The sequence below is a fragment of the Hibiscus syriacus genome, unplaced genomic scaffold (assembly GCF_006381635.1).
Source record: "Hibiscus syriacus cultivar Baekdansim isolate YM2019G1 unplaced genomic scaffold, ASM638163v2 tig00112079_pilon, whole genome shotgun sequence".
In the NCBI taxonomy this organism is placed as follows: domain Eukaryota; kingdom Viridiplantae; phylum Streptophyta; class Magnoliopsida; order Malvales; family Malvaceae; genus Hibiscus; species Hibiscus syriacus.
In genome coordinates, this window is record NW_024063250.1 from 65,921 (window position 1) to 210,099 (window position 144,179).

At 35.1% G+C, this 144,179-nt stretch overlaps 2 protein-coding genes and 5 pseudogenes across 3 annotated transcripts; 5 read left to right on the forward strand and 2 right to left on the reverse strand.

Moving 5' to 3' along the window:
- Positions 1–38,626: 38,626 nt before the first annotated feature.
- Positions 38,627–41,051, reverse strand: LOC120174398 (photosynthetic NDH subunit of lumenal location 4, chloroplastic-like). 2 transcript variants are annotated; one of them, XM_039181262.1, is made up of 6 exons: positions 40,558–41,051; positions 39,725–39,817; positions 39,242–39,302; positions 39,081–39,149; positions 38,798–38,934; positions 38,627–38,727 (listed from the first exon to the last, which is right to left on the reverse strand). In XM_039181262.1, the coding sequence occupies exons 1-5, from the start codon at positions 41,038–41,040 to the stop codon at positions 38,855–38,857; spliced, it is 786 nt and encodes a 261-aa protein (XP_039037193.1). In that variant the 5' UTR covers positions 41,041–41,051; the 3' UTR covers positions 38,627–38,727; positions 38,798–38,854. The 2 variants fall into 2 exon arrangements, with proteins under 2 accessions (XP_039037193.1, XP_039037192.1); XM_039181261.1 differs by having other exon boundaries at positions 38,678–38,727; positions 38,794–38,934.
- A 12,094-nt stretch (positions 41,052–53,145) lies between these two features.
- Positions 53,146–55,830, forward strand: LOC120174416 (annotated as a pseudogene).
- Positions 55,831–61,029: 5,199 nt separating this feature from the next.
- LOC120174417 lies at positions 61,030–62,338 on the forward strand (annotated as a pseudogene).
- A 6,735-nt stretch (positions 62,339–69,073) lies between these two features.
- Positions 69,074–98,617, forward strand: LOC120174426 (annotated as a pseudogene).
- Positions 98,618–109,758: 11,141 nt separating this feature from the next.
- Positions 109,759–114,369, reverse strand: LOC120174425 (annotated as a pseudogene).
- Positions 114,370–126,148: 11,779 nt separating this feature from the next.
- Positions 126,149–126,868, forward strand: LOC120174401 (annotated as a pseudogene).
- Positions 126,869–131,084: 4,216 nt separating this feature from the next.
- On the forward strand, positions 131,085–132,275 carry LOC120174418 (protein INCREASED RESISTANCE TO MYZUS PERSICAE 1-like). The gene is made up of 2 exons (XM_039181274.1): positions 131,085–131,420; positions 132,101–132,275. The coding sequence occupies exons 1-2, from the start codon at positions 131,176–131,178 to the stop codon at positions 132,273–132,275; spliced, it is 420 nt and encodes a 139-aa protein (XP_039037205.1). The 5' UTR covers positions 131,085–131,175.
- The last annotated feature ends 11,904 nt before the right edge of the window (positions 132,276–144,179 follow it).

Here is a 144,179-nt window from a genome sequence, read left to right on the forward strand (position 1 = left end):
GCCTATATTCGAGTCTACCGTCTAGGCCGGGTTTAGAGGTTACAATTATTCTCTCCTTTAAGTAATCTCCACTGATTACTTAACACTTGTTAAAATCACAACCTTTGAAATTCTCAATGACATAATTTAATATTTCTCAAATAAATTAATTTGTGCAAAACAAAAAAAATATCTCTTAATTAATACGATAAAAGCCTATCATAAAACCACATACAATTAAAATCCTACATTTACTATATACATACATTCATCGAATTGAGTAGTGATTTTTTTAGCTTTAAATATTATAGATTTTATCTTATAAAGTAGTTCGTCAAAAATTATTTTCAAACATTAGTCCTTACTTAACGAACATGTAGACTTCACAATGTATCCTAGTTTTGTTAGATAAGATTTCTTACACACAGTTATTCCAAGAAATCTTATCTAATTAATGTGTAAATTATAACTTTTAAATTATTTATAATTTTAATCTTTAAATTAAAGGCGATTACATATAAAGCATATAAATTTGTTATACTCGAATGCCATAACAACATCAATATTTTTTTTGAAAGAACGATACTTTGTATTATTAAGATCACAAAGTACACCACCCCAAGGACCTCATTAAAAAACCTCCCTAAACTTATATGGAGAAAAAATAATGTACCTTGAGGTGGAAAATATCAAACAACCATAGTTCCTATTACATCGAAACAGAGAATATCCCAACCAAAAACAACACCAGTAAACCCAACCGAAGCTAAATAACTTCATACTGCTATCGTCCCCCTAAGGATTAAACAGGTAAACATACGCACGACCAAGCAGAAACTAAATCAGTGTTGCAACCTCAGCTTTGGATCAATTGAAACCTGTGCATATCTATATGAAATGATATTGAACCACACAAAAGCAGAAAGCTTAGCAATGATCAATAAAAAATAAAAGAATCCGGACTTCGAACGAAATCTTCAACATGTGGAACTAACGATGGCCATAATATATTAGCCCATACCCCTATCTGCAATAAAACACTGTTATATATCTGCTCCACAGTGAAAGACAATCCAGTGAATCTTGACTTGTTTCTGCACAACCAAATCTGCCAAATTAATCTGAAAAACCCAAACTGCCATAGATCCCTTACTTTTCTTCTAATTCTTTGTGAGAACCATATCTATAATAGATCTCTAATATTCATGGGGAAAATAAACCGGACTTTCCATAAAAAAAACACCACCGTTGCCACACTTACCAAACGAATTCACAATGGCATAGCATGCAATTGACATCTTCCGGAATTCTTTTGCAAAACAAGCACAACAGATTGACATTGCAATTGATGCCCCACCATTCGCCCACTGCCCAAACTCACTTATGGAGTCGAATTTTTTAATTGCAATCCCATATATTCTAGGAAAAGCTACTTTTAAGACTGAAATTGTGTCCAATGATCATTCCAGAAATCGATTCTGTGACCATTCCCCATAACGCACCTCACATCAGCTAAAAAACCATCAGCATTCAACTCGGCCCGCTTCACTATATTATGCCACACCCCTGACGAAATACGTGAGCTTTCACCTTTAGGCAAAATCACTTCCGAATCATAATTATACTTAGCAACAATAATCTTTTTCCATAGGCTTTCATTATCCTCACTAAACCGCCAAATCCATTTATTCATCAAAGCTTGGTTCCTAACCTTAACATCAAAGATACCTAGACCACCATGAGATTTCAGACCACACACCGTATCCCACTTAATCCAGTGAATACCTCTACCATCCTTAACATTCCAAAGGAATAAAGCTATACATTTGTTAATTATCTCTGCTATGGATTTAGGGATAGAAAATAGAGATATGTAATAGACCGGAAGATTCACCAACACAGATTTAATCAAAGTTATACGTCCCCCGAGAGAGAGTAATTTACCTTTCCAGCTTTGGAGACCTGTTCTGACTTTGTCCACGATGGGTTGCCACATCATCTTGAATTTTTTTTGTAGCCTAAAGGAAGCCCCAAATACGTCGAAGGTAATCTTGCCCAACCACAGGAAAACAAATCTGCCCACCCCTGCACTTTGCTATCTACCACATTAATGCCAAATAATTTAGTCTTCTGCAGATTTAACTTCAGATCAGCAGCCAGCTTGAAACTATTTAGAACACGAAACAAATTTTGATCATTTCTTCCTTTGTTGTCAAAAATAAAATTAGATCGTCAGTGAATTGGATATGGAAAACACCCTTTCTTCTTGGCCCAATAACTACCCCTGCACACAGATCATAAGCAACTGCTTTCTTTAACAGTCCGCTGAGAGCCTCGTCCACCACATTAAACAAAAACGGCGACAACGGGCAGCCTTGTCTAAGACCCCTCTTTATAGAGAAACACTTAGAATGACACCCATTAACTAAAACAACGATTTTGGGAGTCGAAATACACATGTTGATCCAATTCCTCCATCTTTTACCAAATCCCATTTTCTTTAATATCAAATTCAAAAACCCCTAGTCGACTGTATCGTATGCTTTGCTAAAATCTGCCTTGACCAAAATAGATTCACTCTTATTTTTGTACAGATCATCAATAACTTCATTCGCAATCAAAGAACAGTCTAAAATCTGTTTACCAGCCAAAAACGCAAACTGATTCTCGCCAATCACTTCATTTATCCAGGAAGCCATTCTCCTCGCCAATACACGTGCTACAATTTTATACATACTGCCCACCAGAGAAATTGGTCTGAAGTCTTCAGGATAGACAACCTGAATTTTCTTCGGAATGAGAGCGATGAATGAGTTATTAAAGGAAAAATCAGTCACTTTACCCCAATAGAAGTCTTCCGTAAACTTCAACACATCAACTTTAATATCCTTCCAAAATTTCTTAAAAATGTCCAAACTAAAGCCATCCGGACCTGGCGCTCTTGAACCATCCGAAGACATAATTGTAAGCTATATCTCCTCTTATGAGAACGGACTTTCAATCATCCTTCTAGTGGCAGCACTGAGTCTTTTAACTAGAATATCGAACCTCTTTACAGAAATAGTCTTCACATCATTATAATTAGAATGAAAATGGTTGATGAATGCTTGCTGAATCCCTGACTGATTTTTGAAAACTGAATTGTGCACCTTCAGTTTCAAAATCTGGTTCGTACAACCTCTAAGCATAGTTGTCAGGTGAAAGAATTTGGTATTCTTATCGCCTTCTCTAACCACCTTAATCTCGATTTTTTGTAGCCAATCTCTTTCTTCCTTTCTATGTACTACCCACAACTTAGACTTACAGACACAAGTTCAGAATGTGTTGCCATATCACTTGGGTTCGAAAGACAGTTTCTCTAATGATTCAATTTTTTCCTCCAAATCATCAATTGAATCGATCTTCGTCTCCTCCCTCACTCTATCCCATTCCTTAGTCACTAACTTTGCTAACACCAACACATAGTTCAAGCCTTTACCCTTGTTAACTCGACAAATTTCCTTAATCTTATTGGCAAGAATTAGATCTCCGCCCAATGGTTAAACCATTTGAACGGTTTGCAGGCCTTTTTAATCTTTCTTTCGCGTAACAAAATAGGATTATGATCGGAGAGGCTTCTTGGAAGAGTAGTTTGCATCAGATTTGGGCATAAACACGCAATTTCAGAAGATATTAAAAATCTATCGAGTCTACTAACCGCCATACTCAACCCTCCCCTAAACCATGAAAACACACTGCCAGAAATAGGGACATCTACCAAGTCCCATTTAAAAATAAAGTCTTCGAACAACAACATTGAAGCCGATATGTCGTGGACCCCTGTTCTTTCAAAATCCTTCCTAACGATATTAAAGTCCCCACCCACTATAACCAACAACTTTAGATTTGCGATAACGTTGTTCAACTATTCAAAAAAACTTACTCTTTCTCCATAAGTATTCGGCCCATAGACATAAATAATACCGATTTCCAAATTATAAAGAACAAGCATGCCTTATAACACTATAAATCTCCTGGAAACAGTATGACTACAACCATTAAAAACATTCCGATCCCACAGTGTAATCAAACCACATGAGGTACCTTCAGCCGGAGCAAAAACAATTTCCCTATCTAGCCTACCCTTTATCCTTCTCTCAACAGAAACAGGAATAGCCACAGCTTTAGATTCCTGTAGCAACACCACACTGACTCTATTTGAATCTATTACCCGATTAACCGCTCTTACCTTTTCCTTCTTCCCCAGCCCTCTAATATTCCACGTTAAAACATGGAAGTCCGAATTCCATAACGAAATACTTAAAACCCACAAACAACACACTCCCATAAAACGAACACAATATCAAGGCTTACCCGATAACTCAAGAGCCTCCAATCTGTCAAGAACCCTCTTCCTTGGGGCTGCAAACTGCACATCCAAAGAATCCGCCACCGCTAATGTAGCGTCTGTTTCATTTCCTGCCCCCAACGACTGCTCGAAATTGACCCCACTGGATGTACCGCCCCCATTTAGAACTTTTCCAGCAAAAAGCTTCACTCTGCTTCCTTTGGCACTTTTCTTTCAACTAATTTATTTTATTAAATTAAAGTATATGGTACGGCTGGTGAAGTCTTAATTATACGTCCAACTAACATTAGTATGCAATTTAACGGAAGAAAACAATTACTAATTCATACTACTTATCAACAAGGTATTGCATATTTCTAGCTAGCTAGTGCATGCCGCCAAGCCAATCAACTTCTTAATCTTTTTTATGAATACATTAATTAATAACTAAAGTTTCCATGCATATATTAATTAGGCATAATAATTAAAGTTACCCTCCAACATTTGCATAAATTATTATTTTGACCTTTAGTTTTTTTGAAGCATTTTAACCTTCAACATTTTATTTTTATCAAAACATACCGTGTTGAAGGAAAATGTTAGTTGACTAATGATCATCACATGTTAATGACGTGTCATTTTCACATATAATTAATTGTTGACGTGACATGTACCATATCACTCAAAGTGATGGCGTGAAATATGTCACGTTATCCAAAATGATGTCGTTTCAGATGCCATGTCACCCATAGTGATATCGTGACATTTGTCATGTCAATTATAGTGATGACTTTGCATGTGCCATGTCATCCGTAGTAATATCGTAGCATGTGTCACGTCACCTATAGTGATGTGGCATGTGTCACGTTAGTTATCAAGCGTGTTTGAAAATGTCAAGTAAACAAAATATATTAACCGTTAGTAAACTAATAGTTTTTTTTCAACATGGGGTATATTGATAAAAAATAAAACATTGGGAACTAATTAAAATGTTAAAAAAAGACAAAAGGGTCCATTTGTACGAACTAATTGCACCATTATGCTTACTAATTAATAACCAAAGAAGAAAAACAGCAAACCTTGTACAAAAAGAAGTTTAAAACAAAGAAAAACGTAAGAGAAACTACAGCAGTAGCAGGAAACTTCAACGTTATTCACCCACGTCTACAATATAAACAATCAAACACAAGACACCAAATTAAAATACGTAAATGACATAACATCACACTGTACGGACAGATAGATAATAAACTATGGTGCATTGTTAGATCCCTGCTGGGTTTGGTCTGCAGTGGAAGTGAAATTCCCAGGATGAACCTTACTCCTCCCACCAACCACAGTTGTAGGTTTACTCTCTTCAATGGCACCACTACTGTTTTCCCCTCTGCTTGCCCTCTTCTCCTCTTCCATTCTCTTCATCTTTTCCTTCTGTCGCTTTCGCATCAGATAAACCTCGGCACAGCTAGCTCCAATGGAAGTCGACATATTATGGCACTAATGGAGAATATATAATTTGTCAATGTTACTTGTATTTTGGGATGAAGATGAGTCTTTAAGGCATGCATATTTATAGAGGAAGAGGGGAAGTGACCGGTGAGCTAGCCCTCACTAATCCAAAGTTCTATGCTAATTAATTTAAGGTATAGTATTAGTGACAAAATTAGCACTTAATGTTTGTTTAGATAGTCACTTTGGCTTTTATTCTTTCTTTCTTTTTGGTATTTTAACTCTATGTTTCAATTTCTGGTCAAATAACTCATGTTGGATGAAAATCTTTAGGTGACTAACGATCAACGCATATTGCTAAGATGACATTTTTATATGTGCTTAATTGATGACATGACATGTCTCACGCTACTAGAAGTGATGATGTGGCATGGGTCACGTTACCGAAAGTATGACATAGTATGAATCATGTCATGAAAGTGATGACATGATAAACACATGTGAAAATATCACATTAGCAGCATGATAACTGATCGTTAAGTCAACTAACAATTTTCATTCAATATGTATTATTTTGACCAAAAATTAAAACGTTTGAGTTAAAAAGCTCCAAATAAAAAAATAGAGATCAAAACGGTAATTTAGACAAACATTTGGAGGTTAATTTTACCATTATACATTAATTTAGTTATTGCATGTATTTTTATATATCATAATGTCTCACAACTTAAAGAAATTAAGAAGACTTAGCATTGGCAAAACTAGTGGCGCAGCTGACCCTGACCCTTTAGTTATTTTAAGACGGAAAAAAAGCTTTCATTTGAATAAGCGGATATAGATAGGTAAATGGTGGGGTTTAGCTTTCTTATTGTGGCGTGCCCAATTTCAGAACGTAGTGCCATAAAAATAAAGGTACATATTGATTCAAGTGATAAACAATTTTATATCGCTTAAATAAGATATCGAGTTTGAGTTTTTGTGTATGCAGAAAATTCGTACTAGGAGACTCATCCATTAAAGCCAAGAATGCGACGTGGATAGATCTGGATTAGTCAAGACAAATCATTGAAACCAAGAGAACAAAAATAAATAAATAAAGATACATGGCTATGGAGAAGAATATGAAAGGTGCACAGTTGGTCAGTAATAAGGTTATATATGGATCTACCATTGCTTATAAGATGGGTTAAACAAGCAACTGAAGCTTCTTTGAATTGTTATTTTAGGGCAATAGTAGATCGAAACAAACCGATAAAGACAGTCCTCCTTAAAAATATCAAATTAATATATATTCTAAATATTATTTTAGTATTTTTAATTAATAATCCATTTCTAATTTTTAAAGTTTTATAATTTTTTCATTTTTAAAGTTTTAAAAATTAATCCTATAACGTATAATTGTACTAGTCTTACGAGTAAGGGCATCCAGACTCATTGACATAACTAGCCGGTTTTTAATTTTAGTGGGGCATTGAATGCCACTAATTTATATATTATATTTATAATATTAGTTTAATATAATTATAATTTAGAGTGATAAGGACCTACTGTTTTGAGACCGCCTTATAATTAATTTTTTCTGTTTAAGCTTTAAATATTAGGCGTGTGGCACCACTAACGAGTTATAAATTAGTGGTCGTCCATAATTATTATAGGAATTAGGAGCAGCGGTTCGATTTTCATTTTAAATGGTGAATGAAAGGCATTCATGTAGTGACACCACTTATGATTTAAGACAGTTGATGAGTTAATGATGATAAAAGAAATTAAAAAATCCACAGAAACTACGGACGCAAAGGGGGCGGGCAGGGTAGGGATTAATTTATCTGTATATCTGTTCATATTCATATTAATTTTGAAAACTTCATATATCTATTATATTAAGCATACATTATGTCAATAATAGATCCAAAAATATATTTTGAGAGTAAACACATGTATATTAATTATATAAAATTTTTATATGCAAAATAAGCATAAATATTTTTAATGTAACACCTTCGATAAAATAAATAATTAATCAAAAAAATTTAAATTCTAGAAACGGTACTTATCCACCCTTAATATTATATACACCCATCATTATATTGTATTCAGTGGCAAAACACAAGAGAGGCTAGTGGGGTGATGCCCTTAAATTTAAAAAATTATAATTTAGACCCTTAAGTTTCAAAAAAATTAATTTGGTTCCTTCAATATTTTAAAAATTTTAGATTAAAATTTATTTTTTTAAAGTTCTTAACTAAGTCCTCTCCCATAATTAAAAAAAAAAACCCCATTAAGCCTCTTATTTTTTAATTAAAAATTAGTTAGACCCTATTTTTTTTAAAAAAATATATAAATTAAACCTTTCAAAATTTTAATTTAAACCCTTGAATTTTTAAAAGTTTTAAATTGACCTCACAAACTCTATCACTCAACTTATTATATTATTAGTAATTTAATTATTAACATATATTATTTTTTTAATAAATTAAAAGATGTTATAAAATAGTCACAAACGTTATCGATATATAACACTATAAGATAAACCAATCATCTTCTAAGTAATAGTTGACTTCTCGAATCACGGATTTTTCTCTCTCAATATAATTTAGGGATCAAAGTAGGGATGGCCACTCAACCCGAACCCGACCCGATCGGGTTAGATTTTTTTAAAAAATTTCAATTTCGGGTCAGGTCGGGTTTTTTCCCATAATTAAAAAAAAAACCCATTAAGCCTCTTATTTTTTAATTAAAAATTAGTTAGACCCTATTTTTAAAAAAAAATATAAATTAAACCTTTCAAAATTTTAATTTAAACCCTTGAATTTTTAAAAGTTTTAAATTGACCTCACAAACTCTATCACTCAACTTATTATATTATTAGTAATTTAATTATTAACATATATTTATTTTTGTTAATAAATTAAAAGATGTTATAAAATAGTCACAAACGTTATCGATATATAACATTATAAGATAAACCAATCATCTTCTAAGTAATAGTTGACTTCTCGAATCACGGATTTTTCTCTCTCAATATAATTTAGGGATCAAAGTGGGGATGACCACTCAACCCGAACCCGACCCGATCGGGTTAGATTTTTTTAAAAATTTCAATTTCGGGTCAGGTCGGGTTTTTTTAAGTGTGATATTTGGGTTGGGTTCGGGTTTAGGGTGAAAAATACCCGACCCGACCTGACCCGAAAATATATAATTTTACCTTATATATTTAGGAATAATTACAATAATACCCCTCTATATATAATTTTTTTCAATTAAGTCACTGTTTTTATTAAATAAAAATAATTTTTTTATTATTTCGGGTCGGGTTTCTAAGTCATATTTTGGGTCGGGTCGGGTGAGACCTTGTTTTAGCCGGGTCGGGTCAGGTGGAGGTTCCCTTTTTCTCAGGTCCGGTGGACCAAAAACCCGACCCATGGCCATCCCTAGACCAAAGCCAAAGTCAGAATCCTAATTTCCTTCTTCAATCTACAACTCTTCCTTCTAGCTCTCGAACTCTCTTTATCCCCTTCTCCTTAACAGAGTCAACCATCTCTGACCAGTCAAGGGCTTAACCTATTGTGTTAATCGATGCCTTGACCACTTCTTACCAATGTGTTGGACACCTCTGTCGATGCTTTATGCACCTCTATTTGTCCTTTGTTTGCACTTATGAGCTTCATTGTTTTTCCTTTGATTCGTGTACCTACCCTCATGTATACCTTATTTATGGAGGTCATCCGGTATCAATTATAAAAACTAAAAGGCTAAAAGGGATGAGTTTACTTAACTAATACAAGGAATGAAGTTGGTTAAGTAGATTTCTTTTGATGCTTGTTATGAATTCTGATAAATTATGCTGTTATATAATGATAAATCTGGAAATATTTTTGAGGACGGACATATATATATATATATTAATAACATATATTTTATATATGAGATGAACACAAATAAAATTTCAAAATGTGCAAAATCAATGAAATAAGTAATTATTCGAAGAAAATTCAAATTTCAAAATGAACACCTACTCACTCTCACACTTGATTGGATCTGTCATTAAGTTATATGATGTTTTGAGACAAAAAATTGTATAATATGATAAAAGGGTGAATGATTTTAAATTTAACTACCTTAGTTGAAATGAATTGAAGATTGAGATATTGTTGTTTATGTTTTAATATATTATGATAGTTGTTTCCCAATCCCATGCATATGCATTCTTTAGAGAAAACATCATGTAAAACTTAAATCTTTGAGAGAAAATAACGTTTTCTTTTATTATCGAAGCTATTCAATGAATACTTAGATTATTTTTAAGTTAGACCCAAAGAAATTATTATATATATATTGCCAATGAAAACTTGTTGAGAGACATATAAGTAACAACTGACTGAGATAAATGATAATTTGTAGCAAAACTATTATCCATGTCATTGTTTTATACAATTTATAATCAAATATACTTTCATGCAAATGTTTTTTAATGAGCTAGGTGGAGATGTATGATTTTCATGGAGTGATGGAAAAGTTTGGAGAAAGTTTTTTGTGCATAAACATCAAATCAAATGTATGACTTCTAAGTTCGCGAGACAATATTCAAATCTATTAGAATGTCATTTATTGGACCAAACTAACTAGAGCTTCATATCTAGTTAAGAATTATTTAATTATTATTTTAAATTTTAATATATATATATATTTTATTAAATAAAGAGGTATTATATTTCTAAGATAAATGTCAAGATTCAAAATCACACAATGTGAAACAACATGAGCATCATTGAATACTCGGTCAATTAGTGGATCTCTAAATTTTAATATATTTAATGTTATGAAATAATCTAAACCAAGCAATAGGTAGAACATGAAGAAGAAGAAATATAAGAATAAGGAGAGAGAATTTTATTGTTATTCCCATACAAGTTGTGTATAATGCTTTCCCTGAACTCCATATTTATAAGTATAAGGAGTATATATCATACATAACTCTAACTTTAATGGATATTAAAGTCCTAATAATAGAGTATATTAAAACTCTATTTTATAGATAGAGATAGGCATCCACATAAATAAATATTCATAACACTTCTTTGGATGTCTATGAAGATAATGTGTCTCATTAAAACCTTAGTACGATAAAAATCCCGCTAGAAAAAGAATCTTAATGAAGGAAAAAGAGTACACATATCTTTAATATGCATATCATGTTGCCTTATTAAAAAACCTTACTAGGACCCAGTAGGCCAAAACCTTGGTTAAGGAAAAAAGAGTGAAACGCGAATCTACTCTCCCATGATAATATCACATAAGATTTTTGAATATTACAACTCAATCTTGAATACAATCTTCAAATGTTCAAGTAAACAATACATCGATGAATAGACATTTTCAAATTATCAACTAAAACATATTCGTCAAATATTTACATCATTGTTCTTTTAAAGATCACGAGAGAGAAAACTTTAGAAAAATATGTTTCCTTTGATCTATCATCTTTTCAATTAATCTAAATTAAGTACTCGATCTACATGTTGAGACAAAACTTGATTTCAAGATTATTTATCTCAAATATTCTTTGAGCAATCAAGACACTTTTGACACTTTTGAAACTCTTCAAGAATTCTATTTTAAAGCTCTCAGGAGTTCCAATTCAAGGTATGCAATAATTATCATAATTTGATCTTAATGTCTTTATAAAGACACATGAGCAAGTAGACTCTCATTGATTAGAGTATAATGTATACATTAATAATGATTCATTCTATTTAAATATTTAAGCAAATATATTTGTACAAATTTCAAAGAGTTTTCAAATGTTCCTAACATTTTAATCCTCCATGGATAAATAATTCTATAAAGGGATCCACAAATCTTTAGATGCATTATAAAGTTTTTTTATGTAACTGCCATAATTGCATCCACCAAGAAGTAAAAATTCAAGCCATATTTTATATTATACGACTACTCATTTATACCCCACTTGTATTACACCTTTAGGTGTTTGAACTACTTGTCCATATTTTGGAACTTGGTTTAACTTCAATTGAACATTGTCTTTCCATTTTGGCCAATTATTTACACATCTATACTCCGTGATAAATTTCAATTTAGGATCCTCATTTTATTTCTTTACTTTTGTAGAAATATTACTAGTAAATCATTGTCGACAACTTATTTATTTTTTGTTCATTCTTTTCTCATAATGACATAACTTATCGAGATCTATTCATCATTTCTATTTTCATTTTTTAGGTACCTAAAACTTTTCTAGAGTTGTATTATTAGTTATGTCTTGGGTCTCTTCAAGAGCACCTGCCTCCGATATATGACTATCTTATACTATTTTTATTTACGAGAATTTTAATTGTCGGAACCAATTCAATTATCATACTTCGAGTATGGTTTATATTCATTTGCTCTAGTTTGTTATTCTTCTAGGATTTAAATTAAAATTTAGAGCATTTCTAAGTGGTATATGAGACTTGATTACTCTCATTAGGTTAGTAAATAATTCTAGCAATTAACTTATAATGAATTATCTTATGAACTTCTGGTTCACATCACTATGTACGAGGATGATAATTCATTTCTATTTTCACCCAGTTGATTATTCCCCCGATGGAAAAATAATTGAATCTCAAAACACTCAATAAAGTGAGACTCATACTCAATATATATATATATTCTGACCAAAAGTCAATCATAAGGAGGGTATAACTTGTTGAATTGATGCATATACGTTCTATATGTGAATTGTAATATAGATACTATAAGTTTTGTTCTCATAGTTTAGCTATTAAAAGGAGGCAATCAATTAAAATTTTGTTAAACTATTTGTTCATAATAGGCTTTGTGGCAGTTATTTCAACTGATATGCAATATAATCTTTACAAGCATGAATATAAACTCACTAAGTTTAGCAAGACGAATAGTCTTAATTATATAATCTGAAACTTTTCTTTTCTAATATCACAAACTATGAGTTCTAAATCTATAACATATATGTGCTTTATCTTGTAGATGCATCTAATAAAAATATATAAAAAAATTTCACTTTGTGCATAAATGAGCCCAAATTTCAATGAGATATGCAAGACATTCAGTCTCAACTTTAACTAGTGATGTTCTAATTTCTTTTGAGAACAAATAACACAAGAACTTTAGGTTCTTTAAATTTATGCAAATCACAATAATTTTCGTATCATTATGGATTGAGATGGTATAACCAATCATGCCCACTAATTAAAATTTTAAACTTCTAAACGTCTTATTTACCATAACATATGATTCAATCTCATTCATATAAACATGTAAACTTCTAGTTTACCATATAAGTTTAATCTTATTCAAAAATTGTAAACTTATGTAATTAATTGAATTCAATAATAACTAGGTGCATACCTTAATGAAATGAAAGTATGAACTCAAAATATACCATTTAACGACGTATTGGAATGTATTGATTATCAAATCTCATTCCCATAAACTTCCTCTTTATCTGAAAATTAAATAATCATTAAAAGAATTAGATATACAAATCAACAATATGTCTTCAAAATATATTTATGTGTTAAATCGATTTTTATATCCTTCTCATACTCTGCTACCTTTGCAATCTGCATATTTCTAGGAAGAAGTAAATAATTAACTACAATAAAATAATAAAAATAAATAAATTTTCAATTGTTCTCACTTCTAGTGGATGCAAGTATTCTTAAAATGAACACAATGTCTATGTCATTGATTGTGACCATGACTATGGACACATCCATTACCACAACCACAATCGATAAAGTGGTATTTATTTTATGTTATAAGATATCACATTCACTTCAAGAAATGGATTAAATCGGAACTATTGATTTTTCTTAACTACAAAAAAAATATTAACTTAAAATCTTTTTTCACGATATGTAAACACAAGACAATATTGTTTGAATAAAATACATTTAGCTCTTATTGAGCTTTCAATAACTTTTGTAATATCGATTTACTATGAGCAGTAAGATAAATAAATATAAACTATAATAAGTGTACATGAAGGTTGTTAACAATAGGGATGGCAAACGGGCGGGTCGGGTGCAGATACCCCCTCCCCATCCCCATACCCACTGAATATTTTTCAATCCATCATCCGTCCACCACCCATGATGGGTGCAAATTTTCAAATCCACACCCGCCCACACGGGTACATTCTCAAATTCATCCCCACATCCACTACCCACTAGTGACGTACCCGTCTAAATCCGCCTAAAAGCAAACTTAAGTTATATATAAGCAACAAACATAAAAAAACATGTCCATTAAGAAACATAATAAAATAATCTAAGGATTATCTGAGTTAAGTGTTAATATAGATATTAAAATACATAAAACACCATAATAAAAGACATAATTAAAGTTTAGAAACATAAATGACAAACACATAATGTTTTTGTTCTTTGGCACAACATTCTAAAATTTCAGGCAATACTTGTGACATATGATACTCCAGTATTACAATCATCATTCTACATATATAATAGAAAGTGGGCGGGCGAGCGAATGCGGAGCGGATGCGGGGCGGGTAATGTCTCAAACCCATTACCCGCCCACTACCCGCGACGGGTATCACTTTCTAAATCCACACCCGCCCACTACCCGCTAAAATTATACCCATCCCCGCCCTAATTGGAGCGAGTGCGGTGCGGAATCCACGAAACTATACCCGTTTGCCATCCCTAGTTAACATTATCATCGCCATCATAATTGTTCTCACATAAACTATCACAAATACTAAAATAACTTTCCTTTCATGGTAAAATCATAACCACAAAATATTTATAAAAACATCAAATCTCATAAATAACAATATAAACAAATGCCATTAAAAAAGAATCTTTGTGTTTAATCTTTCGTTATCTATATCAAAAACTATCCTAAAAGAATATTCAACCATCGTAATTTGAATTTGCATTTAAAAAAAATCTATAATTATGTCACTTTTATCTCAAGTACATTAGATTAAAGGAAAAAAACTGTAAAACCTAATGATACTTATGAGAATAACCGAAAAAAAAATACTTCTAGGGATGGGCATTGGACCCAAACCCGACGGGTTCTGACCCGAATGACCCAATCGGGTCAGTTTTTTAAAATTCGGGTTTGAGTCAGGTCGGGTCGGTTTTTTTAAGTATGATGTTCGGGTTGGGTCAGGTTCGGGTTTAGGGCGAGAATACCCGACCCGACCCGAAAAATTATATAATTTTATCTTATATATTTATGAATAATTACAATAATACCCCTTTATATATAATTTTTTTCAATTAAGTCATTTTTTATTGAATAAAAATAATATTTTTTATTATTTCGGGTTGGGTCGGGTGTAACACCCCCAACCCGTACCCGACCCAGATACGAGTATGAGGTGTCACATTGACTTTTCAAACTTTGACTCTTTACCAAATTCAAAGAAAATTTAAATTTTCATTAAAATAAAAGCGGTTTATTTACATAAATTGACCAAAATAATCAAAATCGATCAGAGCATATTCAACTCAATCAATTAGTACATGCCAACTATATTCAAATTAACCAAACACATTTAAATCATCTATTTTCTGATCTGAAATTTTGTAAGGGAGATGCTGACATGTCTTGCTCTTCTTCGCTTCTCTTCTCGCTTCTTTAACCTACATGTGAAACAATCACACGCTAAGTCTATTACTTAGTGAGGCATTAAATTTATAAAGGAAACTCTAAATGCTTAAACATGTATGAACATATTACTTCATGATGTCACACAATCATTATATATAATATAATATACACATCACACATTATTTCCATCATTAATCTTATTCTATTATCCACAATATTATCATTTATATCCTTTAATCATACTTTTCATCAATATATGACTCATTCAAACCATACGTACATCATCATAACAATCATATAATACAGTTCATATCACAAAAACATATACTTCACCAGTACCATCTTTATTGTTATCTCTTTGTTTAGCCCATGTACACTTTTGAGAACTATAGATTTGTGAGCCTATTGAGGTTGTGCACTAATGTTGTCACCACAGCTCATATAAATGCACTGAAGTGCCACGTAGAATTGCACCGAAGTCCCGCGTAGAATTGCACTGAAGTGCCATATAAAATGTCCCTAAGGACCACGTAGAAAATTCCTTAAGAATCATATACATATACCAAGGATCAAGTATGTGTCTCAAAAGACATCACATATGTTCCAAGGAATACATATATGTCCCGAAGGACCGCGTAGACCCTCAACTCTTGGCATGCCAACTATACCCCTAGCTCTCATGACACATAACATGGACATTATCATTTATTTCATTTCACATATTCATATATTCACATAGTTCACTTGCGCGTAGAAAATTTTCATATAATTCACATTTACATGTCACATAGCTTATATTCTTTCTCACTTAGTCACATAAATCCATGTCATATAACATATATCCAAAGTGCATAGAATCGCGTAGATCATATCATATAGCTTAGATCATTTCTTAGATGTTCATGTAAACCTACATATCATATCTTGTTCACATATAATCATATATACTTCATATAGCACATAGAAACACCTAGAACACTTCCACATAGCTTATATCAATTTTTCGAGTCCTTTTATATTACTTGATAACATATACCATATATGTATATAATAACTTATGTCATATCATCTACCTTATGCTTAATTTCTTTGTATTCCCTTAGATTACATAAACTATGTTGTATTTCTAAACATATATCGTTTAATAGTATTTTATTTATATATTAATTTAACCTATTTACTTAATTCAATTTCAGATATTCCTTATAATCTTTTCATATAGCTCCATAAATCTTTAACATATAACTTATCTTATATATTCGTATCGTCCTTTTTATATTCAAGTTTCCTAATTGATATATTATTCCCATTTCATTCTATAATTAAATCAAAAAGCTCTATTATACTAATTCTCATAATGGATCATACCACTATGTACTTGTCCAACTCATGTTTCTATTAAGCATATACTGTTACACATGTTACCTAGTTCCTATCCTTCTCATAAACTCAATTTCATCATATTTTCCTATTACAATATTTTATCTCATAACCATGTATTCACATAGTCTTATATTCATTATCACATGACTTATATTTGTTCTCCTATAACTCTTCATATACATCTATTTCCATTTCCATATATCACTTGACTGATCTTCTATATTCCTATAATTTCATAACTTATTTTATATTCTCTCATTAACACTTAATAGTGTTTTTACGTAAACCACATAGCACATACAAAATATATCAATTCATATAATCAAACATACATACACTTCATGTATAAACTGCACTCACCTTGGCCTCACTACGTTCCAATCCACTTATGATTTCCTCTCTTTCAATCGAATCTTAACTTGATAATCATTCCGAAACTTGTTCATGTTCGATATCTACATAATCACACATTGATACATATCAATATCCAATTGATATATTCTAATCTATCATTTCTTAGACCAAAAGAAAGGTCTATTTCTATTTCCCCTTTGAAGTGCATCGATATATTCTATAGTGCATCGATGCATTCTTTAACATGTGCATCGATGCACTACCCATGCATCGATACAACAATCACCTTCAATGTTTTCATTTTAAGGGGGTGCATCGATGCACTCCTTATGCATCGATGCACTAATTGCATTCGATGTTTCTTCTTTAAAGAGTGCATCGATACACATTGAATGTGCATCGATACACCTTGCCCAAAATTTGCATTTTAAGCCCGAAAACCATCTAACTTTTCACTCAATACTTCTATTTTAAGCTCCTATCATGTCATTAAACTCAACTACCATTACTTAAACCAACTTATATCCATATAAACCATTTTTATCTTCCATATCTCATCATGATTCTTAAAATTTAAGAATATTACTAAACTTTCAACTTTGTTATTAATCCTTTCTAACTTCATAAATCTCTTATTCTTATTGATGACAAGTCAAATTCAACTTTCAATTCTTATTATAAACTCTATTTCAATATTTCACTCAAGAACTCCAAATCTTTACTCTTCCTTAACTCCTTTATCTTTTGATTTTAAGATAACTTAAGCTTTCCTTAAGCTTAGTTATCATCTAATGATCATAACCCAACCTTAAATTTAACCAGAAATTATCTAAATAGAAGACTCACCTTTTGTTCAAGCCTTCACGTATGAAGAAGGAAGAAGAGAAGATAAGAGAACTCTGGAACCTTTTCTCTCTTCCCACGTGATTTCCTTATCTTATAATGGAAAATAAAAATCTTCATTGTAAAATGACAATTTACCCTTTACTTCATTTAATAATTACTAACAACTTTTATGATTTATTTCCAAATAAATCATTGAACTAATCCATTGTTCTACTCTAGTCATAAAATTCTGAAACTTTACAATTTGATCACTAACCCGGTATTGAGGATGTTACATCGGGTTTCTAAGTTATATGTCGGGTCGGGTGAATTTTTTTTTGGTCGGGTTGGGTCTCGGGTGGAGGATCCTTTGCTCTCAGGTCGGGTCGGGTGGATCCATAATATCACCAATCTCATAAGCAATTTATTATTATAAGTTAAACTTTTATGATATTTCAAGCTAAATAAAAATAAATAAATTTCAACTTTCAACATGTTATCTCATTTTAATAGTTATTTATTATTATAACATTATTAAAACTTAATATATAGTATTTCAATCAAACATTGAAGTGTAATCAATTAAAATAAATATATGATTAATATTTAAAAAAAGAATACACTAATATATCATAAGTAGTATGAAGTATACTTATTTGATCTTTATCATCTGAGACCTTGAATGAATGGTTGTGGATGATGAATATGATCTTCGATGTAAATTCATTATTGCTTCTGAGCAAGTCAAGCTGATAACGTGTTATGAAATAATTAAACGAAGTAATAGTAGAACATGAAGAAGAAATATAAGAATAAAGAGAGGGAACTATATTATTGTCTTAATACAAGTTGTGTACAATACTTTCTATGAACTCTATATTTATAAGCATAAGAAGTAGATATCATATAGAACTCTAACTCTAATGGATATTAAAGTCCTAATAATAAAGTATATTAAAATTCTATCTTATATATAGAGATAGACATCCAGATAAATAAATATTCATAACATTTTAAGTAATTATTTTTACTCAAATAAAAAATAAAACACATTAAAGATCACTAAATTATACTTAAAGGATCACAAAACCAAGCAACCTGCATGAACCAAATGATTATGTTGATAAAAGAATTGTTATTTCTTGAGGTCCTGATTTCAAGCACCATAAACGCCAGGGGCATGAGTGTTCAATGTAAAATGATTGAGAGCTATCTTTGAATAAATATTATCTTATATTCACCTTGAATTGATAAAAATTTATATTCAAAGGATTGTTTAATTTATCAAATTTTAAACAAAATTATAAAATAGTCATTAAATTTACCATTTTTTATAATTGTTTAATGTTTCTGATTTTTTTTATTTTCTTTTTTGTCTCACATTAATTCCTTGAATTTATATTTGGTTAGACATATTAAGTTTTCTATAATGATATTAATTTTTTGGGTAATCGTGGGACAAAAGAAATTGTTTTTATTAAGTTGAGGTGATTACAAAATAGTATATGCTCTAAATACTTTCAGCTATTTGATAATAAACGCTCAATTACCCTATCGTAATCGCTAGTGCTCGAATCCGTTATCTCTAAAAACAACAACGATTTCTCCTAACAACAAATAAAAATTCAATAAGTAAACATATAATTAAACTGAATTCAAAACATTATTTTAATCGAAGTCACACAACACTGATTAATAATTTTAAACTCCATAGATGGTTTATTATTAATACAATATGTAATGAAGATGAATTGTTTTGGCCAATTGGGGAATGTGTGGTTGAGACAGCCTCCGACCAGACACCCTTACCCCACGCCATAACAATTCACCTAACAAGTGATACCAGGCTGCACTCATTATTTCCCCAAACTTAATTAATTGCTTTAATGGGACGTGATGCTAATATATATAATAAGCATGCATGACCATTAAACTCGTCAATTCTAACTCCTAAGCTCATCATCTTTATCTAATGCCACTTGTCAGCCTCAGCCATCCACTGTTAGGGTTGGGTGGCCAATGGGAATCCCTTGAGTTATTTGGGAATAAAGTCAATTTATTTATCTTTATTTTGCTTTTGGATTTCTTATTGTTACTTTGTTTTTAGATAAGCAAACAGAACCGCGTTCTTCTTTAAACACAAAACCTAATCGACACACACATGTATACATAATGCATGGCAACTGGCAAAGGGATGGTATCATTAAAATAATGATCTCTAAAGCTTAGATTACCCAAAAATTATTATGGAATCTTGACATACAAACTATATATTTATGAATCTCGTGTTAATTTATATTGCACTAATCGTATCATTATATTAATAAAATTAAAGTCGTTTGTGATCAAGTAAACATCGTTTTATTTGCTGGAAGAACATCGGGTGGGATATATTGTTTCTGTGTATTCATTATTCTATTTAACTTCTATATGAAGTTTAAAGTAAAACATTGCAGCCTGCAGGAGGATATAGTTTGGAGTCATTACTGGGACTCTACAGACAAAGATCAGATGCATTTCCTCCTGAGCTAACTATTCAGTCTATGCAATTTCCTTTTCAAAATTTGGATATTGCCCAAGTGCAGTGAACATGAATTTCACTTTGGAAACTTTTTTTTTTCTTGTTCGTCTTTGATTCCAAAATGGGAATAAAAAGTAATATATATTTTCGATTCTTCTGGAGTGGATACAAGGTATATTTATTCGAAAAAATTTCAACCATTTCATAATGAACACTTATACACTCTTGTAGATGTGGTGCTTGAATCCAGAACCTCAAATGATATATTAAATATTTGGGAAGAACGATGATGTTAGAAAATAGGTGTTGGGAAAGACTGGAATTTGGGACATAAATTTTATTTTGGATTAAATTGATAAAATTTTAAATATCAGAGATTTATTAAATTATTTCAAATTATGATTAATTTGGTAAAAATGTATAAATTTTGAAAATTAAAATTGTCATTATATCATGTTAATGCCATATTAATATTTTCGTTAAATCAACAGTTGAATTTAATGACGTATGATAAAAAAACAAAATATTAAGTATGAAAAAAGATAAATGCAGAAAAAAAAAACTCAAAAAAAAAGTGGCAAAATAAATATATTTTTTAATATTTTGATTTTTTTGAACACGCACGCAGCTGACTCACATACCAAAAATTCACCCTATGGAGTTACACATGATGTTACATCCTAAACCAGCACGACACACAGTCGACTGGCTAGAGTATCACACGGAACCACCAAAATGGCTTACCAAAATTCTTTTTCTTTACTTGCTCAATTTAAACAATCATTTAGGAACATTCATCGTGAAATAAAACGACAACATTTAAATAAATTGATTTACAATCGGAGCTCCTAAAATAGTAAATCAAAATATATAGATAGCCATTTTAAATAAGTTACGACTTGAACATACAAAACAGGGTTTACAAATATACATACCTTCTAAGAACAAACCGAGATATACTTTGCTTTGAAATATGTGTCTAGGTCTAGGTTTGGGTCTACTCTGCACAAATGCTCTTCAACTGCTCCACCTATGAACCCGTGTAAAGAAACAAATTCCAAAAGATGAGCTAAATAGCCCAGTGCCACACTAACAACTAAATAATACTAAAAGTGATTCAAAAATAGGTTTAAGTTATCAAATCTCATGCAACAGTGAGTAACTCTCTACTCTAGGGTAGACATCATGGTACGGCTGAGGGTTCTGCATCTCGGAGCTCACACACCCCTCTAGTCTACCAAGGATGTAGCCCGAAATTTCTACATCGGACGCAATACCCTTGACTAACCTACCCCTCGTAGGTGTCAGACCTCACACGCTAGTAGTTAGTTTAAAGTGCCTCGCGCACTACCTAGTGATATCTGGACTAAATCTATTCATCGACACTGCCATCTTTACTAAGAGCACTCAGGTGTCCTAATTGTTTCAAGAGCATCAATCAAGGCTAGTCTTATGCCACCATAATTGATCTCGTTTCTAAGTTTAATTTAACATTATTATTGTTTTCACTTGTTTTCTTAATAAGAGAAATGAAAGAATTCTTGGGAACCTCATTTTCCCTTTACAATCTCTTAAAAAATTATGAGCCAAAATATACGATGGTACCGATATTGGTCTTTCAGTATCGGTACTATTTCATCGGTATCGATAGCTATCTTTAGGTCTTAAAAAATTATGAGCCAAAATATACGATGGTACCGATATTGGTCTTTCAGTATGGTACTATTTCATCGGTATCGATAGCTATCTTTAGGTATCAATACTTCTAAGATAGGGTAATGATGCTAACCATGGCATCGATACCAAATTTTGATTCGATATTTTGAAAATTTCATGGGTATCTGTACTCCTATGAGGAGTATAGATACTCTACCCTGGGTATCGATACTCTCATGAGTATCGATACCAAATTTGGCTTCGATGTTTTCATAAATTCCCTATCCGATACTCTCCTTCTGAGTATCTATACTCCTCCAATAAATTAAGAAAATTAATCACAGGGGGAAGAACAATATCGATACTGTTCTCGCAATACTGATACCCCTGCTCGAAATGACCTTACTTATGTTCAAATTCTATACTCAAACTCACTCATATTGCTATTTTGTGGTTCCTAAATATTATTAATGTCTTATGTAATCAATAAGGGTCATAAATAATGCTTTAAAATGTATTAGAAACATAAATCATAAAATCTATCATGGCAATGTTCATTAAGCTTTAAACTCTACTCATATGCTATCTTGCATTTTTAATGACTCACTAAAGAGTATAAAAGAGTTGTAAGTGTGGTTACCCTGAATGCTTGATTACTAGAAGCCCTCAAATCAACCAAGGGATATTTTTTTCTTCCCTCTTCCTCTAGAGCTCTCTCCTACTTTTTTCTCTAATCAAGATGAGAAAAATGGGTTACTAAATTGTCAAAGGGATTGGATTCAAATGGAAACACTTTCTATAACTTTAATCTATCCAAAAACCACCAAGAATCCATATATTTTCTTAAACCTCTCAAAACTCATTTTGGAAACCATGGCTAAAACTTACAAAATGTAGCTTAAATTGAAGCTTGAAGGATGATGATTCACATTTTTACCTTGGCTTAACTTAACTAGAATTAAAATGCTTGGAAACCTTGATTTTTGGAAGGAAAGAGGAAGAGAAAACGATTTAAGAAAGAAGAAGAAAGTTTGGTGAATGGTGATTGGAGTAGTTCAAGTGAACACCATAAAAATAAAGAGGTCTTCAGCTTTTAAAACAAAAATTGGAGAATTTTTTATAAATTTCCCAAATGCTACCAAACTATTTTAATAGGTCATTTGGCTTAACTTATGGGTCTCGAGTTGACCCAAACTACTAATGTAACATCCCAAAATCAGAGCTAGTGACTAAAATACAAATTTTGGAAACCTTGTGTTCAATTTTGAAATAAGTTAAAGTTCAGGGACTTAAGTAAAGAATTTTAATGTTGGATTAAATAGTAAGTATGGATGAATTAAAGGGGCAATTTGGTCTTTTCAGTCTAAAACATATTTTTTGTTTCCTTTATTAAAAGTGAAACACGTTTGATTGGGGGATATTTCTGAAAACCTTTCTCCTCTTGTTTTCTTCTTCTTCCCGTAAGCTTCATGGCAAAAGGTGAGTTAATTTCAGCTAGTTAATTCTTAGATTTTTAAGTTGGGTTTTATTCCTTGGTTGTTATAAAAGCTTAGGGAAAGCTTATACAAGCTTAAAACATCAAGAATGATGATATATAAAGGAAATTTTATTAAGGGTGTAGAAATGAATTATATATATGTGACTATGAGCTTATATGAATATGTGATATGAATGTGTATATGTGAAATGACATAAGTGATAATGCCCATGTTATGTGTAATGAGAGCTAGAGGTATAGTTAACATGCCAATAGTCGAGGGTTCTATGTAGTCCTTTGGGACATAGTGATCCTTCAGGACATAGTGTTCATTCGGGACATTTCTACACGATCCTTCGGGACAAATTCATATGCCCGCTTATACAAGCTTAAAACATCAAGAATGATGATATATAAAGGAAATTTTATTAAGGGTGTAGAAATGAATTATATATATGTGACTATGAGCTTATATGAATATGTGATATGAATGTGTATATGTGAAATGACATAAGTGATAATGCCCATGTTATGTGTAATGAGAGCTAGAGGTATAGTTAACATGCCAATAGTCGAGGGTTCTATGTAGTCCTTTGGGACATAGTGATCCTTCAGGACATAGTGTTCATTCGGGACATTTCTACACGATCCTTCGGGACAAATTCATATGCCCCTAGTGGGACCTTATACGAGCTATGGTGACAGCATATATGCACAACCTCTATGTACTCATATATCTATAGTTCTCACATGTGTACATGGGCTAATAAAGAGAAAATAACAAATATATGTTTGTGATATGAAAATGTTATAGAAATGATATGATGTTGTGTGTATAGTGTTTGATTAATAAGGTTAAGTATAAAAGTATGTGATTAAAAGGTAAAATTGTTAATGATGATTTATGTGTATGTATGTATTTCTTGTTATGTGATCTGATATGACTTTATATGATATGATGAAATGAAGTAATTTTGTATAACATGCATGCATTGTTAAATGTTATAAAGTGCATTATAAGTTTTATATGCCTCATTAAGTCATCGACTTAGCGTGTGAATGTTTCACACGTAGGTTTGGAAAGCGATAAGATAAGCTAAAAGGAGCAATACAAGTCAGTATCTTCCTTATGAAGTTCAGATCAGAAAAGTAATGATTAATATGTATTTTGTTCTTTTGAATATAGTTGGCATGTACTATTAGATTTGAGTTGAATATGCTATGATATGTTTTGTAAAACTAATTGATCTTAATTAAAGTAAAGTATTCATTTTCTTAAATGATGAATTTAAAATTTTGCTGAATTTTAAAGAAAAACGTTTTGAAAAGTCAATGTGATACCTTGGACTCGGATCCGGGTCGGATACGGGTTGGGGTGTTACATTTAATGGTATCATAGCTAAGGTTTAGCCGATTCCAGGCTTAAACCGAAGGTAAAAGAGTTTTAAAATGTGTACATGTCAACTTAAAGTGGAAATTTCTGATCTGATAGTGTAAGGAGTGTACTGTCTTACTAATAGAATTATATTGATATGTTATAATAGAAGTATGATAATGAGAGTTTCGAAAGAAGTGAGAGGTGATACACCTTATGGTGAAAGCATTTCACCTGCCCTGGCGATGCAGGATGAAGAGCGGACACCTTAGGAAGTGCCTCGTAAGATAATCATGTTAGAAAACGTTAGGGGGTTTCTACTATTTTGAATCGAAAAATTAATAGGGAGTAGTTTCGTTATTTCGTGGATAAGATAGAATATGGTGAACAAGTGTCACCATAAGAACGTTAAAAGGTCAAATAATGTGGTTAGAATTTATAGTAGAGTTCAAGAATAAGTGCATCAGTGACAAGTTTATAAGATAAATGAAACCAGAGTTATGAATTTGAAATAAAGGGATAGAACTGTGTATAAGCAAGAGTGTGGATATGATAAAGGGCTTGCATTCTAGATGGAAAGAGTTAGCGTTGGCTAACAAGAGTATGTGATGAAAAATGTATTGGAATTATAAGATTTTAAGATATTGTCAGGTTAAGATAACCAAATATGAAGGGGATCTGAATACAATTGTATGTTTTGATAATATAAATGTGATATAGTGAAGGAGACGATGATTCGTATGTTTGAGTAAAGCTAAGGATTGATAAGAAGAATTTAAGAATGGGTAAATTGGTGATCAGTTTATAAGACAAAGGAAGTTAGAATGTTGAGTTTGAACAACGAAATTACATGGTGTATGAGAATAAATGTGGATTTGATAAGCTTAGTAAACTATTGTTGAGATAAGTCTGATTGGAAATGATGTATATGATTAGTTGATTAGGGCTTGTGCCCTAGATTGAACAGTTGTTATAGACTAGCTGTAATAGTAAAGGTGATAGAGTTGTAAGATTTGGAAAAAAAATATAAGGCTAAGTTATTCAAGTATGATATGGATTTGGATATGGTGGTGTATTCTGATTATGTAAAGGTTGGTATAGCTAAGAAGATAAAGATTTGTGTATCCAAATGATGCTAAAGGTAGTAGTAGAATATGTATATTGTAAATAGAATAAGGATTTTTGTATAAGAACAAGATTTTGGGCAATTCATATGAATTATAAGAGTTGTAAAGATATAATAAAGATGAGTAATTAGAGATAAGTATAAGTGGTATGCCAAGAATATGAGAAACGGGGGAAATATATGGTTTAGCTATGTTCTAAGGAGATCCTGATTATAAAAGGATAAATGGAGAAAGAAATGAAAATGATAGAGTTTAAAGGATCAAGAAAGATAAGAGTGTTATCTTTTAGATGATATAAGAACAAAAGGTTTGGTTATTATAGTAAGGTAATCATAAATTAATAATAAGGCAGTTTGACTCATGATTTTGAATGGAAAGGATTGAGATTACTGGTTACTGTTTATATGATAAGTGATAATAGATAAATGTATAAAGGAAAAAGGTAGTTGAAGAACTAAAGAAAGGAAATATTAAGTAAAGGAAGCAACATGAGAACATTATAAGATATGTTCTTATTAATGTATGCAATGAAAATTCGAGGATGAATTTTCTTAAAATGAGGGGAGATTTGTAACATCCCAAAATCAGAGCTAGTGACTAAAATGTAAATTTTGGAAACCTTGTGCTCAATTTTGAAATAAGTTAAAAGTTAAGGGACTTAAGTAAAGAATTTTAATGTTGGATTAAATATCAAAGATTGATGAATTAAAGGGGTAATTTGGTTTTTTCAGTCTAAAGGATATTTTTTTGTTTCCTTTATTATGAGTGAAACACGTAGGATTGGGGGAGATTTCTGGAAACCTTTCTCCTCTTGCTTTCTTCTTCTTCCTGTAAGCTTCATGGCAAAAGGTGAGTTAATTTCATATGGTTAATTCTTAGATTTTTAAGTTGGGTTTTATTTCTTGGTTGTTATATAAGCTTAGGGAAAGCCTATATAAGCTTAAAACATCAAGAATGAAGATATATAAAGGAAATTTTATTAAGGGTGTAGAAATGAATTATTGATATAAAGAGGTTTTTGAAGTTTATTTGATGAATTTGACTTGTCATTAGAATGATTAAGAAGCTTAAAGCATTAGAAATGAATTTAGAGAACATGGAAAATTTAGTAAAATTCTTTGATTCTAGAGTTATAGTGAGATATTGAAGATAATGAAGTGTTATAGTGTTTAAAAAGGGTTTACATATGTATGGATAAGTTTAAGGGCACGAGGAGAGGTAAATAATTACAGTTTGGGGTAAAGTGTTGGAAATTTTTGGGCTAAGAAGCATTTTCTGGGTAAGTGGTATCCGTACCTGTTGAGTAGGTACCGATACTGCAAGACAATTTATGAGGAAATGATGCATGGGGTATCGATAACTGTATGAACATTATCGATACTCTATGGAGGAGGTATCGATACCTATGTGGAGGGTATCGATACTAGGGAACATCGAAGCTAATTTTGGTATCGATACCGGGGTAGGGTATCAGTACCCTATCATAGAGGTATCGATGTTGTGAGAGTAGTACTGATACTACTTAAGTTGGAAAGTTGAATTGGAGTTTATTTAGCATTGATATGAATCATATCAAGTAATTTGAATATCAACATTCATTAAATTGAGATTTGTGTAGATATCGATCGAAAGCAAAGTTCAGACCAGTCGACAAGTATTAGGCATCGAGAAAAAGATAAGAGAACGATATTCAATAGTGAGGCCAGGTGAATGCTAACTACTAGGTATAATAAGTTTTATGGAAATAAGGATTGCGATGAGTCTATTTCCATATTAAAGCGTATAAATTCATGAATACAAGAATGTGTTTGTTATAATTTATATATGTGCATAAGTATGACATAGGTTACGTGATTTATGTAAATATAAGAGAGTGAAACATAAATTATAAGGTATGATCTAAGTTATTATATACATATATGATATATATTATTAAACCAGATAAATGTGATTAATAAAAGAAGAATACAAACTATGTGAATATAAGTATATGTAATAGGATATATAACTATGAGATAGAAGAATGTTATATGATATATATATGATTAAATAAGTAGAATAATGATTAAGATTTATATTGTGTGAATATGACTTGTATGCATTATATGTCATATGAACATAAGAGGACAAAACCTAAATTATATGATATGAGATAAGTGAAGGTATGTATATATAATAGATGTTATGAAATAAGATATATATGGTTACATGAGATATATGAGAAGAGGTATATATGATTATGTGAAAAAGAATACAAGCATATGTTAAGCCATGCTATATGTAACTATGAGCTTATATAAATATGTGATATGAATGTGTATATGTGATATGAATGTTTATATGTGAAATGCCATAAGTGACAATGCCCATGTTATGTGTAATGAGAGCTAGATGTATAGTTGGCATGCCAAGAGTCGAGGGTTCTATGTGGTCCTTCGGGACATAGTGGTCATTCGGGACATTTCTACGCCGTCTTTCGGGACAAATTCATATGCCCCTAGTGGGATCTTATACGAGCTGTGGTGATAGCATATGTGCACAACTCTATGTACTCACATATCTATAGTTCTCACATGTGTACATGGGCTAATAAAGAGATAATAACAAATATATGTTTGTGATATGAAAATGTTATAGAAATGATATGATGTTGTGTGTATAGTGTTTGATTAAGAAGGTTAAGTATAAAAGTAAGTGATTAAAATATAAGACTGTTAATGATGATTTATGTGTATGTATGTATTTCTTGTTATATGATCTGATATGACTTTATATGATATGATGAAATGAAGTGATTTTGTATAACATGATAGAATAAAACATGCATGCATTGTTAAATGTTATAAAGTGCATTATAAGTTTTATATGCCTCACTAAGTCATCGACTTAGCGTGTGAATGCTTCACATGTAGGTTTGGAAAGTGAGAAGAGAAGCTAAGAGGAGCAACATAGGTCAGTATATTTCTTACGAAGTTCAGATCAGAAAAGTAATTATTAATATGTATTTTGTTCTTTTGAATATAGTTGACATGCACTATTAGATTTGAGTTGAATATGGTCTGATATGTTTTGTAAAACTAATTGATCTTAATTAAAGTAAAGTATTCATTTTCTTAAATGATGAATTTAAAATTTTGTTGAATTGTAAAGAAAAGCGTTTTGAAAAGTCAATGTGACACCTTGGACTCAGATCCAGGTCGGGTACGGGTTGGGGGTGTTACAACTAACCTGAGATTCAGGGCGTTATAACTCTTCCCTCTTAATAAGAAATTTTATCCTTGAAAATTTTACCTGGGTAGAAAATATGTGGATACTGGAGTTGCATAACCTCCTTAGTTTCCTAAGTGGCTTCCTCAACTTCATGATTCCTCCAAAGCACTTTTACTAAGGGAATTTTCTTATTTCTTAATTCTTTCACCTCTTTGGCTAGAATCCGAATCAGTTCATCTTCATAGGTCATGTAAGAGCTTAACTCCACTTGTTCTAAGTGTAAGACATGCAATGGATCATATCAATACCTTTAAAGCATAGACACATAGAACACATTATGAATAAGTTCCAGCTCTGGGGTAAGGGTAAACGATAGGCTACTGGCCTGATCCGCTCATGCACTTCATAAGGACCAATGAAACATGGGGTCAACTTTCCTTTGTGCCCAAACCAGAGTATTTTCTTCCACAGAGACACCTTGAGGAAAACTTTGTAGTCCACCGCAAACTCGATTTCCTTTCTTTTCAAATCTACATAAGACCTCTACCTATCTGATGCTTGTTTTAGTCTACTTTGAATTATTCTGACCTTTTCCTCAGTTTCTCTAATCAGATATGGTTTTACTATGTTTCCTTCATTATGCTTGGTCTAACAGAGAAGAGTTCTAGACTTATGTCTATACAGAGCTTTAAACGAGGCCATCTAGATGCTCTACTGATAATTGTTATTATAGGCGAACTCTACTAAAGGCAGGTGATCCTCCCAACTACCCTTAAAATCAATAATAACGTATCTTAGCATGTCCTCAAGAACTTGAATAACGTACTCTGACTGACCATCGATCTGAGGATGAAAAGCGATGCTAAAATGAAGTTTGGTACCTAGAGAAACATGAAGAGCTTCCCAAAACCAAGAAATAAACCTAAGATCTCAGTCTGAAATGATAGAGGTCTGAACTCCATACAACATCACCATCTCTTGGACATAGAGTTGTGCTAACCTTTCCAAAGTAAAGTCCATCATATCCGGAAAGAAGTGAGCAGACTTAGTCAACTAATCTACTATCACCCAAATTGCATCATGCTTACGTCTGGTCATTGGTAACCTCGTCACAAAATCCATAGTTACTCTATCCCACTTCCATTGTGGAATCTGAATCGACTGAAGTAACCCCAAGGGAACCCGATGTTCTGTTTTAACTTGCTGACACACTGAACATTTTACAACGAACTCAAACATCTCTCTCTTCATAACCCGCCAAAAATACAACGGTTGAAGCTCTTGATACATCTTATTGCTTCCCTGGTGAACTGAAAGTGGACTGCAATGGGCTTCGAGAAGGATCTTATTACGCAATTGCTCAACCTTAGGGACATATAATCTCCCCCTAAAGAATAACATTTCACTATCTTGCAACTCAAATCCTAGGGCTTCACCTCGGTGGACTAGCTCTACACGAGCTCTTAAGCGACTATTTGAGCTTTGCAGTCTCTTAACTTCACTCACTAACTCGGGTTTTACTCTGAGCTCAGCTAATAAACCCCCATTATTGGATATGCTCAGGTGTGCTAATAAGTCCCTCAACTCTGATATCGACTTCCGACTTAGCATATCAGCTACGATGTTTGCTTTCTATGGTGATAATCAATAACACAATCATAGTCCTTTAACAGTTCAAACCATCTACATTGCCTTAAGTTTAACTTCTTATAGGTAATTAGATACTTCAAGCTCTTGTGGTTAGTGAAAATATGGCATTTCTCTTCATACATATAATATCTTCAAATCTTGAACATGAATACTATAACTACAAGCTCTAGGTCATGAGTGGGATAATTCCAGTCGTGAGGCTTAAACTGACGGGATGCATAAGCCACCACATTTTCCTCTTGCATCAACACGTACCCAAGACCATTTATCGAAGCATCACTATACACAACGAACTCTTTTCCCGACTCTGGCTGAGTTAAGACTGGGGCTTGGGTTAGAAGGGTTTTCAACTACTCAAAGTTACTTTATTGCTTCTCACCCCACATATATGAAACTCCTTTCTAAGTAATTTAGTCATTAGGGCTACCATCATCGAGAAACCCTTAACAAATCGACGATAATAGCCTACAAGACCCAAGAAACTTCGTACCTCTGTTACGCTCTTTGGTGGCTCCCACTCAAGTACCACACGAATCTTCTGAGGACCAGCTTGAATATCATCTGCTGTGTAACATCCTTAGTCCGTATATGACTCGTAATACGAGCTACAGATGTCACATCAACTCAACTGACATTTATTGAACTTAAATGCTTAAAAATTTTGTTTCATTTAATAATTTCCTTTTTAACTTTAAAAACTTTTTTCTTAATCATATAAATTTATAAAATATTGTTTGATCATTGAAAACAAATCCGATTTTAGTTAGTAATTAGGCAGTTCAGTGTTGTTTCATATCCATATACAACTGCCTAATATCGCTTGATTTTAAACCATTTAAAATATAACATTTATATTATTCACTCATAAATATGATTAATACTAAAATTAGACAAAACTAAAGAAAATAAGCATAATTACTATTACAAACCCTTTTAAAATAAATCTGATAAAGCAACCCAATAGATATAATGTACATGCCACTAATAAGTCAAAGTCAGGATGCCTTGCTAATACTATCGGTAGGTTTAATTTCTCATAAGATGCTGGCAAGCTCCTCACTTCACGTCCACTACTTTATTTGAACCTACACAATAAAATCATCACGCGCTAAGTAAAACTAAGTGAGACAAAATTATAGCTAAAATATAAAATCCATAAAATATAAAACAATAAACTAAAAATTTTAAATAAAAACTTCAAACCAGGTTAGTCAGGTCGTTTTCCTTCTGAAAACCTGAAAATCATCATCACATGATTTTATCATAAATCATATAAGTCTTTATCAAATATCATAAATAACTTTTGTTCTTTTTCATTCAAACATATTTCATAACTTTCTTTTCAATTCTATGTCCTTTTTTTATATACTATCATAACTTCTACACTTACTGTTATAGTCCAATGTATATATAAGAGAATACAAGGTGTGTGAGTATAAGGTGCGCACTAAGCACAACACGATGCCAAATCATAATTGAAACTGCAATTTGATGCACATCAGTGCAATCATAACCTGAGCACCAACGGTGCTGAACATTGGTACACGAGTGTACCAAACCTGAACTGATAACTGATAATTGATAACTGATAAGCACTCACTTAATGGAACGCCAAATGTACCTACGACTCTCAATGCAACATACAATGGACTTATATTTATCATTATAGAATCATTTATTAATCTACGTCTGATAACTGTAAAACATCTGATAACTGAAAATCATCTGATAATTGTAAATATCATATAACTGAAAATCATTTGATAACTGTAAATATCGGAAAACTAAAAATCATCTGATAACTGTAAATATTTAATAACCATGAAATGTCTGATAACTGTAAACAATTAGAATCCATTATCATAAATAGCATACTTGGGTAATTTATACCCAAAAATATTATAGAAATATTTCATACTGAAAATTTATAAATCATATTGGAAAATAAAATGACATTGACTTATCGCAAATCATCCTCGATCAGAGTAATTAAATAAATAACATAGAATCATTTGAACAATTTACTTATAAATCAAATATAAGCCTCACTAAGCTTTAAAAATTGCTTCCACTACACAATTTATTAAAATTTCATATTCTGACAGTTTGCACTACCATCAAATAAATGTTATTATGTATTAATCTATTGTTGACGAAAACGGGTAAAGAAAACAAAAAAACACGATAATTTTACGAGGTTCGACAATGTGCTTACGTCCTCGGTGCCTAGGCGGCGCTAGAAGTTTTATTCAATGATATTTTAGGTCTAGGTTACATCTCTATTTATAATAGAAAACCCTGGTACATAATTACAAAATCAACCTTGTACCGTACCACTGAGGCACAGCCCCCGCACACCCAACCCACATAATTCGTAACCCTACAACGAGACTTTCTTTGTAAGGACAGTTGATGTTCGCTTCGCTCACTCCGCTCCATCTCATGTCCTCTTTACTGGTATATTTATGAGCCATACCTAACAAATCTCCACCTTGGCGAATATCCTGCCCCTTGGAAACTTCAATGTGGGTTGGGTTACCTTGCTTCTTTAACAACTCGAAAACATTCAACAAGTCCAAGCAATGCTTGAACTTGTCTGTCGTAACTGGCTTGGTGAACATATCAGCAGCATTCTCATCAGTATGTACCTTCTGAAACAAAACCTCTCCAGATGCAACCAACTCTCTGATCTTGTGGAACCTTACATCAATATGTTTAGTTCTAGCACGATACACCTGATTCTTAGCCAAGTGCATAGCACTTTGATTATCACAAAGCAACTGACCTCCACCTTGTTGAACACCCAACTCCTTCACTAAACCAGTAAGCCATAAAGCTTCTTTTGCAGCTTCAGCCGCTGCCATGTACTCAATTTCAGTTGTAGATAGAGCCACAACAGATTGAACAGTAGACTTCCAACAAATAGGCCCTCCACCAAGAGTAAAGACATACCCTATCGTAGATCTTCTATTATCCAAGTCACCTGCATAGTCTGAATCCACATATCCTACAACCAAAGGATTATCCCGCTGACTCCCAAAAACCAATTCCATGTCCCACAGTACCCTTTAAGTACCGAAAGATCCACTTGACTGCTTCCCAATGTTGCTTACCAGGTTTAGACATGTACTTACAAACTTGACTAACAACATCAGCTAAATCAGGACGAGTACATACCATCGCATACATCAAGTAGCCAACAGCATTAGAATACGGAACCTTTGCCATATCTTCAGCTTCCTTATCTGTCTTAGGGTACTGTTCTGATGAGAGCTTAAAGTGATTTGCCAATGGAGTGCTAACTGGTTTCGCGCTGCTCATCGCAAACCTTTCTAGCATTTTCTCAACATAACCCCATTGAGATAGCTGCGGTTTCCTTGAGTCTCTGTCCCTGCAAATTTCCATTCCAAGAATTTTCTTTGCAGCACCTAAATCTTTCATATCAAATTCCTGACTCAATAAAGTTTTCAAACTGATAACATCATCCATGTTCTTCGCAGCAATCAACATATCATCAACATACAGTAATAGAAAAATAAAAGAACCATCATCAAGGCTCTTAACATAGACACAACAATCATACTCACATCGGTTGTAGCCAATCTTGATCATATATGAGTCAAACCGTTTATACCACTGTCTCGGAGACTGTTTCAACCCGTACAAAGATTTCTTCAATCTGCAAACTAAATGCTCGTTTCCAGGTTGAGTGAAACCTTCAGGTTGCCGCATGTAGATCTGCTCCTCTAAATCACCATGCAAAAAAGCAGTTTTAACATCTATCTGCTCTAAATGCAAATCCCAACTAGCCACCAATGCAAGTACTGCTCGGATTGAAGTGTGCCTGACCACAGGAGAAAAGATTTCATCATAATCAACTCCTTTCTGCTGTGAAAAACCCTTTGCTACCAAACGAGCCTTGAACTTCTCCCCCTCTTTTTCTGTTACTGCTGGTTTCTTCTTATACACCCATTTGCAACCAATCGGCTTCTTACCCTCAAGAAAGGGAACTAACTCCCATGTGCGATTGTGATTCAAAGACTCCATCTCCTCAACCATGGCTGCCATCCACTTGTCGTTTTCCTGACTAGCAACGGCATCATGAAAAGTAACAGGATCATCACTGCTAACAATAAGTGCAAAAGATACCAAGTCTTCAAAACCCAATCTGTTCGGAGGCTTTATATTCGTCTGTCTCACCCTGTCTCTGGCGAGACTATAGTCCTGCAAATCATCCGTAGTGGAACCACCAGAAGTCGGTTGAGAAGTTTCTGGTTTCTCAACTGGAAACTGCTCGAAATCCACCACTGTCGTGTCTTGCTTCTGCTGCAACATGGACTGTTCATCAAAAACGACATCTCTACTAATCACAACTTTCTTTGCAACTGGATCCCAGAACTTGAATCCTTTGACACCTTTCTTGTAACCCAGAAAAATGCACTCCTTCGATTTTGCATCAAGTTTGGATCTCTCATCAGCAGGTACATGCACATAAGCAGGACAACCAAAAATCCGTAAGTTATCAAAACTAACATCATGACCAGTCCATACCTCTTCTGCAACTTTCCTAGCCAACGATGCCCTTGGCGATCTGTTGATAAGGTAACACGCCATGTTAACAGCCTAAGCCTATAAGTGTTTGGGAAGCCCTGCATTCAACCGCAAACATCTGGCTCTTTCATTCAACGACCTGTTCATTCGTTCCGCAACACCATTCTGTTGTGGTGTCTTGCGCACTGTAAAATGCCTCTGAATCCCATGCTTCTTACAGAATTGTAGGAACTGTGAATCTGTGTACTCCGTACCATTGTCAGACCGCAAACACTTGATTTTTCGTCCTGTTTGGTTTTCTACCTCAGCTTTCCACAGCTTGAACTTCTCAAAAACTTCAAATTTCTGTTTCAAAAAATACACCCAAACTTTCCGTGAAAAAATCATCAATAAAAGTAACATAGTACCTAGATCCACCCAAAGACGATGTCGTGGAAGGCCCCCATACATCAGAATGCACATAATCAAGAATCCCTTGAGTTGTGTGCTTCGCAGTCTTAAAACGAACTTTAGTCTGTTTACCAAGAACACAATACTTGCAAAAATCGAGCTTACAGCTTTTGACACCATGCAACAAGTTTCTCTTGTGTAATTCTGCCATACCACGTTCACTAAGATGAGCAAGGTGCATATGCCATAATTTTGTCGTATCATCACAGGACTCAACAGAGTGAACTCCACCTGCAACGGTACTCCCTAACAATCTGTAGATATTCCCTGCAGTCATCTTGCCTTTCATCACAGTCAATGCTCCTTTAACAATCTGAATGGTTTCCCTATCCTCGTCAGCCTTAGGGATAAAACCATTCTTGTGCAAAGTGCCCAATGAAATCAAATTCTTCTTCAAGTCTGGGATATGTCGAACACCACTCAATGTCCGAACGGAGCCATCGTGCATCTTAATTCTGACATCACCAATACCAACAATATTGCAACATCGATCATCACCCAAATAAACCGAACCAGAATTAACCGGCCTGTATGTCGAAAACCATTCCTTATTTGGCGTGATGTGATAAGAACATTCAGAATCAAGAATCCAAGCATCCGTCAATTGTGTCGTTGAAATAGAAAGCATATCATCCTCACTGCAATCAGAATTATCATCCTCGACCACGTTCACAGACTTGGATGAGCCATCACGCTTCTCATCAGTTTGCTTTTTCAACTTCGGACAGTCTCGCTTCATATGTCCCGCCTCCTTGCACTTGTAACAGTGAATCGTCTTCTTATCCCTGGATTTGGATCTGGAATTCCGCTTCCCGGACCTTGCCTTCTCTGGCTTCCATCCACGATCTCTATTACCCTTAACATATAAGCTATCGGCTTGAGAGCTTTCCCCTGCATTCTGCTTCCGTTGGTTGTGAGCCAACAAGGCTGCAGTAATCTCATCAACGTTGATAGTCTCTTTCCCATATGTAAGAGTAGTCACCATGTGTTCGTAAGAGGGAGGCAACGAACACAAAAGAATCATCGCTATGTCTTCATCCTCAATTTTCACATCAAGCCGAACCAGATCAGAAACGATTTGATTGAAGACGTTCACGTATTATGCCAAATCGTGATCGTCCTGCATCTTCAGCCCATACAGCCGCTGCTTCAGATACAGTTTTTTCGTTAAGGATTTGGACATAAACTGACTTTCCAACTTCCTCCAAATTTCGTCTGGAGATAATAGATGCATGACGTGATACATGACCTCGTCCGCCAAGCATAATCGTATGGTTCCTGCCGCTCGCTGCTGCAATTCTTCCCAATCTTTCTCATCCATCGTCGCCGGCTTTGTAGGTCGCAAAGCCTTCAAGATCCCTTGCTGCGCCAATAGATCCTTCACCCTCGTTTGCCATAATCCGAAGTTACCCTGACCATCGAATTTCGCGACTTCGAATTTTGCTCCTGACATATGATACCAATTGTTGACGAAAACGGGTAAAGAAAACAAAAGAACACGAGAATTTTACGAGGTTCGGCAATGTGCTTACGTCCTCGGTGCCTAGGCGGCGCTAGAAGTTTTATTCAATGATATTTTAGGTCTATGTTACATCTCTATTTATAATAGAAAACCCTGGTACATAATTATAAAATCAACCATGTACCGTACAGCGGGGGCGCAGCCCCCCCACCCCCAACCCACATAATTCGTAACCCTACAACGAGACTTTCTTTGTAAGGACAGTTGATGTTTACTTCGCTCACTCCGCTTACTGGTATATTTATGAGCCATACCTAACATCTATATATTTAAAAATCATTCCTTTCCACCACTAAAAACTAGACTCGAGTATGAATCTAATAATATAAGGCACTCTGTCTAGTTCCACTTGTACAATTTATAGCGAATTTTTAAAGTTGACTGAAGAATTTGCTGTCATGATTTCTTACCTATCACTGATTAAAATTTCATATCATTTTGTATACTTCTAGAAATCAATTTCTATTTGTTCTAAACGAAACTAAACTGATATACAAATCCAATGGTATAAAATTTATTCTCTAACATTTTTGTAGAATTTCGGATGATTTTTTAAATTTACTGTTCAAAACATAATTTCTAGGCAGATTTTATCAACTAGTGCCTTGACTTATTCACTAGTTCTATTAACTTACTAAATAAACATATAAACTTGAATCACACTTCACATAACACTAGAGTTACTTCTTAACATAACTCCGACACTGGCTAATCGCAAGCCAATGTTTGATCAAAACATATAAATAAATGAAATGCACTCACCTTTGCCTCACTATCAAATCTTCTCCACGATAATCATCTTGATCCTGCACTTTTTCCTTCCCTTTGAAGCTACTTGAATCACTAAATTTACCGTGGACTGACGACGTCATATAATAAATCAGATTAATAAAATATCATAGTTTTAAGTACACTTAATTTTTTATTAAAATTGAAGTGCTTATAAATCCAAATTTTATGATAAATCAGATTTTCATTTACTATTACATTATGTTGTACATAAATGATAGAACATGTAAATACTCGGTTAACAAAAATGTTTGTGTTTCATAGATTATATTACATCATCTTCACATGCACACGTTTCAAAAACTGGTAATAATATATAAATAAATAAAAACAAAGACCAAGATGTAAAGAGAATAACAAGGTAGCATGGAGCTCAAGACTTTTAGGTGCTTGCTTGCACACCAAACTACTTGGATGATCATTCAGATTGGAGGGAGCTTGCTGGTTCAATCCATCACCTGAAACAGCCTTGGGTTTATCTTGTATATAGGAAACTTATTTTATGTTTCAAAATAAAAGGAAACTCACTTGGATCTCTTTGGATTTCTTTGTTTGTTTTTTTTTTTCTTCTGTTTCTTCGAATCATCATTTTGCATTTCCAGAGTAGATTCCAACGAAGTTAATATCATATAGCAAAGTTGCATTGGCAGGTATGTTGCAGTCACCTGTGTGAAGAGCATCATAGAGTCAGGGAAATAAGGTAATTGTAACCACAATGACTGTCTCACTTAACGTTCATTTATATTTACAATTTGAGGGAGAGGAATGAAAGGTCTAGAATGGTAACTTCCAGTTACACCAAGGAACTCACCGGAAAAGCATCCGGCCGGTTCCGGTCCGTATGCCAAGTTGGGTGGAATCTGAAGCTTGCGTTTTCCACCTGTATCAAAATCAACACCATAACAATTCCCCTAAAATAAAGAAATGCTACAAGTAACTTGCAGACTCTAGTCACTGTCTTCAGATTCTTACCAACTAGCATAGGAGGGACTCCTTCACCCCCTAAAATTCCCTGGTCCAATCCTTTAATGACCTGAAATGATGGCATGATATGAACTTACATTAACAGGGATAAACGAAATCCCAAAAAAAGGACACACGGGTAAATCTTCATTGTTCTCTTTCATTATTATTCCTCTCTCGAAAACCGATACCATTTTCAAGAGGGAGAAAGCAAGGTAGTCACTATGCGTTCGTCCCCAACATAAAATCATCCGTTCATCCCTGGTTGTAATGATAAACTTACGTATTTTTCCATGTTCTTTGAATTGATACAAGTACAATGACAAATAAGCAAGCGAATTTATGATTTATAAGCTCAGTTTTCCATTACAGAAAAAGATTTATCAGCTCAAGGACAAGCAGAAGAAGTGCAACTAGCCAAGACCAATTTTAATTCAGAGGAAAAGATTGACAATGAAACAGCTGTAGATGCATCTATAGGGAAAATTGTACCTTGCGAAGACCGATTCGCATGGTAAGAGGTCTAGCTCGTTTATAGCTACTGTCAAAGACCGTTCCATCAGCAAATCTTGCAGTGTAGTGAATCTTCGCAAAGAAGAAATAAAAAAAGATCTTAGTTCAATCAATCTGATGTAACTTTACATATTCTGCAATCTACAGTGACTATATGAATCATGGAATTCATTCACACTACATATATATGTATATCATTATATCGATATTTACACATTTGGGTGTTCAAAAACTTGCCATGGAAAGTTTCTACTCTTTTTCATTGTGAAGCTTATAAATAGTTCATGGTAGGTTATGTAAAGAAATGAAATAAAAGCAAAATCAAAACATTTCAAGCCAAAAGAAAATATATTTATGTAAAATTAAGTAATGATGACTCTAAAATACAATCGGTTAATGTAAGATTAACAAACTAGAATTCGGTTGTAACCAAAAACCTTACAAGTGAGTAATTTTTAGAGTAATTTGGATAATATTTAAGGTTGAAACCGAAAATATTATATTTTTCATTAAAATTCATATAAATTACATAAATATAAGTAATATTTTAGGTTAAAATCTACCGAAAATCAACATTCTCGGTTGTAAGAGAAATTATTAACGGTTGTATAATATTTTAGATTAGATAAATTAATATTTTAGGTTAAAACCACCACAAATTAGTCGTATGCTAGGCTGCACAGCATAAATACCCACTTAGTACCCTTCTCAACCAAACAAAATCCAAGTTTTGAGGATTGCCAAAAGGAAATATTCAAACAATTTAAAGCAAAATTAAAAGGAACCCAACCAAAAACAAGAAATGAGCTTACATTGACAAGCTCTCCACGCGGAGCTTCCACGCCGGAACCCACAATAACATCACAGTAACCAAGACCAGATCTGGCATAGTTGAGCTCGCATTGAGGTTCCCCTACAGTTGCGTAATACTCGACTCTGGTGGCGTCAGCATTCAATGGCGAGAAAGCAAGAACTGAAGCTGCTAATAGCCCAGCACCCACGTTGAAAACACATTGCTTGGCGGTAGGTTTTGAGTGCAAAGATAGTTTGGCTTCATTCGGAGGTGGCACTGGCAACGAAGATGAACAAGAACAGTAAAAGAATGGCGCTGAAGTGTATTTTGAGTTGGAGATTAGGGGATTTGCAGTTGCAATGGCTAAAGCAGAGGTTGTCCATTTTTCCTTTTTATGGTTCTTTAGATTGGAAACCAGTTTCTTTATATTGGAGAGTTTGGATAGGAAAACGGAAGGAGCCAACTTTGGAGGGAAATTCTGTTCGCTGGATATGGATAACATTGAAGCTTTCTTCCTTTTTCCAATTTGATGGGTAATATAAGACTATCATCAAGTATTTACACTCATAACACTCGTTTCAATTTGTTTTTTCCTTAAAAAAAATTAAAGGGTTTTTACCCCAAAAGTGAATTTTAAAACAATAATTACAGTTTTGTTGAGTATCAAAATTCATTTATTAAAATGTCAAGTTTATCTTCACAATAACACTTTAGTGAATATGATTTTTAAAAAAAAATTCTCGTAAAAAAATATAAAGAAAAAAATTAAGTAAATAAATATTACATTTGTTATATCGTTCGACTATTTATGGAATGTTTAAAGTCACATAGCTAATAAATAAGAGGCTCCGTTACTTTTTTTTTTAGACAAATATTAAATCTAATTTTAATCTTATTTAATGAGAATGAGAAGAAAAAATAGTGCTCTTAGTAAATTTAAAACTCATAATCTAAAAAAATATAAAGAAAAAAAATATGAAAATACAAGTTAACACGCATATAATTATTATATTTTGAATGGTTTGAATGATTAAAAGGTCGTATTTATTCGGGACTTCCTTAATCAATTGATAGCGCACGTACACCATAAACATAACTACTCGAACATAGGACTTCTAGGGAAAACAATGTTCCCTTTTATAGTTCAGGTAAGATAACACGCAATGAACGTCACAAGTATATTGATATGTAAATAAATTTAAGGGTATGTTTGTTTCACTGAAAATAAATTCTAGAAAATAAATTATATTTTTTAGAAAATAGTTTACGGAAATCATTTTCTGATGTTTGGATGATGTTGTGTAAAGTATTTTCTACTGTTTGACAAATTTTCTTGAAAACATTTTCCGAAATCTATTTTTAGTGGAACAAATACATTATAATTTATTTTTTATCTTTTATTTTTATTGAATTAATTTATTACTATAAAATTATATGATGTAAAATGTACATTACAATATTCTTATAATTACATAATTTTTAAAAAAACATTACAAATAAAATACTCAACAAGTTAATGAAGATAACTATGAATTTATTTTTCTCCATTATATGTAATCATGGTTTGAATTTATATTTATAAAAAATATATAATTGAATGAGAAATACAATGAATTTAAAATAAAAATTTTATATTATTTTATTGATGTAAGTTATAATAATCTTTAAAAATAAAAACCCAACACAATTTTTATACAAGAATTATTAAAAACTATCGGATTGAATTAATACTAACAAGAATTTAACTAATATTTTTCAACATGCTCTAATGAATCAAAAGCGAGTCTTTACTTCAAATTTGAAAGAGGGAGTATGAGAATGAAAGAAAAATGACAAAATTCAAAACTGTGAAAAGCAATTATAATATTGTTTTTTTCAATAAATTGTGAATTTCATTATCCAAAAAGCAATGTTCTCCTATAAATAATACAATGTAACTATACAAAGTAACCAGCAGTAACAAGACACCTATACAAAGCACCCCAACCCAACTATGTTATACAATCAATCGATACTCAAATCTATACAAAGAATGATATTTATATGAGTAAAAGCAGTGTAGACAAGCAAAGGTAAAATGGAAATGAAAGGAGATAAACGAAACAGAAAATTGAGAGCAATGTTTACTGGAAACTGAGCAAATTTCTGAAACAAAAAACAATATGGTATTAAAAGCAAGATACGTTTTACATAAGAATGAATAGTGGACAGGCCCACTATTTATACAACAAAGACTAACAAATTAGCCCAACTGAACGGCCCAACTAATTCTGTTACAACAGAATAACAGTTTCAGTTTTACAGCTATACAATACTCTAATATTCTCATAGCACCATGCAATTGGATTACCTCCAAGATACACACAATAACCTGTTGTGGATCTTCTGTCTTCCACCGAAGCTGCCCAGTCTGCATCAGTGTAGCAGACTAAACTGAAGCTGTCAGTTTGTGAGAAAAATAACCCATACTCAAGTGTTCCACTGAGGTATCTTAATATGCGTTTCACTGCCCTCCAATGTGTATCACATGGACTGTTTATGTACTGACTATCCTTATTAACAGCATAGGCTATGTCAGGCCTTGTTAAATACACATATTGTAAACCTCCTATAATGCTTCGATAAAGATGAACATCACCAAACAACTATCCATCATTAGCCTTGAGCTTAGGAGCAAGAACCATAGGCGTGGGAGTTGGAGTTGACTCATCCAAATTTGACCTTTTTAACAACTCAGAAATATATTTTTTCTGATTTAAAAATAAGCCTCTTGGAGAGTGTTCAACTTGCATTCCAAGAAACAATTCTAACTGTCCCAAATCCTTAAGAGAGAATTCCTCATTAATTGCTCACACTATGGCATCCACTTCTATCACCTGACTTCCTGTGATGACTATATCATCTACATACACCATTAACAATATTTGAGAACATGTTGTATTTCTGATAAACAGAGAAGAATCAGCCCTTGAAACAACAAACCCCAAGGTTTCAACTAGAAACTTCCTCAGAGTTTCAAACCATGCTCTAGGTGCTTGTCTAAGTCCATAAAGGCCTTCTTTAAGCAACACACCAACTCCTTCCCATCTTCACTTCTTTACTCAAAACCTGAAGGTTGACACATATATATTTCCTCTGTTAGCCTTCCATTGAGGAATGCATTGTTGATGTCAATTTGTCTAAGTGGCCAGTCCTTCATGACAGCAACTGCTAGAACAGTTCTTATTGTATTTGCTCGAACCACTGGACTAAACGTCTCGGAAAAATTTCTTCCCACCATTTGAGAGTACCCCTTGGCCACTAGACGAGCCTTAAGTCTGTCAACTGACCCATCAGACTTCTTCTTGACTTTAAAAAGCCATTTACAGCCTACTGCTTTGCGTGCTGGTGGCAGAGGCTTTAACTCCCATGTACCATTCTTCATAAGAGCATTATATTCACTATGAACGGCTTCACACCAAGCAGGATGCTGCAATGCTTCATAGACATTTGCTGGCTCTGAATAACTCGTCTCAGCAAGCAATACTTTAGGTTTAAAAACACCAGCTTTGCCACGAGTGACCATAGGATGAGCATTCTGAACTAGCCGTGATAAAGATGGTGGTGGTGGTGATGAAGTAGTGACTTCAACTGATTCTGAGGTGAATGGATGAGATGGGGATGAAATGAATTGTTGTGATGGAGATGATTCATGAGATGAAGATGATGATGTTGATGGTGTAGAAGATGGTAAATTTGAATGGGTAGAATTTGGGGAATAAGGTGAAGATGTGATGAATTGTTGTGATGAATGAGATGGAGATGATTCACGTGATGGAGATGTTGATGATAAAGAAGACGGTAAAGCTGACTTGTGATTGTGTGTGCTAGTAGGGATGAAAAAGAAAAGAATGGAACAACAAGCTATTTTGGGAACAAATATTATTGACACTTAACTGCTTTTGACTGTTTAACATTGGCAGACTAGAAGTGTTAGGATAACTTTGGTGTTGTTGGTAAGGAAACTCACTTTCTTCAAACCTAACATGCCTTGAGACATAGACACGGCCACTGGGTTCTAAACATTTATATCCCTTATGAGCAGGTGAATAACCCAAGAACACACAAGCAGAGGAACGAAACTGAAACTTGTGTTGATTATAAGGCCTTAAAAACGGGTAACATGTGCATCCAAAGACTTAAAAAACTATAATCCGGTGCTTTATGAAAAAATCTTTTCATATGGTGATACACCAGACAACACTCGTGTAGGCAACCGGTTAATAAGAAAAACAGCACTGGAAAATGCATCATTCCAAAAACTTATAGGCATACAAGCCTGAGCTAGCATAGAAAGGCCTACCTCAACTATCTGTCGATGCCTCCTTTCCACCAAACCATTCTGTTCTGAAGTATGGGGGCATGACAGTCTATGTATTATACCTTGCTCCTTCATGTAAGTTTGAAGAGCTCCAAACTCACCTCCTCCATCAGACTGAAACACCTTTAGCTTAACACCAAATTGCCTCTCCACCTGTTTATGAAACTGAAGAAATGCATATTTAACCTCAGATTTTTGTTTCAGAAAATAAATCTAAGTGTACCTACTGTGTGCATCAGTAAAAGCAACATAAAATATTAACCCATTAGAGTAAACAGGAGCAGGGCCCCAAACATCAGAAACTATAAGTTCTAGTGGTTGCTCATAAACAGTGTGTGAGTCATAGAAGGGTAATTTGTGTGATTTAGCTAATTGACATGCTTTGCATAACACTTGTTCTTTATTTACATCAGAAGGAGTTACATTGTAATGTTTCAATGCAGAAAGTAGCACTTCTTTAGATGGATGCCCAAGTCTCTTGTGCCATATATCTACAGATACCCTAGCATTAACAATGTAACAATTTATTGAAGACAAAGAGCTATTATTGGAATTTTTAACTTGCATTTCATCATCAGTAAACATGCAATTGTCATTATTAACAGTGTTATTCATGGAAATATTGAGTTTGTACAGCCCTCCATCTTGGCTTCCTTTTAACAGCACTTTCCGAGTATGTAAGTCACGAACTTGACAGAAATTAGGGTAGAATTCAAGTGCAATCTGATTGTCCTGAGTGAATTTAGAAACAGACAGCAAATTTTTAGTAATGTTAGGAACATACAGCAACTTGTTTAAATGAAATTTACTGGAATTAGCACAGAAAAAGGACTGACTAGTGCACTGTATTGGAAGAGTATTACCATTCCCTACTACCACACTACCTGTTCCAGGATGAGTTTCTTTAATCTGCAAGTTACTAAAATCTTTGGTTATGTGATGTGTTGCTCCAGAATCTGGATACCAAGCATTATCATCCACTGTTTCAGGTGTAGCTATATAAGCTTGAGATGTGGCATGTGGTAAAGAAGCAGTAGAGGGCTGATTTGTAGCTCCAGAAAGAAAAGAAGGCATATTGTGAGCATTTGAATAGATTTGATGTGGAAAATTAACAGGATAAGTTTGAGGTCGAAAAACAGAAATTTGAGGCATATAAGAAGCTGCACAAACTTGAGGAACAGAAACTTGTTGAACAGTAGGAACAGAAGCTTGTGGAACAGCAGATACTAAGGGTGAATGTGTGTAATACACTGAATTATAAGGGCTGAAATTACCACTGTTGGGATTATACGAGTTGACATTAGCTTGGGCAGTGGAATAACTTTTATTATTACTGTTTTGCGCAGGTCGAGAGGATTCATTCTTATAGTTCATATCAAATCTGTAATAACATCTTTCAACAAGATGTCCCATTCGGCCACACAATTGACACTGTGGTCTAGAGGAAGAAAACCGTCCTCGACCTCTACCTCTATTACTGCTGTTACTGTTACTGAAGTTTTGATCAGTGTTATCAACAAGTTCACCCTTATATTGATATTCAGAATGTGGAGCACTGTTAGAGGTCACTTGATCACTTTTAGCTTGAGTCGCAATATGAGCACAAGCTGTGACATGATTAAAAGATTGAGACTGTCTAGTGTCAGCATCCAATAATATGGTGCTGACAGACCTTAGGTCAGGAGGAGTAGGAGTGGTTGTTATAACAGTGATAACTGACTCAAACTCTGGTGGCAAACCATTCAATATAGCAGTAATGTGTTCATGTTCTGAAATTATCTCTCCACAGCTAGCTAGACTATCACAAACAGACTTGATTTTCATAAAGTAATCTCTCATACTCAACTCTCCTTTCCTCTGAGAATGCAGCATTCTCCTATAGGACATCAACCTAGAAGTAGTCTTACCACTGTACAGCCTATGCAAAGTGTTCCATATTTCAGCAGCAGTGTTAAGACCTATCAAATGAGGTAACACTTACTCACTAACAGTAGAGAGCAGCCATGAGGCAAGAGCTCCATCTTGTTCCTCATATAGTTCATATTCAGGGTTCAAACTAACTACACCGTCTGAAGTAATATACTGTGTAGGCCAAGAAACATGAGAATCTATATACTTCTGCAGTCTATGTGTTTTAATAGTGAGAAAAACCTGTTGATGCCATATTAAGTAGTTGTGATCATCTAAGGTAACATTAATCTTCTTAGTAGAGAACAACCTATTAGAAGTAGAGGAGGCAGAGCCGCTAATAGCATTTAGAGCATTTTCATCGACGAAATTAGCCATTCAAAGCACAACGCAGAAAGCAAACAAAACTCCAAAACACAGAGCAGATAACAGATAAGACACAAGTCTTCAACTAGAAAGCAGAAAGCAGGGAGCTAACCAAAAAACCGATGTAGGAAAGATCTCACCAATATCAAAGATCAACTGACGAGCGAAGACCAAGAAACGATCAAAACAACAATGGAAGAGCAAAACACCAACGAAGAAGCAACCAGAACACAATTAGGGCAAGAGAACAAGGCACCAATGATGTAACAACTTAATTTGAGAAAAAGCACAAACTGAAACGAAATTGATCAAGAAACCAAATTAACCAATTTTGCATCAACTCGATCTATTAGGGCAAGCGACGGCAGAGCAATAGAATCGAAGCAAAAACAAAATTGAGGAACTCCGAAAGAAATTAGGCGAAAGAAGAAGCAGTACACCAGATCAATCGAGAGCAGAAAAAGAACAATCTCACCAGAATCGAACAGAGGAACACCAGAGAGGAGAACGCAACGAAGCAAAAATCCCAAATCGCGAGCAACCGAAGTGAATTTGACAATAAAGCCAGAGAATCACGCAGAACGAAAGCTAAAAACCGTAGGATTTTTAGGCGAATGATACCATATGAGTAAAAGCAGTGTAGACAAGCAAAGGTAAAATGGAAATGAAAGGAGATAAACGAAACAGAGAATAGGGAGCAATGTTTACTGGAAACTGAGCAAATTTCTGAAACAAAAAACAATATGGTATTAAAAGCAAGATACGTTTTACATAAGAATGAATAGTGGACAGGCCCACTATTTATACAACAAAGACTAACAAATTAGCCCAACTGAACGGCCCAACTAATTCTGTTACAACAGAATAACAGTTTCAGTTTTACAGCTATACAATACTCTAATAATTTATACCTTCCCTCCTTATCATACCAAAGAGACGCAAGCGAACATCTTCTTTAATCTATAGCACTGGATCTTCGACACTTTTCGCAGCTCTATCAAATATTCTGCTATTCATTTTCCTTCAAACTCGATATATAAGCAGTTAAGCTCTCCAGGCAAACTTTAACAAATTGGAGAGGAAAGACTTACCCTTGAATCTTGCAACAGCCCACAACGCCTCCATCCTCCAGTCTCTGATTTGCCTTGCCAATTGACAAAGCTGCAGAATCTCCTTCCACAGGGGTTTCGTGAAATCACAATTAAAAATTAGGTGATCACGATACTCTCCGTACTCGAACAGAAGTTGTATCCAGGGATTCAAAAAACGGCCGTTATACCGCGGTATCGGCGGCCACCGTTACTGATATCAGTCGAAATCACGGTGTGAAACGAAATCACACCCATAACGGTCGAAATTTAACGGTAACTGTCGATCGCGACTATAACGGACCGTTTTTCCCGTTAATCCCCATTACAACATCAGAAATCACCAACAACACAATTACTTCAAAAAAATAGCAATTTTGTTTCTTTACAACAAAAGTAAAAAAAGTAAAAATAAAAGAATATATTCTTTGTAAAACTTGTAAAAATCAATTTACTTTATATCAAAATTGGAAAAAAATCACAAATTCACAATTATTGAATCGGTACAAAATATAAAAATAAAAAGCAACAGAAAGAGCAACCCCAAATTAAAATCTAAAATTTTTGCTTGCAACTTCAAAATTCCTCTCAAATTTCACTACCCCAAACTCAAAATCAAAGAAAAATCAAAAGGGAAAAAAAAGCTTTCACTTTGAAGAGAATCTCACAATTTCAAGTAAGTAAAATACCTGATTGTTAAGTTCTTCATTCTTGCTTCTTATAACATGCCGCAACCAACATAGGTATGAAAAAAAATTTGACAGAAAATCTTCACAAATCATCAATTTTTGTAGTTTTGTGGATATTTTTTTTTGTAGAAATAACAAGAAAAATTTAAGAAATGTAACAAAGAAAAGAAAAGGGATGCATTTGAAAGAAAAAAAAGACATCTTTGCTGCTTCTGGCTTATGCGTTCTACCAGCCCTATGCCCCTCCATTTTCACGTTAGAACTTAGAAGAAGATGATAGGTCTTTTATGTTTTATCTTTACCCGTTAGGGATTTAAAGATTTTTTTTATGTTTTATTTTTTTATTATTTTTTTTACTTTTAATATTTAGGCTTTTTGAGTTTGAAGCTTGGATCCAAAAGAACCATATAAATTTAAATGAAGTATTTGGGTTATTGTTATGTTATGGCCTTATGAATTTACCCCATATAATTAAATAGATTAGACTATTTAATTAGTTATTATTATGACTTTATGAATTTTTTAAAACAAATGTTGAATTTAAATTTTATATAATTCGATTATTTTTATTATTTATTAGTTTATGTAATAAACTTATTTTTTCACTGTTAATAATGTTCATTATTTTTTGTATTATATTATTGATAATAGAAGTGATGAATTGCTTATATTTATAAATTCTAATTTTTTTGGCTTTATGTTTCTTGTATATAAATAAAAATAAAACATGTCACCACGTGAAGAATTTCCGACGAAAGTATTAGAAGGTGCACCGAGTAATTATATAGGTTGACACTTTGGTACTCCAGTGCCAAATGCAGTGCCAAATACGAGAGGAAGCACTGCATGTAAACTATGTGGTAAAGTTATGAAAGGAGGAATAACACGATTTAAAAAACACATTGCTCATAAAATTGGAAATGTTGCACCATGCCCTAATGTTACTGGTATGTGATATTTTTATTATTTTTTTATATTTCACTATAAATTTATTGATATAGATTATATATAATTGATAACAATACAAAATTGACATTATTTATTTTATTTTATTAACAGGTGTCATTAGAGAAAGTACGATGAATTTATTAAAAGAATGCAACAAAAAAAAAAGAGGAGAACAAAAGAATTCTTGTCCGGTTAAGAGAAGAGGGGGTGAAAATGAAGGATTCATTGATGAGATTGATGCAATTAGGCAAGCAGCTCGAGAAAGTATCAAATCACAACATGAGTGGCATAGAAGAGAAGAATTCAGACGAAGTACTGGTGGTTGGAGTAATATTTATGAAGAAGGGCCACTTTCCCATGGATCAGTTGGAGGATATCATCGAGAAAGAACAAGTAAATCCATCTCGAGTGAGTCTGACTTTACCTTACGAGGAGCTACACCTGAATTGGTTAGAAGTACAAGCTCAAAACAACCAAAGGTCAGTGGTTCTTTTTTAAAGACTTTACGTAAGAAGATGGGTGAAGTGGTATCTAAATTTTTAATATATGAACGACTTCCTTTTCAATTAGCAAGTTCTCCATGGTTATATAATTTAATTCAAGTGTCAATAGAAGTTGGACAAGGTGTAAAGCTTCTAACACCTTATAAGGTTTCAGATGTGTATTTGGAGTCAGAATTTGAACGAGTTCGTGATTGGGTAAATGGAATGAAGGCTCATTGGAAAGATTTTGGTGCAACTCTAATGTGTGATGGTTGGACCAACAGTTTAAACCAAATGCACATCATTAATTTCCTTGTTTATTACAGTAAAGGAATTGTTTTATGGAAATCCATGGATGTCTCAAGTGTTCGTAGAAGAGATGTTGAGTTCTACTACAACTTGTTAGATTCAGTTGTAGAAGAAATTGGAGAAAGCTACATTGTCCAAATAGTGACTGATAATGAGGCAGCAATGAAAGTCGCTGGAAAAAAATAATGTTAAAAAGAAAGCATCTAAATTGGATCTCATGTGCAGCTCATTGTTTGGATTTATGCCTTAAAGATATTGGAAAAAGGCTTAGTGTAGTAAAAGTGTTAGAAGAGGCTAAGAAAGTGACTTGTTTCATATGCAATCACATTTGGACTGTTGATCTAATGAAGAAGTATACACAAGGGAAACAAATACTTCGACCTGCTTTTACTCGATTTGCAACTCATTTAATCCAACTTGAAGAGATAACAAGACAAAAGCAAGGTCTGAGAGAAATGTTTAATTCAAAGGTCAGTATTTTATAATTAGTTATATAATTACTTAAATATAACAATCTTTAATGATTTATTATTTGTAAATACTTTAAATTATATAATTTTAATTTTTTATGAATATACAGGAATTTAAAGAATCAAAATGGGGACAACAAAAGACAAGGTCAGCTTATGAAGCCAAGAAGATTATTTTGGGAAAAGATTTTTAGAAAAAAGCAAATGACCTCATAAAAGTTTACGTGCCCTTAGTGAAAGTATTGAGACTTGTGGATAGTGATGAAAAACCAATAATGGGTTATATTTATGAAGCTGTTGAAAGAGCAAAACGAGCGATTCAACAAGATTGTCGATATTTCACCGAGTATGAAAAGATTATTGACAATAGGTGAAATTTTATGCATTCTGACTTGCATTCAGCTAGTAAGATAAAATGATTCATATAATTAAGAATTATTTTTATATTTTATTATAGATGAAATTTTATTACTTTAAGCTCTAAAATATTATTTAATGATATTCTCATAAATTATGCTTAGGTTATTTTCTCAATCCTCGATTTCAATTTGGGTGGAGCATTCTGATAATGTATTGTTAAAAACATTAGAAGGTACAAGATCAGTAATTGAAAGATTAGAACCTTCTCTTGACATTCAAATCAAAATGGTTAATCAGATTAGATTCAAATATTATTATTTGTAACTTAATTACATAATTTGAAAATATTTTTTCTTCATTTTTACTTTATCTTTTATTTATGCAGTTGTTACTATTTCGAGATAAACATGAGACATTCGGTACTCCACAAGCACAAAGAGCTTGGAGGCAAATGAATCCAGGTAAATAGTTAACTAAATTATTTAATTTATATTATTTAGTTATATTGTACATTTTTAATTTATTTTAAAATTTAAACATTATTTTGCAGCTGAGTGGTGGATAATATATGGCGCATGTGTTCCTGAGTTACAAACCATCTAGAGGCGATCTTTCATTGACAGTCCGACCTGAATCCCCCATTTCAAGAGGCGATCTTTCATTGACAGTCCGACCTGAATCGCAGGCCAAACAATCAACGCAAACCGAAAATCCAAAATTTTCTAGATGTCTAACCTAAAATTAGTTAGAAAGCTCTTAATTCCTTAATTTTCTAGATGTCACTAAGGATTATTCCTTAAAGGATGTATTTTACATTTTTAACAAAGATGACTCAAAATTCATATATAAATTTTATGTCTATGTTGTATTTCAAATTGTCCATCCATAACAATGTAACTATACACTAATTTTTGAAATTTTTAGTTATTTCTAGACATTATAAACTAATTTTTAAATTTTTTTTAAGGATTTTCGAGATGAACCACTACATGGTAGCCCTACGAACATTTTATTGTAAAGGCTGAAAAAGCCAAAACAATCTTTGAAGGCTGTAAACTCTACTTATTATAAAAGTATTTCTTACAGAGTTAAATAAAAGAGAAAAGAGTTGGAAGATCTTCAAGTTATTAATGGTTTGAGAGTGTGCATTTTATTAGAGAAGAGTTGAAAGAGCATTTTATTTACAATCCAAGCACTGGAAATATAAGATCAATCTAGAGTAACACATCCGTATCTTTATTTGGAAATAAATCTTGTTTCGATTGCTAAGACAAACCATCTCCACTTATAAGACTCTATGTATTTAGATTGCTAACTCTAACAATCCCCTACGTGAACAAACGAAGTCTAAGAGAAATGAGTTTGGTTGGATATGGAAAGTGGGAGTTAGTTTCGTTCGCTAAATATCTCGAAAACAAACTCTTCCACTCTTCAAGGTAAAAGACTACGACTATAACCTTTTGAAATTAACCCAACAACCCTTTCTTTGCGCCAACTCCGTTTTGACCTCTTCAAAAAGAAAAACCACTCTTTAAAACTCAGCCAAAGGCTACAATTTAATATACGAAAACATTAACGTTATAGTGGTGGAATCTCGTCATCCTCTTTTGTTTTTGGGGAAAAAAATATAGAAATCATGGGTCGTGTTAAACTCCAGATCAAAAGGATAGAGAACGATACGAATCGACAAGTCACCTTCTCCAAGCGTAGGAATGGACTGATCAAGAAAGCTTATGAGCTTTCGATCCTTTGCGACATCGAAATTGCTCTCATCATGTTCTCACCATCTGGTCGTGTCAGCCATTTTTCAGGCAAGAAAAGGTGCCCTCTCCTTCTAAATAGCAGCCTTTGAATCACAGATGCCGTGTTCGTGTTTGTAATTGATCTGTTTTACCATAATCGAAGATGTGCTTAGTCGATACGTAAATATGCCGGATAGAGATTGAGGAAGGTATGCGATTCAATTCTAATGATTAACATTTTCTCGAGATGCAAACTGGAAGGTATTGCAGATGTTGAACATATTTACTGGTGTTTTCTGTTTTGATTGCAGCTTGGTGCTGAACAAAGAGGTAACTTGACCATTAGTGAATGATTAAATATGTTCACCGGTGCATATTATAAGCTACTTGTACCTTTTTTGTTTCAGTTTTTGCTCAGCACCCTGAATAAATTCCAAGCTGAAAATGATTATGCTTTTCAACTTGCAAGGTATTTAGGGTTGAGCAACTGTATTTAAAAATTCGACAAATTGATCTGAATCGAACTACATGGTTTAATTTGGTTTGAGTTTTTTTTTTACGGCTTGGTTTAGGTTCGGTTTAGATATACTATTTCATGATTCGGTTTTGATTTTTTCTATAAAGCTTGTTTGTTCCAATTCAAATAAAATTAAAATAAAAAATAGCAACAACCCGTTGGTATAGTGGGATGATACACTAAATCCCTTAAGCAACGTTAGGAGTTTAAATCATGATGTTTGCGATTGAACAAATTGGGTTGAGAGGGTTATCCTCATAATATGCATTTACAAAATCTGATCGAGAATAGTTGATCATTAGATCGAATATCGATGATTAAACAAAAAAAAATTATCTAAACCAAATTCATTTTGAATTCGAGTCGCATTTAATATTATTATTTTTTATTAATTAAAACTTTTGTATTTTCACTCAGTTTAAACTTAAAATTTGTTTTTTTAGAAGTTGAGTGAAACAGAATTAACCCAAACAGAACAACAAATTTTGATTTCTGCCATTCGGTTTCATAATTCTAGAAATCTGCATGATATAGTTGGGTTCATCTTTTATTAAAATCCGAACTGAATACACATAGGTATTTTGCATGAACCAGATCTTTGGCGTGTGACATTTGACATCTCTAATTGAAATCACTGTTTTCATGCAGTTCCACCACTTGTACCACCAGCATTAACTCAAATGTTGAGGTACAAAATTTCAATACAAAGCCAAGCTTAATAGTATTTTGTTTTGGAAATTTTAGATCTGAGTTTTTAAGTTGCATTGTACTCGGAAGCTCCAACACGAAATCAGTGAGTTACAACAACAGATTCAAGTGGCAGAAGAACAGTTAAGTGTGTATGAACCGGAACCTTTAACACTCACATCCATGGCCGAGTTTGAATCATGCGAGAAGAACCTTGAACAGACTTTAACACGTTTTACTCAGAGAAAGGTCCATATCTATACCTTATTAATTCATTAAGTTCATTATAGTTTTTTTTCAGATTAATTTATTAAGTAGGGCTTTGAATTATTGGTATTGCAGAATTATCTCTTAGCTAATCATATATTCTCTTTCACTGACCCATCTAATGTACAGGTAATTGACTAATATGCTTTTAGATTTATTTCTAGAAGATTTATTATCCTTTAAAAAATATTCTGCAAGTAAAATTTTAATATTATTATGTGTATTATTTAAGATTTAGTGTTTGTGTTTGGTGTTTTTTTTATAGAATTTTAGAGTTCGGGGTCTTTATATAAGGTTTGTGATCCTTGTATTGTTTAGGGTTTAGGGTTGGGATCCTCTTTATATAAGTTTTAACTTGGGATTTAGGTCCTTTATAAGGTTTGAGATTTAGTGTTTTATATAGGGTTTGAGGTTAGTGATAGTTTTAAAAATATTTTTAGGGTGAGAACATATATGTTAACAACACAAAATTTTTGAATAAGGTAGACACAAATAAAATTTTAGGAGAATAAAATAGATAACTAATCGAAGAAAATTTGAATTTCAAGATGGGCATATGCCCGCTCTCCAAAAACTATGGATTTCAAGTTTTAGATTTGTCTTTTACACTATTTGAGATTTGAGACTTGTAGTTTGGGTTAAATTTCCTTTTATAGGATTTAGGGTTTGATGTCCTTGTATAAGATACATTATAATATTAAGATTTTATTTATGTTATATCTTTTCACTGCCGATACACGGAATAATACCAATTTATATAAAATCAAAATTACTTTAATATATTATTATGGGACATAAAATGTAGATGTACTTGGATGCACAAGAAGGGATGCCAAGGTCTTTTGAAAATGAGGTGATGGGTTGGTTGCCAAACAATGGACAACCACAAAACCCAACAACCACCCCGTATTGTCCGATGCCACAAGGAACAAACATGAGTGACATCCAAGTCACCACCTCAGGCAACGATGGTCTTCCACCATGGCACCGCAACTTCACGTCCGCCGAGCTCATCTCCGCCTTCATGTCCTCCCCTACTTCGTTCCTTCTGATCAAGGTCGTTAAATTCAAAACCCTAAATCCTTCAAATAAATCATAATTTATCATCAATCGATTTATACGATGGATCCAAATGTAGTTTAAGATAGACAAGTTCATCAACCGTTTAAAAGATAAGCTTACTAATTCTATGAGCAATTTATCTTTTAAAGCTAACTTGGTTGAGTCTAAATTTAAGAAGATCATGAAACGTGGGAATCAAGACAAGAAGACGAAACCACAGAAGGTTACCAACTTCAAGAAGTCAGGAAAGGCCAAACCGGAAGGAAAGACATTCAAGTGTTATGTATGCGGTTTACCCGACCATAAAGCTTACCAATGCCAACACCGCTCAGACCGCCAGAATGAAAACAAGCCACAGATGCACGTTGTTGAAGAAGATGATGAGTTCATTGTTGCGGTGGTCTCAGAAGTTAATCTGGTGGAGAACAGTTCAGAATGGGTAGTTGACACTGGCGCTTCGAAGCATTTCTGCGCAAGGAAGGAGTTTTTCACCGAGTTCGAGGATGGGAACAGTGGTGAACGTGTGTACATGGGGAACTCTAGCAGTTCTGAAGTGCTAGGCAAAGGCAAGGTTTTACTCAAGCTGACTTCTGGTAAAACTCTGGCTTTAAATAATGCTCTGTATGTACCTGCCTTGCGTAGAAATTTGATAAGTGGTGGGCTTCTGAATAAGGCAGGCATTAAGTTAGTTTTTGAGGCAGATAAACTTGTACTTTCCCGAAATGGTGATTATGTGGGGAAAGGGTTTTTAAGCAATGGTTTATTTGTCATAGAAACTCAATTTAATGAAAATAAAGCTATCACTTCTGCTTATATTGTTGAATCCATTAATATGTGGCATGCTAGATTAGGACACGTGAATATTCATGCTTTAAAGAAATTGATAAATATGAATGTTCTGCCTAAACTAGACACAACTAGCTTTAACAAATGTGAAATTTGTGTAGAAGCTAAGCATACTAGACCTCACTTTAAGATTGTTTCTAATAGAAAGACTGAGTTGTTAGAACTTATTCATACTGATCTAGCAGATTTTAGAAACACTGAAAGTAAAGGAGGAAAACACTACTACATAACTTTTGTAGATGATTATTCAAGATATACAAAAGTTTATCGCCTAAGAACTAAAGATGAAGCTGAAAACTTCTTTCTTATTTATAAGGCAGAAGTAGAAAATCAGTTAGATAGGAGAATCAAACGGGTTAGATCTGATAGAGGTGGTGAATATGGATCTAATTTCTTAAAAGATATTTGTGAAAAGAATGGCATAATTCATGAAACTTCAGCCCCCTATTTTCCTCAACAGAATGGTATAGCCGAAAGGAAAAATAGAACATTTAAAAGAGATGATGAATTCTTTACTAATAAGTTCAGGGTTATCTGATAACATGTGGGGGGAAGCCATTCTATCGGCAACTCATATCTTGAACCGAGTTCTTCATAAGAAATTAGATTCTACCCCATATGAATTGTGGAAAGGATACACTCCTAATTTACAATACCTGAAAGTGTGGGGGTGTCTGGCCAAAGTGGGTTTGCCAGATTTTAAGAAGTCCACCATCGGACTTAAAACTGTTGATGCAGTGTTTATAGGGTATCCTACGAATAGTGTTGCATACAGATTCATGCTTTTACAAGATTATTCTATTTGTGAGTCAAGGGATGTTGTTTTCTTTGAAAATAATTTTCCTTTAAAGGAACCGAGAATGAATATTGAAACACAAATAGAATATATTCCATCCACTTCTTCTAGTAATCCTGCTAGGTCTTCTGAACAAATTGATTTCGAGCCTAGAAGAAGTAAAAGGCAAAGAGTTGAAACCTCTTTTGGACCAGACTTTATTATTTCCTTTATTTCTGTGATAAATGATTTAGACTCCATTTCAAATCCTATAGCTCAAATTTTTCTGTTAGATGAGGATCCTAAAAATTTTGAAGAAGCTATAAGATCTATCAATGCTAGTTTTTGGAAAAGCGCTGTTAGTGATGAACTAGAATCGATAATGTCTAATCATACTTGGGAATTAGTTGACTTGCCTAAGGGATTCAAACCAATCTCCAACAAATGGGTCTTCCGGAAGAAACTAAGGCCAGATGGTTCGATTCAGCGGTACAAGGCAAGGTTAGTCGTCAAAGGGTTCACTCAAAGGTTTGGTTTAGACTACTTTGATACATATTCTCCCGTTACAAAAATCTCAACGATTCGTGCATTATTTGCACTAGCCTCTATTCATAAGTTGCAGGTACATCAAATGGATGTTAAGACTGCTTTCTTGAATGGAGATCTAGATGAGGAGATTTACATGGAGCAGCCACTAGGTTTTGAAGCACCTGGTATGGAAGGCAAAGTCTATAGACTCAAAAAGTCACTCTATGGACTTAAGCAGGCTCCTAAACAGTGGTATGAGAAATTTCATAAAACTATTCTTAGTTTTGGTTTTGTTGTGAATGGTTCGGATGCTTGTGTGTATTCGAAGATGTTTGACACTGAATGTGTTATCATAAGTCTTTATGTTGATGACATGTTGATTTTCAGTTCTAACATTGAGTCCATTAACAAAGTTAAAAATTTCTTGTCCACTAAGTTTGAGATGACATATTTGGGAGAAGTAGATGTAATCTTAGGAGTCGAAGTTACCAAAACTGAGAAGGGATTTTCTTTATGTCAAGCACATTATATAGATAAAGTGCTAAAGAAATTTGACAGTTTTGATGTCGTCCCTGTTCGAACTCCTTATGACCCTAGCATACATCTAGTTAAGAATAAAGGAAGTAGTGTTTCCCAAACTGAATATGCTAAGTTAATCGGAAGCTTAATGTTCTTAATGAACTATACTCGGCCTGATATTGCTTATGCTGTGAGTAGACTGAGTAGATATACTCATAATCCGAGTGGTGAGCACTGGATTGCTCTTAAACGCTTACTGAAGTATCTTAAGGGTACTTTAGATTGGAAACTTGAGTTTGCTGGATTTCCTGCGGTACTGGAAGGATATTGTGATGCCAATTGGGTTTCTGATAATGATGAGGTAAGCTCTACGAGCGGGTATGTTTTTACTTTGGGTGGAGCAGCAATCTCATGGAAATCATCAAAGCAGACTTGTATTGCTCGTTCTACTATGGAGTTGTGGGGAAGACCGACTCTTTCAATTTCATTATTGTGTGATTCACAAGCTGCGATATGTGTGGCTAAGAACCAAGCTTACAATGGTAAGAAAAGACATATTCGTATAAGACATGAGTCAGTGAGACACTTAATAAAGAATGGAGTGCTCTCTTTAGAGTATGTGAAGTAGGAAATGAACCTAGCAGATCCACTTACCAAATGATTAAGTCGGAAGCTAGTCCTAGATTCGTCGAGGGGGATGGGTCTAAAGCCCATTGATTGAGGAATTCATGGTGGATACCCAACTTAGTTATCTAAGTTCCATGTGGTCAAACGAAACCATGGAAAGACTCATAGTGCACATTCCTATTGCCTATCCCTATGATCAATAATGTGCATGCCCAGGATGAGCTTAATTGTTCTTAATAAATTCATAGCCCAGGCTTTGGGTGGTCTTAGTGAGAAAGACTTGATGAATTTACCGATTTTGGCTGAATATCTATTCTTAATAAGTTCATAACCCAGAGTGAGTGGGTAGGAAATGATGAACTTACCAACAGAAAGGTTGAGTTTGTTAAACTCTTAATAAATTCAAATCCAAGTATTTGGATGGTTCTAGTGAGAAAGACTTATTGAATTTACCAATAAATGAGGTTGAATATTTATTCTTAATGACTTCTTAGCCCAGAGTTTGGGTGGTTCATTTATAATGAACTTGAAGAAAGTCACCATACCCTTTGTGAGGTTGAGCTATTACAAAAGCTCTTAATTATTTCATATCCCTTTTTAAAGGGTGGTTTATGTTGAGATAAACTTGATAAAATAACCTATGTAAGTGAGAAGGGTTAGCCGCCTTCTATGAAAAATGTTGGGCCATTTTTCTAGCACACTTACTAGAATCCTGAGGTAAGATGGCCAAATATATACTTTGTATATATATATATCTTACACATCGAGGACTCAGGTGGATGAAGGGGTTAGTTGTATGTTATGAGTTTACCCTGATCTTAGAAAGTTCCAGACTAGTTTCACTTATCTAAGAGAATGATTGCTCATCATCATATGTACTAGTTCCAGATACGTTCACTAGTGCTTAAGCAACTAATCTCACTATTTCTTTCTGGAAAGTTTGTTTTCGAGTTTCAGAAGACTTCTTTCGCATTAGTGGGGGAATATTGGTAATGCTCAATCCCACATAGTATTGGAAACACTATTGGGAATGGTATTTAAGGCTTGGCTTTCCCACTTCCTTGTTGAGTGATAGAGAACAAGGGGGACTCTCGCGTACCGCCACCGCCGTCCGTCCGTCTCTCGTCTCGATTCGGCACGGCATGGCTCGGATCGGATCGGCTCGTGGTCGTGGTCGTGGTCGTGGTAATATGTGTCTTCGACACGTCCACGCGAATACTATCTTTTTAGAGAAAATTCTTGAGGAATTTCTCTTTGAAAGAAACAAATGGAAAAATGTGAAAGATTTCAACTGATATTTATAGGCTGCTGAGGACTGTTTAATTTCAAATGATAACAGCTGATTTATGAGAGTTATCATAAATTAAACAGCTTTTTCCTAAATTAAATCAAAAACGTTAAGATGTATATGGACTGATTTCCAGCTTTGTACAGAGGACAAGCTGTTAATATCAGGAGTTACAAGAGTTATTTGATTTAATTCCAGGGGTTACATGATATAATTTCAGGAGTTATAACAGCTGAATAATGATGCAATGAACCTGGACTATTTTTTAGTCAGGTTCATCTAGACGTTTCAGCTGTTACAAAAGAAGAGATTTAATCCTGAAATTTTATGGACGATATTAACCCTATTTCTAGCCTATAAATAGAGAGCTATATTCAGCTTCTCAACTCACTCTCAAACATTCACAATTCACTTACAAAAGTGTTTTCTACAGTTCTCTCTGTGAGTTCTCTCTGAGTGCTTTCCAATCAGAAGAGCAATACCACCAGCAATCCACTCCGGTTTCGGGTGTACGGAATTCGAAGCGATCGTGTTAACCTCGGTGCGAGGATCTTCAATTCCAGTAAGGGCGATCCCACGCGCCTCCTTTCACCCCACTTCATAAATTAACTCTTCCTCTAAGTCATCAATTAATCTATCATTTGTACTATGAAATGGCTATTCTTTCTCTGAAACTCGTCATCTTCCTCACTATCTCCCACTCCACTTTCGCCACATTTGATCTCACCTCCTCCGCCGCTACCATCAGCGCTCCACAACAGTCCCTATTCTTCACAATCTCACCATTACCTCAGCCACCTCATGATCACACGGAGCACGTCATCCTCTCTCATCATGCTTCACTCCTCGCACCCATCCTCTCTCATCTCGGCTTCAACGAGCTTGCCACCGCTGCTCCTTCTCTCTTCAGCGACTCCTCCACTGTCGCTACATGGTCTGGTCCCTACACCATCTTTGCTCCCTCTGATTCCTCTGTACGTTCTTGTATTTCTTGCTCCACTCCTTCCCTCCTCCGCGAACACATGGTCCCTGGCCTTTTCACCAACGATTACCTCCGCAAACTCACCTTCGGTACCAAAATCGAAACTCTCAGCCCCGGCCGTTGCTTAATCGTCACATCCACTGCCAACAACCAGAAAAACTTAACCGTTCATAAGATCTTCATCGGCGGAGTCGAAATCACTTAACCGGATATGTTCAACAACGGCCTTCTCATAATCCACGGCCTCCAAGGCTACATCTCACATCTCTCGTCTTTCTCTTGTGATGTAGAACAGATGACGTCAATCACTTTCCCCTTCGGCCACCACGATCGTAGTATCCACAACAACCAGTTTAAGCCGCAACAGACCGTCGCTCTGATGCGATTCATGCTCCGAGACGCAATGCTACGGCTGAGGAACAACGGTTTCTCCGTTCTCTCACTCGCTATGAAAATCAAGTATCCCGATCTCATTCCTCTCGTCAATGTCACGATCTTCTCTCTTGATGACGTTTCAATATTCTCCGGATCCTACTCTTACATCCACAGTGTAAGGTTTCCATGTCGTGCCAAACCAGTTTTTGACTGTTGCGGATCTGGAGAGACTTCCAGTGGGGACCACGCTACCGACGTTGGACAGAGGGCAGAGTTTGGTGGTGACGATGGTCGAAGGGGCCGATCCAAATCAGCTGAGGATTAACTATGTGGGGATTAAAGTGGATGATATGATAAGGAACTTGAATGTTATAGTGCATAGCATTTACTTGTCGTTTCCTCATCTTCATTCAGTAACGGCGGTGACAGACGGCACTTTAGGTGGAGATCAGAGGTCGACTGTGGTAGGAACACAAGGGGGTTGTGAAGCTACGAATGAGCAAGGTGGTTGTGGATTGAGCAAGGTGAACCACGTGGCGACTCAGCTCAATCCCCACCCCAACTTGCTGGAATTTGAAGACCGCCACCATGACCATGGGCTTTGAAGGGTTTTGCTGATGTATGGTACCTAGCTTTGGTCACTGTTATTCTGTGTGTTTAGCCTGATGACCTTTAATTTCCTTCTTAGCTAACAAATACTGAGAAATACTTAGATAAGTGTGGTTGTTTTAGCCTTTTAGGTTAATGTTGTAGAAGAGACGATCATCGCTTTGTGATTGGTTGCATGCAAATAAAAGAGTATGATTCGTTTGTTTCAATGTACTATTTTCTTTTTGTTCAAGCACAGATAAGGTGAGTTGAATCTTTTGAAATCAAATTATTCACATAGGGGGAGTGCCGAGTAGAGTAGTTTTATGTTCATTGTTAAAATTTCTGTCATGCTAAAAGAAGCTTAACAGAATCTGACACGGGATTTCTCCCATCATTTAGGTCCCCTCTTCATCTTACTTTACTATACCAATCCTTTTGGATGACTCTTTTTCTTATTAAAACATGTACTAATAATTAAATTTGGTTATTATGTAATAAATATATAAATCTTATTTATTTTTTATGATATTATTACATTTCTAATAAATAAATAATATCTATTGAGCTCATATGGATTGTTTTGTGTCATCTTATAAATTGAGGGGTCAAATGGTTACTTCCCTCTCCTTCCCCGACAAAATTGATTTTCTTCCCTTTCCAAGGCTGGGTGAACCATTTTCTTCTTTGCACCCATACACCCACACACGCTTTTAAAATAATCTCCAAGGGATAGGGATATTATATATATATATATGGGTGTTTATTTTTTTTTTGAATTAATCGAATTAACCGACCGAATCGAATTAGTTCGATTAATTCGTTCGGCCACCAAATTAGTTCGGTTGATTAACGGTTAAGAAAATTTTTAGAATTCGCTTAACGGTTAATTCGATTTGAAATCGATTAATTAACCGAAATTAAATTTTAAATATTAAATATATTATATATAACATATGAGCTCAACTCAAACCATTTAAAACTCAATTAATAATTTAAGATCCAACAACTTTTAAACCTAAATCAATATTAATTAATTTAAAAAAATTATATAAAATTTTTATTTTATAATTATATATTATTTAAATTAATTGTAAATTTTTTTTGAATTAAAAAATATTTAATTTTTATATAAATTAGAAAATAATTAATTGTACATCTATGATGTAAAGAGAGATGAATTTATAACATGACTTAAGAACATGGAAATACATTAAAATGTAAAACTTAAAGGAATTAAAGTATAAAAGTACCGAGGCTGGAAGATTATGCAATATCAATGACTATTAGCTTTCAATTTTGCATTTGACCCTATATGTGATAATCATTTTACCTTAGGAACCAACCAAATACAGGTTTGATAACAAAGATCAGCACTTCTTGTTTAGTTGATCATGAACAATTTCAAAATATGTTTTTGCACATGTTCACGTTTTAGGCATTTCCAGGCATAACAACTCCTAATCAATTCAAGGAAGCGTATTGCTATGTTGATGATACTCCCAATCTCATCATCAAAGCATTGTCGTTCAAAAACACTAATTGACATAAAATGGAAACTATTGGAGCTGAAGAATGAATACGTAAAAGTTAATTCTAAGCATATCTTTATGAAATAGTTCCAAGTAAAAGACTATATCATATATTTGGATTAAAAAATTGACCTAAATCAATATTAATTAATTAAAAAATTTATATAAAATTTTTATTTTATAATTATATATTATTTAAATTAATTGTAAACTGTTTTTCTGAATTAAAATTATTTAATTTTTATATAAATTAAAAAAAATTTAAAAATTTTGATTAATTTGAAAATTAACCGAAATTTATTTGGTTCAATTAATATTTTTGAAAAAAAGTTCGGTTCAGTTAACGGTTAAAGAAAAAAAATCAAATTATTCGATTAATAGTAATTTCATTCGATCGACCATTGAATTAATCGAATGAACAACCTAATTATATCGTCAAACTAACTGCCCTCCACCTATAACTATATTAAAATAGGCAAATTATTAATTACCGTCATGTACCATCATTCCTTTCACTGCACACCAACTAACATTAATACGATAAACATAGATCAAAAGTGCAACCTTCGTATTATTATTGATGATGATTAATCCACAAAGAAGCTTTCAATATTTGGGGGGGGGGGGTAATTTAAAGCAAATGATCATTGTGAAATTTTCATCATAATTATTATTGTTGTTCCATAATTTACTCGCACTATTACATACCGCCACCTATTTAATATTCTCTATTTATTTTCTTACATATTTTGTTTTATGAAAAATGGCAGTATACATTGCACAGTATACAATCTGGGATTTGTTTATCCGGAACAGCGCACCTTCCAAGGGCCCATGACACAGACTTTTTTTTATAATCACATGTATGTGATTTATCTATGGACTAATTTGGATCGAATATTACAGAGGTAAAGACGACTTTCTTAATTTAATTTGCTCAATTTACAATCGTAAGGATTTGAACCACTAACTTTTCTTAAGAGATCTAGTATTTCATCCCACTAGACCAACTGATTGTTAGTCTCATAACACATATTTTATTTGAATTAAAAATATTCCAAAAAAGAAAACCTCTTGACATACATATTTTGAAAACTAGTTTAAAGGAATACAATATATCTAGAAGATATGTGATTTATTTTTGCATGATAAGGTATCAATTATCTTGTATGAATATAATGTATAATGTATAAATTAAATGAAAAGATGATACATCGACAGAAACTTATTATCCTAAAATTTCATCTTTCATTATTTTTTAAAAAGGCTTAAGGGTTGCTTTTGCCTCTGTAGTAGACTAGTAGTCTCAATTTATCATTTTCGCTCTTATGGTATTTTGCATCAATTTAACTCTTAAAATTGTTTAATTGCATCAATATTTAAAATATTTACTTTTGTTTAGAGTTTTAGGTTAGAGTTTAGAGGTTAAGGTTTAATGTGACAACCCTTTCCTTTACCAGTCACCGAATAGAGTCAAAGATGTCATATAAATTTTATAAAACATTTCTTATCAAAGATTAGTAAAATTTTACTCCTTTAAAATCATTCATTAAAAACTACCTAGTAAACTATTACAAAATCCATTAAAAACATAGTCATACCAAATATCATTAACACATATATACATACCAACTAGAAAATTAAAAACATCATAAAGATGTCATTACTGATACTGGAGATGTAGTCATCGCTAGTAAATGCCAAAATACTATCTACTCCACTTGATATTCTTTACCTGCACGTGAAAATCATCACACGCTAAATATACATTTAGTGAGATATTTTATATAATTTAAAGTAAAACATATCAATATATAAAGAATATTGCATATATTATAGTATAAAAAATATCATATAATAACATATGATAATATTACAAGTATAACCTGGAAATCATTAGTGTAGATATAAAACATTTAATACCAATTCAAAGTATTTGATAAGAGATTTACTTTCAAACAAATCATTCAAACTTACACTTTTCAATCTTATTTCATATCATAGCCCAACGTAAATAAATGAGAATGCAAGGTATGCGAGTGAGACGAGAATGCAAGGTATGCGAGTGAGACGAGAATGCAAGGAATGCGAGTGAGACGAGAATGCAAGGTATGCGAGTGAGACGAGAATGCAAGGTATGCGAGTGAGACGAGAATGCAAGGTATGCGAGTGAGACGAGAATGCAAGGTATGCAAGTGAGACGAGTATGCACAATTTAGACTTTTAGTTCCAAAAAGATGTACAAATACCATAAAACACAATATCAACAAATCAATAATCAGAAATAGCATAGTACTAATATCACATTACTATGTATTGTATTCCTAAGAGCACAATAATACCAAACTCACATTATTATGTACATGATGCAGCTGCTAATACTTCACCTCTATGGCATGCCAACTATACCAAAGACTCTCAATGTACATACAAGGTACATTTTCATCAAAATCACATATCATCCATTTATCAAAGATATCCATAAATATAGATATATCAAAATACCTTATAATATTGCATTTGGCAGTTTATACCCGAAATCATTCAAATTCCATTTAACAAAATATTATGAAAATATCATAATATAATTCAAATCATTTTCCTTTCCAAAACGTTCAAGGTTGACTCATCGCAAACCTTCCTTATATCATATATAATAAAATAAGATAAGAATGCGCTCACTTGGTATACTACACTAGCAAGCCATACTTAGCGATAAGCTTTACTCCTGAACTTTCTCGTTAGCTTTAAGCTTACTCTGATCTTGGTTTTGATCAGGATTTACACATACATCATATACAAAACACATATAATTCAAAGTACATGTTAGTACCTTACCATACATAGGCGCATAACAAGAAACAATTATCTAAAAAATTTCTTAAGTGAGATTTTGTTCTACTAAATTTTTTTGGTAAAATTTTTAGGGTAAATTATACTTATGAATATTTAACTATTGCCTCTTTTAGTTTGATCATCAATCTTTTAGTATTAGCAATCAGATGACTTAACTATTTAAATGATATAAATCAAGCCACTTGTCGTTAACATTTAACATAAATACTTATGTGAAAGTTAATAAAATTGATATAATTATATATACAATTCCTATTATTTTTAAATTCTATCAATTTAATCATAAATTTTAATTTAATTCAATAAACTTAATCATCGAATCAGATAATGACACATGCTATTGACAACACGTCGTTTTACTTGTCAAATAAAATAGCCTTAATCTCAAAATAAATTTAAATAAAGAATAGTATAGAGAGAGTAAGGGTCGATCCACAGGAAATATGAGATTGCTGATGAATTAATTTTTTTTCAAGGCTTAGCATGAAATGCAAAATAAAATAAAGAGGAGGTTTTATTCGATTGAAACTAAAGAAAATAAAATTGAAAGGAAGTAGAGTTGAATTAAAATTCTAATTATAAGAATCAACCTCCGACTTTCGCTTTGCCTCAAATTCCATCGATCATCGAAATAGATCTTAGCTTCAGATTCATGGCAGTTACAGTCTATAAGGCCCAACCTCTATAACTTGTTTTTCTCTCAATTGAACCGACAATCCAAAACAATCTTTGATTGCAAGTTCTTATGTGGACTAATCGCGACAATTGTTATTAGTGCCAACTCGATTTTAAAGCTTTGGAAAAACCCGACTCGGATAGTGTCCCGTTGGGAATCGAATCCGATCTCAGTTCCTAATAGCGTACAATCGCTAAGTGTGTTCCCAGGAAGTCGAATGTGCTACAAGCCGATTATTCCTTCCAATTGTCAATCGAAAACACTATCAATCCAACATGCACTTTTTGAAAAGAAAATGTTTTTGATTTTAAAAGGATGATCAATTACCAATCATTGATTCCAGAAAACTGAGAATGTAACCCGAAGGGTATACGTGCTTTTCAATTTTCACAATCAAAATTGAGTCATCGCTTCAGCCTTTGGCTATGAAAAACTTAGTTAAGTATGATAAAAATCATACTTAACATTTTAAAAGAAAATAAGTAAAAGCGAAAAAGTAAAAACGAAAGAGAAAAGTAAAAAACTTTTATAAAACAAGAGTAAAGAAAAACAGGAGAATCCGAGAAGTGAATGATGATTTGAGCTTACCCCAAGGGGTATTTATAGTCCTCAAAAACCCTAAAAATCCTAAGAGATAATTCTTAAAAAATTGCAAAGATAATTCCTAAAAATCACAAAAGATAATTACTAATAAATTACAAAATATAATTCCCATAATTGTTTGAAATAAAGCTAAAAAATAAAGATAAATCTTCAATTCACGTTTGGATTTGTGGCTGAGTCTTTTGCTTGTACGAAAAATGCTGATTGGATCTTCTAGAAGATGATGACTTGTCGCTATGTCAGTGAAACTATGCCCAATTCATCCCTATTGGTTCAGTCTTGATTCCAGAAAAATAAAATTTTACAGAATTCGTCATTTTTAAGATAGTTTTTAGAATCTAATGTCTTGCATAGAAAACAAGATAAAATGCACGACTTAACAACATAAACCGACAAATAAATAAAGGAGTAAGTAACAGTAAAATAATAATTAAATCAAACCCTCATCAGTCATAATTAAGAAGTTTTTTTTATAATTTAAATTTATTTAATTTGATTATTTTTCTTTCACAGATAATAATATATTTCTAATTAGCGTAAAAATCTCATAAATCTCTTAACAATTTCTTAGCAGTAGTATATCTCAAACTAAATTTGAAGAGAAGATTATTTACCAAATTTGCCCAAACACCGGGCTTCAACTCAATAATATCTAGGGTAAACTGTGAGTTTAGTACCTAAACTCAAATTTTTCAAAATCATACTTAACGTTTAGTTTTATTTTCATTTTAATATCTCGTTGTTAAAAACTTAACACATTTGTACTTAAACTATCAATTTTAATCCGTTTTAGTATCTAAACTTTTATTTTTATTTTAACTTAACGTTAAATTTTTAAGCGTGCGAGACGTCCGAGAATCCTATCGGAGATTCTCAAACAGAGTAGAGGGGCCACACAGACAGTAGCGGCGGCGGCGGAACAAAACGTAAACCATCACTTCCACACTGCCTTGATATTTGCTGGGATATTAATAAAAGCTTGAGTGCACACAGTGGAGGGACTCGGTTATATAATATGTTTTTTTCTCCTACCAACCCCATTCCCCTCTCCGTCTTTCTAAAGATCAATTTTAAGTTGACTTTTGTTTACTTGGCTGAGAAGCAACGGCTACCACCTCTTGGCCAGAATTTTCTTTTGAATCTTCATCCAAATGGCATTTTCTCTTCATAATTCATCAAGCATTTCCCGTGTTGGCTTCGCCTCCCAACTTTTGGGATCAAATTCCGCCTCCAAGGCCTCTCTTCCCGTTTCCTTCCCTTCTTCTCTTGCAAATCTCTCCTTCAAGTAAGTTCCTCTCTCAGGCTTCTTTAATTCTTGGGTAAGAAATTTTGGTTTGTGATTGCATTTAACAGATTCTGTATTCCGTCTCCTCTATTCATTTGAAGAAAGACCGTAAATATATTCATTGTTCATCCTTTTCAGTCCTTTTGAGTTGCAGCTGGCAATGAATATAAGATTCATTCTCTGCGAGAGGCGAGTGCAGATCGAGTTAAAAGAGTAGGTTGACAATATGTACGGACAAATTGGAAGTGATTTCATTTAGTATTGTCTCTTAGCTACTGCATTCCTTAAGCTGATACATTGAAATTGAGAGCTATTTTAGTTTAAGAAACTTACTTTTGTGACACTATCGCAAGCAATGATATCTATCAACTTAAAGAAAAAAATATATATACAGTGCAAGCATTTTCTCAGTTGTGTGAAAATTGCAGACAAGTTGTCTCAAAAGTCTTATTATCCCCCAAGGGGTGGAAGGGCTAGTAATATTGGAGAATTTCATTGTTAGTTATATGTACTTCTTGGCAGATCGATCGAGGCTTCTAGGCAACAGTCATATAAAACAAATGCAATGTCCAAGGTAGAGAGTAGCAGCTCTGATCAAGTGAAAGTTGTTATCACTTTGAGCCCCAGAGTTAACTCTGTGAAGCCTTCAAAGACGGTGGCTATAAGCCTATAACCGATCATGCAACTGCTCTTGCACAAGCTGGTGTCCCTGTTATTCGATTGGCTGGACCCATTATAGTGGTGGTGCTTTTCTTTTTCTTGTCCATTTTGGGTCCTTCTTCTTGTTTTCTCTGTTTAAGTTGTGTGGCATTTTTTAATTTAGACTCTGTTCTTCCCGTAACTAGTAATTTAATTTATTGTAATTTTTTTGTTTCTGGAAAAATAAGGCTGGGATATATGCTATTCGTGAAGGTTACACAAGGTACACACCCAATGCTGGTACTTTGGAACTTTACGGCAATTTGTCATAAGCTAAAAGGTAAGTGTATATTTAATGCCAGTGCTTTTCTGATATAGAAAAGTGTAAATTTGATGCATGTTTACTTTTGGAGTAGGATGAAGCATGATTTATCATGTTTTTCTGTTTCTTTTTACGTATTTCCTTTAAATTATTTCAGAGGAGAATGGAGTCTCTTATACGCCTGATCAAATTGTGGTCAGTAATGGTGCCAAACAGAGTAACTTTCAAGCCGTTCTTGCTGTTTGTTCTCGGGGGGATGAGGTATAGTTTTTCTGTTTGACAATCTTTACAATAGATCATGCTAAGAATATGCTTTAAGAAATCCTTCCCACCCCTTTTTGACCTAGTCGTGAACATGTTGTTGCAGATGTATTTCCTTTCTGCACCTAATGCTACACGTTATCTTCTTTCCTTCCTATATCTTTGACCAAATCACTTAAGTTCCTAGAACTGAGGACTTTCTAGTGACGCCATATTTACTTTTGAATTTAGTGAATATTCTTTGGAATATGGAATCCTTTCCATTGATTGATTATTCTATCAAAACATGAATAAAATGTGGATACAAATTTCACGAATGAGTTTTTAATATGTAAGAAGAGTGTACTTTCAAATACCATTGTTTCTGATTGCATATTGAGGTGAGTCTGAAAATTATACCCGTCTAAGAATATCAAAGGTGCCTTCTTCTACTTTAGAACTTATTTACTTTTTCGTATAGCTATTTGCAGAATTAATCAAATTCAAATACCCATGAGCTCATGTTCCCAAACTCAACCTTCGTTAAAACTACAGTTTTCTTTTACAATAAAGTGCAGTTGTGTGTGATTATCTGTTGACTTGATAACAGTATCTGGTCTTAAATAAGAGATTTTTGATATGCTACCTTGTAGTGATAGTTATAGACCGAGTTTCAGTTACACCATGCATATTTAACTTCCAGTTGCCAGGGTACAAATTTAGGCAATAAGAATACCATATGGATTTGAAACGCTCGGCCTAAAATAGATCAAGTATCAGCCTAGCTTTGTCAAGAAAGTGGGGATAGAAAACCAAATGAATTAAAATAACCTATAAATTAGAACATAATATAAGTCTGTAAATATTATACAATATTTGCAGCGTTTTATGTTAACAAACACCGCAAAAACGCCACTACAGACCTATTTTGTAGTAGTGTTCCTGTTCATGTTGTTAGATCTTCCTTCCAAATGTATTATCTGTTAGTAGCCTTAATTAGGTACTGAAAGTCATGCTTCCAGTAAGTAGAATTGTGAGAGGTGGCTTGATTATGTGTGCATAATTTATTTCAGGTAATAATTCCTGCTCCATATTGGATGAGTTACCCGGAATTGGCAAGGCTGGTTGATGCAAGACTTATTATTCTTCCAACACTCATCTCTGATGATTTTCTATTGGAACCAGAGCTCCTTGAGTCTAAAATCACTGAAAAGTCAAGACTGCTGATTCTATGCTTTCCATGTAATCCAACTAGATCTGTTTATCCTAAGAAACTGCTTGAAAAAATTGCAGAAATTGTAGAAAAACATCTCAGGCTTCTGGTATTATTATTGATCGTATGTAAATGTGTGTGATATGGAACGCAAATCTGTGCAAGTATACACAATCGGTGTAAGTAATACAATAGTGAGTGAGTATCGTCTCCACAGTGATTGGGAGAATTCTTTAAAAATTACTACAGCTAGGAAAAGGTGTCACTAACTAATCGCTAATGCCCAAATCTAATGATATAAATAAATGAAGAAATGTGCTATGACAGATGGTATGAACAGATGGAAAAAGTTTGTTGAGGCAAGAATTGTGTGAAGTGAAATGAGCAGATAATTTTTGTTGTGGCAAGAAAAATATACAAGAGTAAACAAATAAAAATTGCTAAGGCGAAAATTAATTGCAAGAATAAGTAAATCAAAGTTGCTAAGGCTAAAAATGTTCGAGTTATGAATATATACTAACAACCTCACACAATAAGACTTCTAACGGAGCACTTGGGTTGGATTTGATATAGCGAGAAATTATTCTATGCCTAGGATGAACTAAGTATGTTGTGTTTATGTTACCCAATAGGATTTACTAAAGTGTTCCTAAGTTATCTCTAGTAAGGAACCTTATACAACTATTGTCACGACAATACCTCTCAGCGTAAACAATGACTCTAGCCTATCGATTAAGTACTATCCATTTTAGTCGCTTGAAACTCTCTCATTATCTCTAAGGCTGGTTAGAACCTCACCATCTCATATTAGTTCCCTTGTTCACGTAGATCTAACCCAACTCTCTCGATATTAGGTATCAACTCCTAGAAAAATGTCTATCTCTCGACAGATCTTACAAAGACTAGGAATATTATGCCAAGGCACCAACAATCTCTCAAAAGCTCTTAAAGTGCTAAGGCATAAGATTAAAACAATGAACAAAACAACAATAAACATAAATATACTTATCATCCATTAAACATAAAATAAGTATCATCCAAACAACTCCAACACCAAATAAAACAGTTCACGATGTGGCTAAAATTATCCCAAAATATCCATTAAGTACAAGCCCTTAAAAGATAAGAAATAAAGAACAAGGAGAAAAAAACTCCAAAAAACAGAGTTGTTACCGTGACATTAGACTATCACCATGACTGCTCCAGCGTGCTAGCCTCTCTCGATGGCCTAGTCGCTACTCCGACGAAGCCCGACTATGGAGGACACCAAGGAAGGACAAGAGGAGAATGGTGGAGAAGTTATTGCATCCGCTTTTTCCAAAGCTTTTTAGGGTAAATGAGAGTGAGATCCTCTAAATGGTATACATATGTGCTATTTATAGTAGGGAATTTCTAGGGTTTAGTGCCCTTGAAATTTCCCCAACTACCCTTAATTTCATGTCTATTTTGTGAAAACTATGGCAGAGGTCCCAAATCCTTGGTAGGGGCAGAGGTTCAAGTGAGGTGCATTGGACAACTAGTCACGCGACGTCAACAATTTTGTCTCGTATTGCGTCAAACTTGCAAGATAAAACTTGTCGCGGTGAAAAATTTCTCACGGTCATCATCTTCAGTTCCTTTTTCCCTCACACAAAATTTGTCTTGGTAAATATTTTCCTCCTCAGTCATTTCCTATCACCTGCATCGTCACAACCAGCACCCAACCCTTCTCATCAGTAGCATCAGTTTTAAAGAAAAAAACTAGCCGAGGCAAAACTTATTCACCACATGCATGAAATGTCCTAAATGCAACTAAAATGTTATGACAACGGCTTTTGACAAACAATAACTTAGGTAAAAAAAACCTAAAATATAGTCTTTTTACTGAGTTATCTATTACATAACTTGAAATCTCAGATATATACTATGTTGATGCTCCAACACTGGGATTTTTATTATTGGCTTATTCAGGTGCTATCTGATGAAACATACGAACATATAATTTATGCACCAACAACTCACACAAGCTTTACATCATTGGAGCGTACTCTAACAATCAATGGCTATTCTAAGGTAACTTAATTGCATTTAAACCTTGTTTTCAGTATTCCCCTCTACTCGATTGATAAATTTTCCATGCTCAATATTGGTGTAGTTCTTTTAGTGGTGGTCATTTTGAGGATTAACATTTTGAAGATGATATTTATAGGCTTTTGCAATGACTGGTTGGTGACTTCGATACATTGTTGGACCAACGCACTTTATTGTGGCATGAAATAAAATTCAGAGCAAGGTATGTTGCATTTAATTCCCATTTTAATTTTTGTCCAATAAAATTGTGTCCTGTATGCATTGGTGCAACAATGCTATTGACTTTGCCTATGATACTTCATTGGCGTAGAATAAGGGTATGTGCAGAGAATATCATATTTCTCTATATTTGTTGATATTTTAATGATAAAAAGGGCACCTATTTATAGGCTACAATGAGGTTCAAATCTAGGGAAAATCACATAAAATAAGTAGATACAATATTTGTTAAATCACGAAATGTTAGCAGCTAGATATTTGGGAATACAATTCCCTAACTTTTCACAATTTGCACCAATCTACACTCCTCATCAAGATGGTGAGTATACATTGTAGATTCCCAACAACCTCTTCAACCATATATGATAACTCCTTGAAAAGGTCATATTTTGAGACCTTTTCACTTAAGTTATTGAATGTCTAAGAGCCCATTTAGGACCATTTAGATGCATTTAGGAGCATATAGTTGCATGTGGTGGATTTCAGTTTGTCGTGGCATTTTATTTTTACAGCGGTGCTGCTTTATGGGAAAGGTACTTGTCTGATGATGTGCAGGTGTTGAAAGCAAGGAAAAGAGGATTTAAAATGCTGTGACATAAGGATATTGCTGAGCTAAATAAAAATGCCAAGTTCAAATGGCATTTCAGGAGCGTACAAGGAGAGAGAATATATTTTCTAGCCAGCTGTCCTAGATTTTACGCATGCTCTGCCCGAGATACCCACCGCAACATTTTGGCGCTTCAACCACCGGTTCTGTTGATGACGTTGCCTAGTCTGACCCTGCAGATCCTGTTGGTCCTAGGGCACCTGTAGCGGGATTATGCCGGTCTCTAGCCAGCTACCTAGGCTGTATCATTGCCTAGTCTGCTCGACTCCCAAGCAACTCAACCATGGTTTTGGGGTTTCCTAGGATGGTTAACACCAAACCTTAGGATTTCTTTTCCCCTATAAATATAGGAGGAATCCATATTGAAGAGGACTTTAGTTCCAGCCACATTTGATCTTAAAAAGTTAGAGAGAGAAAGTCTCATCTTTCTCCGTCAATCCCACTTGCCGTGGCATTTCTCCTTGACTAGCAGAAGGGAGTGGCGTTCTGAGCATCCGAGAGGAGCTAGTCCGCTGGGAGCAGTCCTTGGTGGCCGAGGAAGGCATTTGGCAGTGCACGTCGAAGGATTTCTCCCCTCCCCTTAGTCCTTGCTTTTATATTTTGTTGTTGGGTTGTAAGGAACAAATGAATCTTGCTTTGTGCTTGTTGATTTCGAGCCCCATCATGAACTTATCCTATTTGGTGGGAGTTCACATGGTTATTTAAGTTGTTATTTTAATGAATGGTTATTGTTTCATGCTCAATTCTGTTTTGTTTATGATGCTTAAAGTCTTGAGGTTGTAGGAGCTACGAGAGTAGCCTTTCCTTAGGAGGGTTCATGAGGTTCGAGAGAATGCCTTGGCAATTTATCTTTAGTCTTCGAGAGAAGCTAGGGAGGAACTACATAAACAACGGGTTCTAGATAGTAACTAGGCCTAATCCACCTTAGAGATAAGAATAGGATTTCATTCGACTAAAAGGAGTTGTGTATAAACGATAGGTTAGATGTTAATGCTGCCACAAAAAGGTATTGCCGAGGCATATTCTATTAGCTGAGTCAATAGGATCACTGCTTGGGCTTACGTCAATCGGTTTTGCCAGGGCATCTTTAGTCTGTCGAGTCCCTTACTAGAGATAGCATAGGGCACATCAGTAGACTCTGTCGGGCAGGGTAAGCATAGAAGAAGCACCATTCAGAGAAATAAACTTAAGTTTTCCTTGTGCTCCCATCACTCATTTCCATTGATGCTTGTCTTGTGAGAAAGCTAAAGTCTCACATATATTAAATCTAGTATTTGAATTTTTATTTTGCCTTGACATTTCCATTTGTTTTCACGTATCACAATTTAATTTGCCACGACATATCCATCTGCTACCACACTATCACCACTCCATTTCCATTACGTCCATTCCATTTTGCCACTGCATTCTCATCTATATATACCATAACTAACTTTACTTAGGTGACAAAGTAAAGTGCCTTGACAAACCTATTTGATTTCCCCAATTCCCTGTGGAGACGATACTCTACTTATCACTTTATTACTTGTTCGATTGTGTATACTTGCCCACATATCCGCATCATATTTTAGTACTCACAAACAGCGGATAAGTTTTTGGCGCCGTTACCGGGGAATTGCAACTGGAAGTTAAATTGATTTGTCATAGCATTTTTATATTACTTGTGTAAATTTGTTTTTTCTTTTAGTTATCTTTACTTTATATTTTCTTTAATTTTTCAGATTTTTTCGAGTTTATGACAAGAAGCAACCCTGAAGAGCCATTGGAACCTATTGGTCCTGAAATTGAAAGGCTCTTTAGACAAAGAAGACGAGAACAACGTGTCAATATGTACCAACTCGAAAATCAAGGCATTGGCCATGAGGGTGATCAACATGCTGAGGCAAATCCAAATACTGGGAATGAGCTAGGCCTCGGGCTATTCGTGATCATTTAAATCCAATCTTAGAGGATCTCAACCCTGGAATTGTGGCACCCGATATTCAGGCAGCCCATTTCGAGCTGAAACCTGTCATGTTCAACATGTTAAACTCTATAGGGTAGTTTGGGGGCATGCCAAATGAAGATGCCAGGCAGCATATTCGTAACTTCTTGGAAGTGTGCGATTCTTTTCGCCAACAAGGGGTGCACGAAGATGTTCTGAAATTAAAGCTATTCCCATATTCCCTACGAGACAGAGCAAGGGCATGGTTGAGTGGAGTTCCAGCGGGTTCTATGGAGTCGTGGACATATCTGTGTAAATATTTTTTGCTGCGGTATAATCCTCCGAACATGAACACCCAACTTAGGAACGACATTGCTTCATTCCGTCAAGCTGATGACGAGTCGATGCATGAGTGCTGGGATAGATACAAAGCATTGCTTCGCAAGTGTTCAAACCATGGTTTTAATATTGGACACAAGTAGTGATGTTCTATAATGGAGTAAACGCACCCACGAGGATGATGCTAGATGCCTCGGCAAATGGGACGTTACTGGATAAATCATCAGCAGAGGCATTTGACATCTTGGATAGGATTGCTACCAGTGATTATCAGTTTCCCTAACTAAGCATGGGTTTGGGCGTAAGACACATGGAGCTCTCGAGCTAGATGATGCCGTGTCAGCCCAACTTGCTGCCATTACCAACATGCTAAAAAATTTACAAAGGCCAAGTGAGGTAAGGGAAGCGAAGGCAGCCTGTTCAATTTGTTTATTATGCCAAGGCAATCACAATGAGAGTAATTGCCCAACCAATCAAGAATCCATCAACTTTGTTGACAATTTTAATCGAGGCAATAACAACCCCTATTCAAACACCTATAATCCTGGATGGCGTCAACATCCAAATTTTTCTTGGGGAAATCAAGGAAACAACACTGCTCAACAGCCAGCTCGTCAGCAGAATTTTAATGATACCCAGGGCTATCAATCGAATATGCCATGGCATAATCAAAATAAGGGAGGGCCATCTTCATCAAATACTAGTTCTTTGGAGACCACAATGGAAGAATTCATTGCAACAACAAAAACAATGCTGCAAGACCACTCGACCTCTATAAAAAATCAAGGAGCTCTACTCCAGAGCCATAGTTCATCGTTAAGGGCACTAGAGAGTCAAGTAGGTCAGATTGCCGCGGCATTACAAGAACGCAAACCCGGACATTTGCCAAGTGACACTAAAGTCACCAAACCTCATAGCAAAGAACAATGCAATGTGCTAACTCTCCGAAGCGGTACACAAATTAATATAGAGGATAAGTCTGGGGGAAAACCGAAGGAAGATTCACCCCCCACAACTAGTCAAGCTGATAAAGAACTACAGGAGGAAGCACCGAAGGAAGAAGATAAATCTGAGGGTTCATCAAGTAACAAAGCTGAGGGGGCAAATAAAAATGCCACGGTAACTTCTGTTCGTACCCCATCATTACAAGAAGCCAGACCCCCGCCTCCTTTTCTGCAAAGACTGAAGAAACATAACGAGGATACTCAGTTTAAAAATTTTGTTGACATTCTGGGTCAACTGTAGATCAATATTCCTTTTCTTGAAGCAATGGAACAAATGCCCACATATGCTAAATTTCTAAAAGAAATCGTCACCAAGAAGAGAAATGTTGAGCAGTACGAAACAATTGCCACGGCAAAATAATTTTGCTTTTCCTTAAGCAAGCTACCACCAAAAAGACGTGATCCGGGTAGCTTTATCATTCCATGTTCGATTGGAAACAAATTTGTTGGAAAAGCACTGTGTGACCTTGGCTCAAGTGTAAACTTGATGCCTAAGTCGATTTTCGTAAAACTGGGGATAGGAAATGCGAGACCTACTTCAGTCATCTTGCAACTTGCCGATCGTTCACATGTGCATCCAGAAGGGCGAATTGAAGATGTCATCGTGAGGGTTGACAAGTTCGTTTTCCCTGTCGATTTTCTGATTCTGGACTGTGAGGTCGACGCCACAGCGCCCATTATATTGGGGAGGCCTTTCCTAGCCACCGGTCGTATTCTCATCGATTGCGAGAAGGGCGAGCTAACCATGCGAGTGGCCGATCAACATATCACTGTTAATGTTTTCCGATCTCTCAAACACATGGATGATTATGAAGAATGTCAGAGAATTTTTGAGGTAGACACTGAAATTATAAAAGAGGCAGATCAATTTTGCCACGACAATTTCATTCAGCTAGATATTGATGAGAGGCTCCTTTAAGAGCCGAATGACTTTTCATCCGAGTAACAACATGCTAGCTTCCTTAAAGCTAGCCCAGGTACGCGCTTTGAACCTTTGAATTTCGAAGAGTTTGTTCCTCCTAAGCCCTCATTACAACATGCACCTACCCTTGAACTTAAAAATTTGCCACAACATCTTAAATATGCTTATCTGGGTAGTAATGACACTTTGCCTGTGATTATTTCCTCTGCCCTTACTCCTAACCAAGAATCTAGTTTGCTAAGTGTTTTGTCACAGCATAAGAAAGCGTTAGGGTGGACGATGGCAGATCTCAAGGGAATAAGTCCAACAATCTGCATGCACAAAATTTTGCTGGAAGAATGCCACGACAAATCCATAGAGCCACAGCGAAGATTAAATCCAATCATGAAGAACGTTGTGATGAAAGAGGTTCTCAAATGGCTCGATGATGGAGTGATATACCCTATTTCGGATAGTTCGTGGGTCAGTCCCATCCAATGCGTGCCTAAAAAGGGAGCATGACCGTGGTAACGAGCGAAGGAAATAACTTAATACCTACTCGCACTGTCACTGGATGGCGCATCTGCATGGACTACCGCAGGCTTAACAAGGCCACCAAGAAGGATCATTTTCCTTTGCCATTCATCGATCAAATACTGGATCGACTTGCGGGCAAGGCATACTATTGTTTCTTGGATGGTTATTCAGGGTATAATCAGATTGCCATAGCACCAGAGGACCAAGAGAAGACGACATTCACGTGCCCGTATGGCACATACGCTTTTCGAAGAATGCCTTTTGGACTCTGTAATGCCCCGGCAACTTTTCAGCGTTGCATGCAAGCCATCTTTTCTGACATGGTGGAGGATTTTTTGGAAATTTTTATGGACGATTTTTCTGTTTCAGGAGACGATTTTCAAAAATACCTCGGCAATTTGGCAAAGGTACTGAAGCGATGCGAGGAGGCTGATCTCGTACTAAACTGGGAAAAATGCCACTTCATGGTGACTGAAGGCATTGTTCTAGGACATAAAATTTCTGCAAAGGGCATTGAGGTCGACAAGGCTAAGATCGAGGTGATCGAGAAGCTTCCCCTACCAAATTCTGTCAAGGGCATTCGGAGTTTCCTTGGCCACGCTGGTTTTTACAGACGATTCATCAAGGATTTTCCACACTATCCAAGCCTTTGTGCACCTTGCTGCAACAGAACCAACCCTTTGTGTTCGATCAGAAATGCCATGGCGCATTCAAAGAGCTGAAGCAGAAACTTATCTCTGCACCAATTGTAGTTCCCCCAGATTGGACGGCCCCATTTGAATTAATGTGTGATGCAAGTGATTTTGCCGTGGGAGCTGTGCTTGGGCAGCGTAAAGGTAAAATCTTTCATGTCATATATTATACTAGTCGTACCTTAAATGATGCACAATTAAATTACACAACCACTGAGAAAGAATTACTTGCCATGGTATTTGCATTTGACAAATTTAGGTCATACTTTATAGGCACCAAGGTTATAGTTCACACTGATCATTCAGCCATAAAATATTTAGTGAACAAGAAAGATGCCAAGCCTAGACTGATCAGGTGGATATTACTTCTGCAAGAATTCGACTTAGAGGTAATTGATAGGAAAGGTACTGAAAATCAGGTTGCAGACCACTTATCTAGGCTAGAAAATATTTCAGAATGCCATGACATTTTTTATATTAAAGAAGAATTCCCTGACGAGAAAATTTTATATGCCACGGCAATTCCGTGGTACGCTGACCTAGTTAACTTTCTTGTTAGTGGTGTTTTTCCTTATGAACTGAACAGCCAGGGCAAAAATAGGTTTCTTCATGATGCCAAGTTCTACTTTTGGGACGAGTCGTACTTATTCAAGCAATGTGCTGATCATATGATTCGACGGTGTATCCCCGAAGAAGAACAAAGCAATATCTTACACCATTGCCACATATCAACTTGTGGAGGGCATTTTGGAGGTTCGAAGACTGCTGCAAAGGTCCTCCAGTTAGGTTTTTATTGGCCATCATTATTTAAAGATACCCACGCATTTTGCAAGGCGTGCGACAGATGCCAACGCACTGGAAATATTTCCAGACGACACGAAATGCCGCTGCAAAATATTCTGGAGATTGAGCTCTTTGATGTTTGGGGCATCGATTTCATGGAACCATTCCCATCTTCCTTTGGAGATTTATACATCTTGCTAGCGGTGGATTACGTTTCAAAGTGGGTTGAAGAAATTGCTACACCGAGAAACGACTCAAAGACTGTGCTCAAGTTCCTTCATAAGAACATTTTCACTCGTTTTGGAGTCCCAAGAGCTATTATCAGCGATGAGGGCACTCACTTTGACAACAAGTTGATTGCCAAGACATTACAGAAATATGGAGTGCGACATAAGATTGCCACGGCATATCATCCGCAGATGAATGGACAGGCTGAAATCTCCAATCGAGAAGTTAAGCAAATCCTGGAGAAGGTGGTTAACCCCCGAAGGAAAGACTGGTCCCCAAAGCTTGACGAAGCATTATGGGCATATAGGACAGCATTCAAAACACCTTTAGGAATGTCGCCCTTTAAGATGGTATATGGAAAAGTCTGCCACCTCCCTGTTGAACTAGAGCACAAGGCGTATTGGGCAATCAAAAAGTTAAACTTTGACGAGCAAATTGCTGGGGAGAAACGATTACTTGATCTAAATGAAATAAAGAGTTTCGAGTGCAAGCATATGAAAATACCAAGCTCTACAAGGAAAAAACCAAAAAGTGGCACGACAGAATGCTTTTGCCACGGCAATTTCATATGGGTCAGAAAGTACTGTTGTTCAATTCTAGGCTCAAGCTCTTCCCAGGTAAATTAAAGTCACGCTGGTCTGGACCATTTGAAGTTCACTATGTTTACCCTTATGGTGCTGTTGATATCAAGAACCTGGACGATGGATCCATCTTTAAAGTCAATGGTCAGCGCCTAAAGGCTTATCAAGGAGTCCCACCTGTACGTGACAAGTCGGCGTTGCTCTTGCAAGACGTTGACACTGGTCCGACATCTTAAGGATGCCGTGGCATTTTTAACTTACATCTGTACATAAATTATTTTTGTTTTGCCTTTATTTTAATATTTCTCATTATTCAGTAATTATTTTCATTTCATATTTTTGCCAGGGAATCCCACGCACTAAGCACGTAAGGCGTGTTGACGAAGTTGAGAACACTTTGGGCGGCAAAATGAAAAGGAAAAAGGAGGGAAATTTTATTTTGACTTTTGACTTAGGAATGAATTTTTTTTTCATTTTGTTTTCTTTCCCGCCCTACCCCACCGCTTATCTATTTCCCCCCCCCCAAAATATTTCCATTTAACTAGCCTACCCCACTTACTTTTCACTTTTCACTTTCTCTTTTTACTTTCACTTTCTAGTTTCCTCTTCTCCTTTCCAACTGCCGTCGACCACCATAACAACCGCCTCAAAAATCTCTCTTCCTTCATTTATTTTTGCAGTCTCACGATGGTGCGCTCACGACCAGCCCCACCACCCTCACCACCACGCTTTGTCGACGAGGCTGCCAAGGAATGCTATCAAACCATAAAGAACCGGAGAATCTTTTTCGAGTTGGGCTTTGTCTTCTCTGAGGCGGAGAACACCGATTTGGGTAGCGAAGTGTTGGACGTGGTCACTAAGCATAAGTGGCAGAAGTTTGCCAAACATGCTGCCCCTGTCAACGCCACAATAGTGAAGAAGTTTTATTCTAACATTACCGAGCCAAATCAGCATGCCGTGATGGTTCGCGGCATTTCTATTCGTTTTACTCCTACCGCTATTAACCGTTATTTTAAACTGCAGGTTGCTGATGACCACCATGCGAGCTTTGCCCAAGAGGCTGACCATTAAACTTACCAAGGCATCCTGGAAGAATTATGTCTTCCCGGTACTCAGTGGAATGGTCAGCAACTGAAACGAAAGACCGTGGATAGGGATCGACTGCTCCCCCATGTCAAACTGTGGAACCATTTCATGAAGCACAAGCTTATGCCAACCTCCCACAATACAACTGTATCATGCCAGCGGATGCTTTTACTGCACTCTATCATCACCGGACGAACCATCGATATAGGGAAGATTATCGTGGAACATGCTTATCTATGCCTAAAGCGACAGGCAAGTGCCTTGGTATTCTCAAATCTCATCACTGCTTTATGTCGAAAAAAGAAAGTTCGAGAAGAAATGTTTGATGAGATTTTGTCGGGCATTGCTGGACTCAACAAAGCGAAAATACCTATGTTGTTGGGCTACAAGGAAGCCAAAGGAAAGGAACACGAGGCAACCACATCTCGCGTTGCATCATCACCACATGTCAGGGCATCTTCAACTGACCTAGAGCAGGCTGTCCAGCGCACTCACCAACATGTTGGGCAGCTATCCGACAAACTGATGGTCTATTTTTCTTATGCCAAACGACGTGATGCCTTTCTCACCAGTGCCCTGATGGAGTTCCTCCCGCACACTAACTTTACCATTCCCCCTTTTCCTGATGAGCTCGTCCCATCGCATGGAGATATCGAGGCATCTGCAGAAGTACCTCCACCCGCCTCAGCTGCTGCTCAACATTCATCGAGTAAAGACAGTCCCCAGCGAGCTGAAGCAGAGGAGCCAGTGGACCCTGATCCGATCCACGCTATTTCGCCTAATGTAGACAGAGAAGCCAACCTCCAACTTGCTAATTTTCCAGAGCCTGCCCCATTTGTTGAACCATTCGCAGAAGAACATCAGCAATTCCACCACCTGTGTACCGATGGAAGCAGCCAACCCCGAAGTATCACAGACTACTGAGTCGGCCGAGGAGTCACAATCGGAGATGCCACGGCAAGCTCCTTTGCGTAGGAGCAGACGTCGCCTACGAAAGGCATCTCAACATCAGGAGCCCCCACTCCCAACTGTTCAAGAAGGCCCTCGCACTCCTCCAGCTACACCAGTTTCTGACTCGAGCATTCCAGCCCCACTAAGCTCCGCAAGCGCACTCGCCGTGCAACTGCTGCACCACCACCATGAAGCCAAGGTACCTTGCATTGCATTGCATTCATAGCATGTAGTTTTCATTTTTCTTAGATTTAGTAAGCATTGGGGACAATGTTTCTCTCAAGTTTGGGGGAAGTAGGGTTCTCGCATCATTGTATGATAGTATTAGTAAAATGAATATGCCATGACATTAGTAAATATAGAATTAGTTTTCTGGAATTAATTGAGGATGCCCGATGATGAAGAATTCTTGATGGCTAGGATAGAATGTATATGACTGGTTGAGGATGATAGAACAACTCTAGGACTTGCTTCTTTGAAACCCTTGAACACGAGTGTATGTTTTCCATACTTGAGAAACTTAGAAATTTTTTATAAGAGAATTGTTAAATGTCGTGGCATAAAACTGTGAATGATGAAAACCTCGCATAAAAAAAAGAAATATAAATTATAAATAAATGCCTTGGCATATCTGTAGAGGAACACTCCGCTATGTCTTGGCATATGAGTGAATGAAAGTAGTCACAGGATGACTCTACCTGACTAGCTCGGGGGTGAAAGGTATGCTCCCTTTCATCTAGAGTGTGGGATGATAGAGTGATGGGCTGACTCTCCTCGTAGCAGAAGTAATCAAAGAAAACAAAGGGGAGTAGTAATTTGAAAATGTCATGGTAAATTAAGAAAGCTTGAGTAGAAAATTTTTAGGTTTGTTAAGCATGGACTGGATACAAACACGCACACACCCACATAAAGAATCTTGCCCTAGGGGACGGTACTTGATTTCTCAAACTAGTCTAGTATGTTGAAGCCATATGAGCTGAGGGCTGAAATTTTATCCCATATAACTATTCTGCTTCTGAACTTGTCATGGTATTTTTGTTTTGCTTATCACTATCCATTGCTTGAGGACAAGCAATAGCTTAAGTTTGGGGGTGTGATAACACCTTGAAAAGGTCATATTTTGGGACCTTTTCACTTAAGTTATTGAATGTCTAAGAGCCCATTTAGGACCATTTAGATGCATTTAGGAGCATATAGTTGCATGTGGTGGATTTCAGTTTGCCGTGGCATTTTATTTTTACAACGGTGCTGCTTTATGGGAAAGGTACTTGTCTGATGATGTGCAGGTGTTGAAAGCAAGGAAAAGAGGATTTAAAATGCCGTGACATAAGGATATTACTGAGCTAAATAAAAATGCCAAGTTCAAATGGCATTTCAGGAGCGTACAAGAAGAGTGAAGATATTTTCTACCCAGCTGTCCCGGATTTTACGCATGCTCTGCCCGAGATACCCACCGCAGCATTTTGGCGCTTCAACCACTGGTTCTGTTGATGACGTTGCCTAGTCTGACCCTGTAGATCCTGTCGGTCCTAGGGCGCCTGTAGCGGGATTATGCTGGTCTCCAGCCAGCTACCTAGGCTGTATCATTGCCTAGTCTGCTCGACTCCCAAGCAACTCAACCATGGTTTTTGGGTTTCCTAGGATGGTTAACACCAAACCTTAGGATTTCTTTTCCCCTATAAATAGAGGAGGAAGCCATATTGAAGAGGACTTTAGTTCCAACCACATTTGATCTTAAAAAGTTAGAGAGAGAAAGTCTCATCTTTCTCCGTCAATCCCACTTGCCGTGGTATTTCTCCTTGACTAGCAGAAGGGAGTGGCGTTCTGAGCATCCGAGAGGAGCTAGTCCGCTGGGAGCAGTCCTTGGTGGCCGAGGAAGGCATTTGGCAGTGCACGTCGAAGGTTTTCTCTCCTCCCCTTAGTCCTTGCTTTCATATTTTGTTGTTGGGTTGTAAGGAACGAATGAATCTTGCTTTGTGCTTGTTGATTTCGAGCCCCACCATGAACTAATCCTATTTGGTGGGAGTTCGCATGGTTATTTAAGTTGTTATTTTAATGAATGGTTGTTGTTTCATGCTCTATTCTGCTTTGTTTATGATGCTTAAAGTCTTGAGGTTGTAGGAGCTACGAGAGTAGCCTTTCCTTAGGAGGGTTCATGAGGTTCGAGAGAATGCCTTGGCAATTTATCTTTAGTCTTCGAGAGAAGCTAGGGAGGAACTACATAAACAACGGGTTCTAGATAGTAACTAGGCCTAATCCACCTTAGAGATAAGAATAGGATTTCATTCGACTAAAAGGAGTTGTGTATAAACGATAGGTTAGATGTTAATGCTGCCGCAAAAAGGTATTGCCGAGACATATTCTATTAGCTGAGTCAATAGGATCACTGCTTGGGCTTACGCCAATCGGTTTTGCCAGGGCATCTTTAGTCTGTTGAGTCCCTTACTAGAGATAGCATAGGGCACATCAGTAGACTCTGTCGGGCAGGGTAAGCATAGAAGAAGCACCATTCAGTGAAATAAACTTAAGTTTTCCTTGTGTCTCCCATCACTCATTTCCATTGCTGCTTGTCTTGTGAAAAAGCTAAAGTCCCACATATTTTATCTAGTATTTGCATTTTTATTTTTCCTTGACATTTCCATTTGTTTTCACGTATCACAATTTAATTTATCACGACATATCCATCTGCTACCACACTATCACCACTCCATTTCCACTACGTCCATTCCATTTTGCCACTGTATTCTCATCTGTATACACCATAACTAACTTTACTTAGGTGACAAAGTAAAGTGCCTTGACAAACCTATTTGATTTCCCCAATTCCCTGTGGAGATGATACTTTACTTATCACTTTATTACTTTTTCGATTGTGTATACTTGCACACATATCCGCATCATATTTTAGTACTCACAAACAGCGGACAATATACATTCACAAATTCCAAGTGCAAGGCCCTATACTCACTTCTACACTACTTCTATAAACAATCGATTGTTTCTCGCTTCCTTAGGTGACTAAATTTCCCAAACCAGAGAACAATAACTACTGCTAGACCTTCTATTAGTTACCTCCCCAACCCAACTCGAGTCGGTGAAAATTTACACTGATATGTCTTTTGTTTTTCAAAAAATTAAACCATGACCAGGAGTTAGATACCATAGAATACTATTTAAGTCCTCCAAATATTCTTCTCTTGGATCTGTATATGATTTCTTAATATGCTTACTAAGAAGGCAATATCAGGTCTGATGAGAGAAAGGTAAATCAATTTACAATCTTACCCACTCCTTTGATTGGCTTCCTCTCAGTTGGCTTATATCCTAACATTCTCGTTTCAGACAATAAGTCCAAAATGTATTTTTCTCTGGTTGATGACAATAACAACCTTTGATCTCGCAACTTCCATCCCTAAGAAGTACCTTAGACTTCATAGATCTTTAGTTTCAAATTCATTGGTCAACATTTTCTTCAGGTTATTAATTTCGGCATAATAATATCCAATGATAATAGCGTCTACATAAACAATGAGAATGGATTTCTTCTTCCTTGAAGTCACCTTTAAAAATAATGTATGATCTGTCTGACACTGTTTATAGTCATTTTTAACAATGACTTTTGTGAACCTCTCAAACCATGCCCTAAAAGATTATTTTAGGCCATAAAGAGACTTCTCTAGCTTGCACACTATCTGAGTTCTCATGTTTTATTCCATTCATGGAGGTAGTTTCATATATACTTTTTCTTCAATATTTACATTCAAGAATGCATTCTTGATATCTAGCTGATGTAATTACCAATCTTCATTTATAGCTAAGCTGATTAGAACCCTAATTGTATTAAGCTTGGCTATCAAAGAAAATATCTCATGGTAGTCAATGCCATAGAACTAAGTAAAGCCCTTAGCCACCAACATTGCCTTGAACCTTTCAACACTGCCATTTGAATTATACTTCACATTAAATATCCACTTACATCAAACATGTTTTTTGCTTGTGGCAATTTGGTTAGGGTCCAAGTCTTGTTGCTTTCTAGTTCTCTAATTTCTTTCTTAACAACCTCCCTCTATCTAGGATCCTTCAAGGCCTCATCCACTATTTCAGGTATCTGAATTTTGTCCAATCTGGTTGTAAATACTTTAAAAGAAAGCATTAAATTCTCATATGCAATAAACCTTTGTTTGGGATGGTTTGTGCATTTCCTTACCCCCTTTCCTCTTAGCAATGGTAAGTTAATATCATCCTCAAAAGGAACAGAAAATTCACTAGGAGATGGTGAATTACCTCCACTTTCTTCCTTAGAGGCAATTTGACTCAAGTCCAGTTCTTGGCATATTCCATGTTGTGTGGCAGCCTCTGAGATGGACTTTTGCTTTTTCCTTCTGTAAACATTGAGTTCCTTTCTTTCAAGTGGGACTTGGTTACTTTGAGGTGTTCTTAGAGAATTTTGGCTAGGTGGAGTGTAAATTGTTTAGAAGGGTGATTCATGGAGAGATGACTGTAGTTCGGGTAAAGGCATTTTTGGTATTGTTGGAAGTTGAGAATAAGCTGAGAAATAGACTGCAAATTTGGTGAGAATGAAGGTTGAAACATTGGCTACAATTTAGAAGAGTTTTGGGAAGGTTGGATATTAGTGGTGGTATGAAATTGACTCAAATTCTCCCCTGAATTTCAGTCATAGCAAAAAAAATGAGTATATTAAAAAAATGTAACATCCATGGATATATAAAATTTTTGTGTGATAGGAGAGTACCTTTTGTAATTCTTCTTAATTGAAGAATATCCTAAAAATATGCATTTGACATACTTGGGATTTAACTTAGACCTAGATTGGTGATGGTTGTGAACAAAAACAATACATCCAAACACTCTGAAAGGGAATATAAAAGACATTGGCTAAAAATAAGGAAAGTTCTAGAGCAATATTTGTAACGCCCTTAACCCGTACCCGACCCGGATACGAATCCGATGTGTCACATTGACTTTTCAAAACATTGATTCATAACAATTAAAAAATTTAACTTTTATTCATATTAACAATGTGAAACTCTTTAAGTTAAAATAAAATAAAATATAAAACTCACATTAATACTTAATAAAAGTCTTTAACAATTTACATAAATACAAAATGAGGAGTTTACAAAATAGATCAGAGCATTTCAAATTAAACGTGTAAAATGCCAACAGTTTACAAATTTACAGGAAATCTACATTCAATTTATCTTGATCTGATCTTCAAAGGAATACGCTATCCTCAACAGAGTTCAACCTTCCGATTTCTTCAAACCTACGTGTGAGAAAATCACATGATAAGTCGATGACTTCGTGAGGCAATTATGAGAGAAACCTTAACTTTTCAAACGAAATCTGTATTTATTAGATAGAAACATTTCTTAAAAGAATTGCTAATTTGTTTTCCATAACCATAAAGTATACTTTTATAAGTTATTAATTTTATCTAACTTTGTTTCAACTGCCCAACGTATACTACTGAGAACTCTAGGTATTTGAGTACATTGAGGTTATGCACTAATGCTATCACCACAGCTCGTATAATTTGCATTGAAGTGCCATATATTGTCTCGAATGACCACATAGGTTTGCACCGAAGTGTCACATAAGTTTGGCACCGAAGTGCCACATAATTGTCCCGAAGGAACACATAGAACCCTCGAATTTTGGCATGCCAACTACCTCTAATCCTCATATATATACCTTGGGCTTTTAACCATATAATTATTGTATTCATTATTCGAGGTATCTATTATTCACTTAGGCACTTTCACATTGAGTGTTTTTGGATACCCATGTTCATAGGTCACATTTTCATAATCATATACCAATATCAAATAGATTACATAATATAAATTGAATAAAACATTGTAAAAATATAACATAAAAGAAATTGGAAAGTTTCGATGAAAACACTGAGGTTGGCTTATCGCAAGCCTTCCTCAATTCTAATGCAAAACCAAGAAGTTGTAATCACCTTTGCTCCCTGAAGCCCTTAACATTTTTGATCAAAAATCTATAACGTCGAAGTATCCGAATTTGACTTTGCTCAACGTCTACACAAAACAATCGAGAATGGATATTAGAATTTGAATCACTTATATACATCATAACAACTTAAGCTGAAAGAAACATTAATTATCATTTAATGCTCAATAATATCGGTACTCCCACTACAGTACCGATACTTCCCTTCTATGGTATCGATACCCCCTTGGGTATCGATACCATTTTGACATACTGGAATTTCAACTTGAAAATGGTATTGATACCTACTATTGGTATCGATACTCCCCTTTCAGTATCAGCCTCACTCAATCAGTATCGATACTGATCCTCGAATTCCAATTGGTTTAGCCTTGAAGTATCAGTTGTTTTCTAGTATTGATACCCTTGCCCAGAATTTACCATTTCCACTTCGAAATTTAATCAAAAACTTAACTATTCTTCTACTTTAACCTCTTTTACCTTTAAACTCACTTCATTCATCCAAATTAACTTGTCTTCGTTACTACTCTTGAACCTACAAAATCTCACTAAAACTCTTACATCTCAAAATCATACCATAATTTCAAACAAGTTCTTACTCCTTTCAATTACCCTAACTCTTTAGTTAGATCATTGACAAGTTAAATATCTCAAAAACTCAAAAAACTACACCATATCATTCATTTCAAAACCCATTTACAAATTCATTTCTAATCACTTCTCTTGTTGTTTTAATCCTTTACAAGCTTTCCTTAAGATTATATAACACCCAAGCTTTCCACACCAACCCAAAAACTTAAGGAACCAACAAAATTACAGAAACTTACCTTTGCAATGGAGTTCACAACACAAGGAAGAAGACAAGAAATGTTCCAGATTTTTCTCCCCTTTAACCACGTGCTTATCCTTTAAGAAAGAAGATAAATTATCCTTTAATGCAAAAATATCATAATTTCCTTTCTACTAATCCAATTTAATATCAAATCCTACACAAATTTCCACAATAAATCCTTGAACTTTTCAGTTATTTTAATTAAATCACTATTTTTGAATTCTTACATTTTGGTCATTGACCCGATGATTGGTGTGTTACAATATTTCTCTAGGTGTCTGAAACTTTATAATTTTCTAGACATCCTATGATTAAATATGTGGCAGTAAGAAGTGTCTCTCCCCAAAATGTTTAGGAAGGTTACCGATTCAGTTTTAAAAAAGCACGCCTATACGTGTCTAAGGTGTCGCGTGCAAGTGGGTGCCAGAAAAATCGCCTCCGGTAGTATAGGCGAGGCAGTGAACGGTGGGTGTGCACTTTCTTCATTTATGCCAACCTGCATTTTCTCTAAGAACTAAAAAAAAGTAGAGAAAAGAACTGCAACTGTCAAATATATATTATGCTCAAATAGAAAGAATATAAATTTTTAATGAATAATTTTTCCCAAATTATGCAGGTATAGCAATTGTTAATAGCATTAATCTCATCTTCATTTCCCAATATGCTATTTATATCTTTTTCCCAAGCTATAACATTAATGCCATCTTCTTTTCCCAATCTGCTATTTATTACATTATCTTTTCCCAAATTATTTTAAACAACAGGAATTATTATACTTAATGTATATCTTTCTTCTATATTATTGAATTTAATTTATATTACTGTAACATCTATAACATGATTATGTTATTAATATTGAATACTTTAATAATTTTTAAACAACAATGATCGATACTATTGAATATTTTAATATTGATCATATGTTTTGAGTATAAAATATGTTAAATAATTAATTTAGATTTTTTAGTATAGAAGTGCGCCTCACCTAAGAAAGGTGCACGCCTTCGCCCTACGCCTTGCATATAAGTTCCAGGGAACCTTTGGTCTTGCGCCTTGCGCCTTTTAAAACTAAACTTACCATAAAAAGTAAAGACCTAGTGACTTCTAAAATGTCATTTTTTTCTCTCATCATCCTATTCTGTTGCGGGGTATCTATATAGGAACTAATCTTGATTTATCCCTTTTTCTTTACATAAGAAACTAGAGCTTTGGTAAGTACTCCCCCCATTACATTATGAAGAAGTTTATTTTCACATTGAAATTGATTTTAAACCGTACTATGAAATATCTAAATTTCTCTTCTATTTCAAATTTCTGTTGCGGGGTATCTATATAGGAACTAATCTTGATTTATCCCTTTTTCTTTACAATAAGAAACTAGAGCTTTGGGTAAAGTACTCCCCCATTATCATTATGAAGAAGTTTTATTTCACATTGAAATTGATTTTAAACCGTACTATGAAATATCTTAAATTTCTCTTCTATTTCAAATTTCTCTTTCTTTAAAAAGGTCCAAGTAGTTCTTGAATGATCATCTATATAAAAAAACTATAATACCCTAAATTTTGTCTAGTGACTAAATGTAAGTTTTGAAAGTTTGGTGGCTAAAGTGTAAAGTTTGAAATGTTTAGGGAACAAAAATGTAATTTTAAAAATATGTATATTTTAGCCCGTAAATTAACAGTTTGGCCTAAAACAAGGATTTTCGTGGAATCAAATTTTGTTATGAGATTTGTGTTAAAAGCTACAACTATTGAAATTTGAATAATAAGATCGAACTGCAATTTCATGAAAATTTGAAGAATGGTTGAATATATTTACATATTTTATATCAGAGAAATTTGGCAAAACAGTGTAATTTTTCAAATTTGACCGAACTGTGGAATTTTAGTGACTAAAATGTAATTTTAAAAATTGCATGACCAAAGTAGAAAGTCAAAGCCAAAGTGATTCATTTTTTCCAAGGAATATTTTAATGGAAAAATGGGAATGTAATTGGTAATTTTAAAGATTCATTAATGGTATTTTGGAATTTCTCATAATTAAAAAAAATCAATTATAATAATTTAAAGACAAGTGAAAAGGCTAATTTAATGTGAGAATAATCAATAAATTAGCCATTTTCAACTTGTTGTTCTTCTCTTGGACTAACCACCTGCTCATGGTAAGAAAAATTTCTTTTGATTTTGGATTAAGCTATTAGATGGAGTATTAATCTATATGAAATTCTCTATCATTTGATACCACTATTTCATGGTGAAGATGATTGTGTGATGACATTTGATGATTAGGTTATGAAGAGCTTAGTAATTTTAAGAGTTGATGAAGGATTTTTATGTTTTTGATGTTAGTAATTATTTCTAAAGCATGTACAATGATTAAAATTAATTGTACATGCATATATAAGTCATGTTAGGGTTTATGGAGAATCATTGAATTGTGATTCAAATTGATGTTTTAATGATGGGAAATGCATGAATTTAATCATAGGAGATTGTATCCATGCTTGAAATTGAACAAAAAGTTCATCTATTATGACGTGATGGATTTAGCCATAGGGAAAATTTTAGGGGGGAAATGTTGAAAAAAATTATATGTTCTAGAAATAATATTAGAAGTGTCTATATGATTTGGATTAATTTGGAACCTTGAAAGTTAAAAGGTCTAGTTTACAAGTTTAAGATTGTGGGACATTATTGTATAAATGTGAGATTTGGAGTATTCAATGATAATATTAGTATTGAGATGCTGGAAAATTAAGTTGGAAAGTTATTTGGAACCAAGTTGCAAATTTGGTAAAAGTTTGGGTTGGAATTCGAAAGGTCCTAAGAAAATGAGGATTTGTTTGCAAGTTAGTAAATGTAGAAGTATCATTTGGTTAAATTAGGACAATTTTGGAAATTCTGGAAGCTTGCTGAATTTTTTTTAATTATTAAGTTTGAATCAAATTACAAGTTTATAGAGATTGGATGTTGAATTGACAAAGTTTTAGAAAATTCATGGTGAAATTATAAGTTTTTAAATGTTTAAGTTTTGATTTGAATATTTTATGGAAGTGCTGGAAATTTCATGTGAATAAAATGATATTATTAATAGTGAAGGGCTATTTTGAACTTAATGGAATAGTTGAGGTGAATTCTAGGAAGAACCAAAGTTAATGGTTTGGTTTGGAAATTGGCAAAAGTCGAGGGATTTAAGTTGGAAATAAATATTTGGGAGCTTAAGAGTATTTTTGAGAAATTGGAATTTTAATTAAAGTCTGATTTAATTATTGTATTGATTATGTATTGATTTTTATTTCATAGACTTTTATATTTTTATGATTCAATTATGTTAGTTCGATACTAACATATAGTTTGAATATGTTATGTTATGATGATATGTTGTCAGACTGCGATAAACCTAGCGATCTGAACAATCCGAAAAAGAAAGGAAAAAAGTACACGAATAAAGAATTAGCATATAAATGTTCGGTAGTGAGGCAAAGGTGAGTGCGTTTGTTTATTTAATATTTTGATCGAGGACAACTTGTGATAAGTCAACCTCGTATTATTTATTTCAAAGTTATGAGTTATGTTTGATTTTGAAAATTATCTGAAATATTTTAATAAGTTTTATAAATGAATTGGGTATGAACTGCCCCTGTATATTTTGTGAATATGATCTGAAAATGATTCGATATGATTTTTATTAAATGATTATGAATTGAAATGAAAGTCCATTGTATGTTGTATGGAGAGTCATAGGTATAATGGCATGTCATGATGTGGAGTGATATATTCAGATTTTGATATACTATAGTGTATCAGTGGGTATACTAGTATATTCCGATATAATTGCACTTGTGTGTGCATATTGTGATTTTCGATGTGATAGCACTGTGCTTATCTGTTCCAATTCTGATGATATCACTGAGATATTTATAGCGCACACTCGTCTGACTCGCTTATCTTATATTCTCTTAAATATACTTTGGGTTACAAAAATAGAATAGGAAGTTCTGAAAAGTGTTTGATTGAAAAGAAATATTGACTGTTATGTCTGATATAATTATTATGATTTTGTAAAAGTCATAAAATGATTCCTTTCAGATTTCTGATAAAGATACATTATGAGATATCCAGTTTGAAAGTTCTAAAAATTTATCTGAATTATTTTTTAAATGTATATATATATATATATATATGTTAATACTTTATATATTTATTATCACCTTTAATTACTGTCTCACTAAGTTGTACTTAGCGCATGCTGATTTTCATACGTAAGATCTGATAGGAAACCGAACGTGCAGTGAGGAGCTTCCTGAACATCATTTTGCAGATCATCTATAATATCATTATCATTAAGACATCTTGTTGTTTCTTTGACTAGTAGTGACATGTATAATTATGTATCAGTTTGCTTTATCAATTTTAATTATGGCCTGTAATAGTAAATCAGACGTTTATTTTGACTATTTTGTTTAACAATATTTTACATGATTAGGATATACATATATAATATTATATGGCTCGTATTTCTAAACGTATACAGGCTATGTGTGTTACACAAACTACCTACAACCATTAATTTTCTTAATTGGTGAAGGCCCCAAATGTCACTGTGAATAACTGAAAAGAGTTTAGATGGTTTGTAAGTCAAATGAAGATAAGTGTTTTGTATGTTTTTGCATGTTGGCAGACATCACAAATAAGAGAACCAGGTTTTGTCTTAATGAATAACTGAATTTGCCGAGATAGAAAAAATTGGGGTATCTTAACCTAAACTGTTGTAACATAATATGGCTAACAGTAGGAGAAAAACTAGATTTAACAATATTGGACTGAAAAGGTAAACTTGAGTTGGCTTGTCTTACAGGGCGTAATTGTCCTTGAATAATGTAAAGGCCACCAGACAACCTCGAATTATCAATCACTTTCCCTGAATCTAGTGCCTGAAATTCACATCCACTCGTAGTAAATTTAGTTGCACACTTCATTCATTAGAATTTTACTAACCGACAAAAGATTGCAAGCAAGTGATGGAACATAAAGGACGGAGTTTAAGCAAAAATTCTGGTTAATTCAGACTGAAACACTCCCTTCAACTGATGATAATGATCCATCTATTTCTTGACATGAGGATGAGAAAGTGACTTTGTAAAGTTTTGGAGCTGGGTAATGTCTCATGTCATATGATGGGATGCCCTCGGAGTCGACAATCCATGTTCCCAGCCATTGTCATTAATCATAGAGGCAAAGAAAAAAAAAATCTTCATAGGCTGTGAAAACCAAATTGGAATTACTAGTCTCGGGGAATGTTTTGATAGTCATTTGGCTAGGGTTTAAAGGATCGGCTAACCTAAATTGATACCATGTAGAATAATGGTATGTGCAGAGAATAAGATCATATTTCTTTTTATTTGTTGATATTTTATTGATAAAAATGACACCTATTTATTGGTATAAGAAGATTCTAATCTAGGAAAATTACATAAATTAACTAATTACACAAATCAGCACTACAATGTTGATTTGGAAATATAATTGGAGATCAACTGGATTTTGCACCAATCTACAACTGGATTTTGCTACTAGTCTGATATGGGAAATGATCAGAAGACTTGGCACTTTTTCTTGGATTGGCTGTGTGGTATATTGGGGACCGCAGATGCGGCCGGCCACCAGCACGGTAGTGGTTCCAAATAGTTTAAGTTCCTTCACGGTCAAAATTTCAGTGTGTTCTGGTCCATTTTGGTCAATACCGGGTTGTAATGGTGTACCAACAACCTGTACCAAGTAGTACAAGATTTAATTTTTTTAATCCTTAACTATTTCTATTTAATAATTACATTTATTTTAAATCAAAATATAATTATTTAATTAAGTTATTTAACTAAATTAATAATTTTAAATATATTTCATATAAATATACTTTTACGTATCTAATTGAGGTATTTTGCGCGTATATATTACATATGAACAATACTGAAAGAATACTGAAAAAACTCGAAAAGGTACATCGGAACACGGCAGTGATATGTACCAGTACTAGAGAAAAAACAGTACGTCCATTGGTACTGGCTAACTTGAGCAGTACTATTCTTTGAAATATGCTGGTCAAGTATCTGAATTAGCTTCCACTAATGTTCTTTATCGGGGCTTATACCTTGTTTGAGATTTTTTTTGTCATTTCGCAGCATCCTTCTTTGAAACACCTATTTTAAGACAAGCTAGTCGACATTAGTACTTGTGGTATTTCTACTGCTGGAAAGGTTTAATCTAAATATTTCCTAAATCAATTCTGCATCATCCTGAAAGTTAAATATTGTGGTTAGTTCAATGTTGTTTACAAGAAAGGACAACTCGGGATGTAGTTAATTTCCTCGGTAAGGCTCACTGTATATCGTAGAACATGACATGTGCACATTTATCTGGGTTTAAAAAGTTTGCGGTACATGCTTAGTCATCTCGAGTTAGCATCTTTTGAACATCCTAACTCCAATACTTGTTCAAGTTTGTTCAGTGTCCATACCTTTGATATATTACTCCAAGCTGCTTTAGTTTTGAGCCAAAGTTTACTCAAATACCCTTGAGTTTGATTCATTCTCTTTGTACTTAAAGTTCAAGCTATGTAGCAGTTAATGTGGCTCTTTAAAATGAACATATAGGATGTTGTGGATTTGCTGGTGAGACTCATTGCAACAGTTCAGAAATTTGTGCACGTTTATTCATCCTTGACAAGTTTCATGCACCGTATTTTCCTTGAGGGTTAATGCTGCAATTGGATGAACTTGCATGTAATTGTGATTGTAGGATTCAATAAAATATTGAACCATCTGTTGACCAAATGTTAGCAAAGTATTATCATGTTTTGAAAATATAATTTGAGCCATAAAGCAACGAATGAATGAGCCAAATTAGGGTGGTAGGTGGGGTTAGAAACGTCTAATGCGGCAACTCCTGCTTTTTGCTATACTGCTGGCTCCTGAAGTGGACTGAAATATATAAACCAAATTTAGGTTTAGATTTCTGTATAAAACTTAAAACTACTACATTTAACTAGTACCTTAATCTAGATATGCATAACATACGTAAGTGCACTATTGCCACTAATTGACATATTGATATTCCATTGCCTGTATGAGATCAATAAGAGTCCTTAATGTATCAGTTTCAATTGGTTAGACATCTACAGACTTACTCGGCATTACTCTTCATAAGCACTCGCAAACCAGGATAACCAAAATGTGGTCATTATGTTAGTTAACGACGCACGTTTTGATTTTCTGCAAACACAAGAAACTTTAGTTTTTCAAGCATTTTCAATTATCTGCAAACACAGGCTGGTGGGGAAGCAATTTCCACCATGGTGAAAGCATTCAGGGAACGGCGAGATTTCTTGGTTAAAAGCTTTGGGGAACTGGAAGGTGTTAAGATATCAGAACCTCAGGTACCACCATATTGGTCGCAGAATCTTATTGGGCAACCCCTATTTTATTTTTGATATGACCACCGGTATTTAACTATTGGCCGAGTAATCCGAATCGAGTACTATAGACTCATTATGGAATGACTCGCAATTCAATTTGCTCTATTCACAATGCTATGATCCAAACTCTTGACTTTACCCAAAGACCTGGTCCCTCATCCCGCTAAATCAATTGGTGCATCCATGTCCTAGTTTCTTCAAATTTTCAAGATTTTAGATCTTCATTTAACCTACTTCTTGCTTGCACTACCTTTTGGCTGCAGGGAGTTTCTATATCTTCATTGGTTTCAGTTCTTACTACGGAATAGAAGCTGAAGGTTTCGGTAAAATTGAAAATTCAGAGTCACTTTATCGATACTTCCCGGACAATGCTCAGGGCGTCATTGAATGCTGCTTCAAAGCTCTTTTTTAGAGAGCCTAGGAAGTGCTAGGGTGTGTTCCGTCGATATTTATGGAAGTGCCAATCCTGTGATGATATCGAAGGTGAAAACATTAAAGGTTGCTTGTGATGGTGGACAGGTTGCACTAGTCCCTGGAGATGCTTTCGGGGACGATAGTTGCATTCGGATATCATATGCAGCATCCTTCACAACCTTACAAGTGCTTTTGAGAGGATTAAGAAAGCACTCATCTCCCTCAGGCCTGCTGTCGCTGTTTAACACATGAATTATCATCATTTAGCCTGTTATTGTTGTTGTTGTACTTATCTGGGTTGTTCGTCCTTCATTTTCTGGTCGAACAAAGGAAATATGATTTCAGTCGACTCTTGCGTTTCTACTTAACAAATCCAATATTGAATGTGTAAGGTTGAAATTGAATGCTAATGCTTTGTTATTTCTGGCCACTTGATACAATTCTAACATAACTAGTAATGTGCCAAACAAATATACGAAAGGATCTGCCACTACAACAACCTTTTATTACTACAAAATATCACCATAACTTTTAATCTACAACCTGAATGTTTGGATTTATTATAAGTTGGTATTTGAATTTAAAAATAATTCAAAAGTTAATGCAAAATTAAGTGTCGAAACTCTATACTTAATTTTAAGTGCTTAAAAAAATTTCGTTAAAAATAGGTATCTAACGTTTTCGACGTTACACTTTTAGGTGTCTTAACATTTTTGACGTTATACTTTTAGGTATCTAACATTACACTTGTTTTTAACGTTACACTTTAAGGTATCTAACGTTTTCAACTGGACACTTTTAGTTGTCTACCTAGTAACGGCCGTTAAAAAATCTATTAATTGACGTGTTATGTCTATATTTTGACTTAATGCAAAAATAAGTGTTCAAACTATACACCAAGTTAACTTTAGGTGCCTGAAGAATTGTTTTTGTTAAAAATAGGTACTTAACGTTTCTAACGTTATACTTTTAGGTGTCTACGCAATAATGGCCATTAACAAACCGTTGAGTGACATGTGTTATATTTATATTTTTTTGAAATTTTTATTTAAAAAAATTGATAATATTATTATAGGTTAAATACCCCATTCATACATGAATTATACCGAATTCTCAGTTTCATACATAATGTTTAAAATTTTATTTCATACATGCTATTTTCTGCCTTTAAACGGATTCACCCACTTCTGTCACGGAAAGTGACGTGGAACCCTATGACCACGACACATGGCACTTTAAAAAACATGTTTTTTAGTTTTTAGGTAAATTACATCATTCGTCACTCAACTATCTTCACTCTGATTTTAGTCACTAAACTTTAATTTTTTCAATTTATTATTAAACTATAGAATTACTCTTACTTTAATAATTCAATTTATTTTTTTTAATTTTATGATGTGGTATCTATTAATAACTCAAATTTATTTTATTATATTTTATTAAATTCTAATAAAATAAATTTATTTTATTAATATTTTATTAATAACTCAATTTTATTTTATTAATATTTTACTAATAGATGCGACGTCATAAAAATATTAATAAATAATTTGAGTTATTAAAATAAGAGTAATTCTATAGTTTAATAATTAAATTTAAAAATTAAACTTTGGTGACTAAAATAAGAGTGATAAGATAGTTGAGTGATGAATGGTGTAATTTACCTAAAAAACAAAAAAACATGTTTTTTAAAGTGCCATGTGTCATTTTATTAGTGGTCGTAAGGTTCCACGTCACTTTCCATAACGAAAGTGGGTGAATCCGTTAACGGCAGAAAAATCATGTATGAAATCGAGAATTTTTAAACATTATGTATAAAACCAATAATTTTTATAGCTCATGTATGAATGGGGTATTTAACCCTATTATTAATTTAAAGAAACTATTTTTTTCCTTAAATTAAAAAAAAACTACAACCCTAAAACCTTTACCCCATTATCATTTGTCTTCGATCACCATTGGTCGCCACTATCGTCAAATGATCATTCACCTGTTATCGATCCTCCACTGTCGACCATCCCTCTTATTGTCTTCTCAATTACCCTAAATCCATAAATCAAAACTTAAATCTTTAAAACTAATGTTCAAATCCCTATTTTCAAAATTTATCATTCTCACCCTAAATTAACTTTAGGAATTTATGCGGACGATTGAGGGGAAAGATTTTACGCAGACGAGGGTTGCGCAGATGGAAGAGAATAATATTTTTAAATAATATTTTAATTTTCTTAATATATATATAAACGTAAATGTGTTAGATAACAATTGAATTTAACGATCATTATAGCTTAGGTACCTAAAATTGTAACATCAAAAACGTTAAGCAAATATTCTTATCGAAAAACTCTTTAGGCACCTATTATTTCGAAAATTTCTTTAGGCACTTCAAATTAACTTAACGTATAATTTGGACATTTATTTTTGTATCAAGCCAAAAATATAAATATGACACATATCACTAAAAGTGTAACGAAAAAATTGTTTGGCCCCTAAAAGTGTAATAGAAAAAACGTTATACCCCTATTTTTAACGAAAAAAATTTTAAGCACCCAAAGTTAATTTAGATTATAATTCGGACATTTATTTTATATTAAATCTAATTCAAATGAAAAATTAATTGATTGCAAATTAATATGATAATTATTATTTGTATAATAATCTAGAATGTTATTGATTCGGGTTCACTAAACGCAGTTGTCTTTGGTCTAGGAATGGAGGACTTGTAAGTGGTTTAATAATTTTTACATAAAATAAAATAAAGAGAAAATAATTTCAGTGATCGAAAATGTCTTATAATATACGATTTTAACCAACTTTTTTTGGATTTGCGAAAATGACCAACAAATTCGCAACGCGAACTCCAATTTCGCAACACAGTTTCCAAATTCGTAATGCGATTTTCCAAATTCGCAACTCAGTTTCTACAATCGCAATGCAAATTTCTTTATCGCAACGCAAATTTCTTTCTCGCAACGCAATTTCAAAATTCGCAAACGGAATTTCAAATTCGCAACTCGATTTCTGAATTCGCAACGCGAATTTCTTTTTCGCAACACAAGTTTCCTTATCGCAACACGAATTTTGTTTTCGCAACTCGGTTTTTGAATTCGCAACACGAATTTTAATTTCGCAACAGCTTTTATTTTCGCTACACAAATGTTTTGGGTATATAAACTATGCAACAGCAGCAATTCATAACCTAAATCCCTAAATCGCAACTCATTTCATCTCCATCTATCACTCTCTCAGGCGACATCCGTTCCTATATCCAACGACATCCTTCCCCATCTCTAATTTTTTTTACATAATTTATTTTTATATAATTTTTCAATGATTTCTCTCCCAAATTATCAACTATCAACTTAATAAAGGTATGTTTTTTCTAAGTTAGTGATGATATCTAGTTTATAGCTCGTTTTTTTAGTAAATTAATTTACAATTTTTAGAATGAAATCATCTAATGTTGATCATGTTTGGATAGATTTGTGTTCTGGAGGGTCATAGGAGAATGTTCATGGTGTTTTACAATATATGCATTTACCCATGAATCTTCAACTAAAATGTCATTAAAAAAGTTAACTTATGAAACTCTAATGTTACGTGTTGCAAAGAAATTGAATTTAGAGCCCCTAAGTAGATTTAGGCTATATTATCAGAGAAAATGTAAAGTTTATTTGTTAACCGACAATGAAGATGTTGAACGATTCATTGCTTACATTAGTGTTTCGCAAGAAGATGATGTTACATTGTATGTTGTTGAACCTAGAAGTAGTAAAGCTGGGTCAGTAGCGGGTAATAATCAACTAAGTTCTTCAACCCCAGCTTATGGTGCTCACAATGTACAACGTTGTTATCAACCTCAAAATTTAATTATTCCACCACAATTTCATCACCAAGAAAATTTTGTTTCACCACAATTCCAATACCAAACACAATATCAAACACAATCTCAAAAACACAACCTTTCCCTAATCCAAATCTCAATCAATTTTCAGCACCAAATTTCGGTTTTTTTTGTATTGACCAGTTAGACGATGATGAGCCAACAGAAAAAATTGTGAGTACTAGTCAGTATTCAAAATTTGATCTTGGTCAATACCCGGACTTTGATCTTGGTCAATACTCAGATTTTGATGATGTTTCAGAAGAAGAAACAGACCTTGCGTGTAATGATTTTGATATTGGTCAATACCCAAATTTTGATGATGAAACAGCCGCTGCCGAGGAAGATGTTGTTGATGATAATAAGGAGGAAGTTACGATTGTGAATAAACATGTTGAACATCCATTCTATAATTCATATAACCCTAAAGTAGAAGAAGAAGAAAAAGAAGTCCCCGAAGAAAATGCCACGAGAGTATAGCTGGAATATGCCAGAATTACTTCAGATACTGGAAGAAGAGTTGGTAAAGATAGCAGTTGATTGTTACACAAAAGTTATTCGTATCAAGAAAGATTATTGTTTTGATAAAAATGAAGACTTGAATATAGCTTTGTATACGAAATGTGTGGAAGATGGCTATCAACTAAAAGTTAACAAATCAAGCAAAGATCGTTTCGAAACAAAGTGTATGACTGACAAAAATTGTACGTGGCGCATGATTGCAAAGAGGATAAAAGATTGCGAAATGTTTCAAGTTAGGACTTTTATTGATAAACATACATGTTCAAGAACCCAAGTTTTTCCTCACCATAGACAGGCAAACAAAAAGGTGTTGGGTGGTTTCTAGCTGAGTTAATGTTTTGAATGGCAGGGTATATCGGGGACATAAAATTATGACTGACATGAATGCTCGGTTCAAGATTAGTATCTCATATTCTCAAGCTTGGAGAGCCAAATGTTATGCCTTGGAATTGTTGAGGGGGTCTCCAGAAGCATCGTTTGCCCAACTGTCGGCTTATTGTCACAATTTAAAGCTGAAAAATCCTGGGTCGGTAACTCATATCAAAACATATAGAGATGGACGCTTTGAGTTGTTGTTTATCACCATTGGTGCTACGGTTAGTAAATCAATATAATTTTGTTGACTCCTTTTGTTTGTTACATTTCACATTTAAATGATTATATTTCTTGTGTATATTATTTTGTAGATTCGTTCATTTATTACTTGCATGTGCCCAGTTATTATAGTTGATGGAGCACATTTGAAAGGTCGATACCTTGGAGTAAACTTATTAGCAGTAGCCATGGATGCTAACAATGGGTTACTGCCAATAGTTTACGGGGTTGGCAAATCTGAAACTTCTGATTCATGGACATGGTTTATGGGGCATCTTAGGGATTACATAGGTCCTATTAGCAATCTGACAATCATATCTAATAGGGCAAACTCAATTGACAACGCTGTTAGAAGGTGTTTCCCAGATGTTTTTCATGGACTTTGTGGTGTTCATTTGTACAGAAATCTAAAATCAATGTCTGCTGGTATAAAAAATCACAAATGGAATACTGGAATGCTATAAAAGCTTATCGGGAAGTGGATTTTAATAAGCATATAAATTGTTTAAGACGTGTTTTGCCTCAATGTGCTCAAACAGAAGATATCGGTTTGAAAGATGGTCAAGAGTACATCAACTTGGAGCAAGATATGGTTTCATGGCGTCTAATAGTGCAGAATCAATCAACGCTCTAAGTCGTCATTCCCGAAAATTTCCCATTACTATGTTAATGGAGTTTTTTCGAGCCTATTCAACAGTGGTACTACAAGAAAAGAAACCATGCAAGTATTATTTCTTAAAATTCGTAACTTATCATATTTAATATATTTTACTAAGTATTATTTAATTAAATTTACAGGAACATTGGAACGTGTTACACCATGGACTGAAAAAAAAGATAACGAAACGTGTTGTGAAGTCAACGTCATAGAGAGTTGAACCATGTTCAAACACTTTGTTTGAAGTATTGGATAATAACTTAAATGGGCTTGTCGATCTAAATGCAAAGACGTGTAGTTGTATAAAATGGCAAACATCTGGTTATCCGTGTGGCCATGTTATAAAAGTTGCTCTTTCTAAACCAAGATGATTCAAGCGCATACGCTATGGATTGCTACACTACAGAAGTATATCGACAGACTTATGTCGAGATTGTCTACCCTATTCCACATCCTTCTGAGTGGGACATACCAGATGACTTCCAAACAGTTTTGCCACCAATCATGGATAGCAGGCTACTTGGCCGACCAAAAAATCACGATCGTATACCGTCTAAGGGTGAAGAGAATAGGATATCAACATGTAGTCGGTGTAAGGAAAGTGGTCATACAAGGTTGACCTGTGGATCACCAGTTCCATCACAATCATCTTTTCCTTTACCAAAATATGGATCCTCATCAAAAGCCAAAGCTCATATGGTGCCAAACAAAGGAAATCAAATTCGCAATCAAAATCAAAATCCCAATCACAACCGGCTTCACCTTTTGGGACTTATTAACTTAGGTGATTTTTAAATGCAAACGTTGTATTATGTGTATTTTATGTGTGAATGCATACATTTTCAGTTAGACATGCATTAGTAACTTGAGTTTGAACATTGCTATGATATGTTCAGTTGTTATCACTTATCAGATTGTTGTCTGTTATCTTTTTGAAGATGTTTTCCTTGAATTCGCAACGCGAAAGTCAAATTCACGTTGCGATTGTTGCGAAAGTTAAATTCGCGTTGCGATTTTTGCGTTGCGATTGTTGCGAAAGAGTACCTTCAACAGGTCTTTTTTCCTTCAACATAATGCAGATTGAAATTAAACAACAAATCAATTAAACAAAAAAAACAATCTTATTTACACTTGACATCCCCAGACAATATATCCAAATGCTCCTAATAATAGGGCTTACATCCAAATACATCAATTTGTTCACGCATCTCACTTCAGGATTAACCCGCAGAAACGTTATGACCATGAGATTTTATACACATCTAAACCCAACAAACAGCACATTATTGAATTCTAGGTACTTAACCAAATATTTTCAAACCAACAAAGATATATATGTTAACAACACTTGCTCAAACTTACCAATAACAAATAGTTGTTTATGCACACTTTCAGCACGCGGATACAGGTAGGCAACGTCTCGAATATATCGCTCTAGCCATAAAATGACGAAACCATAACCCTATTGCACCTCTATCTCTATCTGTGGGAGGTAGAAACTGTTTACCTCATGTTGTACGGTCCAAGCACATGCATACAAGAGGACCACAATCCCCTCTGGCTCCCGCCGTTTATTGTGGCGTTCTCGTCTCTTATCATTGTAACTTTTAACTTATTTGGCTTCTTGTTTCCTGAATTAGTCCAATAATCAATTGCATCCAAGAATTTAGCCAAATGAGTGCTCCATCTCTTACAATAATATCTTTCAAATCAGACAATGGTATGTAATTCAACATGATGTCATATACTATCGTCTTCATGGATGGGAGCTGAAGCTCGACGAGAAGCCAATGACGACGTTCCATAATAGGGATAAACACCTGTAATCATAAATAATAATTCAATTGCGCACATCAAATAAAATTTATGAACACCTTTAAAATATTCAAAAATAAATACTAACCTTATCGACCTCCCACCACGCAGGATAAATGATAGATTTTCCATTACCCAACGCATATGAAGCGTCTCTCTGATCCTTCAAGTGAGATACGTGAAAAGACGAAGGCATAATAGTCCATCGCATCTTTTTATTTTCTTCAATTTCCTTATAATTAGAAGACGTGACACCCATGCATCAATATGTTGTTTTATAAAAAAAATACGTATATTAGTGAATTAATAAATTTTAAAAAATAATCAAAATGCAATATAAGAAGAATATAAGACTTACCCCCCATTCGAAATAGACATTCTCTTCAACCCCTAATAAAACACCCCACCAATACCGATAAAGAAACAAATGCATATCATCTTCGATTTTGCATATATCAGCGTAGCACCCCTGGCTCCGCTCATGTAGATAAAAATTAACTGCGGTCTTAGCACAAAGGGTATTATCCATAATTGTGTCTGGTAGTGTTCTCCTCTCCTGCTGAGGAATACAGGCGGTAACTATTACGAAAGCCAACTCTGGTCCATCATACCGGGCATGTGAGGGGGTTTATCAATAAGTCGACATAGTATGCCATGTGAATCAAGCTCTTGAACGGTGGGAGGGGCCTCTTGAACAATGAGAGGGGCCTCTTGAACGATGAGAGAGGCCTCTTAAACGACATGAGGGTCCTCTTAAACGATGGCAGATGAATCAGGCTTCTTCTTACGGAGTCTTGGAACTATTGGGGTGAAAGGAGACATAATGGCACGTGCACGATGTCTGATACGTGAACCCCGTCGTGCAAGAAAAACCCGACGTAAAACATCTACCTTAACGGGCTGCTAAAAATAAATTAATACATAAATAAATAAATAAATAAATAATGTCGAAAAAGGTTATTTTTTAGTATAGTATTAAACAAACTTACCTTATTGCGTAGAGTATGAACCTCATTCTACAACGATGAAACAATCTCACGTAGAGCGGCTACCTCATCACGTAAAGTAGATACCTCACCACGTAAATCACCATTGTCATCGCGTAAAACATCTACCTCACCACGTAAAGACCGTACCTCATCACGCCATACACCATTGTCGTCACGTAAAGTACCGACATCATCACGTAACTCCCCTAACTCATCCCGTTGAGGTGGAGAACAGGGAGATAAATGTCGTGGCATCTTTTTCGGTCGCCTATCATGAGTTGATGGTGGAGAAGAGGCTCGATGATGTGATGGAATAGGTGATGGCTCTCGTTGTGGAGGTGTATAATCGGCTCGATCAGGTGATGGCTCTGGGTGTCGAGCTGTAGAATCGGCTCGATCAGGTGATGACTCTCGAAGTGGGGGTGCTCATCATCCGTCCCATCAAAAAACGCTTACTAGCCAATCAGTGGCAAGCTCAGCCTCTGTGGGTGTCAGCCTCTGTAATGGATAGTTTGCCTCCTAACAATTAAAAGCTCAAACAAAGTCAAACGTCTACTAGTAATAACTTGTTATATATGGTAGTATTTGTGTTAACTTACATCATTCATCGTCGTATATGGTATTAAATCTTCCCAATCCAACAGCCGGATCCTCATTCAGGTAATAGCCCTAGGAATATCATTTGACGTTTTGATGGCATATGTCTGCATGCTGGGAAAAGCCTCAAATATAAATCTACAAACAATATAATACACAAACATTAATTTTAGTAATTGTTAAATAATTAATTATAATTTTAGAAACATTATATAGAAATTCTTACCTTAAAGGCCCAAATAAAGCCTACCAAAGTGTATTTGGAACCATGGCCACGCATACTACGACGGTCCTCAAAGGCAGTTGACAATTTTTTTCAGGTAGCTTTCCATATATATGAACCCCACGGAAACACGTTTCATGCATTTAGATTCTCTACCAATAATATTAAATCCTCAAAAATAGGTTGTCTGCCCTCTTTGCCTAAAAATACCGGCATTCAAAAGTAATAAAATGCATACTCGGACAACATCAAGGTCATCTATCCGAGTAAAATCATCTTTAAGAAGTAATCTTTTACAATAGTCGACGTGTAAACGGGGCTTCGCCTTTGCAAGCTCAGGAAAAACCCGAAATAACCATGATGGGTGGGCGATATTTCTAGTGTACCGACCTACTTCATCGTGTCATCCGAAACGTAGACCAGTGATTAAGCAAAACTCCTCCCGCCCAAAACAAGTATACGCCGGTGGAAAATGAAACCATATCTCTTCATCACCACGTTGTATCCTCTCGGGTAGATCGTTAGTCATGGTCTGAAGAAACAAATGGGTCAACATAGCATCTCCACCTGGATGTTGTACTTTCAGCCATGGCCCGAAACAAGTTTTCTCAAACAAATTTCTTGTACAGGTGTAGTGTCGACGCAATTGTAGTGGCTATGCTTAATTTATTCCTTAAAGTTAATGAAACCGAAAAATATCTAACAAAAACAATAAACATACCAAGTTAGATATATCAAAAACTACAAATTATACACTATAAACAAACATGATATTAAACATGTAAAATATAGCCAAATATGTTTCAAATTAGCATGGTATTCACCCAAGTCATTATTATATCATAGTTCACAAAATGCATCAGATAACATTCCAAAAGTAAGCACTTATATCACATTTAGAAGAACAACATATAGGTTTAGTGCATGTTCAATGACAATATAAAGAGTAGTAGTTTATTCTTGAAACTTAAATTCACAACATTGTGAAGTTAGTATTGTCTTTGTTTTTTGTTGAAGTAATGCAATCATTCAAGTTTCAATTTGCAGAAGAAGAGTAGTTTTTGAAACTTAAATTCGCAACACGAAAATGAAAATCGCAACGCGAAACTAAAATCGCAACATTTTCGCGTTGCAAATTTCATTTTCGTGTTGCGAATTTAAGTTTCAAAAACTATTCTTCTGCAAATTGAAACTTGAATGAATTGCTTACTTCAACCAAAAGACAAATACTAACTCACAGGGTTAAAGACTAAACAGTTTAGCAGTATTGGCAGCAACCGAATGGATTTACTAAGCAATCTAAGTGAAATGATTAATCTATATATTGAAATACCAGTAACTTTATCATCAATTAAATATGAAAAATCTAATAATAATATAAAATTTTCAAAATAAAAATAATTAAAAAAACTAACCCTCGGTGGTTGATTCCATTTGTGGCAGTGAATGGCTGTGAGGGTGGCTCTAAGAGATGGAGATAGAGGGGGGTCGCCGAATATGGGGACGGATGTCGCCGGAGATGGAGACGGATATCGCCGTAGAGAGTGAGAGATGGAGATGGGACTGAGTTATGATTTAGGGTTTTAGATATGAGTTACGATTATACTGTTTATATTTTTGCGAAATTAATATTGTTTTCGAATTCGAAAATAAAATTCACGTTGCGAAAATAAACACGCTTTGCGAATTTGACTTTGTGTGCGAATTTGACTTCTGTGTTGCGAATTACAAATTAGCGTTGCAAATTTCAAAACTGAGTTGCGAAATTAGAGTTCACGTTACGAATTCGAGATCGTGTTGCGAATTTGTTAGTCATTTTCGCAAATCCAAAAAATGTGATTAAAATCATATATTATAAGACATTTTCGGTCTGAAGTTATTTTCTCTCAAATAAAAAGACAGGTAAGCTTTTAATTCCTAACTATTCAGTTATATTTTACGTGAATTATACCAATGTCCACTTAAATTTCAGGCGTGTGGGTAACATCCAAATAAATAATTTTCATTTGTCATAATTATTGAGGAAACTTCCATTTTCTGTTATTTCAGTGTTGAATCATTAACGACGTGTGGGTAATCACATTCACATGTGAAAATGCCTTGCTGCTTCATTCTCTCTGGTTGTTGGCATCCCTGAAAAATAGCATGCTGCAACTAAAATTGGCATATGTTGCTGTTTCTTTTATTCAAAAAGAAAATAGTTCACAATGCATTTACAGAAGAGAAATCTATTCTTACGCTCAGCACATTGTTCTTTCCAAACCTCAACTGCATTAGCCTTTAGTCCTTCAGTAATCTGTGGCAAAAGAATAAAATATATATCTAATTGTGGAATCAACTTGTTTGCTCCAAGTTAACCCTGGAATTTTGCTCTCTTTTTTCAAGTCATTAGAACACAAGCGTGTGTACTGAGAATAAGCTTCTGACTGCATTGCAATGGGGGCCCTTAGAATATAAGGCGGAAGATCAAAAGCATCTATAAGTTTCCCCCGCAATATTTCGCACCTGGAAACTCAAGTACTGGGTCAGCTTGTTGATTGCCTGCAAGGAGAGAATAGTTGTATTAATGAAATTTCATAAAAATTGTCTCTCGCAAACCATAATAACTCGAATATACACGAATACTAGGACATATGATTCATAACCGTGCATGAGATGTTTATAGTCTTTCCAGCTCTCAAGAGATGGTAACAATACCAAAAGAGTCCTTCCCGATTAAAACCATACCTTAGCTTTGTTTGGTGCAACATAATCGACATTACGGTACGTTCCTATGTCTTTCCAGATCCGATCCAGGGCTACAGATCGCATAAGAGTTTTAGAGAAGCTTGACTACTTGCATCAGGACAGCTGAGAATAATTCAGGACAATAAGAAACTCAAATGATTATATGTGTCGAGTAGAAACGAAAAGGAATGAATTTGGTAGCTAAGTTCAGGAAGTACTTCTGCACAGCTTCAATAAACTTCGCAAGTATGACAGATTCAATATGAGACTCTGCAAGTGTCAGAAGGTGATTTAGGCACCTATTCCAAGCACCAAAGCTTCCAAGAGTTTTAGTGTGCTTTTGAAGTCGTGCCGCTACTTTGGAAGCAGTCTTGAGGTTCGGTACTGAATACCAAAATTATAAAGAAGTTGAGTTACTTACACCTTTAACCGACAAATGACGGAGTACAATACCAACGTAAACACTCACCTGGAAGGCATCCAACTGGAATTTAGGGTCTCTCAAGTGATCTGCACTTTCCCAACGAGCAGTTACAGGATTGGCTGAGACAAGTATGTGTTCATAGATTCTCTTAAGTAGTTCCACGTGACAGAAAGAGCCACCTTGGAATTTGTCCTTGTATGCTTCAATAAATCGCCAGCTACCTACATCACAGTAAAATGTTGTGATGAAGCTTATCAATATTAATACCACACTACTAATATTAGGTTCCAATGTAGGAAAACAATCAAAGACCCCTGCACACCAAACTGATTACTAATGACTGATAAGAACATAATTGTTTTCTGTAAAAAAAACAGTTGTTACCAAACTAAATCCCCTATGGGAGATAAACATTTCAGAATAACCAAGTCAACAGATTTCCAAAGCTTTAATAAACATCCAAATGACAAGAATCTAATCAGACCGAAAGAGTCCATGTAATAGACAAACATCCCAGGTAACTCATTTAAAAAAATGCAGGTGATAACAACGGAAGCGCTTATATAACATCACGAGAGGACATGAAGGGGGCATCAAAGAAAGATAAGTGTTAGCTAATAAACATATTTGAACAATCTTGATTAATGGATGCAGAAGACATGAAAATCAAACTGCATATCTAAATCTAGCCTCAACTGAGATGGAAAAGGGTCACAATTCACTATTTCCAGATATATTTTCATACTACATGAAAAAAGATTGACAATCTGATTGCCGTGTAGTTCATAACTGATGTGTATTTGAAGAAAAGCTAAGTTGGGCAGTGCGCCTAAATGCTTGAGGTGGAGTAAAGATGACATCAAAACCAGAGCTATGGATGCAGAAGACATGAAAATCAAACTGCATATCTAAATCTAGCCTCAACTGAGATGGAAACAGGGTCACAATTCACTATTTCCAGATATATTTTCATACTACATGAAAAGATTGACAATCTGATTGCCGTGTAGTTCATAACTGATGTGTATTTGAAGAAAAGCTAAGTTGGGCAGTGCGCCTAATGCTTGAGGTGGAGTAAAGATGACATCAAAAACCAGAGCTATCGAAAGGGGTCACTCCAGCTCCTTTTAGCTGGTGTTTCGCTAAAATTTCTAGATAGTTAATTCTTTATACCAAAACAAACATTGTAAATTCTCAAGCAAGGTTTTGATATAAAGGGTTTGTCTTATACCTGTTGCAGAAGTACTGTATTGTCTCCTTCAAATGTCTGGAAAATGTCATGATCATTCCTCAAGGTACCAAACCGGTTTACTGCAGCATACCCATGGCCTCCACAGGCTTCCCTGCAGGTACTCAATGACCTAGCTGTATATGATGTCACATAGGACTTCAGGCCCGCTGAAAGAGCATGTACATCTCCGACTAGTTGTTCATCATGCGTCTTCTTCATCTCTGCATATTTCTCCACCAAATACTTACTGGAGAAATGAAAGGCATAAGTTGAAGCCAACATTGGCATGAGCTTGTGCTGTTGAGATTGATAATCAAGAATGCTCACTTCAGGCTGACTGGGAGGACCAAACTGTTGACGTAATAATGAGTACCGCACTGCAATGGTGACAGCAATCTTGAGGATACCAACAGAAGAATGCAAGGCCAACTCTCCCACCTACAAGTTCACCAAGAGTAGCAGCAAAACGTTTGTTTTTGTAGGGAGACTACTTGTGTATTTTCCATCTCGAGTGACATCCCCAAATCGATTAAGAAGATTATCTCGGGAATTCTGACTGAACGGAATCTAAGTGCTCCATTATCCACCCCATTCAGGCCAATTTTGTGGCCACAATCATTTATTTCAACTCCTGGGAGTGTCTGGTGAGTTTTAAGATCCCTTATTGGCACAATGAAGGCATGGACTCCCATATCAGAAACTCCTTTAGAGTCATGAGTTGGTAAAATAAGCCTAGCAAAAACTGTTGCAAACTTTCCATGAACAGCAGCATTGCCGATCCACCATTTAATGGCCCCATCATTTGGAGTGTCGATTACAAATTCATCTGTAATTGGATCAAATGTTGCAACAGTCTGTAGACCCTGAACATTTGAGCCTTTTAAGCACAAAATTGACGATTCAGTATAGTATGCAAGCTTATCAGACTATGAACAAAAAAAGAAACCGCTTGAAGCAGAGAAATAGTAGCACTTTTCAACATTTGAATGATGCACAAACATGAGAAGCTCAGTAACCACACACAAACAAGAAAAATGATTGATATCACCAAAAATATTTCCGTCCTCCTTTTTGCCTATAACACGAATTTCTCAATAATATATTTGCCGATTCGATTCACACATGTTGCATGCATGATGACATATAATGCAGATCAGCAGAAGGTAAATGCCAAAGGAAGCACAACAATATACATCTAAGAAACAAAGGGTAAAATGTAAATATAACGAACAGACGACTCACCATGATGTAGTTCTGTCATAGCGAAGCAACCAAGATAATCCAAATTGTCAATACCATCAAAACTTATCACGGTGCTTTTTGGTTCCTAAGTTCAGCACAGAACCTCCCCAAAGACTGCATAATAAAGCTTTCAACATCAACTTACGATTAAAATCAAAATCACTAAATTTTAAAATTTATGCAAGTTAAAGAAATTGTTCTGATCTCACATAGTATTAAATTGCGGTGTAACGAACCCCATCGCAACATTTTTTAAGGTCACCCACAATATCAAGATCGCATCCGCAACATAGAAACATAGTTAACTTTAGGAAATTAATAAACCCCGTAACATCCGCAACTACGACGGCGCAACCACAATTTGGTACTATGATCTTACGTTGGTTAGAATCATGCTTGTATATCAACGAATTTTCATCCATTAGACTAGTCATTCCATCATCACATTCAGTAAGTTAACCGATAGTAGTTTACCAATACACAGCTCCGATGCAGTATCCCAAAGAACCACGTATACAATAAAAATTACTCAAAATAAACCCATCTACCAGCATTTATATCCAAAACTTAAATACTCAAAATCCAAAAAGAAAATCCCAGACTAGAACTTTAATAGGGAAAGAGATAGAAAAAGAACGACATATTTACCTATATTGGACACCGAATTTGATACCAAGTGAAATATCAACGCTCCCAACGGCATCGGAAATGGCAAAATACTTAACAGGATCTTCAACAACATATCTAAAAGGCTTGATATTCGCTTCTCTAGCCAATCCCAAAGCTGTCTCAAACAAAGCTCCCGATTTTCCTTCATCGAGATCTCGATCGGCGTCTGCAAATCCGGCCTGGACTTAAAGAAATCAAAAATTTCTCTTGGATTCCCTGTGCTCCCCTCTCATGTATCTCGAAAGGGAGGCGACGTCGAACTCCGGCTTACCGGCCTTGGCGCATGTAAGCATGTCGAGCTGTTAAACGTTGGAGGGGCGGAAATGGAGTCAGGTGAAGCGACAGCCGTTGGATACGACGAGCGATGGACGGTTGTGATTCATCATCGATCCTTTGATGCTGTTCCATAATCTTGTTTACCAAAAATTAAACAACGTGGGAAAAGGTATGGGTTATTTTCCGCTTTGGCTGTGGGAGGAATGAGACTGCGAGAGGGGGATTGAGTAACTTAAAAGGGAAAGTAACGATGACGTGTCCTTTTAGAATAGGCACGTGGCGACTGGGAATTGGATGGGATAAGGTCGTTAATCGCGCGCTTTCTATGTGTAGATCGGATAAATTGATGACGTGGATGAGCATGGGCAGATGATAGATACACTGTTTGTTGCTTTTGAATGGATGAGCATGGTAGTTTCTCTGCTATATTTAAATATTAATAGGTTTTTTTCACTTTTGCATTCACATGGCAGATTCAACTCATTTGGGAACAAGTTAATTTTTTTTTTGTATGATTTTGTGTTTTTTATAATATGTCAACGTAAATTTAGAAGAAAGATAATGTTGGTGTCTATAATTGCGTGTTTGATACTAAAACGACATAGTTTTAAATCTTTAAAAAACTAAAATTTAATCAAAATACGTCGTTTGGTCTAAATAAAAATTAATTTTTTTTTTTTTTATTTTATGCATTTCTCTTCCACCTCCTCCCTCATCTCTCTCCAAATCACGCCATTTACTATTTTGTCTTCAACATGAACCACCCTAAATCTTGATTATCACGCCGTTTTTTAATTTTATGCATTTCTCTTCCACCTCCTCCCTCATCTCTCTCCAAATCACGCCATTTAATTTTGTCTTAACATGAACCACCCCAAATCTGATTATCACGCCGTCGTCTCTTCACGGTTCGTTTCTCCTCACCGTGTGGAATGGTTGTCCGACCACCGCATTAAAAAAGCGAAGGTAAAACTTTCAACCTTTTTGCTTTCTTTATTTTCTTTCTTCCATGTTTATTTCTGATTTCCCTCTCTCTTTTTTTTACTTCTCAACATCATCATTTCACATCATCGCCGGCTATCACGAAGACTAAAAGAATAAGGGTAAACGTTCATTCCCTTTACTATCTCTCTTTTTCTTTTTTTTGGATGCTTTGTTGTGTTTAGTGTATGCTTTTTGAATTTAGTGACTGAGTTTGTTGTTTTTTTTTATACTGATAAAGATGTTAATGTTTTAAAAAACTCTGTTGGGAGTAGTGATTCTGTTGTGTTTTTTATGCTTGTTGTGTTTTGGGGATTCTATTGGGAAATGGAAACAGTGGGTTCGATTGGGAGATGGTGATGATGCATTTTAAAGGTTTATGGAAGCTTGATTGGGATAAGGTGGTCCTAAAAGGGGAGGTTAATAAGGTCGGAAAAATGTCACGTCCTGTTACTGAATAAACGGTCCAGTGATTAAAAAATTCAATATCTAAAGTTTAGTGATTAATTTGAAAAAAGTTAAAGTACAATGATTGAAATAGAAGAAAGAGAATATAATTCAAGGAATAAACGTGTAATTTACCCTAAAATAAAAGCAGAGAGAATGGGTAATGGGAGAATTTAATATAGTAGGTAATGGAAAATAAAATCGATACGTGAAGGAACCAAACTCTTTTTTTTTTTAAAGAAAGACTAGCGAAGAAATTAATGATTTAGATCAACACAGGGGATCCATTTTAAGGGTTGCAAAGCAAGAAGGAAAGTGGATTAAATATTTTTCACTCTTCACACCCATTTCTAAGGGTTTCAGACTCTTAGTTTTTTAACAAGAAAATTATAATTATTTACGTAAATATTTTTGTTTTAGGATAAGCTTAATTCTGGAGGATCGCGTTCTCTAAGATTAATATATCATTTAAAATTTTATTCATTCAAAATCTGAAATGAAAACCGATAATATTTTTTTTCCGGGAGCTTAATAGAAAATCTTGGAAGAACACTTTAGAAAGAGATGGGTGGAGAGAAACGATTTGAAAAGAAGGCATGCTATCGAAGGCTCTGGTCTGCTACTTTTCCAATTCATTACCCAGTGAAGTTTCACTTTTAACCATACTTATGAAAGGAATTTTGCAGAAGATTAGAGCAAATACAAAATGACCCAAAGGGACCCCAAGAAGCAACATACGAAGAGCAAGAATTGGGCTTTTGGGAAATAGCCTTTTAGCTTTGATGGGTGGATGCTGCTTTACAGGGGAAGGCCCAAAGCCATACTCATCCTTGATAATGGGCGTATTCTTTTTCTTTATTATTGGCTAAACTACTTGTTTAGCCATTCAACTTCTTATTTTCCTAATTATAAATAGAGAAAATAACTTAGTGACCGAAAATTCCTTATAATATACGACTTTGACCAACTTTTTTTCGATTTGCCAAAATCACCAACAAAATCGCAATGCGATCTCTAAATCGCAACGCGATCTCCAGTATCGCAAAACAGTTTCTAGATTCGCAACGCGATTTTGACTATCGCAATGCGAATATGTAAATCGCAACGCGATAATACATAATCGCAACGCGATTCTGACAGTCGCAACGTGATTCTGACTGTCGCAACACTGAATTTCAAATTCGCAACAGGTTTTAGTTTCGCAACACAAATGTTTTGGGTATATAACTACGCAGCAGAAACAACTCATAACCTAAATCCCTAAATCGCAACTCATTCCATCTCCATCTATCAGTCTCTCCGACGACATCCGTTCCTATATCCACGACATCCTTCCCCCAGCAACAGGTTTTAGTTTCGCAGCTCGTTTGTTTAGTAAATTAATTTATAATAATGAAATCATCTAATGCTGATCATGTTTGGATAGATTTGTGTTTTGGAGGGTCATGGGAGAGTGTTCATGGTGTTTTACAATATATGGTTTTACCCATGAATCTTCAACTAAAAATGTCATTACAAAAAGTTAACTTATGAAACTCTAATGTTACGTGTTGCAAATAAATTGAATTTAGAGCCCTTAAGTAGATTTAGGTTATCTTATCAGAGAAAATATAAAGTTTATTTGTTAACCGACAATGAATATGTTGAACGATTCAATGCTTACATTAGTATTTCGCAAGATGATGTTACATTGTATGTTATTGAACCTAGAAGTAGTGAAGTTAGGTCTGTAGCGGGTAGTAATCAACGAAGTTTTTCAACCCCAGTTTATGGTGCTCAAATTTAATCGTTCCACCATAATTTCATCACCAAGCAAATTTTATTTCACCACATTTCCAATACCAAACACAATCTCAAAACCCACAACCTTTCCCTAATCCAAATCCCAATCAACTTTCAGCACCAAATTCCGGTTTTCGTATTAACCAGTTAGACGATGATGAGCCAACAGAAAAAATTGTGAGTACTAGTCGGTATTCGAAATTTGATCTTGGTCAATACCCGGACTTTGATCTTGGTCAATACTCGGATTTTGATGATGTTTCAGAAGAAGAAACAGACCCTGCGTGTAATGATTTTGATATTGGTCAATACCCGAATTTTGATGATGAAACAGCCGCTGCCGAGGAAGATGTTATTGATGATAATGAGGAGGAAGTTACGACTGTGAATGAACATGTTGAACATCCATTCTGTAATTCATATAACCCTGAAGAAGAAAAAGAAGAAGAAGAAATCCCCGAAGAAAATGCCACAGGAGTATAACTGGAATATGCCAGAATTACTTCAGATACCGGAATAAGAGTTGGTAAAAATAACAGTTGATTGTTACACAAAAATTATTCTTATCAAGAAAGATGATTGTTTTGATACAAAGGAATACTTGAAGATAGCTTTGTATACGAAATGTGTGGAAGATGGCTATCAACTAAAAGTTAACAAATCAAGAAAAGATCGTTTCGAAACAAGGTGTATGATTGACAAAAAATGTACGTGGCGTATGCTTGCAAAGAGGATAAAAGATTGTGAAATGTTTCAAGTTAGGACTTTTATTGATAAACATACATGTTCAAGAACCCAAGTTTTTTCTCACCATAGACAGGCAAACAAAAAGGTGTTGGGTGGTTTTCTGGCTGAGTTAATGTTTTTGAATGGCAGGGTATATCGGGGACATGAAATTATAACTGACATGAATGCTCGGTTCAAGATTAGTATCTCATATTTTCAAGCTTGGAGAGCCAAATGTTATGCCTTGGAATTGTTGAGGGGGTCGCCAGAAGCATCGTTTGCCCAACTGCCGGCTTATTGTCACAATTTAAAGCTAAAAAATCATGGGTCGGTAACTCATATCAAAACAGATGGAGATAGACGCTTTGAGTTGTTGTTTATCGCCATTGGTGTTGCGGTTAGTAAATCAATATAATTTTGTTGACTCATTTTTATTAGTTACATGCATTTCACATTTAAATGATTATATTTCTTGTGTATATGATTTTGTAGATTCGTTCGTTTATTACTTGCATGCGCCCAATTATTATAGTTGACGGAGTACATTTAAAAGGTCGATACCTTGGAGTAAACTTATTAGCAGTAGCCATGGATGCTAACAATGGGATACTGCCAATAGCTTATGGGGTTGGCAAATTTGAAACCTCTGATTCATAGACATGGTTTATGGGGCATCTTAGGAATTGCATAGGTCCTATTAGCAATCTGACAATCATATCCGATAGGGCAAACAAAATTGGCAGCGCTGTTTGAAGGTGTTTCCCAGATGTTTTTCATGGACTTTGTGGTGTTCATTTGTATAGAAATCTAAAATCAAGGTCTGCTGGTATAAAAAATCACAAATGGACATACTGGAAGGCTGTAAAAGCTTACCGGGAAGTGGATTTTAATAAGTATATAAATTGTTTAAGACGTGTTTTGCATCAGTGTGCTCAAACACTAGAAGATGTCAGGTTTGAAAGATGGTCAAGAGTACATCAACTTGGAGCAAGATATGGTTTCATGACGTCTAATAGTGCATAATCAATCAACGTTCTAAGTCGTCATTCCCGGAATTTACCCATTATTATGTTAATGGAGTTTTTTCGAGCCTCTATTCAACAGTGGTACTACAAGAAAAGAAACCATGGAGGTATTATTTCTTTAAATTCGTAACTTATCATATATTTTACTAAGTATTATTTATTTAAATTTACAGGAACATTGGAACATCGTGTTATACCATGGACTGAAAAAAAATAACGAAACGTGTTGTGAAGTCAACGTCATGGAGAGTTGAACCATGTTCAAACACTTTGTTTGAAGTATTGGATAATAACTTAAATGGGCTTGTCGATCTAAATGCAAAGACGTGTAGTTGTATGAAATGGCAAACATCTGGTTATCCGTGTGGCTATGTTATAAAAGTTGCTCTTCATCTAAACCAAGATGATTCAAGCGCATACGCTATGGATTGCTACACTACAAAAGTATATCAACAGACTTATGCCGAGATTATCTACCCTATTCCACATCCTTCTGAGTGGGACATACCAGATGACTTACAAACAGTGTTGCCACCAGCCATGGACAGAAGGCTACCTGGCCGACCAAAAAGTCACGATCGTATACCTTCTAAGGGTGAAGAGAAGAAGAGATCGACATGTAGTCGGTGCAAGGAAAGTGGTCATACAAGGTTGACATGTGGATCACCAGTGCCATCATAATCATCTTTTCCTCTACCAAAATATGGATCCTTATCAAAATCCAAAGCTCATATGGGTGTCAAGAAAAAGGCAATCAAAATCTCAATCACAACCGGCTTCACCTTTTGGGACTATTAACTTAGGTGATTTTTAAATGCAAACGTTGTATTATGTTTATTTTATGTGTAAACTTTTAATATTTTCAGTTAGGCATGTATTAGTAACTTGAGTTTGAACATTGCTATGATCTGTTCAGTTGTTATCACTTATTACACATTCATTTGAATATCGCAACGCGAATTTGACTATTATGTGTATTTTATGTGTAAACTTTTAACATTTTCAGTTAGGCATATATTAGTAACTTGAGTTTGAACATTGCTATGATATGTTCAGTTGTTATCACTTATTACACATTCATTTGAATACTGCAACGCGAATTTGATTATCGCAACTAAAAAATCGCAATGTGAATTTGACTATCGCAACGCGAATTTGACTATCGCAACGCAAAAATCGCAATGCGAATTTGACTATCGCAACGCGAATTTGACTGTCGCAACGTGAATTTGATTATCGCAATGGGTATTTAACTATCACAACGAGAAAATTGCAAAGCGTATTAGACTATCGCAACGCGAATTGACTTTCGTGTTGCGATTTTGGCTTTCGCATTGCGATTTTGAGTTTAGCGTTGCGAAAGTGTACCTTCAACAGGTCTTTTGCCTTCAATATGATGCAGATTAAAATCAACAAATCAACTTTTACATTTCAATCAATTAAACAAGCACAAATAAGAATTATTTACACATCAATATTAAACAAATCAACTTTTACAAATCAATTTTTACAAATCAATTAAACAAGCAAAAAAATGTTAATAATTCTTATTTTCCTCATCAATTAAAACAAATCAGACTTTTAAGAATCAAGTAAACAAGAAAAAAAAGTGTACTCCAGACAGTTGTTTATGCACCCATACATCAATTTCACGCAGCTCACTTCAGGATTAACCTACAGAAACCAAACATTTGCTCAAACAACACTTTCTACACATCTAAAACCAACAAACAACAAATTATTATTGAATTCTAGGTACTTAACAACACTTGCATTTGACTTACAAATTGTTTATGGACACTTTCATAACGCGGATGCAGGTAGGCAGCGTCTCGCATATATCGCTCTAGCCATAAAATGCCGAAACCACAAGCCTACTACACCTCTATCTCTATCGGTAGGAGGTAGAAACTGTGTACTTCCTGTCGTCAAACGCTCCAAGCACATGCATACGAGAGGACCACAATCCCCTCTGGCTTCCTGCGTTTGTTGTGGCGCGGTCTCATCTCTGATAACTGTAACATTGAACTTCTTTGGCTTCTTGTTTCCAGAATAAGTCCAATAATTAATCGCATCCAAGAATTTAGCCAAATGAGAGCTCTATCCCTTAATAATATCTCTCAAATCAGACAATGATATGTAATTTATCATGCTGTCATATACTATTATCTTCAGGGATGTGAGTTGAAGCTTGACGAGAAGCCAATGAGTACGTTCCAAAACAGGGATAAGCACCTGTAATCATAAGTAATAATTCAAATTGCGCACTTATTTATGAACACCTTTAAAATATTTTAAAAAATAAATACTAACCTTATCGACCTCCCACCATGCAGGATAAAGTTTAGCTTGTCCATTAGCCAACACATATGATTCCTGTCGTTGATTCTTCAAGTGAACTACGTGAAAAGACGTCGGCATAATTGTATATCGCGTATTTTTTTATTTTTCTTCAATTTCCTTACTATTAGAAGACGTGACACACATGCATCAATATGCTGTTTTACAAAAAAAGACATATATTAGTGAATTACATAAATTTAAAAAAAAATAATCAAAATGAAATATAAGAAGAAATATAAGACTTACCACCCCATCGAAATAGCCTGTCTTCAACCCCTAATAACACACCCCACCAAGACCGATCAATCAACAAATGCATATCATCGTTGAGTTTGTATATGTCAGCGTAACACCCTTGGCTCCGCTCATGTAGATAAAATTCAACTGCGGTCTTAGCCCAAAGGGTATTATCTAGAATTGTTTCCGGTAGTTGTTTCCTCTCTACTTCATCTGTCGGAATGGTACTGGCCGGTAACTCATACGAAAGCCAACAGTCATCCATCATGTCCGGCACGTGAGGGGGTTTCTCAATAATTCGACATATTACACCGTATGAATCGGGCTCTTGAATGGTGGGAGAGACCTCTTCAACGATAACAGGGGCCTCTTGAATGGTGGGAGGGGACTCTTAAGGGATGATAGGGGCCTCTTGAACGATAGGAGAGGCCACTTGAACGATGACAGGTGAGTCGGGCTTATTCTTACAGAGTCTTCGCACTATTGGGGTGAACGGAGACGTAATGGCACGTGCAAGCCGTCTGATGCGTGAACCCTGTCGTACAAGAAAAATCCGACGTAAAGCATCCACTTTATCGGGCCGCTAAAAATAATTATTAAAACATAAATCAGTAAATAAACATACATGATATTAAACAATGAAAACAAAGACAAATATGTTTCAAACTTGCACGGTATTCACCCAAGTCATTATTCTATCATAGTTCACAAAATGCATCAGATAACATTCCGGAAGTAAGCACTTATAAACATTTAAAAGGACAACATATAGGTTTAGTGCATGTTCAAGGACAACATAAAGAGTAGTAGTTTATTCTTGAAACTTAAATTTGCAACACTGTGAAGTTAGTATTTATCTTTGTCTTTTGGTTGAAGTAATTCAATCCATTCAAGTTTCAATTTGCAGAAAAAGAATAGTTTCTGAAACTTAAAATCGCAACACGAAACTTAAATCGCAACGCGAAAATGACTATTGTAACGAGAATTTGACTATCACAACGGGATAATCGCAATGCGAAATAAAAATCGCAACGCGAAACAAAATTCGCGTTGCGATAGTCATTTTCGCATTGCGATTTTCACGTTGCGATTTTTATTTCGCATTGTGAATATCCCGTTGTGATAGTCAAATTCGCGTTGCGATAGTCATTTCCACGTTGCGATAGTCATTTTCGCGTTGCGATTTAAGTTTCGTGTTGCGACTATTATTCTTCTGCAAATTGAAACTTGAATGGGTTGCATTACTTCAACCAAAAGACAAAACAAAGACAAATACTAACTTCACAGGGTTATTTTAGAACTGTTTAGCAGTATTGGCAGTAACTGAATGAATTTACTAAGCAATCTAAGTGAAATAGTTAATCTAAGTGAAATTACGAGTAAATCAAGTTAAATATGAAAAATCTTAAACTTACCTCATTGCGTAGAGTATGAACATCATTTTCCAACGATGCTACCATCTCACGTAGAGCCGTTACCTCACCACGTAAAGTAGATACCTCGTCACGCCATGCACCATTGTCATCGCGTAAAGTACCGACCTCCTCACGCAAGGCATTGACCTCATCACGTAACTCCCCTAACTCATCCCGTGGAGGTGGAGGAGGAGAACATGGAGATAAATGTCATGACATCTTTGTCGGTCGCCTATCATGAGGTGATGGTGGAGAAGAGGCTTGATGATGTGACGGAATAGGTGATGGCTCTCGTTGTAGAGATATATAGTGTGGTCGATCAGGTGATGACTCTGGGTGAGGTGATGGCTCTCGAAGTGGAGGCTGCTCATCATCCGTGCCATAAGAAAAACACTTACTAGCTTGCCACCAATCAGTGGCAAGCTCAGCCTCCGTGGGTGTCAGCGTCTATAATGGAGTGTTGGCCTCCTAACAATATAAAAGCTCAAACAAAGTTAAACGTGTACTAGTAATAACTTGTTTATATATATGGTAGTATTTGTGTTAACTTACATCATTTATTTTCGTATACCGTAGTAACTCTTCCCAAATCAACAGCCGCCATTTCCTCTTCCAGGAAATAGCTTTAGGAATATCATTTGAAGTTTTTAATGCATATGTCTGCATGTCGGGAAAAGCCTCAAATATCCAAATCTACAAAAATAATATAATACACAAACATTAGTAATTGTTAAATAATTAATTATAATTTTGGAAACATTATATAGAAATTCTTACCTTAAAGGCCCAAATAAAGCCCGACAAAGTGTATTTGGAACCATCGCCACGCAAACTTTTACGGTCATCAAAGACAGACGACAACTTATTACAGGTAGCTTTCCATAGATACGAAACCCACGGAAACAGGTTCCATTCATTTAGGTCCTCTACCAATAATATTAGGTCCTTAGGAATAGGTTGTATGGCCTCTCTGCCTAAAAAGCCAGCATGCAAAAGTACTAAAAGGCATACTCGGACAACATCGACGTCATCCATCCGAGTAAAACCATCTTTCTTATTCAATAATCTTGTCAAGTCATCGACGTGTAAATTCGGCTTCTCCATTGACAGCTCAGGAAAAACCCGGGATAACCATGATGGGCGGGTAATATGACTAGTGTATCGACCTACATCATCGTGTCCGAAGCGTAGACCAGTGATTAAGCAAAACTCCTCCCGCCCAAAATACGTATACGCCAATGGAAAATGAAACAATATCTCTTCATTACCACATTTTATACTCTCGGGTAGATCGCTAGTCATGGGCTGAAGCCACAAATGGGTCAACATAGCATCTCTACCCGGATGTTGTACTTTCAGCCATGGCCCGAAGCAAGTATCCTCAAACAATGTTCTTTGTACAGGTGAAAGCTTCGACGCAATTGTAGTGACTAGGCTTATTTTATTCCTTAAGGTCAATTGAGCCGAAAAAAGTTCTACAAAAACAAACAATAAACATACCAAGTTAGATTAAAAACTACACTGTGAAGATATACCAAAAACAATAAAGAGTAGTAGTAGTTTATTCTTCAAACTTAAATTTGCAACATTGTGAATTTCGTATTTGTCTTTGTTTTTTGGTTGAAGTAATGCAATTCATTCAAGTTTCAATTTGCAGAAGAATAATAGTTTCTGAAACTTAAAATCGCAACACGAAAATGACTATCACAACACGAAAATGACTATCGCAACGCGAATTTGACTATCGCAACGAGATAATCGCAACGCGAAATGAAAATCGCAACACGAAAATGACTATCGCAACGCGAATTTGACTATTGTTGCGATTTTCATTTCGCGTTGCTATCCTCGGTTTCAAATAGTCATTGTCTAAAATTGAAACTTGAATGAATTGCATTACTTCAACCAAAAGACAAAACAAAGACAAATACTAACTTTACAGGGTTAAAGACTAAACAGTTTAGCAGTATTGGCAGCAATCGAATGAATTTAATAAGCAGTCTAAGTGAAATGGTTAATCTATTATTGAAATTACCAGTAAACTTATCATCAATTTCAATATGAAAAACCTAATAATAATGCAAAAATTTCAAAATAAAAATAATTAAAAAAGTAACCCTCGATGGTTGATTTAATTGATTTTCCATTTCTGATCGTGAATGATTGTGAGGGTGGCTCTGAGAGATGGAGATAGACGGATTTCGTCGGAGATGGGGACGGATGTCGCCGTAGAGAGTGAGAATGAAGATGGGACTGAGTTGTGATTTAGGGTTTTAGGTTAAGAGTTGCGATTACGGGATGTATTAATATTCGTGTTTGGAATTTGAAAATAAAATATGCGTTGCGATACAATGGCGCTTTGAAAATCGCGTTACGATAGTCAGAATCGCGTTGCGAATCTGGAAACTGATTTACGATACTGGAGATCGCGTTGCGATTTAGAGATCGTATTGCGATTTTGTTGGTTATTTTGACAAATAAAAAAAATAGTCAAAATCGTATATTATAAAGAATTTTCGGTCACTGAAGTTATTTTCTCTTATAAATATTTTTCCAATTCATCACAAAATTCTTAATATCTGTCTTCCGTTTGAAAAAAAATCCAAGATGATATGAGATTTATTTTATTATATTTCTCATGAAAAAATAAAATTACTTCTTTCAATTATGTCATCATCATTTTCTATTATTTTATTAATTTAAATTATGTGAAAACTAACGAAAGTTCAAGTGAAGGTAAACGATTTTAAAATGTATTTTCCTTTCTTTTTTTAAATTTTTTAAACAGAACAAGGACTGAAAAACAAGTTTTGAGACATTAATGTTGAAATCGAAAATACTCAATTAAAATATATTGGGATTAAGGCAGATGAGATAGTTGATCTCATATTATAAGTTATCATGTGGCACGTGGCGTGACCAAGTGCCAGCTGTTGGCTTGATATGCAAAGTTGAAAGTTGGGACAAATAGAAAGGAGGACGGCTCACGATTTCTTTGGATTTTGATCCCTATCCCGTTATTAGCTTTCTGTAATTTTCCCTTCTCATTTTCCTTTATCAAAGAAATGATGAGCCAGCCCCAGACCGATCATGGGAAAATCTCGGAAACCAAACAGTCAACTTCATCCTCCGAGTCAACCCAACCGCCGACTGTCTCTTCTGACTACGCTCCCTACCCGAAATTAGACCCGACGGACGTCGCTCCTCCACCGGAAAGTTGGTCCAGTGTTTCCATGGATTCCCAATCAGATTCCAATTCACATCCGGCACCCATCTCTACCAGCGAATGGCAGTGAAAGACGTGTTGGGGAAGTGGGGGAAGAAAGCGGCGGACGATACTAAGAAGGCGAAAGAGATAGCCGAGAACACGTTGCAACACTGTAATTGTTTCTATCTTTTTGATAATTACCCTTTCTCCCTTGCTATCTCTGTACTTTTTTTTTTACATTTTGTCAAATGAATGGATAATATTTGTTGTTGTAGTGAAAAATAGGCCGAGTTTTGCTGACGCTGCTGTAGGAAAAATTGCTCAGACAACCAAAGTTATAGCAGATGGTGGTTATGAGAAGATCTTCGGGACAACATTTGAGACCTGCTACTTGTCCACCTCTGCTGGTCCTGTTATTGGAGTTCTATACCTGTCGACCAAAAAGCTTGCTTTTTGTAGCGACAACCCACTGGCATATCAAGTTGGTGACCAGACTCAATATAGCTATTAGACCATCTCCCGTATACTCTACTTTATTCTTCAACTCTATCTCTACATTATCACTAACTCTACTTTATTCACAATATTTAATTATTATAATATTAATTTTATAAATATAAAAAAATTTAAAAAAAATACAAAATTACAAAAAAAAATAATATGATTATTTATCTAATTTTAATATATTTTTATTTATTTTATAATTTAATATATTTTAAATAAAAAAATAAAGAAAATACAGCGCAAACTACAATGCTGCGCTAGATATGTAGTGATACTATAGCAATTCTCTACAGTAGAGCAAAATGTAGCGCAGGATTGGAGACGCTACAGTACAGAAAAACACTACAGTAAAGTAGCGTAGGAGATGGTCTTATAAGGTAAACAGGTTTTATGTTATGCAATACTGAGTTAGGGAGATCTTTCAAAATGGAGCTGGTGAAAGAGGTGGATCCAGCCTTAGGGAGCTTAGTGGATGCTTGAGTTAGCCCAAACGAGGTGAGTTTATTATTTTTTAAGTAGGATGATGCATGTGGATAGAGGTTTCGGCCTAATGCTGAGTGGGTCGTGGTCAGTGGCAAGCTCACTCTTAGTTCAGGTAGGCACGTATCTATTTCAAAATTTAATTTTTTTTTTATTATTATTTTTTATTTTTATCATTGATGTCAATCCTAAAATTTTAGGCTGGATACTAAAATAAGTGCTCAAATCATACTCTTTATGTGAATTGGTGTTTAAATATTTTTTTGACTTATCACAGTGTGTAATGTTACTATTTAGGTGCTCGGGTCATCAATAATATTAATTTTTTCTGTTAAGTGATATGTGTCACAATATGGTGATTTTGAAATTTATTTTTAAAAAATATTAAAAATATTATTATATTTATAAAAAAACACTAACTTATCTTAAATTATAAAAATTCCTAAAATCTCCAAATCCTAACTTTAACTCACCACCGTTGTCCTTTCCGACCACAACCATCGCCCCCGATGTAATCCCTTCTATCCTCCTAGTAATACATCGTCGTAGTTACCACCGATTGGTTATCGAAATCGTGTGGGATATCGATTTTTATCCTAGGGTTTGCAAGGTGTAAAACATCAATTTGTCGTCGATCAGTCATGACTTCATAGGGGTTTTGATCGTCGAGGGAGGTGAAGTCAAGTGGAGCTTCGTCGACGGCAAAGGGCGACAGTCGGCTTAGGTTTAGGGTTGAAATGAAAGTTTTCAAAGTTTTAAGGTTATTTCAAAATGTTTATGTTTTTTTAATATATAATTTTAAATTAAATTTTTAAAATTATCATATTGTGACACGTGTCACTTAACGAGATAAAGTAACATCGTTGACGACCCGAGCAATTAAATTGTTAACATTTATAACATTAGATACCAGGATAAATTAAAAATATTTTAGGCACATATTCATGAAAAATGGTATTGTTTAGACATTTATTTTGATATTAAGTCAAAATTTTATTTATATTCACTCGTAGGAGAAATTTATATTATTAGTATGCTTGTGCTTATCTTACAAAAAATTTTAAATCCGTCTTGGCCTATCTTGAGTCAAAATATGACTATTGTGATGTGGAGTGAGACATAATAATTAGTAATGAATGAAAGATAATTAGTAATGAATGAAAGATATGTGATATGTCAAAAGATAAAAATTAATGTGAATCGTGGGGTTGTTGATGCTTAGTAATATCTTTATATGAATATGCTATTTGGGATGCTGGTAAACATAGATAGAAATAAAATTTTATTTTAGGAGATGTGAATTTAAAATGTTATATTAAAAATTTAGGAGTGAAATTATAAATTTTTATATTGTATTAAATTAATGTGAAGTGGGGAGAGGTGGTTGATGTCTAATTATATTTTTATATGAATATGCGACTTGAATTTGTTACGTTTGTAAACAAGATAGAAGTAAGATTTTATGTTACGAGGTGTGAATTTAAAAAATTATATTAAAATTTTAAAAGTGTGAACTTACAAAATTTTAGGTGAGGTAAGATTGGATCATTGATGAAAAAAATACAAAGAAAAACCTAAAGTATGTAAGAGCAGAATTATGTAAATGTTGAAATTCATTTAAAAAATCTTATCTGTTTTATTTCTCTTTTTCTCTTTTTTTTTATAACTTGTGTCAATTTTATTAATCAATCTAATTTTTTCTTCTTTAATTTTGTTTAACTAGCAACAGTACCAGTTTTAATGCTGGTTGTCGTTCGTCGGTTATTTTTTTCCTTTGTTTTTAAATAAGAATAATTATGTCTTTGTGACATGTTTTATGTCTTTATAACGCGTTTATCTCTGTCTTTGTGGTATGTTTTTCGCTATCTTTTGGTAGTTTACGATTTTTTATCGTTGCTTATAGTTTTTTATTGTTGTTTTTGTTTATCTTTTTTCTCAAGGTTGGATTTGATATTTTCAGGACTGATCAATATGACACTTATTTGTTATCATGATGATTTTTCCTTCTTTGGACTCTCGAATTGATTTGGATACGTGTTTTGTGTTCATATATAGTTTTTTCACGTCGCGGAATCTGATTTACGATTTGTCGGTGATTTTTCAGTAGTTTCATCATCTTTTATGGTTTGTTTATCGATGCAGTCAGATTTGTTCGTATCTTTATTTTATTTGAGTTTTTTTGTTAGATTTTTTAATCATTTATTTATTTGGTCATTATACAATATATGTGGCTAATTTTTATATTATAATTATATTTTAGGTTTACGATTATGTTTGTAAATCTCTAATGTAATTTTGGATATTTTTTAATTTTAATAAAACTAGAAATTTTCTATAAATAAAAAATTATGTTATGTAATCTTGTAACCTTAGATAACGTAAATTAAACATCCCGTTAATGAATTGGCTTACTCGTCTTAACTAAATTTTAATATTTTGGTTTAATTCTGCTTCTTGTCCTTATATTCTTAACACAAGTGAAATTTATCAGCCCTCAATTTTTTTTTTATAAAAGATCAATTAAATTCTTTCAAACACACACCCTTTAGTGCAAAGTTACATCAACTAAATCAATAAACTAACATAAATTATCTTTGAATATTATTGTACTAGCATACTGATTATCAATATTAATGCAAGAGTTTACATGTAAATGATTATTGATGCGATATCAAGATTTAACTATTTTTTAAGAAAAGTTCGATGATATTTTTAATCTTTAAGCAAAAGAAATTTAAAATAATTTTAAAAACTTATAAAATAAAATAAAAGATTTAGAAATTTTATAAATATATTGAAATTAAAAATCTAGAAAACTATAAAATTAAAAAAACAATTATATAAAAGTATTAATATATATATATATATATATATATATATATTAAATTAAAAATACTCAAAAAAATACTAATGCATAAAAAAATGTATTATTGAAAAAAAGATTTATTTCTATATTGTAACTGTTAACAAGTTTGATTATTATTATTTTACTATTACGAATCATCCTTACAGCTTTTTGTGTTCAAATCTAAAAACGCTAGAAATAACAATCATATGTAACTAACAATCAATTAATATAAAGAGATGAGAAACTAAATCAATTAAAATCAAACTAGAGGTTTAAACTTTGACATTAAGAAAAGAATAAATTGATATATGAGGATTGGCTCCATAATGAATATCTTTAGTATTTGATTTAAATCAATCAATCAATCATTTGAATACATGTGATTAAATAAGAATTAAGAATATAATTAAAAAAAATCAATAGTTTTTAACATTATATATTAATAAATAATAGGGTGCACTACGTATTTAGTCACTCATTCATTATCGCAGTTCTTTTGTGGTCACTCAATTAATTTTGTTTCAAAATTATACTTAACATTATATTTTGGTTTTGTATTTGTCGTCAATAAAATAATAACGTGTTGACGTGTCACTATAAAATAATGTCATGTTATCATTAAAAAAATATAACGTCAGCACTTATGTTTACTTTTTAATAGTGGATGAACAAAACGAAGTTAAAATTCAACGTTAGATATAATTTTTAAAACATAATTAAGTAATTAAAATAGAACCGTGGAAACATATGGATGACTAAATAGGTAGTTTTCCCTAAATAATAATGTTGGATATATTAAGCATATTTGAACACGTGGCCGCAAGTAATGGCCATAATTTTCTCTCTCTTTAATCTCCTTACTTATTGGCATTCGTTCCCCTCAACCCCCTCGCCTTTCCTTCCATTTCTCTTTCTCTCCCTTTCTTGTCCGAAGAAAATAAAAGAATACGAGAGAGAGAGAGAGAGGGGAATCAAAATATCAACAAGATTTGAATAGCAGAATGTTGCCGGAAAAACGTTCAAGCAATCCCATGAAGAGGACGACAAGTATGAGAGGGCTGTCCCTCGATGTTCCCGAACTCCAACGCCCGACACATTCCGAGGATTCTCCTGAATTCCCAAACCAAGATCAACATTTCTTAGCCCTGTCGCCAACGAGCCCAGTTTCCCAAACTTCTCCTTTTTTGCGATCTTGTTGCCTTTGTAATCGCCGATTAGCTCCTGCCCGTGACATTTTTATGTACAGGTAATGCATAAAGCTTCCATAAATTAATCAAGCTTCTATTCTGGATTCGAATTAATTCAATCTAATTTTTGTTAATAAAAACGATTATAGAACACAGATACATAACGGGGTAAATTTCACATTTAGTATCTCATCTACCATTTTTGTTCAATTTTGGTCACTTAACTATTATTTTGTTTCAAAATCATTTTGATTTCATTATGATCATTCATTATTAAAAAAAACTAACAGAATTGTTGGCAGAGAAATTTTTTGAAATAAAAAATTAATGATGATGCACCATTATCTTATGGTAAACATTATTATCACTATTAATTTTTTTAACGATAAATAACAAAAGTAAAATCAAAATGTGATATTAGATATAATTTTAAAATAAAAAATAACTCAATAATTAAAATGAACAAAAGTAATAATTAAGATGACTAAACATATAAAACATATAATTTATCTTCTATAATAATATCAAGTATAGTAAAGATGGACGAAAGAAGAAGGGACGAAGAGAATCGTTTTTTACAAAATTTAAATTATTATACATTTCAAATATCTTTATTTATATATTTTTTAAAAAATTATAAATTTATATTTTTTAAAAAAAATTATAAATTTATATTTTTTTTTAATTTTTTGAAACTCGTCTTTTAATTTGAAATTTTTACTTTCGACTCTGAATGTAGGGGGAATACAGCGTTTTGTAGTGAAAGGTGCAGGGCAGTACAGATGAAGCAAGACGAAAGAAAGAGAAAGTTGAACGTTGTAGGTGCTGCAAAGTCAGACAAACAAGACCTCCATTCATCTTCAACCTCCTCCCCCGAACCTCCTTCCACAACCGAGCCCCTAGTTGCCGCTTGAGTTCAGGACTAATATTTTATATTTTGATTATAAATATTTCTAATTTATGTTTATACTTACTATATTTTTCATAAAAAAATGTAATCAATTTTAACATTAATCTAATTTTAAAAAATATATATTCACCGTCATTTAATGTATTTTTAATATGATGTAATAATAAATTTATTAAGTAGTTTTGATGATAAAAACTACTATTCTTTATAAAGATTTTGGATAAAAGTAATAGTGTATGCAAAATATGTACAAATTACTAATAACTAAAAAAATTTCTTGGTTTAAGTGGTAAGAAGCTTGATATCGCTTAAGCAAGGTCTCAAGTTCGAGTCCTTATATATGCATAAAATCCATGCTGGAACACTCAGCCACCAAAGTCAGGTGTTCGGTGTCGGTCGGTCCGGATTAGTCAAGACGAAGCCTTGGAACCAACCCAAAAAAAGACTTTAAAAAAATATTATTGTAACACCCCAAATTTCAGGCTAGTAGTTTCTGGTTTTCCTAAGGGGTAAGTGGACCCTATAGATTTTATGATTTAAGTTGTTGGTTTTAATTGGGTTGGATTTGGGCCCAATTAGCCTAAAAATGACTTTTAAATATGAGACAAAAGACAAGGGCTAAAAGTGTAATTTGATCATTAAGAAAAATGGAAGATGACTTTAGGGGGTTTTATGTGCTTTGGACGTGGGGGCTTCCCCATTTTTTCTTCATTTCATTTATTTTTCTTCTTCTCTTCTTCACCTAGTCTCCATAGCATCAATTGGTGGGTGGAAAATTCAACCAATTCAACAAGAAAGGTGCTTGATAGCAAAAGGAGCTTCATTTTAGGTTTTTAAAATCAAGGTAATGCATTTCTAATCCTTTGGAGTATTAAGTTTTCATATATTTCAAGTATATGCAAAAGATTTGGTGATTTAAATATTTTAGGGTTTATCTTTGATTTCTCAAGCCAATCACGTTTTAGGTGTTAATAACACATTTTTATTATACCTTTTGACCCTAAACAACTTACTAAAACTTCAAAATAAGTTTAGAAACTAAACCAAGTCATTTAGGATGGTTTTGGGTGAATTCCCGAGCCTAAAATATTAGTTTTAGGGTTCGAGTATCAAAACTATGATGAATAGAATTGAGAAAAAATTTAGAGATTTCAAGCCTGAGAGTATTGTTGTGAGAGTATCGATATTGCCCTTTCGGTCTCGAGACTCAGAGAGTTAGTCTCGAGATCGGGCCTAATTTTCAAAAACATAATATATTTTTGGCACCGATACTTGGAATGATGGTAGAGTGATGGTAATTGAAAATGCTGTGACAAATTAAATTGTAATACATGCAAGCAAATGGAAATGTCAAGGCAAAATAAAATGTAAATATACGATTTAATAAATATAGGACTTTAGCTTTCTCAAATGACAAGCAGCAATGGGAATGAGTGGAAGGAGTCACAGGGAAAATCTAAGTCTATATCTCTGAATGATGTTTCTTTTAAGCTTACCCTGCCCGACAGAGTCTACTGAAATGCCCTATTCTATCTCTAGTAAGGGACTCGACAGATTAAAGATGCCCTGGCAAAACCGATTGGCGTAAGCCCTTGCAGTGACCCAATTGGTTCAGTTAATAGGATATGTCTCGGCAATACCTTTTTGCGGCAACATTAACATCTAACCTATCGTTTATACACAACTCCTTTTAGTCGAATGAAATCTTATCCTTATCTCTAAGGTGGATTAGGCCTAGTTACTATCTAGAACCCCTTGTTTTTGTAGTTCCTCCCTAGCTTCTCTCAAAGACTAAAGATATTTTGCCAAGGCATTCTCTCGAACCCTAAGCACCTTCTAAGGAAAGGCTACTCTCGTAGCTCCTACAACCTTAAAGCATTAAGTCTCACAAACAAAACAAAATAAAGCATAAAACAACAACCATTCATTAAAATAAAAACTTAAACATCCAAGTGAACTCCCACCAAATAGGATTTGTTCATGGTGGGCTTCGAAATCAACAAGCACAAAGTAAGATTCATTCGTTCCTTACAACCCAACAACAAAATATAAAAGCAAAAGACTAAGGGGAGGAGAGAAAGCCTTCGACGTGCACTGTCCAATGCTTCCCTCGGCCACCAAGATCTGCTCCTAGCGAACTGGCTCCTCTCGGATGCTCAAAACGCCACTCCCTTCGGCTCGTCAAGGAGAAATGCCACGGCAAGTGGGATTGACGGAGAAAGATGAGAACTTCTTTCTCTAACTTTTTAAGCTCAAAACAGTGGGGAACTAAAGTCCTCTTCAATGTCGCTTCATCCTCTATTTATAGGTGAAAACAAATCCTAGGATTTGGTGTTAACTATTCTAAGAAACCCCAAAACCATGGTTGAGTTGCTTAGAAGTCGAGCAGGACAGGCTATGATATAACCTGGGTAGTTGGCTGAGTGCCCAACATAATCCTGTGGCAGACGCCCAAGGACAGCCAGGATCTGCAGGGTCAGACGTCATCATCAGTAGGACCGGTGGTTGCAGCGCCGATCCCTCCAGGCGTATCTTCGAGGTGGATTTCTCGGGCAGAGGGCACAGAGAGTTGGAGACAGCTGGCTAGAAAATATCTTCTTTCACCTTTTGCGTTCTCGAAATGCCAGTCGAACTCGACATTTTCATTTAGCTCAGCAATCTCCTTATGCCACAACATTTTCTTTCCTCTTTTCCTTGCTTTTAGCTTTCAATACCTGTACATCATCAGACAAATACCTTTCCTATAAAGTAGCACCACTTGTAAAAATAAAATGCCACGGCAAACCGGAATCCACCACATGCAACTAAATGCTTCTAAATGCATCTATATGGTTCTAAATGGGCCTTTAGACATTTAATAACTTAAGTAAAAAGGTACAAAAATGTTACCTTTTACGGAGTTATCACACCCCCAAACTTAAGTTATTGCTTGTCCTCAAGCAATGAATAATAATAGCAAAACAAAAATACCATGACAAGTTCAGAAGCAAAATAGTTTTACGAAATAAAATTTCAGCCCTCAGCATTTGGCTTCAACAAGTTAGACTAGGTTTGAGAATTCAAGTACTTCCCCCTAGAACAAAACTCTTTGTGTGGGTGTATGCGTGCTTGTATCCAATCCATGCTTAACAAACCTATAAATTTTCTAAGCAAGCTTTCTCAATTTGCCATGACATTTTTAAAATCTACTCCTACCTTGCCTTTCTTTTCTTTTATTAAATCTGCTACGAGGGGAGTCAGCCCATCACTCTATCATCCCACACTCTAGGTGAAAGGGAGCATACCTTCCACCCCCGAGCTAGTCAGGTAGAGTCATCCTGTGACATCTTTCATTCACTCATATACCATGGCATAGATGAGTGTCTCTCTACAGATATGCCAAGGTATTTATTCATACTTCATTCATTTTTCAATTTTTTTTAGATATATAACTGTGGGGTTTCAGCAGTCAAATTTTTATGCCACGACATTTTAAGAATTTTCTTATAAAGAATAAGTTTCTCAAGCATGGAAAGCATACAATCGTGTATTCAAGGGTTTTAAAGAAGCAAGTCCTAGAGTTGGTCCTATCATCCTCAACCAGTCATGAAGATTCTATCCTGGTCATCCAGAATTCATCATCATCGGGCATCCTTAACTAATTCCAGAAAACTATTCAGCAATTACTAATGTCATGGCATATTTATTTTACTACTACTATCATGCAGTGATGCGAGAACCCTACTTCCCCCAAACCTGAGAGAAACATTATCCCCAATGCTTACTAAATCTAAGGAAAATGAAAACTACATGCTATAAATGCAATGGAATGCAATGCAAGGTACCTTGGCTCTATGGTGGTGGTACAGCGGTTGCGTGGCGAGTGCGCTTGCGGAGTTTGGCGGGGCTGGAATGTTCGAAGTCAGACGCGGGTACGGCTGGAGGAGTGCTAGGTCCTTCGGGAACAACTGTGAGCGAGGGCTCCTCACGCTGAGATATCTTCCTAAGGTGACGTCTGCTCCTACGCAAGGGAGCTTGCAGTGGCATCACGGATTGCGGCTCCTCTGTTGACTCGGTGGGCTATGGTACGGTAGGATTCTCAGCTTTAATTGGTACGGTCGGTTGCGGTATATCAGGATGTTCAGCCGCCAAAAGTTCAATAATTTGTGCGGGTTCTGGGAGATTAACGAGTTGGAGGTTAGCTTCTCTATCTACATCGGGTGACACTTCATGGATTGGATCGGGATCGACGGGCTCTTCTGTCGCAGCTGGCTGGTGACTGTCTTTACTATATGAGTGTTGAGCAGCCGCTGGAGCAGGGTGAGGTACTTCTGCAGATGCCTCGGCATCTTCATTCGGTGGCACAAGCACGACAGAAAAGGTAGGAATGGTAAAGTTAGTGTGTGGGAGGAACTCCATCAAAGCGCTGGTGAGAAATGCATCTCGTCATTTGGCATAGGAAAAATAGACCATCAATTTGTCGGACAGCTGCCCGACATGCTCTTGAGTGTGCTGGACTGCCTGCTCCAGGGAATTTGAAGTTGCCCTGACATGTGGAGATGGTGCATCGCGAGATGTTGTTGCCTCGCGTTCCTTTCCTTTGGCTTCCTTGTAGCCCAACAACAGAGGGATTTTTTCTTTATTGAGTCCAACAATGCCCGGCAAAATCTCATCAAACATTTTTTCTCGATCCTTCTTTTTTCGGCATAAAGCAATGATGAGATTTGGGAATACTAAGGCACTGGTCGGTCGCTTCAGGCATAGATGAGCATGTTCCACGATAATCTTCCCTACATCGATGGTTCGTCCGGAAATGATCGAGTGTAGCAAAAGCATCCGCTGGCACGACACGGTTGTATTGTGGGAGGTTGGTAGAAGCTTGTGCTTCATGAAATGGTTCCACAACTTTACATGGGGATCAGTCTATCCCTATCCACGGTCTGTCGTCTCAGTTGTTGACCGTTCCACTGAGTATCGGGAAGACACAGGTCTTCCAGGATGCCTTGGTAAGTTTCATTGTCAGCTTCTTGGGCGAAGCTTGCATGGTGGTCATCAGCAACCTGCAGTTTAAAATATCGGTTAATAGCGGTAGGAGTAAAACGAATAGAAATGCCGCGAACCATCACAGCATGTTGATTTGGCTCAGTAATGTTAGAATAAAACTCCTTCACTAATGTTGTATTGACAGCGGCAGGGTGCTTGGCAAATTTCTTCCACTTATGCCTAGTAACCACATCGAGCACCTCGCTGCCCAAGTCGACATTCTCCTCCTCGGAGAAGATAAAACCCAATTCGAAAAAGACTCGCCGGTTCTTGATTGTTTGATATCATTCCTCAGCGGCTTCATCCATAAAGTGTGGTGGTGAGGGCAGTGGAGGGGGTCGTGAACGAACCATTGTGAAAAAGTAAAAAGAATAATGCAAGATTTGAGCTACAACGACTATGACGGTTTTCGTCAAATGGAAGAGAGAAGAAAATGATAGAAAGTAAAAGTAAAAAGATAGAAAGTGAAATGTGAAAACGTGGGGTAGGGAGATAAAAGGAAATGTTTTTTTTGGGAGGGGAAATGTTAAGCAAGGTGGGGCAGAGGCGGGAAAGAGACAAAATAAAAAAAATTAAAAATCAATTCCTAAGTCAAAAGTCAAAATAAAATTTCCCTCATTTTCTTTTCGTTTTACCGCCCAAAATTTACTCATCTTCCTTAACACGCTTCACGTGCCTCGTGCGTGGGATCTCCCTTGCAAAAATAAAATGAAAATGATTAATTAAAATGAGAAGTATTAAAAATAAAGATAAGTTGTGTTCTAGTTCAACCGGTAGGTGGCAGGCTTTTCCATATACCATCTTAAAGGGCGACATTCCCAAAGGTGTTTTAAATGTCGTCCGATACGCCAATAATGCTTCATCGAGCTTGGGGGACCAGTCTTTCCTCCGAGGGTTCACCACCTTCTAAAGGATTTGCTTGACTTCTCTAATGGAAACTTCAACCTGTCCATTCGTCTGCGGGTGATATGACATGGCAATCCTATGTCGCACTCCATATTTCTGTAATGCCTTGGCAATCAGCTTGTTGTCAAAGTGAGTGCCCTCATCACTGATGATGGCTCTAGGGACTCCAAAGTGAGTGAATATGTTCTTATGAAGGAACTTGAGCACCGTCTTGGAGTCATTTCTTGGCGTAGCAATTACTTCAACCCACTTTGAAATGTAGTCCACCGCAAGCAAAATGTATAAGTCTCCAAAGGAATATGGGAAAGCTCCCATGAAATCAATGCCCCAAACATCGAAAAGCTCAATCTCCAAAATATTTTGCAGCGACTTTTCATGGCGTTTGGAAATATTTCCAGTGCCCTGGCATCTGTCACACGCTTTGCAAAATGCGTGGGCATCTTTAAATAATGATGGCCAATAGAAGCCTGACTGGAGGACCTTTGCAGCAGTCCTCGAACCTCCAAAATGCCCTCCTCAAGTTGATGTATGGAAATGGTGTAAGATATCACTTTGCTCTTCTTCGGGGATACATCGTCGAATCATTTGATCAGCACATTGCTTGAATAAGTACGACTCATCCCAAAAATAGAACTTGGCGTCATGAAGAAACCTCATTTTACTCTGGTTATTTAGTTCGTAAGGAAAAACACCATTAACAAGAAAGTTAACCAGGTCAGCATACTACGGAATTACCGTGGCATATAAAATTTTCTCGTCAGGGAATTCTTCTTTAATATCAAATATGTCATGGCATTCTGAAGTGTTCTCTAGCCTAGACAAATGGTCTGCAACTTGATTCTCAGTACCTTTCCTATCAATTACCTCTAAGTAGAATTCTTGCAAGAGTAATATCCACCTAATCAGTCTAGGCTTGGCATCTTTCTTGTTCACTAGGTATTTTATAGCTGAATGATCAGTGTGAACTATAACTTTGGTACCTCTACGTTGCCCAAGCATAGCTCCCACGACAAAATCACTTGCATCGCACATTAATTCGAATGGGGCCATCCAATCTGGGGGAACTACGATCGGCGCAGAGATAAGTCTTTGCTTCAGCTCTTTGAATGCGCCATGGCATTTCTGATCGAACACGAATAGTTGGTTCTGATGCAGTAGGGTACACAAGGGCTTGGATAGTGTGGAGAAATCCTTGATGAATGGCCTATAAAATCCAGCATGTCCAAGGAAACTCTGAATACCCTTGACAGAATTTGGTGGGGGAAGCTTTTCGATCACTTCGATCTTGGCTTTATCAACCTCAATGCCCTTCTCAGATATTTGATGGCCCAGAACAATGCCTTCTGTCACCATGAAATGACATTTTTCCCAGTTTAGCACAAGGTCGGCCTATTCGTACCGCTTCAGTACATTTGCCAAATTACCGAGGCAGTTTTGAAAGTCGTCACCAGAAATAGAAAAATCGTCCATGAAAATTTCCAGAAAGTCCTCAACCATTTCAGAAAAGAGTGCTTGCATGAAGCGCTGAAAAGTTATCGGGGCATTATAGAGTCTAAAAGGCATTCTTCGAAAAGCATAAGTGCCATACAGGCATGTGAATGTGGTCTTCTCTTGGTCTTCTGGTGCGATGGCAATCTGGTTATGCCCCGAGTAACTGTCCAAGAAACAATAATACGCCTTGCGAGTAAGCCGACCCAGCGTTTGATCGATGAATGGCAAAGGGAAGTGATCCTTCTTGGTGGCCTTGTTGAGCTTGCGGTAGTCCATGCAGATTCGCCACCCGGTGACCGTGCGAGTCGGTATCAACTCGTTGTCTTTACTCGTTACCACGATCATGCCTCCCTTTTTTGGTACGCATTGAACGGGACTTACCCACGAACTATCCGAAATAGGGTATATTACTCCAGCGTCAAGCCATTTGAGAATCTCTTTCATAACAATTTGTTTCATGATTGGATTTAATCTTCGCTGTGGCTCTATGAATTTAACGTGGCATTCTTCCAGCAGGATTTTATGCATGCATATTGTTGGACTTATTCCCTTGAGGTATACCATAGTCCATCCTAATGATTTCTTATGTTGTGACAAAACACTTAGCAAACTAGATTCTTGGTTAGGAGTAAGGGCAGAGGAAATAATCACAGGCGAAGTTTCATTACTACCCATATAAGCATATTTAAGATGCCATGGCAAGTTCTTAAGTTCAAGGGTAGGTGCATGCTGTAATGAGGGTTTGGGAGGAACATATTCTTCAAAATTCAAAGGTTCAAAGTGCGTACCTGGGCTAGCTTTAAGGAAGCTAACCTGCTGTTTCTCAGATGAAAAGTCATAAGTCTCTTCAAGAAACTTCTCATCAATATCCAGCTGAATGAAATTGTCGCGGCAAAACTGATCTGCTTCTTTTTCAACTGTTGTATTTACTTCAAAAATGCTTTGGCATTCTTCAGAATCATCTATGTATTTGAGAGATCGAAAGACATTAATGGTGACATGTTGATCGGCCACGCGCATGGTTAGTTCACCCCGCTCACAGTCGATGAGAATTCGACCGGTGGCTGGGAAAGGTCTCCCCAATATGATAGGTGTAGTGGCGTCGACCTCACAGTCTAGAATCAAAAAATCAACAGGAAAAACAAACTATGACATCTTCAATTCGCCCCTCTGGACTCACGTGTAAACGATCGGCTAATTGTAAGATGACGGAGGTGGATCTCGCATTTCCTATCTCAAGCTTTATGAATATTTACACTTGGACCAAGGTCACATAATGCCTTCCCAACGAACTTGTCTCCTATCGAACACGGTATGATAAAGCTACCCGGATCATGTCTCTTTGGTGGTAGCTTGCTTAAGGAAGAGCAAAATTCTTTTGCCGTGGCAATTGTTTCGTACTGCTCAACCTTTCTCTTCTTGGTGACAATTTCCTTAAGAAATTTAGCATATGTTGGCATTTGCTCCATTGTTTCTAGAAAAGGGATATTGATTTGCAGTTGACTCAGTATGTCAACAAACTTTTTAAACTGGATGTCTTCGTTGTGCTTCTTCAGTCTTTGTGGAAAAGGAGGCAGGGGTTTGGCTTCCTGTACTGATGGGGTGCGAACAGAAGTTACCACGGCATTTTTGTTTGCCCATTCAGTTTCTTTACTTGATGAACTTTTAGATTTATCCTCCTCCTCCTCTAGTGCTTCTTCTAGCACCTCTTGATCAGCGTGACTGGTCTTAGGGGATGAATCGTCCTTCGGCGTTCCCCCAAACTTGTCTTAAAGATTAATCCATGTTCTACTTCGGAGAGTTAGCACACTACATTGCTCTTTTCCATAAGGTTTCGTGACGTCAATGTCACTCGACAAATGTCTTGGTCTGTGTTCTTGTAATGACGCAGCAATTTGACCTACCTGACTCTCCAGCGCCCTTAGTGACGAACTATGGCTTTGAAGTAGGGCTCCTTGATTTTTAATGGAGATAGAATGGTCTTGCAGCATTGTCTTCGTTGTTGCAATGAACTCTTGCATTGTGGCTTCCAACAAACTAGTATTAGATGAAGATGGCCATCCCTTATTAGAATTATGCAATGGCATATTAGATTGATAGCCCTGGGAGTCATTGAAATTCTGCTACTGAGCTGGCTGATGGGCACTACTGGTTCCTTGATTTCCCCATGGAAAATTTGGATGCTGACGCCATCCATGATTATAGGTGTTAGAATAGGGGTTGTTGTTGCCTCGGTTGAAGTTTCCCACAAAGTTGATGGATTCTTGATTGGTTAGGCAGTCACTCTCATTGTGATTGCCGTGGCATAATAAACATGCTGAATTGGTTTCCTTCACTTCTCTCACCACACTTGGTCTTTGTAAATTCTTTAGCATGTTGGTAATGACCGCAAGCTGTGCGGACACATTATCTTTAGAATCTAGCTCAAAAGTCCCATGTGTTTTGCGCCCGAATCCAAGCCTAGTAGAGGGAAACTGATAATCATTGGTAGCAATCATATCCAAGATGTCAAATACCTCTGCTGGTGATTTGTCAAGTAACGTCCCATTTGCCGAGGCATCTAGCATTATCCTCGTGGGTGCATTTACTCCATTGTAGAACATCACCACTTGTATCCAATCTTGAAAACCATGGTTTGAGCACTTGCGAAGCAATGACTTGTACCGATCCCAGCATTCATACATCGACTCGTCATCAGCTTGACGAAAGGAAGCAATGTCGTTCTTTAATTGGGTGTTCATGTTTGGAGGATTATACCGCAGCAAATCTTTTTTGCACAGATCTATCTACGACTCCATATAACCCGCTGGAACGCCACTCAACCAAGCCCTCGCTCGGTCACGCAGAGAATACGGAAAAAGCTTCAATTTCAGAACATCTTCATGCACCCCTTGCTGGCGAAAAGAATCACATACCTCCAAGAAGTTACTAATATGATGCCTGGCATCTTCATTTGGCATGCCCCCAAACTGCCCTATAGAATTAAGCATATTGAACATGACAGGTTTGAGCTCGAAGCGGGCTGCCTGAATTTCTGGGGCCACTATTCCAGGATTTAAATAATCTAAGATCGGGTTTAAGTGATCACGAATAGCACGAGGCCTGGCTGTATTCCCAGCATTTGGATTTGCCTCGACATTCTGATCATCCTCATGACCAATGCCTTGATTTCTGATTTGGTACATGCTTACACGTTGAGCGCGTCTTCTTTGCCTAAAAAGCCTCTCAATTTCTGGATCAATCGATTCTAATGGCTCTTCAGGGTTCCTTCTGGTCATGTACCTAGAAAGACAATTAAATAAAATTAAGGAAAGTAAAAAAGTAAAGTTAATTAAAAAGAAAATATGAACAAGTAAAATAAGAATGCTATAACAAATCAATTTAACTTCCAGTTGCCAATTCCCCGGCAACGGCGCCAAAAACTTGTCCGCTCTTTGTGAGTACTAAAATATGATGCGGATATATGTGCAAGTATACACAATCGAACAAGTAATAAAGTGATAAGTCGAGTATCGTCTACACAGGGAATTGGGGAAATCAAATAGGTTTGTCAAGGCACTTTACTTTATCACCTAACTAAATTAGTGATGGTATGTACAAATGAGAATGATGTGGCAAAATGGAATAGCTGATGTGGAAATTGAATGATGGTAGAGTGATGGTAATTGAAAATTCTGTGGCAAATTAAATTGTAATACGTGCAAGCAAATGAAAATGTCAAGGCAAAATAAAATGTAAATATACGATTTAATAAATATAGGACTTTAGCTTTCTCAAATGACAAGTAGTAATGGGAATGAGTGGAAGGAGTCACAGGGAAAATCTAAGTCTATGTCTCTGAATGGTGTTTCTTCTAAGCTTACCCTGCCCAACAGAGTCTACTGAAATGCCCTATGCTATCTCTAGTAAGGGACTCGACAGATTAAAGATGCTATAGCAAAATCGATTGGCGTAAGCCCTTGAAGTGACCCAATTGGTTCAGTTAATAGGATATGTCTCGACAATACCTTTTTGCGGCAGCATTAACATCTAACCTATCGTTTATACACAACTCCTTTTAGTCGAATGAAATCCTATCCTTATCTCTAAGGTGGATTAGACCTAGTTACTATCTAGAACCCCTTGTTTGTGTAGTTCCTCCCTAGCTTCTCTCAAACACTAAAGATATTTTGCCAAGGCATTCTCTCGAACCCTAAGCACCTTCTAAGAAAAGGCTACTCTCGTAGCTCCTACAATCTTAAAGCATTAAGTCTCACAAAAAAAACAGAATAAAGCATAAAACATCAACCATTCATTAAAATAAAAACTTAAACATCCAAGTGAACTCCCACCAAATAGGATTAGTTCATGGTCGGGTTCGAAATCAACAAGCACAAAGCAAGATTCATTCGTTCCTTACAACCCAACAACAAAATATAAAAGCAGAGGACTAAGGGGAGGAGAGAAAGCCTTAGACGTGCACTGCCCAATGCTTCCCTCGGCCACCAAG

Coding starts and splice junctions, on each gene's coding strand:
- LOC120174418 (XM_039181274.1), top strand. CDS start 131,176: ATGTTGCCGGAAAAACGTTCAAGCAATCCCATGAAGAGGACGACAAGT. Junction 131,421..132,100: donor CGTGACATTTTTATGTACAG/GTAATGCATAAA, acceptor CTCTGAATGTAG/GGGGAATACAGCGTTTTGTA.
- LOC120174398 (XM_039181262.1), bottom strand. CDS start 41,040: ATGTTATCCATATCCAGCGAACAGAATTTCCCTCCAAAGTTGGCTCCT. Junction 39,303..39,724: donor TGCGAATCGGTCTTCGCAAG/GTACAATTTTCC, acceptor CCATCATTTCAG/GTCATTAAAGGATTGGACCA. Junction 38,935..39,080: donor ACCGGCCGGATGCTTTTCCG/GTGAGTTCCTTG, acceptor CTCTTCACACAG/GTGACTGCAACATACCTGCC.